At 39.8% G+C, this 144179-nt stretch overlaps 3 protein-coding genes, 3 non-coding genes and 2 pseudogenes across 12 annotated transcripts in view; 4 read left to right on the forward strand and 4 right to left on the reverse strand.

Moving 5' to 3' along the window:
• Positions 1–6087: 6087 nt before the first annotated feature.
• Positions 6088–9282, reverse strand: RPS13 (ribosomal protein S13). Its single transcript, XM_036325543.1, has 6 exons — positions 9145–9282; positions 8948–8996; positions 8688–8766; positions 7309–7478; positions 6885–6985; positions 6088–6164 (listed from the first exon to the last, which is right to left on the reverse strand). Exons 1-6 carry the CDS (start codon positions 9165–9167, stop codon positions 6131–6133), a joined length of 456 nt encoding a protein of 151 aa, XP_036181436.1. The 5' UTR covers positions 9168–9282; the 3' UTR covers positions 6088–6130.
• On the reverse strand, positions 6353–6443 carry LOC118665635. Its single transcript, XR_004970712.1, has one exon. It is a non-coding gene; the product is annotated as a small nucleolar RNA SNORD14 (small nucleolar RNA).
• LOC118665637 lies at positions 7808–7897 on the reverse strand. The gene has a single exon (XR_004970714.1). It is a non-coding gene; the product is annotated as a small nucleolar RNA SNORD14 (small nucleolar RNA).
• A 3790-nt stretch (positions 9283–13072) lies between the features above and the next one.
• Positions 13073–109932, reverse strand: PIK3C2A (phosphatidylinositol-4-phosphate 3-kinase catalytic subunit type 2 alpha). 7 transcript variants are annotated; one of them, XM_036325545.1, is made up of 35 exons: positions 109797–109903; positions 109001–109097; positions 108016–108112; positions 81179–82299; positions 68916–69019; positions 63937–64094; positions 61505–61625; positions 60261–60372; positions 59002–59081; positions 58799–58862; positions 50613–50756; positions 48788–48830; positions 48493–48703; positions 45975–46097; positions 44697–44864; positions 40518–40629; positions 39948–40093; positions 37703–37891; positions 37136–37229; positions 35940–36034; positions 35194–35374; positions 33245–33349; positions 30968–31060; positions 29971–30100; positions 27590–27726; positions 24839–25008; positions 24127–24283; positions 23342–23451; positions 21489–21696; positions 20111–20235; positions 18846–18963; positions 18688–18760; positions 18239–18348; positions 18026–18151; positions 13073–16198 (listed from the first exon to the last, which is right to left on the reverse strand). In XM_036325545.1, exons 4-35 carry the CDS (start codon positions 82235–82237, stop codon positions 16016–16018), a joined length of 5049 nt encoding a protein of 1682 aa, XP_036181438.1. In that variant the 5' UTR covers positions 82238–82299; positions 108016–108112; positions 109001–109097; positions 109797–109903; the 3' UTR covers positions 13073–16015. The 7 variants fall into 7 exon arrangements, 6 of the variants coding, with proteins under 6 accessions (XP_036181438.1, XP_036181440.1, XP_036181439.1 ...); XM_036325547.1 differs by lacking the exon at positions 108016–108112; XM_036325546.1 differs by lacking the exon at positions 109001–109097 and having other exon boundaries at positions 109797–109900.
• LOC118665532 lies at positions 65071–65178 on the forward strand. The gene has a single exon (XR_004970649.1). It is a non-coding gene; the product is annotated as a U6 spliceosomal RNA (small nuclear RNA).
• On the forward strand, positions 94580–95489 carry LOC118665425 (annotated as a pseudogene).
• A 17484-nt stretch (positions 109933–127416) lies between the features above and the next one.
• LOC118663503 lies at positions 127417–128386 on the forward strand (annotated as a pseudogene).
• A 15422-nt stretch (positions 128387–143808) lies between these two features.
• The window catches only part of LOC118663512 (NTF2-related export protein 1-like), a 785-nt gene continuing 414 nt past the window's right edge, over positions 143809–144179 (forward strand). Inside the window, exon 1 of the mRNA XM_036323200.1 lies at positions 143809–144179. This exon is cut by the window's right edge and continues 414 nt beyond it. Within this exon, the coding sequence (XP_036179093.1) occupies positions 143953–144179 (227 nt within the window). The 5' untranslated portion in view covers positions 143809–143952.

The following is a 144179-nucleotide window of genomic DNA, read 5'->3' on the forward strand; positions in this document are numbered from 1 at the left end:
TCAGAACCTTACAAGGATTACTGGGCATTTGAGGAAAGACTAACATAAAAGACAAACAAAGCCCTAACCGGTTTGGCTCAGTGGACAGAGCGTCGGCCTGCGGACTCAAAGGTCCCAGGTTCGATTCCGGTCAAGGGCATGTACCTTGGTTGTGGGCACATCCCCAGTAGGGAGTGTGCAGAAGGCAGCTGATCGATGTTTCTAACTCTCTATCCCTCTCCCTTCCTCTCTGTAAAAAAAAATCAATAAAATATATTTTTTTAAAAAAGACAAACAAAAAAGTATCTCAGAGAAAACACAGTGTAGAAATAGAAAAAAATATTATTAAGTATTCAGAGATGGGAAAAATACATCTATAAAAAACAGATTTCTATAAAAAAGAAAATTCAGGGAACAAAATATGAGCTCTGAGTGGTGAGCTGGATCTGGGTCATGAGGGCTCATAGGAGCCAACTGTTAAATTTTCAGGAATTCTGCAAACCAGTTAAGCAGAGGCATTATTAAAAAGTTATTCAGCTTGGTTGGCATGACTCAGTGGTTGAGAATCAATGTATGAACCAGGATGTCATGGTTCAATTCCTGGTCAGGGCACATGCCTGGACTGTGGGCTTGATCCCCAGTGTGTGGCATGCAGGAGGCAGCCGATGGATGATTCTCTCTTATCGGTTTCTCTCTCTCGCTCTCTCTTCTTTTTTGAAAGCAATACAAATATATTTCTTAAAAATAAAAATTAAAACATTCAAACTCAAAGGTAAATTATATTCAAAACAAATGTAATAAGTACTCAAAACTCAGCATTTCCTAATTATTTCACACCATTTTTCTTTTTTTAAAAAATATTTTTATTGATTTCAAAGAGGAAAGGAGAGGGAGAGAGAGGTAGAAACAGCAATGATAAGAGAGAATCATTGCCCTGACCGGTTTGGCTCAGTGGATAGAGCGTCGGCCTGCGGACTGAAGGGTCCCAGGTTCGATTCCGGTCAAGGGCATGTACCTTGGTTGCGGGCACATCCCGGTAGGAGGTGTGCAGGAGGCAGCTAATCGATGTTTCTCTCTCATCGATGTTTCTGGCTCTCTATCCCTCTCCCTTCCTCTCTGTAAAAAAATCAATAAAATATATTTTAAAAAAAAGAAAAAAAAAAGAGAATCATTGATCGGCTGCCTTCTGCATGCCCCCTACCAGGGATCCAGCCTGCAACCTGGGCATGTGCCCTTGACCAGAATCAAGCCTGGGACCCTTCAGTCCTCAAGCTGACGCTCTATCCACTGAGACAAACTAGCCAGGGCTACACCATTTTTCTATTATCCAAGGTCTTAAAGTCATTTACATTTATTGTTCCTGTGTAGAGGAAATACCATATAATGGTCTACTACCAAGCATCTCTCCCAACTCCATTGTGACATCCTATTGGTAGCTTGAAATCTGCCATAGTGGGATTTTTTTTATAAATATATTTTATTGATTTTGGAGAGAGAGAGGGGAAGGGAGGAGAGAGAGACAGAGAGAGAGAAACATCCATCGGCTGCCTCCTGCATGCCCCTCATGGGCATGTGCCCTCTCCGGGACCTCTTGATGCATGTGACAATGATCAAGCTACTGAGCCACACCAGCCAGGGCTTTAGTGAGAGTTTTCACATCGCAAAAATAAACATTGCAAATCAAAGTTGTCTTCTCCCCACCCCCACCGGAGACTTAAACATTTACCAACATACCTACATTTAACAACATAATAACACATAAGCATATATATACACACATATACATTTACCAAAATGCCACTGGCTCTGGGAAATTAAGTATATGAAGGCAGAAATGAAAAAACTTAGTAAGACTGGAAGATAAAGTTGAAACCTCTCAGAAAGTAGGGAAAGAGATGGACAATGGTTGTTCAAAGATGAGAAAACATTAGAGGATCAGTCCAGAAAGTCTAAAGTGCAAATAATGAGCTCCAGAAAGAGAACACAGAAAATAGAGTGGAAGAAATATTAAAGGAATAGTTCAAGACAATTTCCAGAACTGCAAGACAATTCTGAAACTGAAATAGCTTAAGTACCTTGCAGAACAAATGAAAAAGATAAAACCAAAGTATTATTGCAACTCTCAAAACACCAAACAACAGACGACCCTAAAAACATCATGTTAGGGGAAAAATCAGGTTAAAAACAAAAGGAGTGGAAATCAGAATGACATCTCACTTCTCAATAGCAGGTTGGTGTGTTTTTTTACGCTAGATACAATAAGCAGTGGTAACATTTTAATGAAAAACTAGAGGCCCGGTGCATGGATTACTGCACTGGCGGGGTCCCTCAGCCTGGCTTGCAGGGATCAGGCCAAAACCGGCTCTCTGACATCCCCCAGGGGTCTGGATTGCGAGAGGGCAGTTCTTGGGTGACGCACCCCAGAATCGGGCTCCCTCCTCTCTTCTCCCAATGTTATGTCACTTTCTCTCTGTATCTGTCTCGCTTCTCTCATCTCACTTTACCCTAAGTTTGGCGGTAACTGATGACTTATGGGCATTTGGCTGCAAAATGCAATCAGTTAGCAAACAGGATTTACTTGGCCTGAAACCTAGTCGGCCTAGGGCAGGACCCTGCTCAATATCAGGCTCCCGCCCAGGCCCTTCTGCCCAGGCAGAGTCCTGTGGCAGCAGGAACCTCCTTCTTCCCACCTGAGCTGCTCCTTCGCCTCCTTCCCTCCCTGAAGGTTGCCTGCTGGCGCTACTGTCCACCCTGTCAACCCGGAAGGAGGGAAGCCAAGGCTGATTTCCCAGCCGAGAGTCGTAGCGGGAAAATTCGCTGCCTCCACTGGAAATCAGTATGTATTAAGTGGATGGGCCAGTGGGGGTGCCAGATGTTGGGGCAGCAGGCAGTAGGTCCTGCATGTCTCATTTAGCTAATCGAGTCGAAAAGTTTCTGTAAGGGCCAGACCCACGACCTCTGCAATGGGCTAGAGCAGTGGTCAGCAAACTCATTAGTCAACAGAGCCAAATATCAACAGTACAATGATTGAAATTTCTTTTGAGAGCCAAATTTTTTAAACTTAAACTACATAGGCAGGTACATTGTTATTAACTTAATTAGGGTACTCCTAAGGCTTAGGAAGAGCCACACTCAAGGGCCCAAAGAGCCGCATGTGGCTCTCGAGCCACAGTTTGCCGATCACTGGGCTAGAGGCCCAGTGGGGAGCCAGACCCGAAGTGGGGAGCCAATGGGTTAGAGGCCTGGAGCACAGATTCATGCACCAGTGGGGTCCTTGGGCCTGGCCTGCAAGGATTGGGCCAAAACTGGCTAACATCTCCCGAGGGGTCCTGGATTGCGAGAGGGAAGTTCTTGGGTGATGCACCTGGAATTGGGCTCCCTCCTCTCTGGTTCTGGGTGCAATCACCTGAGAACCGCAGCTGCCAAGTCACTGCAGCTCAGCAGCTCCTGCATTGAGCATCTGCCCCCTGGTGGTCAGTGCGCATCATAGCTACCAGTCGGACGGTCACTTAGGCATACATACACACACACACACACACAGAGGCCCAATGCACGAAATTCATGCACGGGGGAGGGGGGTCTCTCAGCCCCGCCTGTACCCTCTCCAATCTGGGACCCCTCAGGGACATCCCTTTCACAATCCGGGACTCCTGGCTCCTAACTGCTTGTCTGCCTGCCTGCCTGCCTGCCTGCCCCTAACCGCTTCTGCCTGCCAGCCTGATCGCCCCCTAACTGCTCCCCTGCCAGCCTGATTGTCCCCAACTGCCCTCCTCTGCTGGCCTGATGGCCCCCAACTGTCCTCATCTGCCGGCCTGGTCACTGCCAACTGCCCTCCCCTGATGCGACCCGCCTCCTCCGCCAGGTCCTGCCCCCTCTGCGCAAGGCGGCAGAGACGCCAGGACCAGCCTCCACTGTGCGCGTGACGGCCATCTTGTGACATCACATGCGAGGGTCACTTAGGCTTTTATTTAGTATAGATTATTTCCAGCCTAGAAACTATTCCCAGTCCAATTCTCTTTCAACAGTGACAGTTGAAAAAAAACTTCCAAAATCTCAAATTTTCATCTTTTATATGCATTAATTTAACCACCGTGTATTAAGAACCTACTATGTGTCACACATTCTAAATACTAGGGATATAGTAGTGAACAAGATCCCTGTTCTAATGGGGCTTACTCATCCCCTGAAAATATCGATATAATTTAGGTAGTACTCAGTATTCTGAAGAACGGCGGGATTGGGGAGATGGAGTGCTGGGTGGGAGGGTGCTTTTTAAAGGGCCTTTCTGGTGAGGTTCGAGACCTAAATGTAGGAGCAAACTTTATGGACATCTGGTGGAAGAGCCTCCCAGGCAGAGAAATTAACAAGGGCAATGGCCCTGGGAAGAGTGTGAAGCCAGGCTCATGTGACTGGCAAAGGTAGCTGGAGGTCAGATCACAGGGGCCCTTCAGACCCACTCTCCATCCTGCTCTGTTGCCTGGGTAGCTGATGTTATGGAACACTCATAACTTTTAGAATTTCTTTAAGACACTCCAAATCCCTCAATTTAAGTGTGATGTGCATCTGTTTCCTGTAGGATCCTGACTGACCCTGCTTGGAGGGCAAAATAAGGATTTTAGATTTTATTCTGAATGACATGGGAGCCACTGGAGGTGTTTGAGCATATGGAATACCACGTGACTTGCACTTTGAAAAATCATCTTAGATGCTGGATGTGGAAAAGATCTGGTGGGGATCACAGGTGGCAGAGAGGCTTTTACAGTAGTAATGGTAAGAGGTGACTCAGAATAGGGTGGTTGTAGTAGAGGTGATAAGGTAGAGCCAAGAGAATTTGGTGATCAAAAATCAAGAGTTCAGTTTGCAATAAATCCCAGGTGTTTATTAGATATCCAGGTAGGGATACTGAATAGGACGCATACCTAAGGCTAGAGTTCAGGGAAGGTCTGTGCTGAGGTATGAATTTTAGTGCAATAACCTCAAAAATATCTTTTAAAGCCACAAGACTAGATGGAATTACCTAGGAATTGGCATAAACAGAAAAAATGAGGTCCAAGGATTGAGCCTTTTCTTTGGAAGCTACTAGATTAAAAACCAAGAAATCATAGTACAAGGATATTATTTAGAGCAATTCTACTTCTAAATATATATCCAAAATTGAAAACAGGGGCTCAAAACAAGTACATGTACATGCTCATAGCACTGTTCAAGAGCAAAAAATTAGAAACAGCCAAATATCCAATTAACACATTATGGTATGTACCTACAGAATATTATTCAATCATAAAAATAAAGTACTGATACATGCTGCAACATGAATGAACACCGAAAACATCATGCTAAGTGAAAGCCTGACATAAAAATGCCACATATTATATGATTCCATTTACATGAAATATCCTATAGGTAAGCCCTCAGGAACAATAAACAGATGGGTGGTTTGCCAGGACCTGGGGGAGGGAAGAACAAGTAACTGCTTTATGACTATAGAGTTTTACTTTGGGGTGATGAAAATAATTTGCAACTAAATAGGAGTGATGGTTGTAGTATATTATAAATATACTGCCTTTGAATTATTCACTTTGAAAGGGTGAATTTTATGTGAATTTCACTTGTTCTTGGAAAACAAAGTTATTCAGAAATAAGGCATATATGCCAGAGAAATAGCTGAATTGTCATCACCCTAGACTTCAGGTTGCAAAAGGGAAGGGGCTGTTTTCAATTAAGTCTTGTAAACTGGTATGACTTTTAAAGCCACATATATATGCTTAGCTTCAACTTAAAATTCAATTTAACACCTGCCACTTGATTTTTAAATGGAGAGAACAGTTCTTAAAGGAAACCTTCAAATCCTATGTGCTCACATATACGTAATTTGAACAAATAAGAGCCATATCCTAGCCCTTACCAGTGTACTCGGAGTTTTGTCCTATACACCAACGGTGGTGGGTTTGATTCCCAGTCAGGGCATGTATGAGAATCAACGGACACAGATAGCTCTCTGTGTAACCACACAATTCTAATTCTGCGAAAATACTCCCATATGAAAAGATCAACATGTATGATCTCACTGGCACACAATTTTTTAAGGGAAAGAAATACAAATCACAATTCTAATTAAACAATGATTTTATTGCTCGAGTACATAGATATTTTATGCAACCAGTGCAGAGGCTGTGGATGACTCGCTGAAAAGGAAAAAAGGGGGAAAGGAAAAGACCGGGTTAATACAGGTCCTCCATATTCATTCCTACAGTCTCCCAGCTAATGGAGTTATTTCCAAACAGCCTAAATAATCCCAAATGTATAAAGTGCACCAAACTGCTGAGTTCTTGAGTTAGTTTATTGTGGCTCAAGCATAATGAATTAAAGATGCTCACTCAGACATCCAAGGAAGAGCTGGCCAACATAAGGTAAAGCCTTTCTGGTGGAAACTGCGAATGTTTGGAAATCAATCATCATAGTGAGCAACTGATGCAAAAATAAAGGCAACATAAACACCTGGGATCAGTGGCATGAACTGAAACTTTATCAACTGCCTAAAAGTGACTCAGCCCAGCTGGTGTGGCTCAGAAACCAAGAGGTTGCTGGCTCGATCCCAGATGGGGGCCCTATAGGGAGGCAGCCGATTGATGATGTTTCTCTCATCGATATGTCCCTTTCCCTTCCTCTCTCTCAGGGGTTCAAACTCTGGCCCTTTGCTTGTCTTTGCAAATAAAGTTTCAATGGAAAACAGCCACATCCACTTGTTTATGTATCACCTATGGCTGTATTCCTGTTACAATGGCAGAGTTGAAAAAGCAGTTGGACATAGAGCCATGAGCTAAAACATTACTACTCTGAGTTCTTTTAGTATATTTACAATCTGGCCAACTCTGGTTCTTGGAACAAATAAGACTGATACTTACTATTTCCAATTGGGGGGCAGGACTCGTTTGGTCTTATAATATCGAGCCAATCGGTGAATACGGCTCTCAATCAGAATCAGACGGAATTTAGCATCCTTATCCTAAAAATAAAAATGGACAGAATTCAAGAAAACCACTCAAAACATTTTAACGTTAATAGAGAACATGCTTGTGTTCGTATGGTACATTAAGTCCTTAAGGGAATTTAAGGCTTCCTTCCACAAGACTAAGCAGGAATGATTTGTAAAACTCAACGAACAGCTCAACATTTTCAACCAACTGAATATACTGTAACTCGGAGAGCCAAACCTCCTCCACCAATCTCTTCTGGTAGAATTTTAATTCTAAACCACCTTATCTAATCAGAATCAGATGCATTACATTTTACCGAAGTAAGTTAGCACAAGCAGTTCTATTCTCTTACCTTTCTGTTCCTCTCAAGATGCTTTCGAACTGCAACAGCTTTCTTAATTAAATGGTAGAGATCCTCAGGAAGGTCAGGAGCAAGCCCTTTAGACTTAAGAATTCTCAGGATCTTATTACCCGTCACAAAACGTACTTGTGCAACGCCATGCGAGTCTCTCAGGATCACACCTGTAAAGGGAACAATCCTATATAATAAGCGTTTAATATGCTAATTAGACCGGACCTCCTTCTGGACCTTCCTGACAAGCCTGAGTGAAGCCCAGGTCCCGGGTGCTGGTGCCGGCAGCCAGGGGAAGGTAGGCCTACGCTTGCACGATTTCCGTGCATCAGGCCGCTAGTGTATCATAAATTCCCACACCAAACACACATCCTGGAGCATGTGATATCCGGGTCCTGAGATCAAGTAGCTTTTCAAGCTTCCTGTCTGTAAAATGGGACTGACTTTTATATTTATAAATATTTCTCACAGAAACCAATGTTGAGAATTCACACAAAGCTCACTCAGACATCCAAGGAAGGTTTACCCAACACTAAGGAAAACCCTTCTGGTGGAAACTGCGAATGTTGGAAGACCATCATCATAGTGAGCTTGCCAGATTAAAGGACATTAAAGCCATTAATAAGATTCCAACTATGTATGTATAGTTGCTCAATTAAAACCAGCTAATAATGTTTATTAATAACATCAGCTATTCTTCTAAAAATGTAATGTACCTTATTTAAAAAAAAAAAAATCTCAAAATAGCACCGTCTGACGACTCAAACAGTCTGCTCTGTATTTCCTATTGTGTGATGCCTCCACTATACTACCAGCTCCAGGAGGGCAATTATTGTGCCCCCTTTCTGACTCCTGCATGTATTCCCGGGGTCCAGGACCACACAGCAGGCAAACATTTGCTGCATGAAGCCACTTGCAAAGTCACACACGGCTGAGGGCCGAGCCACACCTAACTGAGAAAGTGTGACAAGCACTGAGTAGCCAATAGCTGTGTGATTTGAGGCCAGTTACACAGCCACACTGTGCCTCCGTTCCCTCAGCTGTAAGATGGGGAAAGCTACCCGTGTTTACCCCAAAGCACTGCTGTCAGAAGTCACAGGTCAGGATATGTAACGTGCTCAGAACCATGCACTCTGCAGAGTAGCCCACCGTAAATACTCATTACAATCTGGAGGGCGTTTTAATAACTTTACCGTCTACAGAGAACTTCAACAAGTGAAGATTAGGTCTGGGTCATCGAGAGTAAAGCCAGGAAAAAGGACACAGGTTTTCAGGCGCGTTTGGGACCCATTTACCACCACCACCACCACCACCACCCTCCTTCCGGCAAGTTAACACGAGGGCAGGCGGAAGGGGCCACCTTCGGCAAAAACACGCACCGATTTGTGAGGGAGTCAGGCCCTTCTTGGCCAGTTTGTAGATCTGCTCCTTCACGTCGTCAGACGTCAATTTCAGCCACTGTTTGCAGAAAAGAAAGCGGCCTTAGGATGGCAAACCTGGGACGGTACGGAAGCAGGGCGGTCCCGCCACCCTGGAAGTCGCGCTCCTCGCGCACAGATGGCCCCCACCCCGCGCCACTTCCCCGGAGCGACGAAGGTGCGCCCCTCCCCGGCCTCCCGGGTCCCTGCAAGCTACTCACGGTGGGGACGCTGCGGCGGTAGGGCAGAGCCGACTGGGACAGGCCCTTCCTGGGGAGAGAAGTAGTCTGGGGATGAAAGGGCGCTCTGTGCCACAGCAGCCAAGGCCATCATCCCCTCGACCCGCTGCCCACACTCGCTCCTTCCCACCCCCATCCCCGCGGCCGAGCCCTGCACCCGCTGGGAAACCCGAGCTCACCCGGGAGCGTGCATGCGACCCATGATGGCGGCGGACTGGCGGTGGAAAAGAGCGTGAATTGGAAACGCTGCAGGAAGCCACCCAGCACGCAGGAAGTGACCTCACACGTCCCCGCTTCCTCGCACGCGGGAGGCGGAGCCACACTGCGTAACTCTCGGCGTCCGCCTAACAACTACATATCCCGAAATGCACTTCAACGCGGTAGTGGATTCCTGATCAACAGGACTACACATCCCGGCATGCATCCGTCTTTGAGGAGGCTCGAGGCCGGAGCCGGAAATTAAGTTCTCCTGCAGCCGGGACTGCGCGTCTGAAGGTGCTGCCGGCGTCAAGAGCGTGCAGGTTCGAATCCCGGACTGGGAGTGGGGTCTGGAGACAGCTGCAGTGGTTGGTGGACTTACCCTACACTAGGGAAGGCCTTTATCCGCGCCTCCGCGCCCAGCGGATTTGGGTCAGGTCAATTACGTACTTAATTACACAAGTTTCTTAAGTATTGCTTGCAATGACGTGCCTGCCCTCAGCCCCTGACATCCCAGTTATGTCTCCTAGTGGAAATACTGAGGGATGTCTATGGTGTAACCAACCCCAGTGCTGGATTGTTTTGAGAATACCACTCTGGTTAAAAAAGAATACCACTCCGGTACATCTTTTCTAATAAGGATATAGGAATGTTGACTAAACTATTTATTTATGGGATAGAAACTGTAACAGGTATTTCAAGATTTCTTTTTTTAGTCATGTTTAAGCCTCCACTAGTTTTTCACTGTATCTGGCCATGTCTGTATCAATAATATCAAAGCAAAATACAGTAGGTCCTCGGGTTACGTGTAGATCCGTTCCTATGGCAGGACATACGCGTTTTCTCCCTAAGTCAGAACCCACCTATGTAAGCACCTACGTCACTCACATGGAGCACATACACAGCAGTAATGAAGTGAAACTAAAAAAATTAAAAGATAACTCCTGATCTTTACTTGTGGTAAATAAATAAAAAACATAAAGCACATATGCACATACATTGAAATGATGGAACTTTTTAAAATATAAATAAATGGGAGATGGCGACATAACCACGAAAGGACGTATGTGGAGTCCGACGTAACCCGAGGACTGCCTGTATGTAGCTAAATGTGTTGAACTTTAATCAAATGGTGTTTACCTTATAGTCATATCCCTATTGCCTTTACATGTGGCATGCTTCTTTTGAGAACTTCCATAAATTGGAACCTGATTTTTTTTAAAGACAAAAGGGTAAAATTACTTTCTAAAAAATTGTCACTGTTAGCACAATTACTTATTAAAGATACCATAATCAAATGGTTTTTTAAAATGGATCGTATAGCCTTTTAAAGTGAGTTAAAACTCACATACTATAAAATTTGCTATTTTAAAGTATATAATTCAGTGTCTTTTAGTACATTCACGAGTATTAGTCCATTTTATGGATATATCACTTTATCTGTGCATTGGTTGATGGCAAGTTGGCTTATTTGTATTTTTTGGTCATTATGAATAATGCTGTGAACATGTGTGTACAAGTATTTGAATACCCGTTTTCAATTCTCTTGGGATTTTATATGTATCTACACATAGTATATAAATTACTGGGTCATAGAGTAACTATGTTTAACTTTTTGAGAACTGCCAAACTGTTTTCCACAGCAGCTGCACTGTTTTGCAATCCCACCAGGAACACATGAGGCCTCCAACACCCTCAAACTTTTTAAAAAATATATTTTTATTGATTTCAGAGAGGAAGGGAGAGAGAGAGAACATCAATGATGAATCATTCATCGGCTGCCTCCTGCACACCCCCTACCGGGGATCGAGCCCACAACCCGGGCATGTGCCCTTGACCGGAATTGAACCCGGGACCATTCAGTCCGCAGGCCGACGCTCTACCCACTGAGCCAAACCAGCTAGGGCCACCCTCAAACTTTTTATTCTAGCTATCCCAGTGGGTGTGAATTAGTAACCCACTATAATTTGTATTTGTATTTCCCCAATGACTAATGAAGTTGAGCATCTTTTTTTAAAAAATATATATATTTTTACAGATTTCAGAGAGGAGAGGGAAAGAGATAGAAACATCAATGATGAGAATCACTGATCAGCTGCCTCCTGCACACCCCCTACTGGGGATCAAGCTCGCAACCCGGGCATGTGCCCTTGATCCGAGTTGAACCTGGCACCCTTCAGTCCACATGCTGATGCTCTATCCACTGAGCCAAACCGGCTAGCAGTGGTCAGCAAACTGCGGCTCGCGAGCCACATGGGGCTCTTTGGCCCCTTGAGTGGCTCTTCCACAAAATACCGACTTCTGCGCATGGGCCACGAAGTTTCAATCGCACTGTACGTGCGTGCCCGCACGTGGTATTTTGTGGAAGAGCCACACTCAAGGGGCCAAAGAGCCGCATGTGGCTCGAGAGCCGCGGTTTGCCGACCACAGGGCTAGGGCGTGTTGAGCATCTTTTCATGTGATTGATCATTTTGGAGGAATGTGTATTCAGTCATTTGCCCATTTGTGTCATATCAGACATATGATTTGTGACTATTCTCTCCCATCCTGTGAGTTGTCTTTTCACTTTATTAATAGTGTTCTTTGATGCACAAAATATTAAAATTTTGATGCAGCCCAGTTTATCTGTTTTTCTTTTGTTGCTTCTGCCTTTTTTTAGAGAGAAGGAGAGAAGAGAAACATTGATCAGTTGTGCCCTGACGAGGGATTGAACTTGCAACCTGGGCATGTGCCCCAACCAGGAATTGAACCCACCACCCCTTGGTGTGTAGAGAACGCTCCAACCAAGCCACACCGGCCAAGGCCCTTGTGCTTTTTGTGTCATGCTTAAGAATCCCTTGTCTAACCCAGTGTTACAAAGATGCACACTTGTTTTCTCCCAAGTTTTATAATTTTAGTTATGTTTAGGTCTTTGATCCATTTTGAACTAATTTTTGTATATGTTGTAAGAGTTCTACTTTATTCTTTTGCATGTGGTTATCTAATTGTCCTTTGTTGAAAAGATAATTCTTCCCCCATTGATCTTGTCAGTATTGTGAGTGTCTTTACTGGGTCATGATTCAAATAAAAAAAATATAACCAAGTAGTTATTCTAAAAATGAAAAATACAACAACCAATATTTAAAACTCAATGGATGGGTTAAACAGTTGAATAGAATAGCTAATTGAAGAATCATACTAATAGAATAGCTAATTGAAGAATCATAAATTATTCAGAACTCAAGTTACTGATCCATATATTTAAGAATTCTAAAATGGAAAAAAAAGATATCTACATCTAGGCACATCCTAGTTAATACATACCAAATAAGATTAGACCTAAGGTAGTAACTGTTGTAGGAATATGATGGAATCATTCATGGAATTCATTCTACTGTTGTCTAAGTTTGTATGTCTAAAATTTGTATAATAAAGTGTTTTCAAAGAGTAGGGGTGAAATAAAATAGGTTTTCTTTTTTGACAGAAACTGAGTTATCACCCCCTTACCCCCCCCCCCCCCCCAAAAAAAAAACCAACCACTGGCTCTAATTGTTTAAGTTATTGCTTTTCCTGGTTTCTGGGTATTAGAAGAATCAACATTTTCCTGTTGTATAGATATGTCTATAACATGGCTGTTACTACACTATTTAATATTTAAATAAACTACCAAAGGCTAGGGACCATACCCACAGAAGCATTTCAATTTGTGAAATGGTGATGGGGCTCTAGGCAAGTGGCAATCCAGACCTTCAAAGAACCACACGTAGAAATCAGACACACTATATTTGGACATCTTTAGGGGCAACTGAAAGGTCAGTTCTGAAATTCAGGATTATTTGAACCTAATAAACTCCTGGGTAAAATGCAAAGAACAGCAACAGTGAGCTCAAAGTTTGGAACCAAAAACAGTAATATGGTGACGAGGAAAGAAATGATAGCAGAGTTCTTTTATTCCAGAAATATTTTAATAAAATTATAGTACAGTTATGAAGTCACAACCAATCCACTGAATATATTCAAGGTATTAATAAAAAAATTATACATCTTTATTCACTACCTTAACATAATTAAAGTATTTGGTTCTTATAGATCAGACTAACTACCATATTCATTCATATTTGCACTGCTACTCAAACAGCATGTAAGTTAATCTATAAATTATAGTAGTGTGGCTTCAGTCCTTTTTGATCTACAGTCTAAGTATCAAAATTGAATGTTTTCTCTTTTATATGCCATAGTAATGGAGTCCTAGAAAAGACCGATTAACCAATTTAAGGCAAGATATTGAAACTTTTATTCAACATTAATTTGAAAAGATAAAATACTTTACCAAAGACCATACATGCCTTAACATTTAGATACCAATTGATTCTTTTAAAGGCAGTAATAAAAACATCAGTGCAAGTTCTACATTGGGTTCCTCGGTAGAGAAAACAATAGGTTCTGGGAGTAAACCATTATTTTCAAATCCCAAAACACTCCAAGAGGAAAGAATTCTTCTGGTGCAGGACTTACGTATAGTGTAATTATTTTTACTTAATAAAGGTAGATATAAAACGTGATTATACATACAAATTAGTGTTTTGGCTAGCTTGTTTAAACTTTTGTTTGATTTACTTGAATGTAAGCTTTAAAAAATGATTAAAAAACCAACTGATTTAAAAATCTTTTGATAGTAGTAGTGCAAAGAGGTGCCCCAGTCCCTTTTTTGGTAAGGGCTGCAGATGAGCATTTCACAAAGAAATAACTTATATTAGAATATATATAAAGTATGTGTGTGGTGTTTTAATGACCAAAGAAGGCACAGAATGAGTTAAATTAAGAGAAAACATCACCACTTGTTCTGAACTCTGGTTAACTGTACAATATTAATCATAATATACACTTTTAGATAAGAATCCAGATTTCTTGTAATTGAAAAGTGACATTTTCTAGCTCTATTATTTATGCTAAGAGGCACTGCAGTAACAGACTGCAAATAGGCAGTATACATTGAGTCCAATTAACAATGACCTTTTACCAAAACAGTACTTTTACAGTGGCTAATGACAACTTGTGGAATGGAATTAGGTATCAAAAACTTAAGTGAAAATATCTACTACTTCTTTACATTTGCAAAGCTACTTACACATGCTATCTGGAAAAAGAAAATAAACAGTGATGCTTTGATGTGCATTTGATTATTGTATTAAATAGACGACACATTTTAACATTTAAAAAAAGACATTCATATACCATACTCATGGGGTTTCCTACAAATGGACCATTAGTGTTAGGCACCAAAAATTTCAAGTTTTTCTTTTTTTTTTAGCCTGTCCCACTGATGCATCCTCGACTCATCTATTTCTGCTCTGCAGGTATCACCATGTACATTAAATATTTACACAGTTCATAAAAATTCTGTTCTGGACAACTGAATTGCAGACGGTCCTTTCTGTGTTGGTATTCTACATTGCATGTTTTGTCAGTTATCTTACAGCACCCAGATTGTTACAATCTATTATCATTTAAAAAGTGACTTTCTGTTTTAGCCATGAGGATATTATATATACATATTTACCCAAACTACACACAAAACTGTGTGTGAAGTTGAACAACTAATAAAAATGAATCTTATTCTTAATGGTTACTGTAAATGATTTCAATCATGTCCCTTATGATTCTAAGTCACATTATATTAAGGAAAATAATTTTTTAATGTACAATGTTTACAAATGTGAGTAAGACACTTACAAAACCAACTCTACCATAAAAGTCTACATTTTAATTCTGTATGGACCCTAGAATTTTTGTCCTGGGCCCATTGTGAAGAGTCTGCCCTACTCATTGGAGTTCTTCTACCAAACAGGAATGGGTACATGGGTAAACAATTTTCACTTGTTTAATGAGGGAGTGGAATATAGATACATGAAAGTGAAACTACCAAACTCACACTCCTGGGAATAAATGTAGGACTACTAGTATAATGGAATGATGGAATTTAGTTTACAGCTACACTGATGAATCTCATTCAATAACACAAACATAAATTAAATGGCTGACTTTAACTAAGTCACATATCAGAAGTAGAGAAAGTGATCTTTCTGTGGGAAAAACACTAATAAGTGTAAATAACTTCTTGTCTTGAGTAAGCTGAAAGTGAGAGGAAACTACTTACTACTTATCAAGTCAGGAAAAATAATCAGAATGAAGTGCCAGGCAAGCATGAAGTTAAGGCACCATTATTTACAACTTCAATAACTTCACTTCATTCTGAAAAAGGCTTTAAAGACATGAAAAATAGAAAGCAATGTTATTTCCCCCTATGTCTATAAACTACTTAGTAGTTCTTAACATAACTATAATTTGTGCTTTGCTTTTCGGCCCTGTGAGTAGCAGCTGCATTTGACTGTAACATCTGCACCTTTACTTTCCTTTGGTGTTTGCAAACATGCGCAGTGGTAAAGGCTATAGAAGGTGCAGAACAGGAAAACAAACATACTGTGTCTATGTAAGAAACAATGAAAAAAAGACCAAACTAAAGCTATTACTCTGAATTACTCAAGAGGGGATTAAATTGTTCACTAAGTCTTTTGCAGACTTATTATATATTAAGTTTAGAGTTTACAGCATTCTACATAATGACTTTAAAACGGCAATGGCTTCAACAAACTCATGAAAGTTAGTTATGTGACTGTTGGTCCAACACGTGTGTTGAAATGCAGCAAGTACATTTACTTTATAATTTCTATCCAAATATAAAAATACTATATAAAGTTCTCAAGTGTGCATGTGCGTGTGTGTGTGTGTGTGTGTGTGTGTGTGTGTGCTCGCGCACACGCGTACGTACATGTTTATAACTGTTCTACTTCCAAAGCTCAGAAATTCACTAGCTTAGAAATAGGTTGCTGCAGTCAGCTGATACCACTTAACCGTCTCTTTGCTCAAGTTGAAATCTTTCAAAGGCAGGGTTATTCCACCCAAGAAAAAATTCTCCCGCAGAGATTCTGCACTGAGTACACTTAGTTGAAGTTCTCTCTGTCTTAGGGTTTCTTTGCTATATCCACTGTACACAAGCTACAGCAAAGGCAAAAAGAAAACAAAGTTACAAATTATTTCTTTGAATTCTTGGATTATTTTAAGTAAAAACATACGTGAGATCATTAGTCAACGTGACTATAATTAATGACACTGATTATGACACATCTGGTGGAATTTGCCTCACGCTTTAGATACACATTATATATTTCAGGAGTCCTGAATTGTATTCTCAGTCCTCTGAGAGTCTGACATAGAAATGCACAAAGTAGAAAGTTATTATGGCTTAAAACTAAAAACATGGTTTTTCTGAGATGGAGTTTGAGGAAAGGCAGCATGCACTAAGATGATCTAATGAGAATAGAAGGAAGCAAGTTGAGATAGCATAATTATAAGTATTTTACAAAAAACGAATTAAAATTTTCTTTTGTTGTCTTTTTTCTGTTGGATTTTATATACCACAAAATGATAATTCCTAATTATCCATAATCCAATGCAAACTCATCAACTACAAATGTAATTCACAGAAAATCTGGAGTGTTGAAAAGCTACTCTCTTTCAAATACTACATTTAACACTTAGAATCTTTTTTTTTTCCAAGAAAGCCTCACCATAACTTCTGAGAAACATTTCCCTAGTCTAGTCCTCACTGACTGTAAGAACTAAAAAACGGACATTTCATTTTCTTTAAAGCACAACACTAACTAGAAAAAAAGCCAATACTGCCTTTTGAGAATGATATGAATTGGTCTTCACCAAACATTTTATATGCTTTTAATGGGCTGAAAGGATAGTTTAAGGTTTTAATAAATTCATAAACTTGATGAAAATTCAGAACTATTTGCTTTCAAATCTCTATATAGATATTTTTGTGTGGATGTAATGTTAATGTGCACAAATAAAATGGTGTTTATTCTAAAGAAGCAGTTACCTAAGAGTTAGTGATTTTAACAGATAAGGAATTTTACAAGTTGACCATGAGTAGCTGAGCAGTCACAGTTCTGCTCCATACTGTTTAGCTGATGCCTGCTACAGCTTAAAGCACTCTATTTCAAGAGGGGTGCTGAAACTAGTTAGAAGGAAGATGATTTTTGAAACTACATCCTACCAAGCAAAGGTAAAGGTACTGAAGATATTTTAAAAGAATAAACAGAAAGGGCATTTAAACTTCAATTATATGAAGGGCTGCCATGTAGGAGGAAAAGAATAGTTCTGTGTGGTTCCAAGAGGTACAACTGAAACCCACAGGTGCAAGCTCTAGGGAGGGAAGATTTCAGCTCAGTATAAAAAATAATCTGGGAGTTGGAGCTGTCCAAAACAAACTGGATGGCCCGGAAGTACTTCAGCACAGATTGAACATGCCCCCTTTTTGAAAATGTTGTAGAAGGGGTTCGAGCTGGAAGGTAGTTGAATAATGGCCCCTAAGATCTTCTTAAAAACCTAAGGTCTATGATTGAGGGTTCAGTTCTGCATCACTTTGTGTGGTTGTGTGTGTGTGTGTGTGTGTGTGTGTGTGTTTAAAATATATTTTTATTGATTTCAGAGAGGAAGAGGGAGGGAGAGAGAGATAGAAACATCAATGATGAGAGAGAATCATTGATCGCCTGTCTCCTGCACACCCCCTTCTGGGGATCGAGTTGCAACCCAGGCATGTGCCCTTGACCGGAATCGAAACAGGGACCCTTCAGTCTGTAGGCCGAGTCTCTATCCACTGAGCCAAATCCGCTAGGGCTGCATCACTTTGTTAAATACCATTGAACTGCTACTGATTTACTTTACTAGTACAACAACCAATACCTAAAAATTTTAAATTTAAAATCTCAAAACAACAAATCAAGGAAATTTTTAGAAATGATTTTAACTTACCATTTCATTGAATGTTGGGTTCCTAGTTTTTCGTGAAATTTTGGTTTTGCGTTTGGATGTTTTGTGGGGATCTGGAAGTAGGTATGTTTTGACATATGGATTTGGGTCAGCCCCATCTTCAGTAACCTACAAAGAAAAGCATTCCCTTAACAGTAATGCTTCCTACCAAGGAATGGGTTTCCTCTACAACCACCAGTATTTGTAATCACTCACAAGATCTTTGATGTGCATCACCATGATGAAAAGAGTACTATTTCGGTAAGAGACAGATAATTTCACTGATCCTCCTATTTGGCCTGGAGTAGGACTGAAGGGCCCCACATCTGAAAATATAAACATGTTAATCTTAATTTTATCTTGCTTGCAGTGGGTCAAGCCACAACAAAAAACTTTTGCTTTAATTCCAGGGCCATGTGAATGTGCAGTAACAAAGGGTAAAGACACTGGTAGGCCACAGGATATATATTTTTTAGTAATTACATTCTATTAGGAAAATTGTGTTTATCTAGAAATAGACTAGCTTAGAAAGAATACCTCCTCTCATCACACTGGACCACAGCTTGCAACCCCACCGTGATTCCACCACATCCACTGATTAGTTACAGACTTGAGGGCCATAGGGAAGCCATGATCCATCAATAAAGAGAAAAAAATATTCTCACCTGCAGACTTAGCTATTCCTTCAGCTTTCTCATCACGAAGAAGAGGGTGAAAAAAGGTACAAACAAGATCACACTAAGAAAGAAGAGGAAAAAGATCCATTAGTTTAAATATTACGTAGCACAAATATAGTATGTTATTTTTCAATTAGGACCATCACCTCTGCTACATCCGTTGAAGCACTCATCAAACTCTGTAAATAACTGTTTAACTCAATTTTTCTTTTGGCTGCTACATCTTTTATGTGGGTTCTTCCTAGAACCATCCTATTAGGAAAGCTACAAAAGAAAAACAGTAACAAGTGGGATTTAAATTATTTCATCTGGGAGTATTTATAGAATCAAGTATAATATTTACTTAGAAATACACTTTTTTATATACTTAAATACAAACTGGATTCTTAATCCACTATAAAGTAAATTTTGCAATTTCTCTTCAAAGTACTGGAGATGAAATAGTTCAAGTATCCATTATCCTTTTATGAACCCTGGTACAAAAGGTGTGTTGTTTTTCTAATTTGCTATATTTTAAACTTATTTTGCTATATTTTCTACTTATTTCTTCTCAGGATTAATCATTTAGAGATATTTTATGTAGATCTTAACCTCCAAAATAATCATTAACCAGCCATAGCAATTGTAGAGACCAGTAAAATTCACAAATGGCAAAAGCCCCAAATCAAGATAATCTTAACTGTGCTTATTTTGGTGGCAGTGGAAAAATGTCTGAATCTAGTATTGCACATGGAAATAAACTCAGCTAAATTAAAACTGAGGGTCTCCAAAAGGTATCGGATACAAACTAAACACCAAGATTCTGACTAACAATCTCAATGCCTCAGCTCTTTTTCATCCACATGAGCTCAGTATGATCATAATAGATTATTTCTGCAGTTATTTAAAATCTGTTTTTTTAAAACCAAGATTCCAAATTATTATCTTGTGTTGCTTACTATGGTAGAGACAGCAAATTTAAAGCTTCTGCTATAATTAGAGAAAGCTGGAAAATCCCCAAATTTAAGATTTTTTTAAAAATATGTTTTTATTGATTTTTTTGAGAGAGAGAAAGGAAGAGGGAGAGAGAGAAACATCAATTGGCTGCCTCCTGCAGGGGATCCCACAACCTGAGCATGTGCCCTGACCAGAAATCGAACTGGCAACCTTTTGGTGCACAGGACAATGCCCAACCAATTGCCACACTGGCCAGGGCAATTTCAGATTTTAATAATTTATTAACTCATTAATCAAAAACTTACAGTTCCTTGTTTGAATCTAGTACTGTATTAGGCCCTTGTGATATAAAAGAAAATAAGTCACATATGGTTCATAGTTATCTTACTAAGTATTAACACAAAACTTTTGACTTACACTTAATAATAAGTTATTTTCTATAAAAAAGGATTAATGTACATGAATAGAAACATACCCTGGTAACTTCCAAAGTGGAAAAATAATACTGAGCTTGTTGTGCAGTTCCTGAAATTCATCAAATGTCCGGAACACAAATGATGGCTCAAGCTGTCCTTCCCTCAAAATTCGGACTACATAAATCTGAAGAAATCACACCCAAACACATTAGATTCATAATAAAACCTTTCCTGACACAAAGAAAATTTAGAGTTTTATCATTATATATAATCCAAGTGCTTTTACCTTATAAATATATATGTCCCCAACAGAAAACAGCAAATATAAAACTCATTTATAGCACATCTACCAACATTCTAAGAATGATCTTACAGAAAAATGAACTGGAAAATGAAGTCATTTTATTTCCAGGATTAAATAAAATAAATTTATTTCCCAAATTTATAACTATAGTACATTTTCAATAAAAATATTAATAAGTTCATTTGAGAGTAAATAAGAAAAAAAGAGCAAATTTATGACAGCTGGGGTATGAGGGAAAACTTAACTTACTGGATATTTAAACTATTATAATATCAGAGTACTTTAGAGAGCAAAATACTGGTGCAGAGCCAGATACAACTACAGAAGAAATTCAGAAATATGTATAAACTTAGTGAATTTAAAGGTGGCATAATAAATCATTGGGGAGGGGGGCGGGGAAAGGGAGGGTGGAAGGACAGCTCAATAAATGGTGTTAGGGTAAAATGACCAGTAAACATACAAAAATTTACTCATAAATAAAATAGGTGAAAATTAAAATAGTAAAGTTCCTTTCTAAAATTTATCAATATGTCAAATATTTAAAGACCAACAGTGCTACAAAGTATTATCCAACAAAAATATTAGCACAAGTGTGAACAAGACAGCAAAAATGATGATAATGCTATACTATTAGGGAGGAAGCACACTGAAGATCCTGTCTTTAAAAAACAAACTGTGTGTGTGTGTGTGTGTGTGTGTGTGTGTGTGTGTGTGTGTGAGAGAGAGAGAGAGAGAGATATCATTTCATCATTCCTGAAGAGTAGGATAAGAACTTAAGACTTTTACTTTACATGCTTCTATATTGGTTGAATTTGTTACAATGAGCAAGCTTTACCTTTGAAATTATAAACGAATTGAAGATAAGGAAGGAGAAAAAGCACTACCCTTTTAGTCTTGTCTCTGAAAAGAAGAATATCATTTGTCCCTCATGGTTTTGGAGCAAATCTACCAAGAAATAAATACCAAAAAACAATTAGGGAAGCTCCAAGTACATTTATTTATTTTTGGACCATCCGTGGAAGAAAGAAGTATGAAAAGAACAAATGCTTGAAACTTCAGCAGAGTCAATGAAAGAAGTGGGAAAGGACAATAATAATGCAGGCACCAGTCTCTACAAATCAAACCAAACTTACGTAATGTTTATCTGGGTTGTATTTCTTATGATAAGTGAAAACAGAGACTTCCTTGATTCGACCATCTTGTCTAAAGGAGTATGTTTTGGGTGAAAATGAAAGGATGGGTTCATCATTGGAAGGAAGACCAGAAAAACGCAGCTGAGCAAGGTTGTGAATGAAGAAGTTAAACTTTGTGGCAATGCTTCCCAAGCTGGATTCAATCAGCCTACAAAATAAGCAGAAAATGTGTTAATAGTAAATGTTCATGAGAACACATGCTCAATTCTTTTAACGTAAGATGAAAAATATTTTCATTCCTTTTAAAATATTAAGCAGACTCTCACTCTGTCAAAGATCCCCTTTGTTCTATAAGCCAAAAACCCATTAAAATACATCTCACCCCAACAAAAATGTTAGCACAAGAGTCTCTATTCCATTCAATCCCATTGTCTCCAAGAAATGATGCTTTATTTCTTGAGCTCTCATGGGTCCAATACTAATGAAAAGCTTTTAGCGATAGAAGATGACTGGTATAATGCCAAAAGATGGTTTTATTATTTTAGTCCCTTGTAATAAATCAGGACAGTGACGACTTCCCTCAATTGGGAAAAGAAGTTTCGACAGAATGGGGAGTTTGGTGAGAATCAATTAGGAAGGCAGGCCTGGATAAAACACTGTAGGCAAGCAAAGGAAAAAGAAGTTTCAGAACCAGGATAAAGGAATCCAGAAAGAGAAAAAGGATTCAATAGGGAAGTGAAAAAACCTCACACAAAGATGTTTGCCTTCCTATGGACTAAACATTTGTGTCTCCCAAAATTCATGTGTTCAAGCCCCAATGGATATGGCCTTTATGGAGTTAGAAATTAAGGTTAAAGGTAGAGCCCTGAAACAATAGGATTATTCTTCTCATAAGAGATAAGAAAGCACAGGCTTTCTTATCTTGCTCTATCTCCCTCTTCCATGAGAAAACAGTGATGATATAGTAGTTTGCAAGCTAGAGCCCTCACCATGAAGCAAATCAGCTGACACCTGGATCTTGGACTTCCTAGCCTCCAGAACTATGAGAAAATAAATTTCTGTTGTTTAAGCTACCTCACCTATGGTATTTTGCCATAGCAGATCAAGCAGACTAATATATGCCTGCTTTACAGCCTTACCCAGAGGAGCCTATGAATCTCTTTAAAAAACAAAACTCATCAATCCCTAAATTACCAGGATTAGTTTGGAAGGCTATACAAAAGTCAGCTTCCTTCAATTCAATTCAGCCCAGACTCTTGAGACTAAGGAAGTCCAGTACAGTGTTTTCTACCTCTTCTTCAATGAGAGGAAGAAGGCAAGAGAACAAGGAGAGAACTGACCAACCTGGTCACCAGACATTTAGAACATATTTGTCTTTATAGCAATAATGACAAGTTCAAATGCAATCATTAGTATATATGTTTCAAGTGCTACATCATATCATAACAATTTACTACAGCAGTGTTGCAGAGGATGCTGTTTTAAGCACTTATGATATCCATAAAAATTGTTATGGCAGAATCCTCAAAAATAGATTAGAAAAAACACCTTGTATTTGGCATTGTAGGAAATATGCTTCACCGAAATAGTTCATAAATAGGATTTTTATAATTGAAATCATATACTAAATAAAACTTGAGATCATGCCTTGAGAGAAATAAGTTTATTTTTTAATGTTGCAAATCCTTTATGCTTATTCAATAAATGAACCTGACAACCTACTATTTGCTAATACTTTGAATCAATTTTTCTCCTGTAAATCAGAATTTTGATATATAGCACTTGTTTATACTAAGGAAAACAAATCAAAGCTAAACTGTGTGCCTTCTCCATTATACTTAAGCATGAATTACCTAGTAAAGAAAATTGTAGCTTCTGCATCTGTAGTTTGGGGCTGAAGTGCATCTCTAACATATTTCAAATCTTGAATACTTGTAAGTTCTGGTAACCCTGAGGGAATCATCTATAGAAAGGGGGAAAAAAAGTCTGTGAGTTAATTTTTTTAAAAGTCTGTTCCCCATTCTTCCCTAAAAGCTATCCAGGTAAATCAGAACTAAAGTAAACAAAAATGATCACAGTTTTGGGGAGTTTATGTTTTAAAACTGAAGCGAGTCTCTTATTAATGAAAAAAATTGAGGAAAATGAAGTTAATTGTTGGAATTCACAAAGTCAGTTTATGGAGTATAAATTATAAAATCCACACAATTTTATATAGTACTCTTTTTATATTAATTTCAGTCACAATAATCATAGTGGTATTTTTGGTTTGTTTTTACTTAACATATTTCCAGAAAAGTACAGAAACCTTAAATGTACATCTTAATGAATGTTCACAATCTGAACACCCCCAGATTAAGACACAATACATCTACTGGCATCCCAGATGACCTCACGGTCCCTTTCAGTTACTATTACTCCTCACTCGCAGGGTAACCTGTGACTTTTTAAAACATATTTTCTAAAAAATGGTGTCTGGCATATTTCACACTGTAGCAATTTTTGAATATGCTGGTAATAATATATCTGACATTTGAGACTATAGTAAATTTTACTCCAAAATCACAATATCCTTTTTGTAGTTACTGAAATACAGAAGCATTAATATAAAAGTAGTTAAATGTTTATAAAGAACAATTACCAGTGACAGGAGGTTAAGAAAGAGGTTTGTCTGCTTTCTTATCAAATTGTAGGCCTGACAGCAGAGGTCCACAAATAACTGGAAACGAATGGTGGGCTTTTCACCTCCATTAATGACATATGCCATATCAGAGGTCAGCACAAAAGGAGCCCGATCCCTATTTAAAAGGAAAGTACATACAAAGTGTTATTTACAGAAGATAGTCAAGTAGTGTTATTGCTATTACATGGTTATTGAACTAAGCTATCGGAGCCATAGCAATTTCCAAACTTGGTATAAGACCGTTTTGAATTTCCTTAATTCTTAAAAATTCTCATTTTCAGGAAAGTAAAAATCTAATCTCATCACTTAGATAGAAATTATATATGAAATCTTTCCCAAGGTGATATTTATAAATCCACACACTTAGAAATCAAACATAGTTATAGTTACAAAACATACAGAGAGAAAAACTGTACTCATTGACATGATACAAATGGGAACATTTCCAATTAGGTACCACTAACTAGTCAAAATTAAATATACCTAATTCATTTCAGCAAAGGTTATACACTCACTCTATGTCATCTCCTAGGGCTTTTTCAACCCCTGTTTTGCTCAAAAACAGCTACAAGACAAAGAATAACAAAAAAAAGGGAAGGCTTGGGACATTAATTTGTGAAATTGGAAGTGCCTCTCTTTTTCTCAGCAATAACAATTACAGTATTAGTACCTTTTGAAGCTACCAAACATCTGTGCATGGCCCAAAAACTTCCCAAAATCAATGTGAAACATGTGTCCTGTGCTTCGAAGCATTATATTGTCATTGTGTCGATCACAGATTCCTAAAACATAGGTGGCTACACAGCATCCAGCACAAGAATAGATAAAATTCTCAGAAGCCTATAATAAAGATATAAAATTATTTTAGAAAAAAATTATTTTTAAAGGAAGCAAGGTTACAAAGATTAAAGATTAATGTAATTCCCTCTCTGAAATCACTGTTGTAATCCACATTCTAAACAGCCGGTAAGTTGAATTATGGTTCAAAAAAAAAAGGCCAATCTTTTCAAAATTCAAAAACAGAAACACCCTTCTAAAGGTGATTATTGCCCCTGCTCTCAAGCTCTGCCCTTTCACAAGCAGAGATGTCACCAGGACCTGAGGGATATGCACTGCCTCTGAACATCTTTTAAGCATCGTGTTTGTGGAACCCTGCTCCTCACAGGCTCTGCTGCTTTCCACAGGTGGCAACACTGAGACAAGGTTAATTCGAACAAAAGAATATGTTTCTGTTTGGGTTTTCTTGAGGGGGGTGTTTCTAGGGAGGGCATGTGTAAAGAGAGTTAGCTTTTATCTTTAAACATCCAACAATATAATTAATGTATTTGGTTGCCCAGTTGGTGACTTTTAATGTGTCATCTGTTATATTCTTAAAGCTGGACACTAGTCCTGCCTGTTCTGGGTTTAAATTACTAACATAATATCATACAGGATACAGCAAGATGCATACAATGAATATTTTAATCTAAAGCATGTGCATGTAGTTTATTCTCACTCAACATTTCTGAATGAAGCAGTCATTTGGTTCTACATGTCCATGTGGCTAATTTTTTGTTGTTGTTAATCCTCACCCGAGGATATTTTTTTCCACTGATTTTTAGAGAGTGGAAGGGGGTGAAGGAAAGGAGGGAGGGAGGGAGGGAGGGAGGGAGGGAAGGAGGGAGAGAAAGAGAGACATTGATTGGTTGCCTCTCGCACATGCCCCAACCAGTGCTAGGGATCAAACCTGCAACCCAGGTACATGCCCTTGACCAGGGATTGAGCCAGAGACCCTCCAGTGCACAGGCCAGCACTCTAACCACTGAGCAATACAGGCCAGGGCCATGTGGTTAATTTTATTCCATAAACCCCCAGAAATCATTACTGATGGTGATGATAATAGCAAATGTTTACATAGCACTTATCACAAACCAGGTACTGCACTACTCTCTCTTTCTCCCCCCCACCACACTAACAGTATATGTGTGCGTATGTGTATGTATGGATGGATGGATGTGTACAGCAACTCATTTAAAACCTCATAACAAGCCAATAATGTAGGTACTATTATTGCCTTTTTAAAATATATATATATTTTATTGATTTTTTACAGAGAGGAAGGGAGAGGGATAGACAGTTAGAAACATCGATCAGCTGCCTCCTGCACATCCCCTACTGGGGACGTGCCCAAAACCAAGGTACATGCCCTTGACTGGAATCAAACCTGGGATCCTTCAGTCCGCAGGCCAATGCTCTATCCACTGAGCCAAACCAGTTAGGGCCTATTATTGCCTTTTTACATATAAAATTGAAACACAGAGACGTTATTTACTCAAGGTCATATAATTGTTAAGTGGCAGAGCCAAGATTCAAACCCAGGCAATGTGACTCCACTATATTATATTCCCCAAATAAAAGAGCCAAATGCATAAAAGGCACTCAATATATGTTACTTGACCATTATTTTGTGTCAAACAACTTACCCAGAATCACACAAAAAACCAGCACTACTATAAACAAGTATTGGCATCTGCTGCACTGCTTTCCCCAAACCATAAAGAAAAGGAAGTGTTTTTAGACATTTTAAAAGACCAACCAAATTCCTCTACTTTATTTTCTTAGTCAACAGATAACATTTGTACATATCTATCTGCAAATGTGATATAGTAATTATTTGACATAAACTAGGCAGGCAAATGACATTAATTGGGATCTTCTTACACCACCATTGAAAGTATTCTTGAGTCTTCCTTCAACCAATTTAGGATCATTACAGGCCTTATGTCCTAAGAGATTTCCCTTTCCTCTTACGTAAAACAAATGCATACTAAAAAAATTGATGCCTCCAATAATAGCTATAGTTATAGAATGTAGTCTATTAACACTTTATATATCTCAATTTATTTAGTTATCATAATAACCTATAGTGTTTTATTACAGCCACAATATATACTATAATACCATGAAAATATAATACTGTACAATACTGTAACATTGTATAGCTGATGTCACTGAGGCACAAACAGGTTAAATAATTTGCCCGAGGCTATATAGCTGGTGAGTGACTTGGGACCTGAATTCAAGCCAGAAAGTCTGACCCATAATCTTGTTCTTAATGACCACATGATGCAGCCACTCTACTCATTTCCATAACTTTTCCCAAGACCTCTGTGAAATGTAACATTTTGGATTATAAAAATAGCTGTTTTACTGCCCTCTAACTACATGTTTGGAAAGTTTTTTGGGTAATTTAGCATTGGTTTCACTCAGATTCCTGCCATTAAATGCATTGTTTTGATATTCTTCTATTTACTTGGAGAAATATACTGTTTTCATAACTTAGACTCAATGGCTGACACCAGAGCTGAAAAAGAAAAGCATTGAAGACCCATGTAATACATTCTTAACAAAACTATGTAGAGTAAGGAGACAAGCTAATCACCTTTTCATATTCCTCTTCAGAGGGATTGTATTTCCTTAGCCACTCTGCAAGCGGTTTATCTTTAAAGGATCCAGTCACACCATATTCCACTTGGATTTTCCTGAGGGTATCTGAAGCAGGAACCAGCTCCACCATGCCTTAAACAACAAAACATTAAGCTATGTGAAAATATCTTCCAAAAGTAAGCCTTTAAAATATTTATAGCTTTCAGCTCTGGCAGGTGTGGCTCAGTTGGTTGGGCATCGTCCCATGCAGCGAAAGGTTGTCAGTTTGATTCCCAGTGAGGGCACATGCCCAGGTTGAAGGCTCAATCCCTGGGCATGCAGGAGACAGCTGACTGGTGATCCTCTTTCACGTCGATGCTCTTCTCTCTATCCCTCCCCACCTCCCTTCTCCCCTCTGTTTAAAATGAACACATGTATGTGTACACACACACACACACACACACACACACACACACACACACACATTTAAAAAGCTTAGCACAGAGCAGGACACAAAGTAAGCACTCAATCATTAGTTAGAAACAACATAAAAAATAAGAACAATCTGATTGTCTCCAAAGTTACATGGAATTCCATAAAAAGAAAGAGGTTCAACTATATGCAATAAGTGTGTGACAGAAAAACTAATAAGATGGTAGGCTATTGTTGAGGAATCTTACTTGATAAAACTTCTGTCTTACAAGGCATAGGAAAAACAAACAGCAAGAATTCTTAAATTGACTGGATTTCCTTTTTGACAAGATAAAATTTGTATATCCTAACCTGAAGGGGGAAAGTTACAAGGCTCTCATGTGGCCCTCATGGATAAAATGGCGAAATGCGGAGTGGTTGATACTACAATGAAATCGATGAGTAACCAAATAAAATATAATACCCACAGATTGAGCAATCACTTGAAGGGAGATCTCTAGTGACTCTGCCACAGGGTTGGTGCTTGGCCCTTTCTTGGTAAACATGTTTTTGAATGACTTAGCAAAAGCAACAAAGTATCTGTTCTTCAAATCCATTCATAACACAAGCTAAGAGGTTCAATGACAGATAACAAAACTCAGATTTTAAAAAGAACCAACAGGCTAAAAAGTAATAGATAAAATATAATAAAAAAGTTAATAGTGACTGTCCCATACTTGGGTATAAGAATCAAAATGTACAAGTACAGAATAGCTAAGACATGGTTTAGCAGGAGCTGGCAGAATGGTTTTAATTAATAAGCTCCATTTATATGACAATTTGCCCTCCGTTCAGCATTCTATAAAATCCAGGTGACATTCTTAGAGACTATAATTCAATCACTTGAGCCCTTTACAAAGAAAACAAGGTGATGAAGTACTTTAAAGTCACATATGACAAATTGCTGAAGAACTCGAAACTCAGGATCACAACAGGTCATCACCAAGAAGGATGTGACATTACATGATAGCCAATGAATAGAACCAAGACTCAGTTCCTATTCATCTGAATACAAGAAAGAACTTTACAGCTATGAGAGCTATCCACGACATAATGGACTAACTCGAAATACAGTGAATTCCCTTCACTATAGGCATTTAAGCATAAATTGAATGGCCAATATTAGAAAGATGATTAAATAAGATAATCGTTCAAGTGACTTCCTAGTGGCTATGATTAGAATCTGTAAAGCATTTTTCATTTCCACTAACCACAGGTGATCTTTCTCTCCTTTAAAACCCACAGCATTGCCTTTATAATTATTCTTAGAGCTTTTAGCTTACTAAAGCATTTTCTAATTACTTGCATATGTCTTCAATTGCTTCCCTCTAAAATATAAGCACTACCTGCCATTAGCACTCTGCAGATGGTAGATCCACAACAAACATTTGTTGAATAAGAATAATGATAATAGCTGTGATTTATTGAGCATCTAATATGCATCAGATACTAGGGTATTTTACATTCATTATCTCATTTAATTATCACAATGTTTCTATGAGTGTAGTACAATTATTATTCACACTTAATATATGTGGAAAGGAAAAAAGTATTCAATAAATAATAATATGAAGTTTGTTCTTAGTAGAAAAATACTTTGTAACCATTATTTCATTTTGCAGTAATGAAATCAAAGTTGGCTTATCTTAGAGATGGCCTTAATTATAGGTCAAAGCTAAAGACCATAAAGTTCTTGTTGGGTCAATGAATAAACATCTCTGGTTACTGCATAGCATTTATTAGGGCTACTCACTGAATTATTTAATCATGAGCAAATGAGTCAATAAAACAACACTAAATTAAAGTAAGAAATACTGAGATCATAGTGCACCAGCATCAGAATCCTTAGGGCAGGTACACTGAGCTAAGTTCAAGAAGAAAAAAAGAGAAAAAAACACAACACCAGGACATAGCTAACAAGTTTACCTCGATCTCTGCCTGTTGAGAGACATTTGAAAATCACCATCCTCAGATCTAGTCCTTCTTTAAGCCAGATTTTGTCCATAATCTTTATCATCTGTAAAGCTAACATATCCTGCCGAAGATCTTCACCAACCTTAAAAATCAAGAAAACAAAATGAAACTTGTACCTTTCCAAAAAACTCACATACTATAGAGGAGGAGAGGAGAATAGTGAAAAGAGAGAAGAATGAGATTAACATCAACCAAAGACCTTGTATGCATATATGCATAACCCATGGACACAGATGATACGGTGGTGAAGGCCTGAGGTGGGGGTGGGGGAGGGTTCCAGGGCGGGGCTGGAGGGTATCAATGCGGGGGTGGGGGGGATGGGGACGTGGGGACGGGGGGGGGGGGGGGGACGACGACGGACGGACATATGTAACACTTTCAATAATAAAGAATTATTTTTTAAAAAGAATGAGATTAACATAACTGCCTTTTAATTTTTCTGTAGCATTCTAGAGACAGTTACTTAACTTCTTCATGTCTAAGTTTCCTAACTGTACACTTCAAAGGTTGGGTTTTATGGTTTGTGAATTATATTCAATTTTTAAAAAGAATAATATGGCCCTAGCTGGTTTGGCTCAGTGGATAGAGTGTCGGCCTATGGACTGAGGGGTCCCAGGTTCAATTCTGGCGAGGGGCACATGCCTGGCTGCTCATGGTGCTGCAGTTTCGCACTACACAACTTTAGGGGGTACCATTCACATAGTCTGTGTGAAAGGCACTGCCGGGAATTATGATGTGCTCAACCAGCATGGCAGCAGCTCTAGCCCACAGTTGCATTTATTCCCAAATCTGTTTGGGAACAGATTATGTCAGTGACAACCTTACACATACTTATTCAATTTAATTAAATATTAAATAAACAAAATTACTTTTATAATTCTGGAAAAGGAATTAGATAAAAGAATTTTTAAATTACCATCTAAAAATAAAGGAATCTTATTTTGCTCACCTTAAACATGACATTAATTTCTTCCCCCATTGGATCAGTATTCACCATTGTGACCTTTAAGGGCACAGCATTAGAGCTGAAGAAGGAACACGACTACAAATACAACACATTATGTATTAGAAATATAACACTGGAATAAAAATGGGTATAAGATTTATTTTTGCCCTAGGCATTTCTTCTTTCACGTGTTTCTCTGAATTATGGCAAATGAAGTAACACAGGAGACTTGCTTTTTAGATAATCTGGCAGATAAAAGGCATATAAAAATACTTTCTGAAACTTAAACATAGCATATATGAGTAAAAGATCATCTACTACTTTTTGGGCAGAGAAGCAAAATCTTAAAAACTTGAGACAGCCCTTGGCATGGGCTCGGTTGGAACATCATCCCATATACCAAAAGGTTATAAGATCAATACCCAGCCAGGACACATACCTAGGTTGTGGGTCCGGGGTGCGTGTAGGAGGCAACCAATCCATGTTTCTCTCTCATCTCTCTCTCTCTCTCTCTCTCTCTCTCTCTCTCTCTCTCTCTCTCTCTCTCTCTCCATATCCTCAGGTGAGGATTAAAAATAATAACTTAAGACAAAAACTTAAACTTATTAAAAGTTTGAGCTTTAAAAGTTTGAGGATTCTCTCTCATCATTGATGTTTCTATCTCTCTCTCCCTCTCCCTCTCTGAAATCAATCCTATATAATAAAAGCCTAATATGCTAAGTGTCAGACCATTCGTTTGACCGGTAGACCAGTTGCTATGATGCACACTGACCACCTGGGGGCAGACGCTCCAACCAGTAGGTTAGCTTGCTGCTGGAGTCCGGCCAATTGGGACTGGGTGAGATGGGCCAGACATCCCCTGGAGCCTTCCCATGGCCCCTCCCTGGCTGGCCAACCTCCCGTGGTCTCTCCCTGGCCCCAGTCGTGCACCAGTGTGGTCCCCTGGTCAGGGTTGTGCTCTCTCGCAATCCGGGACCCCTTGAGGGACGTCGGAAAGCCAGTTTTGGCTATATCCCTGCAGGCCAGGCTGAGGAATCCCACCGGTGCACAAATCTGTGCACCTGGCCTCTAGTAAAACTATATCTTTAAAAAAAAAGACAGTGAGACTAACTTAAAGGTAAACAATAAAACAAAACCAAAGGGGAAAACATAATCATTCTGTCTCCGAAAAACATAATATACAAGTCAGGCATCCACTGTTAAATTTCAATGAAGAGTAGCCATGTCAACTAAAACAAAAAAATTCAAATCTGAAACTTCATTAAGGATAGCTATACCCTGGCCTTTCAAAACCACAAACTCTAATGAATGAATTAATTGGTTGCTTTTGCTGAACTCATGATAGAGAAAAACCCACTATTTGTATTACTATTAGCCCCGTTCAAAATACAATTACTCAATTTTGACGACCACTGAACTTTACTTAATTTTTTTTTTAAAAAAAATGTTATTCTTGATTTTAGAGAGAGGGAGAGAGAGAAACATCAATGGGCTGCCTTCTGCAGGCCCTCTACTGGGGGTCGAACCTGCAACCTGGGCATGGATGGGCCCTGACCAGGAATTGAACTGGCTACCTTTGGTACATGGAAGATGCTCAACCACCAACTGAACCACACTGACCTGGGCTTACTGAACTATTTTTTGATGGCTCTAAAAAGTGCTATAAAGCCCTTGCCTGTGTGGCTCAGTTGGTTGAGCACTGTCTTGTGTACCGAGAGGTCTCTGGTTCAATTCCTGGTCAGGGCACATGCTTGGATTGCAGGCTTGATTCCTAGTAGGGGGCATGCAGGAGGCAACCCATCAATGTTTCTCTCTTTCCTCTCCCTCTCCCTCCCCGTCACCCCCCCCCCCCCCCCGCTAAAAATCAATAAAAACATACTTTAAAAAAATAAAATGGGTTTTTAAAATAATAAAGAGTGCTATAAATCCAGGAAGAGTTTATCTGGCTACTCACAAGGAAAGGAAAAAATTGCCTATCTGTGAGTGGGTAGTTTTATCATTGGAATTACAACATATAGCTCTCATGTAGCTATTATACAACTGTAAAATAATAATATTAATTTGAGGTAGTAAATAATTTTACACTAATTTCTTTCAGGAATGATTAGTAAAAATGTACTGATATAAATATGGATCTTATATCACAGAAATCCACAAATACTTATAACGCAATCTATGCAGGTTTTATACTCATTTGCTTTAAGCATACCTGCCCATTTCTCTTCTTCCTATATAGTATTTTGAAATGTAATATGCACTTATAAGTATTTTATTTGTTACCTTAATATTTAATTCTTTTGCCACAAGACTTGGATTGAGAGGGAGACGACATTTATTTCTTAGAAAAAAGGACTGTACTCGTTCCATACTCCTGTGGAGGACAACCTAGGAAAAGAGATTGATACTGTAAGTACATAATGAAAATGAAGTCCTATTTTTAAGACAACAAAATTAAGAATCAGACCTAATTCTTAAAATGCCCATTTGTCAAACATTGCTAAAGAGGGTTAATTTTTACTATAAAAATAAAATTAGAATGGGCAAAGGCTATAAACATAGGAGGGAAAGTGCATATGTTCATATTTAATATATTAGCTAAAACTCACTAATAGCCAAATGAACCGAAATTAAACAAAAGGGAGATATAATTTTCATAAGACAAAAATTTTAAGATAATATCCAGTGCTGGCAACAGGGTGGGAAACAGATACTTTCATAATATACTGGTGGGGAGGGGAGGTGTATACCAGCATATATATTTATATAAATTTTTGGTACAATAATCTAATAGGAATTATTATAACTTAAAATATACAAAGCTCTTAACTATAGTTATTTTACCTGTAGGAATATCCTATAAAGAAATACTAGCAAAGGGCAAAAACTTACACACTAAAGTGCATTGCAGGACTGTTTAAAAAAATAAAATATATAAACAATCTACAAAGAGGAATTAATGGTTCATAATTTATGCTACAGTTACCTTATAATATGTACCCATTAAGAAACATGAAAAGTAACTATTTACGTACTGACATGAACTCTCAAACATAAAAAAAAGTAATTCACAAAAAAAGTATAATTGCTGAAAAAAATTAAAGATCTAAATAAATGGAAAGACATCCCATATTCATGAACTGAAACTAAGATTGCAGTATTTCCCAAATCAATCTACAGATTCAACACAATCTTTATCAAAATTCTGCTTTTTTGCGGAAATAGACAAATTGATCCTAAAGAATTGCTACAGACTTCCAAAGAGCTAAAACAATCTTGAAAAAGAACAAAGTTGGAGAACTCATATTTTCTGATTTCAAAACATATGACAAAGCTATAGTAATGAAAACAGTATGGCATAAGGACAGCCATATAGATCAATGGATCAAAATTGAGAGTTCAGAATTAAACCCATTTACCTACGGTCAGCTGATTTTCAAAAGTATGCTGAGCTCATTCAATGGAAAAAGAATAGTCTTTTTAACAAATGGTGCTAGGACAACTGGATAACCACATGTAAAAGTATGAAGTTGGACCCTTATCTCATGCCATATGAGGAGTGAGTGGTCAGTGGGTACATGAAAATGTCCTGGAACCAGATTGTGTTGGTGATCGTACAACACTGAGAATGTACTAAAAGTCAATGAATCACACTTTAAAATGGTTAAATAGTGAATTTTATGTTATGCAAAATTCACCTCAACAACATATACACATATTTTTGTAAAAAAGTTTTTAAACCCCCCCCCAAATTTTATATATACTTAAGTGTATATATGTGTAAATAAAAAAAAATGATCAAGAAGGAAACACAGCAAACTGAAAAATAGGTAACTACAAGGAGAGAATAAATCTGAAAAAGTCTTAATTTTTTTATTCTATAAACTTCTTCATTATTTGGATTTTTTAAACATTGGCACCCAGTCATAGTTTCATTATTTTTACAGTTACAAAAGTTAAAAAGCAGAATAATTGGAAAAACTCAAGAGAACAATTTTAACCAGAAAGGAATTAATAACCATGGGAATTAAAAAGCACTGATTTTCTTATTTAGGTTGTGAAATCTTTTCCTAAAGATTTTAAACAACCTTTAAACTCATCTGCCCCGAAGAGAATAGGTGAAGTTAAGAGTTCTACTGGATGTTTACTGACAAAGAATGACAACTTCACTTATCAGCATGGAAAGATCCTTTAATATCAGAATATTTATGTTCCCTCTTATGGGTACATACCTGTCTGGCTGATCCACTAGCCTGCTTTACTTTTTCTGCTACTCCTCCTAAAAGCTGTACAAGTTTTGTCTGCTTCAAGAGTTCTTCTCTGAGTCCTTTTCCTCCTACTGAGAGGAGAGCACCCAAAACATGTTCATATCGGGTGCCAAACTGTGCATCATGCAGGGCATCCTTGAGGAGCCTAACAGAGCAAATATTTGTCAGCCACTTCTGAAAACTGGATGAACATCTCTCAAAAATCAATTCAACAGGTTCAATTTTAGTTATCTAGAAATTTATTTTAAGCCATATAAGTAAAAATTCATTCATTATCATAGAGCTCTAACATGCCAAATATCTTTATAATAGAGACTTTGGTTTTTGTTGTTTTATTTCTAAGAACATAAACATTTAGCTTATTTATAATAATGCCTTTATAAAACATCTAGTATCCATAGTAAGTGATCTGGCCATACTATTTAGACCAGGGGTGGGCAAACTTTTTGACTCGAGGGCCACAATGGGTTCTTAAACTGGACTGGAGGGCCAGAACAAAAGCATGGATGGAGTGTTTGTGTGAACTAATATAAATTCAAAGTAAACATCATTACATAAAAGGGTACGGTCTTTTTTTTTATTTTTAGTTTTATTCATTTCAAACGGCCGGATCCGGCCTGCAGGCCGTAGTTTGCCCACGGCTGATTTAGACTATCAGAGTATAAATACTAGGAGTGGAAATAAAGTACTAAAGAAAACGTAAATCTTACCAGTATAAATTATGTGCAATCTGTATATTTCCCAATGCCCTGGACAGAAGGAAGCGTACTAATGAGCTGTTCAAATAAATTTCATATTTCAAAGCCTACACATAAAAAAAAATAAGAATTACTAGTGGTCAAACCCATACTACACTGTTAGGATAAAATTATCAAAAAAGAAATTATATAAAGTTTATTCTTTTTTTTTTTTTCCCCCCAATATATTTTATTGATTTTTTACAGAGAAGAAGGGAGAGGGATAGAGAGTTAGAAACATCGATGAGAGAGATCGATCAGCTGCCTCCTGCACGCCCCCCACTGGGGATGTGCCCGCAACCAAGGTACATGCCCTTGACCGGAATCGAACCTGGGACCCTTGAGTCCGCAGGCCAACGCTCTATCCACTGAGCCAAACCGGTTCGGCTAAAGTTTATTCTTGTTGATGAAAGATGATACTGATAAAAATGAAACATAAATTAACTTAGGCTAAATTAATAAAGTCAAGCAGAAAAGTATAGACCTGGGAATTACTTTCATTAGCTATATTTAAATGGCCAGGAAAGAAAAAGAAAAGTTTAAGTCTAATTTGTTCTGAGAATCTAAAAAGTCAAACAATTAAAAATCCAGGTACAGCCAGGTCAGTGTGGTTCAGTGGACTGAAAACCATCTTATGCACGGGTTCAGTTCCTGGTCAGGGAGCATGACCAGGTTGCAGGCTTGATTCCCAGTAGGGGGCATGCAGGAGGCAGCCAGTTGATGTTTCTTTCTCTCTTCCTTTCCTTTCTTTCCTTAAAAATCAAAAACTTATTTAAAAGAAATATATATATATAAATTTAAAAGAAATATATATATATATATTTTTTTTTTTTTTCCTAGTGGAGGCAGCCAGTTGATGTTTCTTTCTCTCTTCCTTTCCTTTCTTTCCTTAAAAATCAAAAACTTATTTAAAAGAAATATATATATATATATATATATATATATATATATATATATATATATATATATATTTTTTTTTTTTTTTCCTAGTGGGGCAGCTGACAATAGTAGAAACAAAATTCACACTAAATCCAAATGTAATGCACCTCAACATTCCCACTACAGAAGTACTTTTTATCCAAACAAAAAGGGGAATCCCTTAGCAAGTTCCCTACTCATAAAAACTGGGGGAAGAGTAGGGAGAGTAGGAAATGGAGTAAAAAACACACCTGTACAAACTGTGGAAGAAGATCTGTCAGCTCATCATCACTAATAGCCTCCATCCAGGTCACAGCTTGGGACCTCACTTCCTGATCAGCAAATCTAGAAAAGTATCACTAAAATCAAGATTTGACCGTAACTTCTTTCTAATGAAGCTATATTTCCTGAAAACACAATCTCAATCTATTGACAATGAATGCTCAAACAGCTCTTTATTCAAAAGCAATGTGTTTCTTCTGTTTTTAGGAAGAAAATCTTACCATGCTATACAAATTTTATTAAGGGACTGGTTTAGAAACTTTAAGCTTATGAAAATTAACTTTGGCCCACATCATAAAAATGTAACAAATTATTCTAAATTTACCTTATTCTCTCTTTAGGTTAGTTTTAAATATGACATGCCTTTTTAATAACCTCAACGAAAAGGTATGTTAGTAGAAATACACATTTACACATTTATATTATATTGAATTGCTTTCATGTTAAAACAAAGGGAAGTATTCCTGCAACATAATACTTTACTGAAAAAATTAACAATAAAAGAGAGCAAATAAATTCATTCATAGTTGACTTACTTCAAATCAAGAAGCTCCAATGCAGTCAGTGGGTCTAATGGAGGCCACTGCTGAAGCAATGAGTAAATTTTGGCAAGATTAACCCATTTCCAGTTTGGGGCACTTGCTAGTATTTTAGGAAGACAATTTGGATGTTTGAGGCAATAATAACGTTTCTCCCACAAAAAAGCTTTGTCTTCTTTAGAAAGTCTGCATACATAACAGAACTAAATTACTCCTCAATGATATCATAATAATAGTTATAGTTTCAACGATTTAAAATGCAAAGAAGAAATTTATTCATTTTAGGGCAGCCACTTCTTAGTGGAATCATTAATACTAATTTGGGACAGAAAAACACAATGTACAATAAACACCACTAATTTACCCTAATTTGGGGAATAGAAAGAAATCATTTTGACTTAATAAAAGAGTCTCAGTTACAAAACTAAAGGATAATTCAGTACGGTAAGTATTTATTAAGCTCTAATCAGATGCCATGCACTAGAAATCAGTTGATAAGCAAAATCCACCTTATGAGCAAGGATTTTATCCATTTTATACAAATAAAATGAAATGCCATGTAATACACAAATGCTATTATAAAATTTTTGAAGTTGATTATATAGCTCAATTGAGGAATATTTAAAAAGAGAGAGATTTGTTTTGGAGATTCTAATTTAACCTTAATAACAAATGTTTATGTGAATGAATGATTTCACTATTTTACTACCCATCCATCTCCGCTTGTATATATAATACATGCACTGAAATGTATTCATCTCATGTGGAATACTGAAAAAATTTCAAATATTGAAAAAAGTACACAGTAGGTCTCCCTTCTTCTAATTCCCCTACCAGTAGCAACTGCCTATGCTTGTATATTCTTCCAGAGTCCATTTGTATAGAAGCATATACATAGGTGTATGTAGATCTTTTTTCTTCAATGGTAACATACTATATACACTATTCTGTTCCTTGCTTTCTTCATTTAACATATCTGACACATTAGTACATAGCTATAACTTCATTTTTAATAGTTACATGGTACTCTGTTGGATAAATGTACCACAATTTGACCCCCATTGATGGACATTCCCTATCAGTTTTACAATAATTCAAATGCATACTGCAATGAGCATCCTTGTCTCAATAAGTAAATACAAAAAGGTTTCTTTCCTCTAAGATATATAACTAACTGGAAATGGAATTGGTAGGTCACAGACTATACACATTGTGACCTTAATACCGTGGTCGGCAAACTGCAGCTCGCAAGCCACATGCGGCTCTTTGGCCTCTTGAGTGTGGCTCTTCCACAAAATACCACAAAATACCACGTGCGGGCGGACGCGCACGTACAGTGCGATTGAAACTTCGTGGCCTATGCGCAGAAGTCGGTATTTTGTGGAAGAGCCACACTCAAGGGGCCAAAGAGCCGCATGTGGCTTGCGAGCCACAGTTTGCCAAACCGCAGTTTGCTGACCACTGCTAGATTTTGCCAAATTGCTCCAAAAGCTTTTGAGAATTCTGCCAACAATATAATCCCTTTTCTGTATCTTCATCAACACTTTCTATGATAGGACATTTTAATTTTCAACAATTTGATGTATATGAAATGGTATCTTGTCTTAATTTACATTTCCTTGATTAAATTTAAATTTACACCTCTCTACATACTGAGAGGTTGACATCTTTTTAGATGTTTAAAAAGACATTGTATTTCTTTTCTAAAGAATTACCTATTAATATTCTTTGTCTAATTTACTACTGAGTTGTTTGTTTTCTACTGGTATGAAAAGATTCTTTATACATTACGAAAATTAATCTAGCCCTGGCCAGTGTGGTTCAGTTGGTTGGGCATAGTTCTGCGCACCAAAAGATTGCCAGTTCGATTCCTGGTCAAGGGCACATGCCCAGGTTGTGGAGGCAGCGGATGGTTGTTACTCTCTCACATCGATGTTTCTCTCTAAAAAAACAATAAACTATTCTTTTACAAAAAAAGAAAATTAATCTATTGCTATTTACTGTAAATATAGGTCCCTATCTGTTGTTTATCTTTTGATCATGTAAAAAGTTTGACCTGTACAAATTTCTGAAGTTTGATGTAGTCATGTAATCTTTTCATATAATTAAAAACAGATATAGAAAACTTTCCACACCAAAAATATTGCTAAATCATGAACTAAATCGGAGCACTTTATAAACCATTAACTTGAGCTTTACATTGTAAGAGATAACCAGGCAAAACAGGATCAAAGGAGCATACCCAAGTGATGAGTCTTTGTGAAGAATATCAAGAAGTTTCCCTTTTATATCATTTCCTAATGTTTCTAAGTTGTGTTGCTGTATAACATTTCGGTCGACTTGAGGAGTGGTATAAATGATATCAAATGTTGGAGAAGGAAAATCAACCTTAAAAATTTAATAGAAGTTGATCAAATTACAGCTGAATAGAACACATATTTACCACATTAACTTATTTGTCTCTGAAAAAATTGTTTTTTCTTAGCCATCAGGGTGAATTTTAGATTGTATATTAAGTCAATGTCCTTTTGCTGAAAGTGATTACCATTGTTGGTAATCCTCAATAGCACATATATTGCTTGGGATGGGTACAAGGGTATATTTTACTATTTCTCAGAAATAAGAAGTGATTTATTGACACTTAAAGATAGATTAGGCTTCTCTAATAACAACCCAAACGATGGTATACATACACTTTTTATAAAGAAATTTAAATGTAAACCTCTCCACATATCAAGAAGTAGCATTATCCTCTCAAGTCAACAAACATACCTTCTGGTGAGGATTAAAAAAAAAAAAAAAGTACCATTACCTGTAACACTATTCTTTCCATCACATATCCTTTTTTGGGGATTGTTCCAGGAATAGGAGTTATATGTGATGAAGTCCAAAGATACAGAAGCTTAGTTCCACATGTTAAAAACCTACACAATGTAAATAGAAGAATACTGTGGTTTTCATTTTAAAAATTAATTCAAAACTCACAACACATAGCAATGAATTTGAAATGTTAGTATTCAAACATTTTTGAATCATCTTCTGTATAAAAACAATGTCCACTTTAAAAACATCAGGAGGAATCACTTTCCATAGTGTACTAATCTTTAGGTAAATCAGTTAAAGTGCAGGGAATTAGAATCAAGGAAAAGAGAATGAACATATCTAAGGAGGAATTGAGGATAAAACAGAACACTGTCCCCAAAACAATTCTATAAACAGGAGGGTGAAGGACAGTCTTTGAAGATCATCTACAAAGGAAATTTGGATTACAGAGCTGCTCCCTGACTTTTATCATAAAGAACAAAAACATATGCCAAAAAAGCAGTACCTACTTGTGACAGCACCAATCATTTGAGAAGTTTTATCGGTGCCCTGGACCAGGGGTCAGCAAACTTTACCTCTAAAGAGCCAGACAGTAAATACTCTGAGCTTTCTGGGCAATCTTTGTTGCAGAGATTCAACTCTGCAATTATAGTGCAAGGTAGCCATGAACGACATATAAATAAATATGTGCACTGTATTCTAACAATACTGTATTTATAAAAAGCAGGCAGGAGGCTGTAGTATGCTGACATTTGCCTGAGACAACCAGTTTATGGCAATGAAGATATTGATGTGTCTTTACACAGAAGAAATATCTGAAAGCTAACATGAGATATATATAAAAGCAGAAAACTACAAACTTCATTAAACTTTGTTCATTTTATTAAAATAGCAAATATCCTTTCCAAAGCTAAACTCTAGACCTAATGTTTTCTCTTACAGGTTAACCTTTAAATCTTCAACACATTATATTCTGTCTCTTTTAGAACCACTCTCATCACCAAGTAGGTTACTTTAAGGTAAATTGCTATCACATTATTTCATCTGTAGATACTTTTATATATCTCAAAATGATAAACAGTTTTTAAAAAAAATAAGTATAATCTTTGGCTGGTGGGCACATGGTGCAATATACAGATCTTGTAACATAGAAACTCACACCTGAAACCTATATGTTCATGTTGACCAATGTCACCCAAAAAAATTTATAAAATAAGTACAATACCATTTCCATTCCTATAATAATTAACAATAACTACTTAAAATAATCAGCTATCTAGTATTGAAATTTCCTGATTGTCTCAAAGTTCTTTTTATAGTTGGTTTGTTCGAATAAGAATCCAAGCAAGGTCCAACACTTGCATGTGGTTGATATGTCTTTTTAAGTATCTTTTAATTCAAGGGTCAACAAAACTTCAGCCTATCACCTGGTTTCATGAATAAACTTCTATACTAATAAAAGGGTAATATGCTAATTAGACCAGACATCTTCCAGACATCCTTCCTGACAAAGCCATAGTGGCAGGGGCCGAGGCAGAGGTGGTTAGGGGCGATGAGGCTGGCAGGGGGGAGCAGTTAGGGGGTGATCAGGCCGGCAGGGGGGAGCAGTTAGGGGGCGATCAGGCCAGCAGGGGGGAGCAGTTAGGGGGCGATCCGATCAGCAGGGGAGGGCAGTTAGGGGGCGATCAGATCAGCAGGGGAGGGCAGTTAGGGGGCAATCAGACCAGCACGGGAGGGCAGTTAGGGGTGATCAGGCCGGCAGGGGAGGGCAGTTAGAGGCGATCAGGCTGGTAGGGGAGGGCAGTTGGGGGCAATCAGGCCAGCAGGGGAGGGCAGTTAGGGGCAATCAGGCCAGCAGGCAGAGGCTGTTAGGGGTGATCTGGTTGGCAGGCAGAGGTGGTTAGGGGCGATCAAGCAGGCAGGCAGGCGAGCAGTTAGGAGCCAGTAGTCCCAGATTGCGAGAGGGATGTCCGACTGGACATCCAACCGAGGGTTCCTGGATTGGAGAGGGTGCAGGCTGGGCTGAGGGAATCCCAGCCTCGTGCACAAATTTCATGCACTGGGCTTCTAATTTATAACAAAGCCACACATTCACTTACATGCTGTCTATCACTGCTTTTGCCTTTGTGACAGAGACCACATGACCTGCAAAGCCTAAATTACTTCTATCTAGTCCCCTTTACATAAAGTTTGCCAATTCTTGTTTTAATCTATACATTCTTTCTATCTTTTCCCCTCCTGCTGTTTGTTAAAGAAACTAGGTCTTTTGTTCTGAGAATTTTCCTTATCCTGGATTTTACTAATTGCATTACTCTGGTCATTTACCATGTTCCTTTATTTCCTATATTTTCTGTAGTGAAGTAGTAGCCCTGGCCTTAGCTCAGTGGTTAAAGCACTGGCTCACAGACCAAAGGGTTGGGGGTTCTATTCTCGGCCTGGTTGGGGTGCGAGCAGGAGGCAACCAATCGAAGTGTCTCTCTCACATTCATGTTAGTAGTAGTTAGATCTAGAGAGGCTTGACCTGATTCATGTGTAGTTATCTGGCAAGAATACTTAATACTCTAGATGGTATTGTATACTACTTCCTATTGCCTCAACTACAGAGGCACACATGCTTGATTTATTTTTCTTTCTGTGGGATTAATATAATCAGTTTATTTAGATGCTTTCAATCTAAATCATCCATTATAAAGTTCCAGAAAAGGTAATCACTTAATGGTTTTAAGCAGGCATTCATAATCACTACTTAAATCAATGGTTCTCAACCAAGAGTGATTTTTGTCCCCAGTATATATTTGGCAATGTCTGAAGACATTTTCAGTTGGCAAATGGGGTGCTACTGGCATCTAGTGGGCAGAAGCCAAGTATGCTGCCAAACATCCTACATACACAGGACAATCTCCCACAACAACAATGATCTGGCCCAAAATATCAATAGTGCCGACACTGACCTAAATCTAACCCTGACCTAAATTATTTCAGTAAGAGTTGCAAAATTGTGATATTCTACCATTCCCTCTGCAATGATTAGCTGAAATGTTTCTTAAAGCATATTCTCACATCAATTATCTTATAACCCTGATATATAACTGTAAAGAAAAGGCAAGTTAAATGTTTGATTCTGTTTATTTAAAATAGGAGTTAAGAACTCATTTGTTATTGAGGCTGACCGAAATGCCTCAAAGTCACTTGGCTTCCACGACTTCATCAGGTTGTATGCAAGTTGCACCTTAATATAAATTATTTAAAAATAATTTCAAGACCAGGATTTCTGATTACCATACTATAGCACATTAACTGAACTAAATAACTGACATTTTGTTTCGGTGTATGCATTAATGTAAAATCATCTTTCCTCTTAATTTCTGAGTCTTTTTTTAACATTAAGTACTAACATTACCCAGACTGATTACACTGCTTGGCAAAGTCTCAAACTTAATGCCATCTGCTTACTGCTTTAATATGCTAACATGCATTATCGCTCTCCAAAATTTTACCATGTATTGTATGAAACATATCTCAAACTTCATTTAATTGATTTCGGAAGACTCTTGATGATCTCATGAAACATATTGTTACTTAAAACATAATTAAAATTGTCAGCTGAAAAGTCAGGTCGATTACACTATTCCTACTGACTGTTGGTAGACATAAAGCTTTAAAGGAATTCCTCTCCTCTAAGTTTTTGTACCCATGTAGAACCTTTAGTGATTAAAGGCCAGGGGCCCATAGCAGTAAGGATAGATCAGTCAGGCGGACAGGGAAAGAGATGGGAATAATGTTCAGTTGTAAACTCCCTGAAATTTGACAAGTATGGGATCGGGATGAGAAGAGGAAAGTGGAATTGTTTTAGTAATATCAAGGATACCTAAAAGACCATAAATATTATGTTAATAGTACAGTGTTTGCACAAAATGACAGTGAACTGACTGCCGATTTTCTCCTAAACAATGAGTGACAAACATTCCTTTGCATACCCATATAGATATGATCAAACCATAGAAGAATAACTTTGGTTTCCTCTGATCTGACATCCTTTTATCACATTGAAAAATTTGAGGCAGCTCATTATCTCATGTTTGTCATAATCCCCCACCCTGTTCTCTAGTCAATTTTGAGACTGCAGATGTGTCCACATAACTCACCATCACAACTCAGTAACACTTACCGTTTAAAATCAAAAAGAGGTAAAGAAACTTTGCCCAAAACTTCTGGCCCCTTTCTCTGCTTATTAGAATCAGGGGAACTTCCACTGCTCTGATTTAAAATTCCAAAAAGAGTAAGGTGAAGAAGTGATTCTAATGGCAATTGTGATATCTGGATGGGAAAAATAATTCTATGGGGAGGAAAAAAGTATTAATAGAAAAAACAAATTAGGTCAAACATGAAGATTAACTCTTTAATGAAAATGATAATTTTAGTTATTTTATTTGATGTATCCAATAATCTTTAATCCTGAGTCTCCTTTACTTAAGTAGCAAGCTTGGCTAACACGTATTATTAAAAAGCTTAAACAAATTTTATTAAAATTTCAAATATACAGCATTTATTTCTTCAAAAATTTGTTAGCACCTTTACTCAAGACTTGCAATGCTAATTTCTAGGCAAAATAATAGTCATTTTTATTTCCTTTAGGAAAAAGCAGATAAATATTTATGAGTATTTCTGATTCAGGATATATGTGTGCACCTATGTACACAAACAGACATATGTATATGTTTACCAATATTTTTGGTGGTTTTTTTGTTTTGTTTTGTTTTGTTTTTGTCTAAAAGGACACATAAGGTCGGTTGTAGTCACCTTGAGGAGCCATGAGATGGTTAAGTGTTGAAAAGAAAGTGACACTTTTCACCTATATGCATTTTGTTTTATAGGATTAGTTTCACAGACATGTATTATTTTTATAATTGAAAAAATAAGAGAATAGGAAAACATTTAATAAATGCAGAATAAAAAATAAAAAGCTCTGCAATAGCCTATCTGCTTAAGTAATGAAAAGCATTTCCCTAAACAATATTTAAAAAATATTAACAGTGCAAATATCATCTTGTACAATGGACTCAAGATAATTTCATTTTATCTGTTAATCAAAAACAAGGCTTCATATACAGCGTTATAGAATAAATACCAAACTAAACAATGTTATAACATACCACATTTCTAGAATTACTCATAAATTTATAGTACTTTTAGCTTGACAAAGTCTAAGAAGAATGGCGTATTTCTGCAATTTAACGCCATGTAGATTTAAAAGAGTATTGCAGATTTTTGAAATCAGAATTTCAGTCTGTTCTATAGAATCACATCTAGAAGAGACTTTAAGATGTCAGTAAGCATTTTATAGATTTTAATGAAAATTGAAATAAAATAAAAACTAGGATGCATACATGGAAAAAAGTAAACAGGTTATACTGAAAAAACATAAAAAGCCAGAAATTTCACTTACAGTTCATCCCATTTAATAAGATAGAAGAAATTCTTATAAGTGCCAACCTTCTTTGATTGAATAGGTTTAAAAAGGTCTTTTCCATTGTGAGACAGGGAACATACCAAGTAGTATTTTTCATAACTGGGGGGGGGGGGGGGGAAGAGTTTAATTTCATTGTATTTGATAATACAGATTAGTTAACTAATACAAATATATATCATTAGCCATCCTTCCTAAAAATGACTATTATCTAAAATAATTTGGTCATCATTCATTTGAACTTATAAAAAAATCTGAAATGTAACTACTACAAATTCTGTTAAATAGAGAGAGGCATAGCAAAGGGTATACAGAAGGGAACATGTATTCCTAGCTGCCAGTCTAAGGGGGCAAAATGATACCAGCTGGAGAATTTATCTAAATTTTGTGCTCAGTTATAAGCTTTAGATTTTAGTTGAATGACACTGAGCAATTCTTCATTTCTAGAATCTAGGAAGACAGAGTACAAACATGATCATCCCTAGGTGCCATTTTCCTTTGCTAAGGCACTGAAATAGAGTCAGTTAAGCATATGAATAGTGCATTGGCCTGATTTGCATTGAGTCAGTCTTTATTAGGAGGCTTCCATCAACGGGACAGATGCTGTTATATTCTCGAATTACATAGCAACAATTTAGCTCCTAATTGCCACAAGTAGCTGATTACATACAATCAGGCAATCTTGTGGAACAGAAGTCTTAGGCTCAATAAAACTACTGCACTAATATTCTAATTTACTGGTAGGCTTACACATTAACCATTTTGTTAATATACATAATATATTATAAATATAACATTTTAAAGATATGGTTTTATTGATTTTATAGAGAGAGGAAGAGAGAAACATCGATGAGAGAGAAACATTGATTGGCTACTTCCTGCATGTCCCCTACTGGGGATCAAGCTCACAACCCAGGCATGTGCCCTGACCAGGAATTCAACCAGTGACCTCTTGGTGCATGGGACAATGCTCAGTCAACTGAGCCAGACTGGTCAGGGCTATAAATATTTTTTTAAATTTAATCTCATTGGTTCACAAAACACCACTAGCTAATGATTTGATTGCTTTTCTCAACCTCATACCACTTGCCCCTCTTTATTTCAGCATTTTGTTAACTTTATTTCTATCTTAACTATCATTGTAGTTTTCTGTATTGTCTTCTATTAATAGTGTCCCTAAATTTATTTGTGTGAGTATGGAAGCTATGGAGGGTATTATCCCTGTAACTAGTTAAAAGAATGAAATACCTTCAGACAGCAATAGTATCCATTTATTTATTTTTTAAGTATTTAAAAAATACTTTAATATTATTTTATTGATTGATTTTGACAGAGAGAGAAACATTGATTTACTGTTTCATTTATTTATGCATTCATTGGTTAATTCTTGTATATGCCCTGACTGGGGATCAAACCCGAAAGCTTGGCATATAGGGACAATGCTCTAACCAACTGAGCTACCCAGCCATGCCAGTACCCGTTTAAATGCAAGTTCCAGGAGGGCAGATTTTTCCTGCCTTTTTACTGTTGCATCTCTAGTAGCATGAAGAACATTGCCCACAGATGGCGCTCAGTAAATATTTCTTGAATGAATTAATATACCACATTCAACTTATTATGTTATTTTTTTACATTTCATTTTTAAATTTTATATAAAGCTCAATTTAAGCAGAATTTATGTTTGGTATCTCTTTACTAGGTTTTACCTTATTTTATAGCATTAAGCTATTATGAAACAATTTCATTTTAAATATTCAGTTCAGACTTTTCAGTTTATATTGGTCATTTGCAAATAAACTGAAGTTGGCAAACTTGATGGCATTGACAAAAAATCAGAAAGGGAAAACCTAAATTAAAAATTATAGAAGAGCCCTGGCCAGTGTGGCTCAATTAACTGGAGTAGCATCCCACACACTGAAAGGTCTGGAGTCCCATTCCCGGTGAGGGCACACACCTAGGTTGCAGGCTCGATCTGCAGTTGGGGCATGTATGGGAGGCAACCCATTGATGTTTCTCTCTCACATCGATGTAGCCGCCCTCCCTCTCCCCTTTCCCTTCCTTCTAAAAATCAATGAGTATGTCCTCAAGTAAGATAAAAATAAAAAATTTGAAGAAATCTGCTCTTGCAGACATCAAAGTCTAGCAATCAATAAACTACTAAAAAGAATAAAAGGGGATAAAGTCTAGTCCCATTATACTGTTCCAAATTACCCTGGTTAAAGGCAAAAGAATACCAGTCATAAATTAGACCAATTTATTACTCAACATTTGCTCTAGTAAGTTTAAACATTTTCTTGCCTTTTTTGCATGAAGCGGGAGTGATATTTTTTTACTGGAACAGCTTCAAAAATTCCTGTAATTTTTATAAAATCCACAAAGGTATCTGGTGGTTCTTTTTTCATCCATGTAAATACCAAGATGACAGTGGATGCTGACATTTTACGACTAGAATAATTTCTAGGTCTTTGTACATATATTCTTTTAAACAGTTACTTACTTTGATACCCAGTTACTTGAAATTCCATGTGCAGCAAAAATGGTAAACTGGAGCTGTTCTGTTGCGGTACATGCTTCCTTGATGTTCCTGTTACTTTGAGCACAGTCCAAAGAACTCCTACCAGAATTCCCATGGAGTCTCAGAAGATCATAAATTGCTGCAGTTAATTGATCCATGCTTACTTGAACAGGATTTTCAGGATTTAGTGAGCCTACATGTAAAGAAATTATTAATATAATTCTCTGAAAAAGCAACAATTATTGCTAAAATTTAAAGAACTTAAAGACATTCATACCCCTAGTTGAACTCTTGTTAGGGTCTCCCTTTCCAGAAGTCACCTGCATACACATAAAAAATTAGTAAAACAATTGCCTATGACATAACATTAAATGTTTACTTTTCACTTCAATACATTAATTAAATGCTATATCAAAGAAACCTTTCCTAGGGGAAACCTCCCAAAAATGTCTGCAGAATTAATAAATCAAAAAAATAAAATCTCCCAACCAAATAACAGATAATTTTTGGTATCAAGAAAATCATAGTATAATTTTATTAACCAATGTCACCCCAATAAATTCAATAAAAAAGAAATTCATAGAGTAACTGAAAATTACTGCAAAATATATAAACTCAACAAAATCTGCCTCATTAAACTAAATTAAGATTTGAAACCCAAAGTGATAAATATTCTAATACAGTATTTTATTTTCCATTAGTTGCTCTATTATTAGCATGATAAGAATAGCCTTAAAGAAACTAGAACTCGCTTGGCCAGCGTGGCTCAGTGGTTGAGCATCCAACCAATGAACAAGGAGGTCACAGTTTGATTCCCAGTCAGGGCACATGCCCAGGTTTCGGGCTCGATCCCCAGTGGGGGGCATGCAGGAGGCTGACAATCAGTGATTCTCTCTTATCATTGATGTTTCTATCTCTCTCCCTCTCCCTTCCTCTCTGAAATGAATAAAAGTATATATTTTAAAAATATAAAAAAGAAAAAAAAAGAAACTAGAACTCTATTACAATTTTGTGTCTCAAAATAGCTCTTATAATTATTTAAATTGAGCTCTCCTCATATTCTTTGCTCCTTTATTCATTAATATAATAAACAGAAACCTCAAACATTAGGACCATGGTAGTTGATCACCTCCAAGTGATTTCATGTATATTTAAAAAAATTTTAAAACAAGCACAAATTTCTGAATACCATATGGACAGGCTCTCTGAGAATAAATGGATTGAGCTATCTCCCAGATATCTGTTGAGGGGCATACTATCAACATAACTTTTAACTATCAACATAACTTATTGTGTCTTGCAATCCATTTTCTCTCATCCTTCCAGTAAAAGCTATGAACATCCCTATGAACAAAAAGAGCCTGGGGAGAGCTTTTACTAAAAGCAAAGGTATCCTATCAAAAGAGGGCTCCTAACCTGGTTTCCACTGAGGCAGTAAGTCACTATTACTAAGGCATTTGGGTCTTCTCAACTCCAAAATAGGACTTCCCCTACTGGCAGTCATGAACACTCCATCCAAAGGGAGAAATGGTACCTACTATCATCTCAGTCCTTCATGCCAACCAAATCATTTATGCCAGAGTTCCTGCTCTACATAAAAATGGTTCACAGTTTGGCATCCACCTATTCAATGTCAACTCTCACAAAACTTCCAAGGCAGCCCATCTCCTCTTAGGAATTCCCTACCTTACCAGGTAAGTCACCCACTCAACTCAAGTTTAAAGCAAAGCCCTGGCCAGTGTGCTCAGTGGTTAGAGTGTCGGCCTGTGCACCAAAGAGTCTTGGGTTCAAGTCCCAGTCAAGGACACATACCTGGGTTACGGGTTTGATCTCTGGCCACTGGCAGGGCGTGTGTGGGAGGCAACTGATCGATGTGTCTCTCATATTTCTCTCTCTCTCTAAAAATAAAAATTCAATGGAAAAAATGAGGATTAACAACAAAAAACAAAACAAAACAAAAAACCAACAAAAAAGAGTAAAGCCAAAATTAAAATAACATTTTGTTCAGGAGAAGCAAAAAGCTGCCAGTATAAGCAATAGATGGTCACTTAAGTACTACATATCTGCATGCAATAAAATGCTAATTACTAAAAAATACTCACATCAGCACTTTTACTCCTTGGAAGATTAACTGCTCTCTTTAGCTTCTTTACTGATTCTGTAATGGCAGGAGTCTCTACACCATCTAAAGCACTACAGATTTTTCTTACGGCTCTAATTACTTGATCTACTGCTCGGTGCTGGTTCTTTAAAAAAAAAAAGTAAAATAAACATAAGTATGTGGAATTTAAAGGATCAATTTCAGACATGAAGTCAGAAACTAGACATTTCTGATGTACCTAAGAACAGATATTCTTTACTCTTTTGTGGTGAAAAAGAAAAAAACACAGCATTTCAATATAGTTATGCTGTTTCAATATAGTTATTTCAATATAAGTTATAGTTCACTTTAAAGTAGAAAAAACCAGGCTTAGTTAATTTTCACTTTGCCTAACAATTATTTATATGCAAATACCATTAGTTTCATATTAGAATCAGAAATAATAGCAATAAATTACTAACAAATTACTAAATCTCTAAAAATAAACAGTTATCTTTTTTAATTTTCATTGGGAATAATTTCCACATTAAAAAAAAATTAACCCTTCTCTCCATCTTACAAAAATTTGGTATAAAAAAAAACAAGTTCTTTACAGGTTAGTTACATATTAATAACATTGGACAACAGTTACTAGAAATTCGCCATTTTTTAAGCATCATTTGCATTTATACAACCATCATTTTAAAAATTCTGTTAGAAGAAAAAACTTCCTTGAGGACAATCCCTATGAACTATTCAAGTACAGTTTATTCACCATGATTCAAAAGTATATGTACAAATATGTAATAAAATCATTTACCTGATGTTAATGATTTAAAAATGTCTCCACTCCATTATTGTTTTAAAGTACATTATCTCTTTAAAAACATTCTTATATAATGTATTAATTCATCAAACATTTATGCCAAACTTCCATGCCAAGTACTGTTAGAATGGGCTGAAACTCAGTACTGTACAATCCGTTAAAAATTTAAAATTTTCCACTCTTGAAGCTTGGCTACCATAAACTGAATGTTCCCTTCACCTTCATGCTTAAATGAAGCCACCTCATTTTCTCAAATATTCAATTACCTGGCAGTCCTCAGGGGCTGAAGGTCTATTATCTAGCTCCCTATTTTTACTTACTTATATTTCTGCTGACTTTTACTCCACCTTCATGCAAAACCTTTTCAGTTTTGAGGCTCATGCCATTTTCCTATACTATCCTTCATCATTTTTTATGTGCCAATGATCAAATTGTTATGTATCAGTTTCAAATCCATTCTTCTACGGTCTACTTTGTATAACTGGAGCTAGACCCTATATGAACATTTCTTTTGCCAACTGGAACAATGTTAGGATTTGTCAATAGAGGGCACCAAAGGGACACTCGAAGGCTAGCAGCATGAAGGTAACTCTCATCAGGGTTCCAGTCCTTTTTAAATTCAGGGTGGTAGCCTAGTGATCCTCAAAGACCAGGCACCCTCAGACCATGCTCTCCCAATCTGACAACTCTGGCAAGTTTCTTTGCCATAGGCAACCTGTGTGTTCCTGTGACAGCCATAATTATAAGGTGGGGGAGAGGCTCTATCATAAGTTCTTAGAGTTCTTTCACTACCCACTGTTCCTCAATCTAGAGGTAATAGCTGCTCTTTTTGCACCTATTACTTCTGGATCCCTTCGAGCAGGGTTCGCAAACATTTTTCTAAGGCCAGATAGTAAATGTTTTAGGCTTAGTGGACGACACAGTCTCTGTCACAATTCAATTCTGCTATTAGGCATTACAGTTGACATGGATAATTCATAAATGAATGAGCATGAATATTTTCCAATAAAACTTTATAAAAACATGCGACAGGCTAGATCTGGCATGCCAATGATATGCAAACTCCTGCCTTAAAGTCCTCTTTAACCCCCTGTAGTAATTAACTACCTTTTACTAAATTTCCCTGTTCAAATAATTATATAATTTCTGTCTCCTGACTTGGCCCCTGAGTGATCTGCCTTGCCACTGACATGCGGTCACTTCCCCCACTGCATGCCACATGTTTGCTCTAAATATTTATCTGACTTTCTATTCCACCCTATATCCTATAACCGTGGTCGGCAAACTGCGGCTCGCGAGTCACATGCAGCTCTTTGGCCCCTTGAGTGTGGCTCTTCCTAAGCCTTAGGAGTACCCTAATTAAGTTAATAACAATGTACCTACCTATATAGTTTAAGTTTAAAAAATTTGGCTCTCAAAAGAAATTTCAATCGTTGTACTGTTGATATTTGGCTCTGTTGACTAATGAGTTTGCCGACCACTGTCCTATAATAACCGTCAGTTACATAAATGTCTGTGTGGAAAACTCACAATATCTTCAACCCCAAAACTGCACCCTATCAAAATCTCACCTACAATGTCATACTCTGATCACAATCTCCTTTGCTTCTAGCCCTTGCACCCTCATTCTGACAAAGCATGTTATTTGAGCTCTGAAACGTCTCTGCTTCTTTTACCAGACAGCTTCTAACAAAATCTCACCACTATACAGATTCAAGAGTCTCCAATTTTTGCCTGGCTGGTGTGACTCAGTGGTTGAGCGTCAACCTATGAACCAGGAGGTCACAGTTCGATTCCCAGTTAGGGCACATGCCTGGGTTGCAGGCTTGATCCCTAGGGTGGAGCATGCAGGAGGTAGCTGATCAATGATTCTTTCTCATCGTTGATGTTTCTATTTCTCTCTCCCTCTCCCTTCCTCTGGAAATCATTAAAAAAGATTTAAAAATTAGAATAAAAAAAGAAACAAACTATAGATACATCCTACAACTTTTATACTACAACATGGGTAGAGCTTAAAAATAGTATGGTATGAGAAATAAATCAGATATAAAAGATTACATAGTGTATGATTCCATTTACATGAAATCTCCATTAAAGGCAAATATATTGAAACAGAAACCAGAACAGTAGTTGTTTGGGGAAGGGAATGGGGAAGACTGCAAAGTAGCACATGGAAACCTTTTAGGAGTAATGAAAATGTTCTAAAACTGGATTGTGGTAATAATTATACAACTCTTTTCATTTACTAAAAGAATCACTGAATTGTACACATCCAATGGGTAAATTCTATCTCAATAATGCTATAAAAAATATGGGAAGTAGCCCTGGCCAATGTTGCTCAATGATTAGCACATTGGCTTGCACACAGAAGGGTCTTGGGTTCGATTCCCATAAAGGGCACATACCCATAAAGGGTTGCAGGTTCAATCCCCCAGCTCTGGTTGGGGCATGTGTGGGAGGCAACCAATCCATGTACCTCTCTCACATCAATGTTCCTCTCTCTGCCCCCCTCCCTTATTCCCTTCCACACTCTCTAAAAATTAATGGGAAAATATCCTCAGGTGAGGATTAACCAAAAAAAAAAAGGGGGGGGGGAGGAATAAGCACAAGGGGCCCAGTTGGGGAGAACACCTGCAGATCAACCAAAACAAAGGAGGAAAGGGGTAGGAGGCCAGATCAGAGAGGTAGTGGGTCAGAATGCATAGAAGCCACAATTAGGGCTTTGAATTTTACTGAGATAGCAAACAAATTTTTGAGCAAAAGAGTGGCACAATTTAACATTTTTAAAAGGTTTGTACATTGTATTAACCTTTTCAAATAACCATCTGTTAGCTTTTATTTTCTTTTATTTTACATTTGTTTCCTGTGCTTATTTTTAATTTTTAAAATAATTTTTTTTTTTTTATTATTAGTTAAGGTATTACAAATGTGTCCTCATCCCCCCCATTAACCCCCAACCTCCCCCACACACACAAACTCATGCTCCCATCCCCCTGTTGTCCATGTCCATTGGTTTGGCTTATATACATGTATACAAGTCCTTCGGTTGATCTCTTCCCCTTACCCCCGCCCTCCCCTACTTTCCTTCTGGGGATTGATAGCCTGATTGCTGTTTCTCAGTCTTTGGGTCTGTCCCTTTTCATCAGTCTATGTTGTTCTCTATAATCCACAAATAAATTTTTTTAAAATATATTTTATTGATTTTTTACAGAGAGGAAGGGAGAGAGATAGAGAGTTAGAAACATCGATGAGAGAGAATCATCGATCAGCTGCCTCCTGCACATCTCCTACTGGGGATATGCCCGCAACCCAGGTACATGCCCTTGACCGGAATCGAACCTGGGACCTCTCAGTCCGCAGGCCGACGCTCTATCCACTGAGCCAAACCGGTTTCGGCATAAATTTTTAATTTTATAATAATTTTATATTTATAGAAAAGCTGCAAAAATTGTATAGCATTAAAGGAAGCTAGTTTAACATTTTATATATCCATGTTACATTTGTCAAAATTAAGACATTAACACTGGTTACATTACTATTAACTATAGACTTTATACAGATTTCGCCAGTTTTTTCACTGATTTCCTTTTCCTCTTCCAGGATACAATCCAAGATACCACACTGATCTAGTAACCTATATGTATTTGTTTGTTTGTTTGTTTATTTATTTATTGCTATGACTGGGCATCAAATCCATGTCCTTCTGGTGCCCAGGATGATACTCCAACCAACTGAGCCACACCAGCCAGGGCATGACTTATTTTTTTAAACTATCATTTTGGTTGCCTGTGGAAGACAGGCTATACAAAGGTAGAAGCTAAGAGAACAGTAAAGAAACTATTATAACTATCATAATTGACAAGGACTGTAGTTTTGATAGTGATAAAAAGTGGTTATTCTTAATATTTTCAAGGTAGAAAAGACAGGAATTAGATGCATGTGGGATGTGAAAGATCCTTTTCTTGAGAAATCAAATATGATTCCAAGATTTTGGTGTGAGCAAATAACAGGACAGAGTTGCCATTTATTAAGAAGGGGGATTGTGATAAATAAATATGAAGGATAACATAAAAAATTCAGTTTTCTAAATCTTAAATTTGAGATGTCAAGTAATAGATACTTGAATTTGGAGTTGAGGGAAGAGGTTAAGTCTGGAGATATAAATTTGAACCATGAGCATGGAGGATATTTAAAGACATGAGATTAAGTGAGATCACCCAGGATGTGATACAGAGAGAAGAGAGGAGGAGCTAGACGAGCTCTGAGGCATTCTAATGTTCAGAGGTCAGGCAGATAAGGAGATCAGGAGGAAGCCACAGGTAAGAGTGCGAACAGAGCAGACATTGGAAGTAGGAGACCAAGAAAGTGATATCACAGAGGCCATGTGAGTATTTTAAGGAAGAAACAATAAACTCCATCAAACCCTATAGAAAATTTGAGAAAAATAAAGACTAATAAGTGCAGTTTTGGGGAAGTGCTGAGATTGAAAGCTTCACTGGAGAGGGTTCATAAGAAAATGGGAAGAGAGGAAGTGAAAGCAGCAAAACAGACTAACTTTCAAGAGTGCTGTTGCAAGTAGAATAGAGAAGTGGGGTGGCTGCTGCAGGGAAATGTGGACTTTTTATTCAAGATGGGAGAGGTATCCAGGACTCAGTCCTATATCTTTTTTTTAATTTATTTTTTCCCTCTACCTGCAATGATCATCTCATCCAGTCTTATGGCTGAAAAAGACCACTTATAGTCTGATGATTCCCAAGTTATTATCATCTCCAGCCTGGATCTCCTCCATTAAATTCCAGATTTATATCCTACTGTCTATTCAACATCAATATTTAGATGAATAATAGTCATATCAAACATAATGTCCAAAACTGAGTACCAGATCTTTTGCCCAAACCTGCTCTTCTTACAATTGTCAACATCTCACTAAAAGGCAGTTCCACAGTTCCAAATGCTCGCTCGTGAGTGCGCTCTCTCTTCTTTCAACCTCTCTTCCTTCCCCTCTTCCTCTCTCTCTTATGTTCGTCATCCAACTTATGGGTAAACCATCCTAGCATAAACTTCAAAATATATCACAGAATTCAACCCCTTCTTACCACTTCTACTATAATCACCCTGGTCCAAGCAATCACATCTCTCCTGAGGCTAGCAAAACATTTTCTTAATTGATTTGTTTCCACTCTTGCCTTCCTCTCTCATTCTATTCCAGCTATAAAAACCTGATGGACCTTAAATATACCAAAAACACTCCTCTCCCAGATAACCAGTAATTTCTTTCTCCATTCTTTAAGATCTTTACTCAAATCATCTTCTCAATGAGGCCTTCTCTGATTACCGTATTTGAAATTGCAACATTACTCTCCTCCTTTATTTTTCTCTGTATCACTTACCACCTGATATCACATATACTTTGTTAGTATATTTTATTGTCTGTCTCCTCCAACTAGAATTAAAGGGCAGGGATTACAGTTTCTTTTGTTCACTCCCATATCCTTAGCACCTACAACAGTGCTTCGCAATGAGGAGATACTCAATAAACATTAATTGAATAAATGAAGATGTGTATCTATAATAATAAAAGCGTAATATGCTAATTAGACTGGATGTCCTTCCAGACGACCTTCCAGACAAAGCCAGGGCTGCAAGGGAAGCCCGGGTCCAGGTTGCCAGAGGGAAGCCAGTGCCGGCAGCCAGGGGAAGGAAGGTCTACTCTTGCATAAATTTCGTGCATCAGGCCTCTAATATACTGATAAGAATGTACCACTAGCTAGAAATATGGAAGTTAACCAACACTATTTCTTCTTCTTACATCTCATTACCTGTCAAAACCTTACCGCCCTAGCTGGTTTTGCTCAGTGGATAGAGCGTTGGCCTGCATACTGAAGGGTCTCAGATTCCATTCTGGTCAAGGTCACATGCCCAGGTTGCAGGCTCGATCCCCAGTGGGGGGCATGCAGGAGGCAGCTGATCAATGATTCTCTCTCATCATTGATATTTCTATCTCTCCCTCTCCCTTTAAATCAATAAAAATATATTTTTTAAAAAAGCTTACCAATTTTATCTCCTAAGTATTATGAATTAGTTCCCTCCTTTTCAACCTTCACCATAGTCATTATCTTTCATTTGGACTACAGGCAATCCTCGGGTTATGTTGGACTCAACGTACGTCGTTTCGTGGTTACGTCGCCATCTCCCATTTATTTATTAAAAAAAAAGTTCCATCATTTCAACGTATGTACATATGTGTTTTATGTTTTTTATTATTTATTTACCACAAGTAAAGGTCAGGAATTGTTACCTTTCTTTTAAATTTTTTTTACTGTTTCACTTCATTACTGCTGTGTATGTGCTCCATGTGAGTGACGTAGGTGCTTATATAGATGGGTTCCAACTGACGGCAAAAATCGCGTTACATCGCGCCGCAGGAACGGATCTCCCGTAACCCGAGGACCTACTGTACTATACAAACAAAACCTTCCTAAGTAGCATTCCTATACTACTATACCAAGTTTGCCAACCCTAAATCTAATCTCCACAGTATGCATAGCCCGAGTGATTTCAGAGCTCAGGACTAACCATGTCACACACCACATCCCACCCCACCCCACTTCCTATTCTTAGCTAAAAATACCATAAATAGCTAGAGCAGGGATTAGCAAACTTTTTCTGTAAAATGGCAAAGTAGACAGTTTAGGCTTTGCAAGACATATAGACTCTGTCCTAACTACTCAACTCTAGTATTCAAGCACAGATGAAAGCATAGAAAATTATATAAACAAATGGCTATGGCTGTGTTCCAAAAAAAATTTTATTTACAAGAAGAGTAAGTGGACGAGATATGGCCCCCTGATCTAGAGGATAAAATAAAACTCTTTAGCATGCATTATAAGGTGGTAACTTATGTCTAGCTTTCTCTAATGTCAACTCTCAACCTTCACTTCACACTTACCCTTAAGTAGAGAGATGTGTCCTTCTCGGATCTCCCAAAGAACCCCAATGCATACCTCTATTTTACATTTAATATTACAATTTTGTTTACATCCCCCATCACTAGTTTCAAATCCCTGGTAGATGGGGACTAGGTCTTTCATTTTCCTAACTCCAATAATTAGCATATAGTAAGCACTCAATAAATGATTTGAATTGAACTGAAGGTTCCTCCTAGTAATAAAGCTGAAGTGAGAATAGACATGTTGACTCAACATTATTAACAACTTTCGTTAATAATATGGGTCAGAAAACAAGTCATCAAACATCAACATCAAGAGTATAGTTTAAGTAGCCCTTTATAAACATTTTATCCAAAGCCAACACTAGTATTTAAAAGAGGACAGAGACAAGAATCTTTAAGTCACCATGCCAAACTGTGAATTAAGACGTACTTCAATTCGAAGAGCCAGCTCCACTTGGTTGTGATAAGAATCTAAAAGTTCTTCAATAGGGTGTCTGAAATAAAGAACAGCTAGTTATTGTGGCTGAAGGAAACTATATACAAAAATATGACTGTGTCATTTACCAAAAATCAATGTATTCACATCCAAAAGCAAAGTTTGAAAACCTGCAATTAATGCTTTAGATGCCATACCTTGTCATGACTTCTTTATAAGGTTTTTCTATTTGATGCAGATGTTTGTTTAAATCCACAGGTGTTTCATCATCTTCTGCCTAAACAAACATATATACACAAATGTTTACCAAAAAATCAAATCCATTCTTTGGTCTTTCTATTGCCAAATTAAGTATGGTTGAATGTACTGTTCTTGAAACTAAAGTGATTTTTCAGAACTGAGGCTAAAATATTATTTATAATTGACTCCAAAATAGTGAATCAATATCCTAAAACATTTTTTAAATGGATAAACATAAATTTTTTTAAGTCTAATTTTTCATATATAAATAGATCCCAAAGCAAAAACTATGTCTGTTCTATACAGAGACTAGGAAGCTAAAAATACTTTTAAAGATGGCTGACAGCCAAATGAAGGTAGAGTGAAAGCCAGACAGGGAAGAAATCATTTGAATTTCTGCATTTTCTTTCTACTGATTATTATCAAGTTTCCCTCCACCTTACCCCCAATAAATGAAATACTAGTCTCTCCTACCATAAATCCTTACTATGCAAATTTACTCAAGAATATCATTCCTTAAGAAACTGAAAAGAGAAGTTACTAATGATTGCTAAAATGTACTGAATTTTGTGAAATAGTTTCCACCCAATTAATAAATTCTACCTAAAACAACAGTAGAATTTAAGAAAATAAAGAAGATAAAGTAGAAATGATTGATATTTTCCCACCCCAAATTCTACCAAATGAATAATTCTCCTTAGACATTAAAATTCATCAAGAGTATATACAGTAATAAAATGGCCTCATTTTCTGCATGCTATTTTGCTTAAAGCTCCAAAGAAAGTACTGTATTTTAAAACACAAAATTAGTTTTTATTTGTTGAAAAATAATGTATTTTTCTCAGTTTGCTGCAAAGGTCAATATGGATCTCTTTTTTCCCTCAAACCATATTTAGTATTCAAAATCTTTCCCTCTTCCTCATTTCTCCTTGGCTGGACCCTAATGTTTTCATTCTTGTATAAAACAATTACAAATCAAATGTTTAATCTCTCCACTTTGATTTTCATATAGGTCCCCAGCTCTGAGTAGTATGCTACTACACCTCCATGATTAAAAATCTCACACATCTGCTGAAAAGACTATTGTTGAGATACAGAGTTCATCCTTTCCAGACAAACCCATAAATCTTGGAAAATATGCAAACTGCAAACTGGCTCATTAGCAGAATTATTCAGATTTAACTAAATGCAATGCAGTTATAAGGTAAACACTTACTGTTCGGGCCAGATTTTGGCACATTGCGCTTAAGGTCAAAAGTTGCAGTTTAATCTCTGTGTCCCATTTTCGACAGTTTTGAATATGTTCATGACTTCCAAGGCAATGATTACTGTTAAAATATATTAATGACTCATCAATGTTATTTTCGTAAAACTATAAATTATAGAGGTGAGAGTAAAATATAAAATTGTATCTGCATCAGAAACTAAAGAGAATGGTAAAATACAGAGAGAGCTTTTTAACCAGTGGGAGCATTTAAGTAGAGGAGTATTTCTACATGAGAAGAATCAAAGCAAAGAAGAAAGAAGATGAAGAAAATAAGAAAAATAGGGACAGGACATTTTTATTAGCTTAAGAGAACGAAATCTGTAATATAACTAACCAGACCAAATTCCAGAGGTAATAATTACCTGGTTCGTATGATTACTTCAGTAATAATAATCATATTAGTATTATGACCCAGCCAGTGTGGCTTAGTGATTGAGCGCTGACCTATGAACCAGGAGGTCACAGTTCAATTCCTGGTCAGGACACATGTCCAGGTTGCGAACTCCATCCCTAATGGGGGGCGTGCAGGAGGCAGCCTATTGATGATTCTCTCTCATCATTGATATTTCTATCTTTCTCTCCCTCTCCCTTCATCTCTGAAATCAATAAAAATGTATTTTAAACAAAGAAATCACAGCTGACTACTGTGTATAAGCAGTACATGTACAAAAGGAAAATGGAGTCTATAATGATGTGACCCTTTGCAGAAAAAAAACATTAAATTCACTTATCAACCAAATGCCCACCACTCTTCCCTTCTGAGACTACAAACGCTTTAAAAAAATTTTTTTTAACTTATTGATTATAGAGAGGGGGAGGAGAGAAACATAGATTTATTGTTTCATTTATTTATGCATTCACTGACTGACTCTTGTATGTGCCCTGACAGGGGACTGAACCCACAACCTTGGTATATTGGGATGACGTTCTAACCAACTGAGCTACCCAGCCAGAGCTGAGATATACACTTAAGGGAAATACCATGTCTTAATTATCTCTGAAATCCCTCCACTGTCTTAGACATGATTTCTTAGACAAAATAAATCTCAATACAAGTTTATTGATACAATTAATCAATTTAGTAGGATCCAACGTATTATTGATTTACAAACTGAACTTGAAATTTTTCTAATTTAAGCTGTTAAAAATGAATTCCCAATGATGTTGCTCAGTAGTTAAATGAACAAACTTACTTCTGCAGTACTTCTTCTTGACCACAAACTTTCAGAACATAGCTGCCAACATCTACTTCATTCAAGTCATCATGCACCCAGCAAAGGGCTTGCATAATAATAATTTCTACAGTAGAACTCACTGTAAAAGAGTTAGTCATCATTTTCATTTTGCTTATTTAACTCTAAATATACATTTATTCAGATTGTATTTCTTATTACCTAAGACAGCACTATGTAATAAAATATAATGCAGGTTACATCTATAATTTAATATTTTCTAGTAGCTACAATGAAAAAGGTAAAAAGAAATAGGTGAAGCTAAGTATAATGTTTTACTTAATCTATCAAGATTTTTAAATTTCTGATTATCTTATATTCTCTTAAAATCCAGTGTGCATTTTACACGTACAGCACATCTCAAACTAAATTAATCATATTTCAAGTGCTCAATAACCACATGTGGCTACTGATTACTATCTTAGGGCTAAGCAAGTTACCTCCCTATTACAGACACTTCCAAAAAGGATGGCATTTAGCAGTATCTAGCAAACAATAATTTAAACCACCATTAAGAAAAAGAATCACCATTTTAAATGTTTGACATTTGCCTGGTAAATCTTCTGATAAAGAATAAAAATCTAACAAGTAAAGAATTATTCAATTATCATTCTGGGAAACAGCTAGATACTAAGATCACAGCACATTAAAAACTAAGGTAACCTTTAAAGTAACCAATTTCTATACTTCAAGCTCCAATGCTAGATTTAGAAGACACTGATTACATTAAAACTTCATGAAAATTATCAACTTGGCAGAAAAGGACATAAAACCTCTATTTAATATAATGGCTATATTTCTGAATAGTTAAATATGTGTTAACATATATCATTTGAACATACAAACCATTTGTACCATAATATGGTTACATTTCTTAGTAGAAATGTACATTATAAATCTGCACATTAATGAAGAACCAAACATTAGGCACTTGAAATTTTTTTAAGCAATCAGATCTTGATACAGCAAACCAAAATGTGATACAAATTAAAACATTTATTATCAATGTGTAAGCATTGATACTCATGCTTATTTCAATCAAGGGACCTATTGTCTTTTTTTTCTTCAATTTTAGTATTAACTCTTACTGCATAGAGGTAAATGTTTCTTCAAACCAAAATGTGAGATATATTTAAAAAGAATAATTCTTCCTTTAGAAACTAAAAAATGACTGTTTATAGTTGGCTAACATTTTTGTTTCAGATTTTTTTCAAAGGGCCTTTAAAAGTACAAAGCTACAGAGTATCCAATATTAGACATATTCTTAGTCATAACCATTAAAGAAAAAAAATGGCATAATTTTTAGGCCAAAGTGCTATAGAAATATAGGATCTTATTCTACTGTTGGAATCCCATTAAAATAATATACATTGTGAAAAGCAATAAACTATAAAAAAAAAAATAAAAGCAGTTTTTAAAACTATAGCAAAAAATTTCCTATATCAAATTTTGAAGGAAGGCTTAAAACTAAAGGAGAAATATCTTCTCCTTGGAGCAGCAATTTTCAACTGGTGTGCTGTAAGAATTTTTAAAACATGCCATACCTGACTATTTAGTTGGAGGCACTGACCTCTTTTTCCTCAAATTGTCATTTTAAAAAATGACGCCCCAGCCAGTTTGGCTCAGTGGCTAGAACATCGGCCTGTGGACTGAGGGTTCCTGGGTTTGACTCCAGTCCAGGGCACATGTCCGGGTTGCAGGCTCGATCCCCAGTGGGGGGTGTACAGGAGGCAGCCCATCAATGATTCTCTCTCATCATTGATGTTTTTATCTCTCTCTCCCTCTCCCTTCCTCTATGAAATCAATAAAAATGTTTAAGAAAAAATAAAACCCAACACAATAGCCATCTGGAGTGAATGAATCAAAATTATACTTTTTTTTGGCAAACTGGCAAAAAATACATTTTTATGTATGCCATGAGATGAAAAAAGGTTGAAAATCACAGCCTTAAAAGAAAGGAGCTTAGCAAGATAACTGGAATTTCAATTTCACTGACAGCTTTTTATAAACAAGCATTCTTCTTGCCATAAAACAAAAAAATAAAAAATTTGATTTTTTATTTAATTAGCTATCTATTGGCCTTTTTATCTAATGTTTTTGGGCCTTGGCCAAGAGCCACTGACTAACCAAAGTTACTCAGTATTTTTCAGAGAAATATGTACAGTAGTTACAAAGGTAAACTGTTTTCCCACTGGTCCTAACCAGGAAAGTATCCAAATGAAATGCCAACTTTTTGAAAAGGATAACTAATGAATGTTAAGTATTTTACCATATTCACACACACACATTTTTAAAAACAGAGTTGTTTTCTTAAGAGAATGAAAATTATTAACATTTTAAACATTTTCTCTCTAATCAGAGCAAAACAGGATGGTTGGGAACTACAAACTTACCATCACATGTAAAAGTAACTGGTAGTTGAAATCCTTCAATTTCAATGGAGACCTTCACGCTAGCATTCTCTCCACATATGTTTCTTTGCACTGTGACTGGACTTAACAAATAGCCTGGATTTGTGCAGTGATTGGTATATGGAAAGTTAGTCTTTAATCTGTTCACAAGAAAGAAGAAATTAAATTCTTTTTTAAAGCTGCATTTATTTGAGCCCTGAACAAGGCTTTGCATGCTTACAGCTATTCAATTCTGTGCCTTTGTTCAATTCTAGAGCAGTTCATGAGAACTGCAATGAATGGACCCCTGTCAAAACTCCAAATACCAGAATTTGCCTTTTAAATCAAAGGAATTCAAGGAAAGAGATTAAGTACTGCCAGGATATCTTTTGTAGCATTATCAACATTAACCGAGCACACACTGGACACATAACATTAAATGAGGTGCTCTGTTTCAGATTCTTTTGCTACACAATATAATTACACAAAATGGTACATTTTTAACAAATACTGATAATACAGGTGATGCAGCCCTAAATTGTAACTGCCAGAGGAATAAAAGGTTTGTTGTCTTTTAAAACATCTTTTTTTTAAGGTTCTTTTTCCTATACATTGTTTCTGGTTGTTAGACAATGATTTAAAAGTATACACACACAACATAGAAAATGGATTTTACAGTGCTATGAGGCCTTTATTTCCTCAAAGTAATTTCTAAAACACAGAGAATTTCCTATAAATGTACTCGTAACATTCATAGATATTCAGAGGAGCAATATAGTTTAAATTTAAATATACGAGCACGGTGTATAGCTCATCTCCAGACAGTACTTCTGTTATCAGAAGACAAAAGAGGATTTGATGCCTTCTTTAAACTAAGGAGCTTCTTTTTAACTTTTTTTCTGGAGGTTAGAAGATGAGTTCCAATCTTCCCATCTACTTTTTTCACAGAGCTATAAAATGAAATGAATACTGGAAGTGCTGCCTATTTGCTTCTGTAGAGATTAAAACAATTAAGTCACAAGGGAAAAAAGAGCCATTCATTTCTTCAAGGGACATCTCCTCCTGACTTCAATCTCCAAGGTCACAGGAGAACAAGAGAAGTTCCTAGAACAGGGTTTCAAAAGCACCTCTATTTCAGTGCTCACTTCAGCAGCACATGTACTAAAACTGGAATGATACATAGAGGATTAGCATGGCCCTTGTGCAAGGATGACACACACATTTTTTAAGCCTAAAAACACACAAAAAAACGCACTTCTGCTTTCTACTGCTCTGAAATATTTGTTGTAATCATTCTCTACTAAAGAAAATAAAAATAAAATTACAAGAAGAACTCATTCTTTCTTTAGTTCATTTTTGGGTTTCATATTACACAAGCCAGGGTGTGTGTGTGTGTGTGTGTGTGTGTGTGTGTGTGTGTGTGTAAATAAAAAATAATCATTTTAATAGAGCGTGGGCCTGCGGACCAAAGGGTCCTGGGTTCCATTCCGGTCAAGGGCACATACCTTGGTTGCAGGCTCTTCCCCAGTCCGGGGAGCATGCAGGAGGCAACCTATCAATGTGTTTCTCTCACATCAATGTTTCTCTCTGTCTTTCCCTCTCTCTTCCACTCTCTCTAAAAATCAATGGAAAAATATCCTTTGGTGAGGATTAAAAATAAACAAACCAATGTTTGACCAAAAAAAAAAAAATCATTGTAGATTACTGGCAGTCTTTGTAAATAACTCAAAGATTCAAGTAGTGAGAAAAGGCAGATCATAGAGGGCCTAATTTCTTAAATTAAATGCAATAGTCATTCAACAGTTTCATAGAAAACACACAGGACTTCTGGAGAAAATTAAAGGGATTAGATCAGCGGTTCTCAACCCATGGGGCGCGATCTCTTTGGGGGTCGAATGACCCTTTCACAGGGGTCGCCTAAGATCATCGGAAAACACATATATAATTACATATTGTTTTTGTGGTTAATCACTATTCTTTAATTATGTTCAATTTGTAACAATGAAATTGGGGGTCACCACAACATGAGGAACTGTATTAAAGGGTCGCGGCATTAGGAAGGTTGAGAACCACTGGACTAGATGAACACATAACAGATTATTTCCAAATCACGAACGTAAAAGATTATTCCCAAATTGTTAACCACACAAACATAATGATATAATGGCATAGCTAATTTCTAATAAATGCAATTTGCGTAATAACTCATCCAAATTGTCTCCTATTTTAAATGCATAGTGAAAAATATGAGTTTTAAAAATCCAGTTAAGGAGGAACCAAGAGGGCAGCGTAAGGTACAGACCTGTGCGTGCTGCCTCCCACAACAACATTGAAACTACTAACTATAAGACAAACAGCTATCATTCAGAGCCACGGGAAAGCTGGCCCAGTGGAAACGCTACAACTGGAAGGAAATAAAGAAGAGCACTGAGACTGAGTAGGATGTACAGAGGCGCCAAGAACAGAGGTACGGAGTTGTGCGCCAGGCGGGCTGCAACTGGATGCACGGTTTTTTTCAATCGGAAGGGGTTACAAACTCTCGAATCCACTGAGCTTGTTTGGGGCGGGATTCTGAGGTCCCAGACCCCTACAGGGAGAAGCGGGATGGCCTTGCAGCGGGTTGGAGAGCGAGGGTGGCTTTGTCATGGAGCTGCTCACTGGCACTCGGGGACGCGGAAACGCGGAGTCGCGGAGAGGCGAGGAGTCGCAGAGAGGCCATTGCTCTTTGCTCCGCCCTCGTGATTCCCGGAGACCCCTCCCTACTCAATTTACATCCCTGCCCAAGCTGTGCCAGTGGCACAAAAGGAACCACCTGTGCTTTTGCAGCCTAACCCAACAAACTGTAGATTTCAACTCCTCGCATACATAAGGGACACACTCAAGAGGCAGAATCAGGTTCAGAGGAAGCCGGAGCCGAACCCAGCTGGGCCGGCGACATGGAACCGCTGTACCAGCAAACGCACAAGCAGGTCCACCAGATCCAGTCTCACATGGGACGCTGGGAGACGGCAGACAAGCAGTCTGTGCACTTAGTAGAAAATGAAATCCAAGCAAGCATACCAGATATTCAGCCACCAGGAACACCTGGAGATTTTGTCCAGCAAGGAGCCGCCCAACGAAAGACAGAATGCCAAACTTTGTGTTACCAGTTAAAGTATGATGTCCAGCAACTGCACACTGCTCTCAGAAACTTCCAGCATTATCGATACGCAAGGGAGCAGCAGGAGAGACAGCGAAAGGAGCTTCTGACTCGCACTTTTACCCCCAACGTGGGATGCGACGGCCCCTGCGAGGCTGCGACGGCCCCTGCGAGGCTGCGGCCCCGGTGAGGCTGAGACGGCCCCTGTGAGGCTGCGACGGCCTCTGTGAGGCTGAGACGGCCCCTGGGAAGCCAAGAAAAATACCACATGATCTCACTTGTTTATGGATAATAAAGACCATTATAAACTGAAGAACAAAAATAGATACAGAGCCAGAGCAGCATTGAACAGACTGTCAAACTACAATGGGAAGCCTGGGGAGGGTTGGGGGGGACGGTAAGAAATCAACCGAAGGACTTGTATGCATGCATATAAGAATAACCAATGGACACAAGACACTGGGGGGTAGTGGAGGCCGGGGGAATGTCAAGGGGGGGTGGGGGGAAGGAGACGTGTAATATTCTTTGTAATAAAGAAATAAGAAATAAAACAAAATTAAATTAAAAAAAATCCAGTTAAGAGTCATCTTTGCAGGGAAGAAAAAGTGGCTCTACTGATATTTTTCTTCTTTTTTCCCCCTAGGGTATTCTGCAGAAAAGAAATTCTGGTTAAAAGGTAACATAAAGAAAGACAGTTTTAATGAAATATTACCAAGAGTCTAGAAAATCTAGTTGAATAGTAAGTCCATCAAATAACATTAAAATAATGTACCTACTCAAAAATTATCTGCAAGTCCCAAACTCTGCTTTGCTTAAAGCAAATCACACTAGGGAAAATATGGGATTAAGAATAAATTCCCATGGTGGTGATCTAGTTTCCCTTCTTTTGATAACATATCTCATCCCCCTTAGCCACTTCCACTTTTTCCTTTCAGAGTTTTTTTCTATCTGGTGTGAACTGAGAGGACTCCATTTCGTCTTTGCTAGCAAGACCATTAGATTATGAAATCTAACCTATCAGTGGTTGTATCTCCTGCCTTCAAAACCTCATCTGCAGTGGAAGAAAAGGAAGACAGAAGGATAGAAAATTAGAAAACAGAATACAAAGGGAGGAGGGATCCTTACAGTGTATGAATTCCTGGATCTGGCTGTCACTTAGCTCTGTCCTATATCAGCTTGTAAACCGATACTAGTACATAATCTTTCTTGATTTAAACTAGTTTGAGGTGGGTTTTTAGTACTTATAATGGAAGTCCAGCTAATACAGTGATATAATGGAAAGAAAACACACTGAACCAGAGGCAAAAGAAACCTGGAGGAATAGTTCAGTAAGCTTGGTAGGTAACTTCTCTGAGTCTCAATTTCCTCATCTATAAATATTAGACAGATTTAAAATTAAAAGAACGTTTTAGAGATGCATTTTTTTAACCTTCAGAAAATATACTTGCTCCTCTAATGGTGCCTGTTATCTCTTACAGAAGTATGACAGTATTTTGAATGCTAGAAAAGTATGTAGCAAAACAAAGTGTCCCTAAGACAAAAAAAAGCATTATCTAAGTGTACTGAAACTTGAATGTTTAAGCCATAGTTTCACTGGTTAATAGATTATCAGATGTCTACTGCATGACCTCAATCTTTCTTCTAAATACTTAAAAACCTAACAGATAAAAATATACGTTCAACTGTAGTTTGTTTATGTGCCAATTGAAGTTTTAAGCCACAGGGAGAAAACTATTAAAAACTTGAAGAATTTAGAATTCTTAGTGCTAAGTTAATTTTCAATAAATATTTAAGCAAGCATTTAATAAAAAATAATCTTTAATTTATAAAAAAATGTCCTTACTTTGTAATGGACTGACAAAAAGCTGCTACTTCCTCATTCTGCACTTCAATTTCTTGTAGAAGAGAACTTCCAGTTGGCAAACTACTGGTCCCATTTGGGTCTTTCTGTAATCAAAAAAGTATTTTTATTTTAAAAGTAAAAGATACCCAAAATGCTAAATAGCAGCATAGTACAAACACATTTTTACAAAGATATGGAGGTAAAATAAATGACATTAGTAACAGTTTTAAATTATGGACTTTTCTATCCATAAAAGTAATGCCAACTAAACTTTATTTTAAAATTCATTGGTTTTATTTGCTCAAAAAGTAGAAAGATGCTGTTCTTTGTGTTGGTTAGTAAGAATATAATGCTAGCCTGGCCGATGTTGCTCAGTGGTTGAGTGTTGACCCATGAATCAAGAGGTCCCAGGTTTGATTGGGCAAATGACTGGGTTGCTCGATTCCCAGTAGGAGGCAGCTGATCAATGTTTCTCTTTTATCGATATTTCCATCTCTCTCTCCCTCTCTTTGAAGTCAATAAAAATATATTTAAAAAAAAAAAGAATGGAATGCTGAAAACATTTTCATTCAAATACTTCCTGAAATAAACACAAAGTTAACAGCTAAATGAAATTAAAGGACTAGCCCTTATTTTACAAAAATGAAGAGAGAAGCCTATTTGGGACTTCCCTAATAAACCAGCAATTCTATATACAGGGTGGGGCAAAAGCAGGTTTACAGTTGTGAGTACACAAAACAGAGTTTACTCTTGTATATTATTTATTAATTATTGTATTATTTTCCATACAAACAACAGTAAACCTACTTTTACCCCACCCTGTATTTAACTTAGGCCTTCAATTCCAACAAAGCAGCTGGTTCCTTACACAAGACAATGAGATCTAGGAGTTAGTGGACATTTTCTATGATAATAAACTTATACAAACAACCCAATAGTCCTTCAAAAGTTAAGTTTATGTCTGATTGAAATTCGTGTGCAACCTTTAGGAGATAAATTCACCACCCAAGCAAAGGCAAATTGCAGAGTTCATAAATAGAGGCATTTTGGTTACTACATAAAAATACTTAATTTGGCACAAATTTCAAATGTAAATTTCCATTAAAATTAGAATTAGAATGTTCAACAATTAAAAATTAAGTGAATCAATCCTAGCCCGTTTGGCTCAGTGGATAGAGCAACGACCTGCAGACTGAAGGGTCCCAGGTTCGGTTTCAGTCAAGGGCACATGCCCAGGTTGTGGGCTTGATCCCCAGTTGGGGGCCTGCAGGAGGCAGCTAATCAATGATTCTCTCTCATCATTGATGTTTCTATCTCTTGCTCCCTCTCCCTTCCTCTCTGAAATTAATAAAAAGATATGTTTTTTAAAAAGTAAGTGAATCAGAGCACAGTGTATAAACATCAAGAGTTGTAATGGATTTCAATGAACATTTTGTCAGAAAATTAAACTGGAAACTTAGGGCAATAACTCCTTTACGAATTTTCTTCTTTTAAAACGTGGCAGAGACCTTTCTGCTAGAATGTGATATGCACATTTGGGGAAGAAAAACAAACAAGTCTTGAGTTCCAGAAAATCGCAACTAAAAATAACAAAGCTTATAAGAAAAAGAGGTAAGGCTGATTACTCAAAATCACTGTAACTTCATAACCAAAGCCCCAACTAACACAATAAAAAGATCTTATAAAAATACTAGCAAAATGAAGTCTCCACTTGAATTTGTACCTAGCATTATCCTGGAGCTCCTGCCTCCTCATTTATGATATGGATTCTTGAGGGCATTTATTAAAAATATCATCTAGACTATAGATTTCTTCAATAAACAAAGTTCTTAATGCAAAGAAAATGTCTTCACAACAGTTAATGTATTCACTGCTTCACCAGAGAGCTTAACACTGTGGAATATGAAACCATTCTTAAAGCTACTTATCCAACTACCATTTTTACTAATACATTTCTGCAAGATTTTCAGTGTTTTCCTTAATATTTTCTTATATTACTAATACTTTCTCTTTAATTGTCAGAAAGTCTGTTGATTGTTTTAAAATGGTAATATGCTGGTAAAGATTATGTGTGAACTGATGCTACTTCCCCATTATACTGACATCAATCTCATATTTAACAATTACATCCATTAATTTGTGTTACAGAATAAAAGCACTGGAGTAAACAGACCATACTGCCCTAAAATACTGAGATTTGTTGTTCCTAACAAACCCTTTGGTCTGACATTCCAACCTTGTCATAATCTAATCCAATCATATTTCTGAGAACTTCCTAAATGATTTCTATGTTCCAGTTAGCTTGAATCATATCCTGTTCCTAATAAAACACAAATGAGCTTTCCTGCCCTCTGAAACTTTGTCTTCAATGCTTTCCTCGTAAATTTTCCTCAGAAGTAAAAAAAAAAAACACAAACTATTAATTTTAAGGTCCAACAGAATGCCACTTCATTTATGCCTTTTTTATGTTACTCAGTATGAAGCAATTCTTCCCGCCTAGCTCTTTTAAGTACTTACTTAGCCTGAACCAAACACTGCATCATTATATCCTATTTAATATTTTTCCTAATGTGAAAGCTCCTTAAAGATAAAAATCAAATTTTACTTAATTTTATATATTTTTTAGAACTTTATATGTAGTTCAGAAGGCACTCAACCATTGGTTCAATTTGTTGAATGTTTTGTTCCCTCTAAAAAAAAAAAAGTTAAAAGTCATTTAATACTTCACACCCATTAGAATGGCCCGGCTGGTGTGGCTCAGTAGTTGAGCGTCAATCCGTGAACCAAGAGATCCCTGCTTTGATTCCTGGTCGGGGCACACGCCCAGGTTGTGAGGTTGTGGGCTCTATCCTCAGTGGGGTGTGTGCAGGAGGCAACTGATCGAGGACTCTCTTTCATCAATGTTTCTATCCTTCTCCCTTCCCCTCTCTCTCTCTAAAATCAATTTTTTAAAAAGATACTTTCTTAAAAACAACAACACAGGAAACAAATGATGGTGAGAATGTGAAGACAACGGAATCCTTATGCACTATTAGTAGTAATGTAAAATTGTACAGTCTCTGTGGAAAAACAGTATGGTGGTTTCCAAAACAACTAAATATAAAACTACCATATAACCCAGCATTTTCATTTTGGAGTACATACTCAGAAAACTTGAGAGTAGTTCTTGAAGAGATATTAGTATACCCATGTTCATAGTGGCATTATTTACAACTAGAGGCCCGGTGCACAAAATTCATGGAGGGGGGGTGTCCCCTCAACCTGGCCTGTGCCCTCTTGCAGCCCAGAAGCCCCATGATGGATTGCCCCGCAGAGGGAGGCACCGCCCACCAGGGCCTCCCTCTGCGGGGTGATAATGGGGCAATAGTAGGCCCCCCGACCAATCACGCTGCACCTGCCTTGGTGTCATAGCGTGGTCATCTGGACAGTCATTCCGCTTTTTGGCCGTTAGGTTCATTTGCATATTCCACTTTTATCATTATAGACTAGAGGCCCGGTGCACAAAAATTTGTGCACTTGGGGGGAGGGCGGGGTCCCTCCGCCCGGCCTGTGCCCTCTCGCAGTCTGGGACCCCTCGGGAGATAACGCCCTGCTGGCTTAGGCCTGCTCCCGGGTGGCAGAGGGCAGGCCCAATCCCTAGGTGCAGCCCCTGGTCGGGCTCAGAGCAGGGCTGATTGGGGAGTTGGGGCGCTGCCCCCTGTCATGCACAGAGCAGGGCGGATCGGGAGGTTGTGATGCCACCTTCAGTCACGCTCAGGGTAGGGCCGATTGGGGGGTTGGGGCACCGCCCCCTGTCACGCACAGAGCAGGGCCAATCAGGGGGTCGGGGCGCTGCCCTGTCGTGCACAGAGCAGGGCCCATCAGGGGGTTGAGGAGCTCCCCCCTGTCACTCACAAAGTAGGGCCGATAGGGGAGTTGGGGCACCGCCCCCGTCACACACAGAGCAGGGCGGATCAGGGGGTTGGGGCGCCGTCACTCTCACACTCAGGGCAGGGCCGATGGGGAGGTTATGGCTCTACCCCATCACACAGAGCAGGGCCGATCAGGGGGCCGCACCCTGTCACACACAGAGCCGCAGGGCGATCAGGGATTGGGGAGCTCCCCGCTATCAGGCACAGAGCAGGGCTGATCAGGGGGTTGGGGCGCCTTCCCCTGTCACGAACAGAGCAGGGCAGATAGGGAGGTTGTGGCCCCGCCCCCTGTCACACACAGAGCTGCAGGGCGATCAGGGGGTTTGGGCGCTGCCCCCCGTCACACTGATGCCGGTGCCGGGAGGCCTCGCGGCTCCACTGATCCTGGTGCTGGGAGGCATATTACCCTTTTACTATATAGGGTAGAGGCCTGGTGCACGGGTGGGGGCCGGCTGGTTTGCCCTGAAGGGTGTCCTGGATCAGGGTGGGGGTTCCCATTGGGGTGCCTGGCCAGTCTGGGTGAGGGGCTGAGGGCTGTTTTCAGGTTGGCGGGTGACTGAAGCTCCCAACCGCTTCATTTTTTCTTATTTTTTTAAATTCTGGGCCAGCTTTAGCTCTGAGGCTTGGCTCCAGCTCTAAAGCCTCCGCTGCTGAAAGCAGGTATCTGGTTTGTTTGGGTTCTATAATCGAAACACTGTTTCAACTCCAGCTCTGAGATCCCAGCTGGCTGAAAGCAGGTTTGTGGAGTTTGTTTAGCTTCTATATTTGTAACAATGTTTCAAACTGCAAGCTCAGAGGCCGGCAAGGCAGGCGGGAACATTGGAGTCCTCCGTCACTGAAGCAAGGAAGCCTCATGTTCGCTTCAAGCTGCCTGGCTGCCAGCCGCCATCTTGGCTGGCAGTTAATTTGCATATCACCCTGATTAGCCAACGGGAAGGGTAGCGGAGGTACGGCTAATTACCATGTTTCTCTTTTATTAGATAGGATAGCTAAAATGTAGAAGCAACCAAGTGGCCATCAACAGATGAACAGATAAACAAAAAGATATATACCTACAACAGAGTATTATTTAGCCTTAAAAAATAAATTCTGCAATATGCTACAACATGGACGGACCTTGAGGACATTATGCTAAATTAAATAAGCTGGTCATAAAAAACAAATACTGTATGGCTCCACTTACACAAGGCACTTAAGAGTATTCAAAGATCAAAAAGACAAAATGGCCCTAGCCGATTTGGCTCAGTGGATAGAGCGCTGGCCTGTGGACCAAAGGGGTCCCAGGTTTGATTCCAGTCAAGGGCTCGTACCTTGGTTGCAGGCTCCTCTCCAGCCCAGGCCCTGATCATGGCTCATGCAGGAGGCAACCAATCGATGTGTTTCTCTCACATCATTGTTTCGCTCTGTCTTTCCCCTCTCTCTTCCACTCTCCCTAAAAATCAATGGAAAAATATACTCGAGTGAGGATTAACAACAAAAATGAAAAAGACAAAATATATAATGGTGGTTGCCAGGAGTTTGGGGGAAGAAAAATGAGAAGTTGTTTAATGAGTATAGAATTTCAGTTTTACAAGGTAAAAAGAGTTATAAGGATAAATGGTGGTAATGGCTGCACAACAATATAAATGTATTTAATACCACTGAACTGTAGTCTTAAAAGAGGCCAAGAGGGTAAATTTTGTTACTTGTATTTTAGCACAATCGAAAAAATATTTAGCAATTACTGAGTATTTATTACATGTCTGGCTTTGCTGTAAGCAATGTACTGGTAGATATGTATGCACTATTTATTTCTAACCAAGTCCTAGTACAGGGGTGGGCAACCCCTGGCACACGTGCCAAACATGGCACGCCAGTAACTTTTGCTGGCACATGAAACCCTCTCTTATAATCTTCCATTTACAATTTTTTTTCTTAATATCAACTTTTTAATTTTTCAGATAAATTCAGTGTAGGTGCATCTTAGATAAATAAATAATTTTACATAACAAGTTATATTAAAAACCATAGACATGGATTGACAAGAGAGGGGAAGAGCAATTTCTATGCCTCTGCCTTAACTCTCCCTGCCTTCCTAGATCCGGCCAGTGTTTTGGTTTCATCCACATACGCTTGTGAATCTTTGTTCTCAGTGATGAATTTTGTTAAGCCTCGTAATAGGAGTAGCCTGACGGATGAAAGTAGTAGCTCGTGCATATCTCTGAAGGTCACGAAATATAAACCTGATGTAAAATCTCTGTCATCAATGATGCAGCAGCAAAAGTCCCACTGATAATATCAAATGGAGTCATAAAGTTTTCTATCGGACTATCAGTGTACATGTATACATTAAAAAATAAATGTATTTTTCATCATCATATACTGTGATTTTTGTCGCTCGAATGAATTTTATTATTTCTTCAAGGTTCTTCACATACGTACACCTTAAGAGATATCAAGTAGGCGTAACATGTTCTCAAAAAATTAGGGTTGGCATGCAGAAGAAATTTGAGTCAGACATTTTGCTGGTTTTGGCATGCACTCACAAAAAGGCTAGTAGGTGGGTACTATTATCCCCATTTTACAGATTTAAAAAAAATGAGGTACAGAGAAATGAATTAACTTATACAAGATCACACAAGTAATATATTCAGAGATAGGATTTCAACCCAGGTAGCCTAGCTTCAGAATCACATACTTAATTACCATACCAATCTACCTCTCAAGTTTCTTAAAAAAAAAATAATGCAATGGGAAAAACAACATATGACCTTTGCAGGAGCAATGTTATAGAAAACCTCTATTTTTGCTTGGCCCAATAATCATCTTTCCTTCTTTAACTGTTTTGCATGTTTTACTTAACAGATTTTGAATCTCCTTAATGACATTTCTAGATTTTTCAAAAATCAAATGTTGCATTTTTTACAGTGCCATTCATGAATTAGGTCTTTCCTTTCAAGCAGGTTATAAGTTTCAATGGACAGTGACAAAAACAGATTATAATAACTAACTCTCTAGTCATACATTAAGGTAATAATAGGCTCTGGAAAGTTAAATAGCTGGGCTGCCAATTATTTTGTCTCACACATTAGCATTTCTTTCTGTTTTTCTTCACTCTTTTTTTAAAAAATATATTTTTATTGATTTCAGAGAGAAAGGGAGAGGGCGAGAGAGATAGAAACATCAATTATGAGAGAGAATCATTGATCAGCTGCCTCCTGCATGCCCTCTATTGCAACTCAGGCATGTGTTCTGACCGAGAATTGAACCATGACCTCCTGGTTCGGAGGTTGATGCTCAACTACCAAGTCACACCAGGTGGGCTCGCCACTCTTTTAAAAAAAAATTTTTTTAATTTTACACTTAGTCTCTAAGCTCTTGCCCCCAGTCCTTCTCCACTCAAACAACCTAAGCATCAAAGTATCTCTTTTCTCCATTGATCTTGCACACTTTTATGTGGCACTCAAGGCTTTGTATTTTGTACTGCAATTTATGTGCATACACAGCCTGTCTCCCTCTTCTTACTCAAATTCTTTAAGGATGAGGTTTGCAAATGATTAATATTTGTAAACCTCACAATGTATAGCCTCAAATATTTTTCAATGAATGAGACAAATGATAATCAATAAGAAAATAACTGCTAATGTTATTATCCAATATATGGAACAAAGAAAAGTCTGTTGTGGAAGATACTGAGTTCTCTAGTAAATATATTAGGCTTGGAAATTTTTAATCATAATCTAGAAATATTTTATTCCAGAAATTCTATTCCAGAGCTAAAGATCTAGATTTGAGGATCATTCATCCAATTTCTGCAATTTCCTATAGGGAAAATTTATGTCTGCTAACCGCTGTCAGCCTACATCAGGATCACTGAGAGGGCAATATCCCAGCCAAAAGGGTTTTGGGTCCAAGTTCCATCAACAGGAGTCAGTCTCTTTACGAGGCTGAGGGTTGCACTCATTGAAAATGAAGCTGGAACACCTCTCTCTCTCTCTCTCTCTTTCTCTCTCTTACACATGCACACGCATACGCATACACACACACACACACACACACACACACACACAGATTGGTTGATTTATTATATGAAATTAAATGATGTAATTATAGAGAGTGACAAGACTCGAGAACCACAGTTGGCAAGCTGGATACCCAAGAGAGTCAAAGGTATAGCTCTAGTCTGAATCTGTCAGGCTCAAGACTCAGTAAGAGCCGATGTTTCAGTTTGAGTCTGAAGGCAGGAAAAAAATCCATGTTAGAGCTCAAAGGTAGTCAGACTGGAGGAGTTCCTCATGGGCAGGAGGGTCAGCCTTTTTGTTTAAGGCTTTCAACTGATTGGACGAGTCCCACTGATATTAGGAAAGGCAATATGCCTTTATTCAATCTACTGATTCAAATATTAATCTCATCCAGAAACATCCTAACAGACACACTCAGAAGGTCTGACCAAATGCCTAAGCATTCCGTGGCACAGTCAAGTAGACACATAAACTTAACCATCACAGCCTCTCAACCATAAAGACCCATGGAGTTACATCACTATAAAAGTCTAAACGAGTAGTTTTTAAATTCTGTATCTTGGAGCCTAAAGATACAGAATTGGAACAAGAGAAAACAGGGAACAAATATTAAAGACAACCAAGAACAAAACTTCAGGCAAATGCCTATGTTTAGAAGCTCGACAAAGGAAAAGGAGTCAAAGATCATAGAATGAAAAATAGGAAGTATGATTAACTAGGGCAACAGAAGAGAAGTTTTAAAAAAAGGATGTAGTCAATTGTTGCAAGCAAAACAAACGGGATGGACAGTGAATGTGGTCACTAGATTGACAATTAGTAGTCATATGACCAGAAATAAACTTCTGCAATATGATGGGAACAATAGAGGACAGAGAAGACTGGAAAGGAAGTAAGTACAAATTCCCTTATAAAAAATAATGGTAGAAAATACTTTGGGGAGACAGGAATAGGAAAAGAGATGAAAGAATTAAATTTTGGAAAAGGGAAGGAATATTTCTTTCCTCAATCCAGAAAAAAGGTAATAAGGTCATCTACTAGAAGAGAGGTGGAAAGAGTTCATTAGGGGATTAAGGAAAGCAGTGAAGATTTGAAATGATTCACAAAAACTTACCAGTATATACTTTGTAAAGCAGTTATAAGAATATGGGAAAGGTTTATGCCTACAAAAGTCCAAGGTTCATGCCACATTACCCCAAAATTAGATGGAACACAATACTAAGTTTTAAATAAATATACCATAAGCATTAAATATATATAAGTAACTATTCAGAACTTGGTTACTTCCTTATTGAATTTTTTTTAAAGAATCCTTTTATTATCCTTTATTTATTTTTAGATATATTTTTGTTTATTTCAGAGAGGAAAGGAGAGGAAGAGAGACAGAAACATCAATGATAAAGAGAATCATTAACTGGCCACCCCCATTGGGGATCGAGCCCTGCCCGGGAATCAAACTGTGACCCCCTGGTTCATTCGTCCACACTCAACCACTGAGCCACACCAGCTGGGCTTCCTTATTGAAATTTTTTTAAAAAATTTACAGAAAAGACTTCAGTAACCTATCAAAATAGAGTATTACAATCAGCTAGATAATAAAAATCATGTTTTGTTCAGGTTTCCCTCACCTTTAAAATTAATAATAGACAATGGGAATATAAGTTTATAACATTAATATAATTAACTTTTAGAAAGAGTAAATATCCACAGAACTTTGCAGAACCACTTCTATGAAAATAATTCATTACTCAAATATATAAATGTGCTCAATGTAGCTAAATATATAGCTATTAACTCAAAGTCTGATTTAAATTTAAATTGCCATAAGACAGTTTTAAGTAGTATTCCTTTTCTTGGTTTTATTCACAAAACATTTGAACTAAAGTATTTAGACTACTATTAACAAAACAAGACATTAAAAGGAAATAGGAAGTAAGCTTGCTGAGTAAGAAAAACACCCTTCTGAGTTTTCACCACAAAGCATAAAATTCTAACAGCTTTGAAAAGAATAATTAAGTATATAAAGTAACTAAAGAAAACAGACTTCACAATCTTATTTCCCAACAAAATATATAAACCTCAAGGGAAAGCTGTTAATTAGAGATGAATAGTGTATGAAAAATTAAAAGCTCCATCTAATATTTGTGCCACAAACTTCCAAAATTACTAGTGTTCTGTTTGCTTCCCCCTTTTTGGCCTAAATGAAACCAAACTTTATCTTCTTGTACACAAAGAAAATGATAAAATCTTGTGTTAATAAAAGGACTTAGAACTTTTTTTTAAATATAGAAAACCTTTTACAGCATTTTTAACAGGTGCACACCAAACTTCTGATTGAAGACCTTCAGTAATTGTACATTAACAACCTATTGGCTACTTTTATAAATACCTTTGTTGACATTTGCCTATTATACCTGCCCCCCTGAATTTTCTTTCCTTGTTTTACTTTTGGGTACAATAAATTTTAAAATTAAGTTACTAAATTGAATTTCTCAATTCACAGAGAAATATATAAACAAATAAGATTTGCTTAATTTTTTAAAATATATTTTATTGATTTTTTACAGAGAGGAAGGGAGAGGGATAGAGAGTTAGAAACATTGATGAGAGAGAAACATCGATCAGCTGCCTCCTGCACACCCCCGACTGGGGATGTGCCCACAACCAAGGCACATGCCCTTGACTGGAATCGAACCTGGGACCCTTTAGTCCGCAGGTCAACGCTCCATCCACTGAGCCAAACCGGTTAGGGCGATTTGCTTAATTTTTAAGTTTTCTATAAAATATTTAACTTTCAGCACCTGCTATCACTTGTCTCTATTAAAATGTAACACAATGCTTGCTACTTAATGTAGCACAAAGTAACATGCTTAACGTATTAACATACTGAAAATTTTAGTATATCACTCTTTCATCTTTATTAGAATACTGTGGGCCCTGGCTGGGTAACTCAGTTGGTTAGAGCATAGTCCTATACACCAGAGGGTGGTGGGTTTGATTCCTGGTCAGGGGACATACTCAGGCTGCAGGTTTGATTCCAGGTTGGGGCACATGCAGGAGGCAACCAAACAATGTTTCTCTCTCACATTGATGTTTCTCTCTTTCTCCCTCTGTCTCTCTCTCTCTCTCCCTTCCTCTCTGTAAAATTTTTTTAAAAAATTGTAATTATAAAAGCAAAATACAAGTCTGCAATTAAGTATACTATATTTGGAAAGGAAAAGTCTAAACCCTGCTGCCTCTCTTCTGAGGGAAGACATCCTGCCCAGCCACCCTTAACTAATTTTTTCAAATAGTTAAGACTATATGAACTTGACAACTACACCATATAATCAATAATCAATAATAATAAAAGGGTAATATGCTAATTAACCAGACGTCCTTCTGGATGTCCTTCCTTCTGGACCAAGCTGCAGCGGGTGGGGGCCGAGGCAGAGGTGAACAAATTTTGTGCATCGGGCCTCTAGTCCTATATAATAAAAGGCTAATATGCAAATCGACCGAACGGCAGAACGACTGGTCGCTATGACACACACTTACCACCAGGGAGCAGATGCTCAATGCAGGAGCTGCCCCCTGGTGATCAGTGCGCTCCCACAGGGGGAGCACCATTCAGCCAGAAGCCGGACTTACGGCTGGCGAATGGAAGGGCGTTGGTGGGAGCCTCTCCCGCCTCCAAGGCAGCACTAAGGACCCTTTGGGTGCAGGCATCTGCCCCCCAAGGGCGCAGGCCAGGCTGAGGGACCCCTCACTCCCTGCCCCATGCACGAAGTCGTGCACCGGTCCTCTAGTAGACTATATTTCCATTCCCCACTTTTATCCATATAGGTGATTAAAGAGAGTCCTTTAAATGGTTTTTCTCCTGTCTCTCTGGGGTTATCCTCCTTCCCTCCCTTCCTGTCATTCATTCATGGTTAAAAACAATAAAACAATATAATGAGGAACAATATAACAATATAAAAAATGAGAATTTCTATAATGGAGTTAAAACCACAATTCCTTGTTTACCTTGAAAAATAAGAGATAAGAAAAAGTAGGCCCACATATAAGAAGACATGGAGAAACAGATAAATTATTTTAAATGCCTATCAGTGATAGCCAGATTCTTGATTGGAAGTTCTTTCAATTTATAATCCTTAAAAAGATAACAGTAACAGCAAGCAATTTTTCAATTGACCAAAACACATTTAATCCTTTATCATACAATGTAAGAGTCACAGCACACTTGAGAACAAGAAAATAAGATTCAAAAGGAAAAATATTTTTACCTAATAAATTATGCACACAAATATGAATTTTGTATTACTACTAAGTTTGAGAAGTTAATTAAAAAACAAAACAAAACACAAAACTGTACCTGAGATATTTGGCCCTGAGTTGTTCGAATATTTAAAGATTGGCTTCTTGTTACCATTGCCCCAGAAAGAGATTTTCCATTCACCTTTCTTTCAAGGTGACAATTTGCTAGTGATCTCTCTTCAAGAAGAACAGCATCCCAAGGATCCTCTGCTAGCAAACCTGGAACATTTTTCTCTTCTTCATAGTCTAATACCTCCACACTGTCCACTTTAGGCTTACTTAGAGGATCTAAGTCTAACCAGTCAAATTTACTGATATCTTCAGACTTTGGAGATACCTGTAGATTGCTGATTGTAGCTTTTGAATTTGTTATTTCCAAATCAGTCCTTGCTTTTCCATTTTTTAAAAATGCTGATGTACTAGCTATTTTGTCAAACAGCTTTGCCATGTCAGGACTGACTACTGGACGACAGATAGGTAAGCTTCCTTGTGGATGAAACTGTGTGGCCGATGTCAAAGGATATGAAAAATATGGGGACTGTCCTGGAAGACTTAAATATATAGGTTCTGTGGATGGAAAAGTAGGCATTCTTGGATTAAAGCCGTTTTGGAATGCAGTCTGTTTACTACTATAAGTTGACTGGTAAATAGAAGGTAAAGTATAAGTGGAAGGCCCAGATAAACCAGTTGGCCACTGTCCTCTCTGAATAGTAGGTCTAAGATATAGCTGTGCTGAAAACGAAGGGCTCAGAATAGGAGTAACTGGCATTGCAGGTGTTTTCCTTGTCTCAAAACTGTCATCTAGCAATAGTTTCTCCAGTTCAGCTTGGGTTAGCTTTTCTACATCAATATCAACTGCTCTTTTTTGGGTATCTGATTCAGGAAACACCATGAGGTCATAATCCTGTTTGTTATAAACTTGTGCTCTTTGTCTGGTGCTGCTTGACAACTCAAAGCCTCGCTGATTATCAGTTACTTGTCTACCTTTCTGCAGTTTTGCTAAAGCCTCTGCTTCCATCTGTAACGCTTCTTCTTTGTCCACATCTTTTGTTCTTGTTGGGTCCAGATGTGAAGATGAACATTGCTTAAATCCATTGCTGCTGGATATCTGAGCCATGTCCACTTAACAGACCAACCTTCCTCTAATCCTTTTTTTCTTGTAGCTCCCAATAGCAAGACCTATACACAAAAATAAACATAATACTCAATTAAATTTTTTAAACACAAATTTTATTTTTAACCTATAATTTAGTTAGCTTTTAAAGCCACTTACAAACACACTACCAAATAAAATAAAATAAAATGAAGTTAGGGGTGAAAGAACACTTAAAATTTCTTATACACTCACTGTTAGGTTAAGGAAGATATTTAGACATAAATATCTTGACTGCCCCATTCCCAGGAAAGCTACAACAGTAAACGAACTCAACAAGCTTTCACTTCAGCTGTCACAATAGCTACCATAAACCAGTGGCAGTTCTGCCAGAATTCTTGACATGAAATGGCTTAAATGCTAGTCACTAATTTGCAAGAGTTCCAACAGGATTTACTGTTATGCAAATAGCAAATCAAAAAGAGTTTCAATCTTTTGCTATTTGTTAAACTACTCAAAAGTCAATTAGCAATAAAAGTACTCAATACTTAGTCAATAAAATTAAGAAACTAAAAGTCTATCAAATAAAATATCATATGAAAAACTATTCAGTTTATCACATAGTTTTGATCACACTTCTATTCTGATTATATTTAATTAAAGTCAGTAGTTATAATAGTAATTTTTTTTTCTAATTGCTAAAATATTCAGAAGACAGCTAATTAAACTTTCTCATAGGTCAGTTTTATTTTTAATTTATACTTCTCTGTTTAAGAGAAACACTTAATTCAAATCAAGATTACCCTGTGAAGTAATAAGACCAATTAAAGGGTTAGTTATCTACTGTGTAACAGAGGGCACATTTCCTGCTTCTAATCAGTATAATACAGGTATTAAGTGTGGGTTCTGGAGTCAGATCACCTTGATTTATGAGGCTGTAGGACCTTGGGGAAATGAAAACTTTTTCATGCCTTAGTTTCCTAATTTCTAAAATGAAAAAAGTATCTATTTCTTAAATTATAAGGATTAAATGAAACAATGCAACTCAAAGTGTTTAACCATTGGCTTTGAGTATAAGCACTAAATAAATGGCACCTATTATTGATCTAATCTAGTATGAGATACACCTAGTTTGTATTATTGATCTAATCTAGTATGTGATACACCTAGTTTGAAGACTTAGAAAGCAAGAGAGCTCCTGCTTACGTCCTTTTTCTAGCACAGTGCTTGTCTACAGTATACACTTACTAAATATTTAATGAAAGGACATAGGAAAACACCCATAGCAAATTCAAATTAATATAACACAAGTGAAAATCCTAAGTGTTGAGGTAATACAAAATTAAAAAAAAAAGTGTTAGTGATGAGGACATGAAGAAAGAGGTATCCAAGGAAGACAACTTTTGCAATTCTTTTATACAACTACTAGAGGCCCTGTGGGGTTCCTCCACCTGGCCTGTGGGGATCCGGCCAAAACCAGCTCTCCAACATCCCCTGAGGGTGCAGGCCAGGCAGAGGGATCCCACTGGTGTATGATCGGGGCCGGGGAGGGACAGATCGTGGGAGAGCTCCAGGGCGTGTCCGACCCATCTCCTGTCTCGCCCAGTCCTGATCCAACAGACCCCAGCAGCAAGCTAACCTACCAATCAGAGCGTCTGTCCCCTGATGGTCAGTGCGTGTCATAGTGACTGGTCTAACAGTCGGACACAGCCTATAGGCTTTTATTATATAGGATAGCTGAATTTGAGGCATTTCACTGAAAAGCTATTCCAAATTTTTCCCTTCTGTGGTAGACCACAAACTAGGCACAATGTACACTTAAAACTTATACACTTCATTGTATGTAAATGTTTTATCAAAAGACGAAACTGGCCCTCGCTGGTTTGGCTTACTGGATAGAGCGTCCGCCTGCAGACTGAAGGGTCAAGGGTTCAATTCCAGGCAGGGGCATATGCCTGGGCTGTGGACTTGATCCCCAGTAGGGGGCATGCAGGAGGCAGCCAATCAATGATTCTCTCTCATCATTGATGTTTCTATCTCTCCCTCTCCCTTCCTCTCTGAAATCAATAAAAATGTTTTTTTAAAAAGAAAAAACTGGACACAAATATTGACTCTTGCTAAATATGCACAAAGTAATTAGAGGAAAGTACTAATATCTACAATTTACTTTAAAATGCATCAAAAAATAAGATGAATTGATTAATGGAGGGATAATAGATGAATTTGTGATAAGAGAAGTAAGGAAAAATGTTAGCAGTAAAGTCTAGGTCAGTGATGGCGAACCTATGACACGTGTGTCAGAGGTGACACGCAAACTCATTTTTTTGGTTGATTTTTCTTTGTTAAATGGCATTTAAATATATAAAATAAATATAAGTCTTTGTTTTACTATGGTTGCAAATATCAAAGAATTTCTATATGTAACATGGCACCAGAGTTAAGTTAGGGTTTTTCAAAATGTTGACACGCCGAGCTCAAAAGGTTCGTCATCACTGATCTAGGTGGTAGGTATACGGGTAGTCACTTTGAAATTGTTTCAACTTGGCTAGATTACTGAATATTTTCAAAATAAAATGCTGAGTGCAGGGGGAAGAGGCACAAATTCCTCCCATTCCAGTATACAGTGCCCTTTGCAATGTGACTTTACTGCTCCTCCCATAAGGAGGTGGGGTCTACTTCTTTACTTCATCTAAGCTGGTTTTGTGATTTTCTTTGACCACGATAATATGAAAGAAGTGACACTGTGGGAGTTCTCAGTCAGGGTCATAAAAGGCCAGTGCTTCAGCTCTTCCTTTTTTGAGTGCAGCCACTGTCATGTGAATACTTATAAAGAATGAGAGCCAGGGAAGAGAGGCCCAGGCAATAACTAGCACCAACCACCAAACATGTGAGTGAAGTCACCCTCTTAAACCATTCATCCATAGTCCAAATGACCACACCCACATGAGTGACCCAAGGCATGACCAGCAAAAGAAACCACCCAGCATCATAAGTTCAAGCCAAATTGCTAACCCACAATATCATTTTGCAATGGTTTGTTACACAGTAATAGAAACTGATAAACCTTTTATTTTTACTTTTAGAACACAAAACTGAAGTTACTTACCTATTTAATAACAATAAATTTGTTTTAACCAGGACAGTCACCAACACTACCTTCCCTTTATAATTCAGAGAATGAACAGTTCCCCTTTCCTTTCTAAAGCTGCTCCCTTTGCTTACATCCTTAATCCCACTAAATTCCCCTACTTCTTTATAATGGTTGCCTCCTTTGCATTATTAATTTCTCCTTCACTTGCTTTTCTGCTCCTTTGCCATAAAAATGTTCAAGTTTTCTCCATACTGAGGGGAAATCTTCTCAACATTCTCCTTTAGACTCCAGTAGCTTCCATCTCCATTTTCTCCTTTCAGGGCCAAACTTCTCAAATGGGTCCTTTCTTTACTCATTCTGTCTTGGAAAAAATCTACTTGTCCTTCAGGGCCCAGTTCAAATACAGCTTTTTGCCTGAAGCTTTTCTTAATGCAGCTCCTATCAGAATTCATCTTTTTAACTCAACTAATAATTCTTATCTTTATTTTGTAGACTTTATGCTGCTTTTGCCTGCTCGGCATCCTTTCTTCTGGTAGTGGTATCTATAATTTCCTTTTTGGAAACTACTTATCTCCCTTTTATTCCATCTAGTTTGAATAGGGCTGGACTGTATTTTCACCCCATCCCATCTTCCCCAACCACTCCAGAGGACCCAAGACTAGCCAATCAGAGTGAAACTCAGGACTTCTGAAACTTTGTACAGGAAGCTCATCGTTGAGGTTGCTAAGCTGATAGGGTGTAAGCCTGACACTGCTGTATTGACTATCTTTGCCTCCAGTTGAGGAGATGCTATCTGAGAATGTGTATCCAAGCCAGAAGAGAGCAAAGATAAGTGAGACAGATTCTGGATACTACATTAAGCATCTGGATCTAACCCATATTATATTCAAGGTCAGTCTTGGTCTTTTATGTGAAGCAATAAAACCCTCTCTTTGCTTTAAGCCATTTTAAAATTACTTTCTGCCATGATAACCAAAAATATATTTATTAACACAGAATCTGTAACATGCATGTCCACCTAACTGACTAAAATATGTTTCTTAAGTGCAGAGGCCTACTTTGCTGTTTTTCTTCCCTACAACATTTAAAACCACCTTGCTTAATAAATATGGAACTAAATTTAATGAACATGTGTGTTAACAGGAGGGAATAAGGACTAATGAACAGTCCTGAAAAAAGGATTTCAGATCTCACAAGAGTATGGAGGTTTTATTGGAGAAATGAGTTAAGTGTAAATTGCCTGTTACTGAACACAACACATTGCCTATCCCCCCCCCCAAAAAAAACAAAATCAGATGGAAAGAACAAAATAACAATTTACAAAGATATAAAGATTCATCTTCCACAAACATAATGACACTGTTATTTAAGTATTCTCCTGGCTCCCATATTTGATAATAATATGACATTGTTCTGAAAGAGGATCTGGATTTTTTTAAGTGAGTTTGAGATACAGCTTATTCGATGGAGAACATACTTATTCCAAGTATTTCAAATTAATGTTATTGCTCATTTACTAACAAAGGTATAAAATTAATAGCCTGAAATACATTTTAATAATGAATGTGGTGTTTCACATTATCAATTAATTTGCTTGCTCAATTCCTGGTACCAACCCAAAATAGTATGCTAAAGTATACAAAATAGTATGCTAAAGTTAGTATATGCTAAAGCAAATTCAACTCAGTGATAGTGATCTATTAGCAGCTAAATTACCATACTTTAATTTTCCATGTGAATACTCAAATGGTAAAAAGGACTTTAAAAATTGTCCAAAAGTAACCCTGTGCTTCAGCTATTTTCCTGGGGCTGCTGTACTGACATGCTCCATTAATTTTTAAAAATGAAACTTCATCTGATGACAAACATTTAGCAGGAAATAATTCCCTGCATGCTAATTCAAAATGAAAACTTCAATGCTAATGTTCTCCTAATTCAAACTGGGAAAGACAATATAAGTAGTGTTTGAATGATGACTGTATACCATCTGCCAAAAATTTCCCAACATAAAGTAACCCAGTAATGAACTCAAGGCCGAAGCTGCTTTAAATTCTTCAAAAGAGGCAATTAAGCTATTCAGTTAAACTTTTGGATACCATTTACAGACCCAAGAGAATTAGTTTAAAAGCTCTTGGCTTCTTCTGTGATAGACATTCATTTAGAATTTAAATTTAAATCTCAGGAAAAAAAATAAAGCGAGCCAGCCCTGCTACTCATCTAAATGCTCTCCCATCTTAAAATTAGAAAAAATAAACTAAGAAAATGGAGAAACAATGATTTAAGTTCAACAATACAAATATATCTCATCTACAATGAAAGAAAAAATAAATCATGGTACCTCCTTGGAACTGAGTATTATGCCACCATTAAAAATAAATTTATGAAGACTATAATAACTATGGAAAATATGTTAAAATTGCAGCACCCTAGCCAATTTGGCTCAAGTGGATAGAGCGACGGTGTATGGACCAAGGGTCCCAGGTTTGATTTCGGTCAAGGGCACATACCTCGGTTGCAGGCTCCTCCCAGGCCCAGTCCCTGGTCAGGGCTTGTGTCGGAGGCAACCAAGCGATGTTTCTCTCACATCAATATTTCTCTCTTTCTTTCCCTCTCTCCTCCACTTTCTTTAAAAAAAAAAAAAAAAAAAAAAATCAATGGAAAAATATCCTCGGGTGAGGATTTAAAAAAAAAAAAAATTGTAGTAAATATACCTTAGGCCAAACATTGTTTTAAGCATTATATTAACTAATTTAATCCTCACAAATTCTATTAAGTAGCTACTATTATCCCAAGTATACAAATGAAACTTAAGCACAAGTTATATTATCTGCCAAAGTTCATAGCAGCTAGTGGTGAAATCAGGACTCAAATTTAGGCAGTTCTAATTCACTATGATATATTTTAATGTTAACAGTTATCTAGAATAATTAAGTGTCTAAACATACCTCATTCATTATAAATATCAAGTTTCTTCCTTAATCCTGGGGTTATTTCTATATGCACTAATAAATTTTATTGTTTCTTTTAATTCTACCATTAAGTAGTTAATACTACTAGTTAGTTATAACATGTATCAATCTATTGGTTAATTTTTTTATCACCAGATGACCAGCAAATTTATAATTTCATTGAGGGCATGAATTCTTATTTTATTCATCCTCTACTTTCAAACCTACTATAGTTCTTGAATGAATGCACCGACGACTCGAGAGCTTAAGACATCAATCCTTTAACAAAAAAGTTCTAATTCTGAAACAAAAGAACATACTCAGCCTTGGCCAGTGTTGCTCAGTGGTTGAGTGTCAAAGATCACTGGTTGAATTCCCAGTCAGGACACATGCTCAGACTGTGAGCTCGATCCCCAATAGGGGGCATGCAGGAGGCAGCCAATCAGTGATGTTTCTCTCTCATTGATATTTCTATTTCTCTCCCTTCCTCTTTCTCTCTTTAAAACCAATAAAATATTTTTTAAAAAAGAACATACTTAAAGAGCTCATTTATTATTAATTCAACTAAATTTGAAAAATCATGTGATTGAGTTTAGTATAAACAAGTGGTAACAGAAAATATTGTAAACTAGAAGGGAGATGGCAACAGAAAACTAAAAATAGAAGAGAAGTACTCTATCTGTGCTAAAAGGAAAAACTCCAATAGACAAGATAATATTCTCCTATCTCTACTGATTCATGGAGGGAAAAAACTCATCTGACAAAAGAAACCAAGTACTTTGGGGGTAGGCATATACAAATTTGTCAAAAAGGCAAAATGGAAGACTGTCCAGGTGTTGGGTGACATTAGGTTAAAGCAGCACTATTCAAAAGAAACAGAAAGCAAGGCATGTTTGAAATTTAAAAATTTTAATATTTATATTAATGAACAAAACAGATAAAATTAATTTCAATATATTTTACTTAATCCAACATATCCAAATTATTATTTAAATAAGTAACCCATATAGAAAATATGAAAGGGTTATTTTACATTATTTTTTAAAATATATTTTTATTGATTTCAGAGAGGAAAGCGAAGAAGAGAAAAACATGAATGATGAGAGAGAATCATTGATCGGCTGCCTCCTGCACACCCCCTACTAGGAATCAAGCCCACAGCCTGGGTATGTGCCCTGACTGGAATTGAACTGTGACTTCCTGGTTCATAGGTCAATGCTCAATCACTGAGCCACACCATCCAGGCTACATTCTTTTTTTTATACTTAAGTCTTCAAAATCTGGTATATATTTACACTTACCACATTTCAACTTAGACTAGCTACATTTCAAGTGTTCAGCAGTCAAAGGTGGCTAGTGGACAACACAAAATTAGAATTTATGAAGAAAGGAACTAAAAGCATGATAAATAAGCTTCATTATGGTAAGGAAAATTTATCTTTATGGTAAGGAAAATTTATCTTCACAAAAGTTACCCCTTCCCTCAGGTCAATAAAGTATTCCAAATATCTAATAGTTATTTTTCAGAAGGAAATTTTATATTTTTAAGTCCCACAAATGTCACATAGCCTTTTAACTAAAGCCTATCTTATCATCTTTGAAAACTTTTTAAAGTATATAATTTCCAATTAATCTTTTCTACAATTAGAAAAATTTTAACATTTTATAGAGAAATATGTTGACAATGCCACTGAGCCACATTGGTCGAATTGGATAAGTTACAAAAAGATTAAATATTTAAACGTAATAAAAGGTAATAAAATCAAAAGAAAACAGAATGCTATGTAACCTCAGGATGAAAGGAAGCTACCCTAATATGGCAAACAAGCACCAATGAATTTATTAATTTCTTCAATAAATATTTATTGGGTGTATACTATCAGCCAGGCACTGTTCTAGGTGCTGAAAAGTAAAATAAAATAACCAATAAAAATGTCAATGAAAAGACAATAAACTAGAAAAAAAATATTTGCTACTTATATCACAGAGAAAGAGGTAACTTTACTAATACATAACAAGGAGCTAATAAAGGAAAACAACCATATGGGAAAGGGGCTGAAGAGTCTGAAAAAGCATTCACAATAAAGATGTTTACTCTTGAGGCAATAGCAATTTAAAAGTTACACTAAAGCTAATATAAACCAAATTGATAACAAACTTACAGAGAAAGTGAAAAATATTCAAACTAAAATTTATTAGATACATAAAACAGTAAAGAAAATTTTATAGTAATTTTTAATGATGTCACGTAAGTGGAAAGGTTGAAAAATCAATGAACTAAGCATCCATCTTATGAAAGAGAAATAAGAGCAAAAGAGCCCTGACAGGTTTGACTTAGTGGTTAGAGTGTCAGCCTGTGCACCAAAGGGTTGTGGGTTCAATTCCTGGTCAAGGGCATGTGCCTGAGTTGCAGGTTCAATTCCCATGCACATGCAGGAGGCAAACAATTTATGTGTCTCTCTCACATCAATGTTTCTCTCTCTCTCTCTCTTCCCTACTCCCTCCCTCCCTTCCAGCCCTCTAATCAAATCTTGGTCTTTCTGGTGACCAGTCCCCATCCTGAAGCTATCTAGGGGTCCCCAACACTAGAAATCTCATTAGCATACAAAAGACTCTTCTTATCATTCTGGTGATTCCCAGGGCTTTAAATTATTTAAAACATGTTTTGGTTGATACTTTAGAGACAAAGGGAGAAGAATGGAGAGATAGAAACATTGATGAGAGAGAAACATCAACATCAATCGGCTGCCTCCTGCCTGTGCCCTACTGGGGACTGAGCCCGAAACCCCAGCATGTGCCCTGACCCAAAATTGAACCGGGGACCTCTTGGTTCATGAGTCAACGCTCAACCCTGAGCCACACTGACCGGGCAATTCCCAAGGTTTTAGAAGTTGCATTGCATGAACTGGGGACAAAGACCAATTTGTTGTTGTTGTTAATCCTCACCTGAGGATATTTTTCCCATTGATTTTTACAGAGTGGAAGAAAGGGGGAGAAAGAGAGAAAGAAACATCAATGTGAGAGAGACATATCCATTGGTTGCCTCCTGCAACCAGGCCAGGGATCAAGCCTGCAACCAAGCTACATGCCCCTGACTGAAATTGAGTTTGAGGGCTTACGTTCTAACCTCTGAGCAAAACCAGCTAGGGCAAAGACAAATTTTTTTATTATTGTTATATCACAGTTCATTTAATGAAATTATATATAGCAATGCCAATGAGCAAATTAAAAAATTTTAATAGACTAAACTTAGAGACAATGTTAATGGAGAGACAAATATACATATGATTCCATTCATATAAAGTCCAAAAACATAAAAAAACTAAATTATATTAAGACTATATATATATATATATATATATATATATATATATATGCCTAAGCAACCATTTGACTGTTCGACCAGTAGCTATGACACACAATGACCACCAGGGGGGGCAGACACTCAACACACAGGCATGGAAACATGGAACAGACTGATGAATCTCAGAGGGAAAGGGGAAGGGAGTAGGTCGGGAAGAGATCAATGAAAGATCTTACATGTATACTGGAGGCCCAGTGCACAGATTCGTGCACTGGTGGGGTCTCTTGGCCTGGTCTGCGAGGATTGGGCCAAAACCAGCCTGGCCTGCAGGAATCGGGCCGAAACCAGCAGTCCCACATCCCCCGAGGGATCCCAGATTGCGAGAGGGCACAGGCCAGGCCGAGGGACCCCACCAGACTATGAATCCGTGCACCAGGCCTCTTGTGCTTATATAAGGGTAAAACTGTGAAGGAAAAGAAAGGATTATCAAAAGTTAACATAGTGATTACTCATAGAGGGAGGGAGAGAGATTGATGATCAGGAAGAAGTGCCCTGGGGACTTCTGGAATATCAGCAACGTTCTAGTTCCTAACCTATCTACTGATCATATAAGTGTTTACTTTAGAAGTATGTGTTCGATAATCATATATGCTTTATGTACTTTTCTGTGTGTTATCTACACTAATAAAAGACAAACATGCAAATTGACCATACCTTTGCTATGCCTTAAGCCACGCCCACCAGCCAATCAGAGCGACCATATGCAAATTAACCCAACCAAGATGGCAGCTGGCAGCCACAGAGCTGGAGCAAGCAGGAGGCTTGGTTGCCCCAGTGATGGAGGAAGCCAAGCTTCCCGCCTGCCGTGACCAGCTCTGAGTTCCACTCAAAGCAACAAAGTTTCAATTATAGAAGATAAATAAACCCCTGATACCTGCTTTCAGCTGGCTGTGGCCACGGAGCTGGAGTGAGCAGGAGGCTTGGGTTGCCCCTGGCAATGGAGGAAGCCAAGCTTCCCACCCGCCCTGGCCGGCTCTGAGCTCCATTCAAGGCTACAAAGTTTCAATTATAGAAGGTAAATAAATCCCAGAATAAAAAAGAAAAAAAGAGGCTGGGAGCTTCCATCGCTGGGGGGCTTGGCCAGCCTGAAAATGGCCCTCAGCCCCTCACCCAGACTGGCCAGGCACCCGAGTGGGGACCCCCCCGCCACCCTGAAGGGGTTGTGGCCAGCCTGCAAACAGTCCTCAGCCCCTCACCCAGGCTGGCCAGGCACCCCAGTGGGGACCCCCCACCCTAAAGGGGCTGTGGCCAGCCTGCAAACAGCCCTCAGCCCCTCACCCAGGCTGACCAAACCTCCATGGGGTGAGGGTCCCCCCTGGGAGGGCTTGACCAGCCTGCAAACAGCCATCAGCCCCTCACCCAGTCTGGCCAGGCGCCCCAGTGGGGACCCCCCCCCCCCCGAAGGGGTTGTGGCCAGCCTGCAAACACCCATTAGCCCCTCACTCAGGCTGGCCAGGCACCCCAGGGGGACCCCCACCCTGATCCGGGACACCCTCAGGGCAAGCCAGCCGGTCCCCACCCATGCACCAGGCCTCTATCCTATATAATAAAAGGGTAATATGCAAATTGACCCTAACAGCAGAACGACTGGGAATGACTGGTCACTATGACACACACTGACCACTAAGGGGCCGACGCTCAATGCAGGTGTCCCCTGGTGGTCAGTGCGCTCCCACAGGGGGAGCTCTGCTCAGCCACAAGCCAGGCTGATGGCTGCCAGCACAGCGGTGGTGGCGGGAGCCTCTCCCGCCTCCTCAGCAGCACTAAGGATGTCCGCCTGCAGCTTAGGTCTGCTCCCTGCTGGTAAGTGGACATCCCCCGAGGGCTGCTGGGCTGCCAGAGAGATGTCTGACTGCCAGCTTGGCCCAATCCCCCAGGGAGTGGACCTAAGCCAGCAGGTGGTCATCCTCCGAGGGGTCCCAGACTTCAAGAGGGCATAGGCCAGGCTGAGGGACCACCCTAGTGCACAAATTTTTGTGCACCGGGTCTCTAGTTTATAATAAAAGCCTAATATGCTAAGTGTCTGGTCGTCTGGTCGGCCGTTCAACCAATCAAAGTGTAATATGCTAATGATATGCTAAGGCTACTCAACTGCTTGCTATGACATGTACTGACCACCAGGCGCTCCGAACAACAGGTTAACTTGCTGCTGGGTCCAGCCAATCGGGACTGAGCAAGACGGGTTGGAAACGCCCTGGAGCCCTCCCACAGTCCCTCCCCAGCTGGCCAACCTTCTGCGTTCCTCCCCAGCCCCTATCGTGCACCAGTGGGGTCCGTTGGCCTAGACTGCGCCCTTTCGCAATCCAGGACCCCTCAGGGGATGTTGGAGAGCTGGTTTCTGCCTGACAGCGGAATGACCAGTCGCTATGATGTGCACTAACCCCCAGGGGGCAGGTGCTCAATGCAGGAGCTACCCCCTGGGGGTCAGTGCACTTCCACGGGGGGGGGCACCGCTCAGCCAGAAGTCAGGCTCATAGCTGGTGAGCACAGTGGCAGTGGTGGGAGCCTCTCCCGCCTCCAAGGCAGCAATAAGAATGTCTGACTGGCAGTTTAGGCCCGCTCCCCCAAGGCCGGACTGAGGGACCCCCGCCCCGAGAGTGGACAAATTTCACGCACTGGGCCTCTAGTTTCACAATAAAACCACTCCCACATATTTTAAATACCACATTTTCATATCTATATTATGAAATGTGAAAAATAACAAAGAACACCTATATTATAAGTAGAACATGGGTATTTTTTTTAATTAAATATTTTATTGATTTTTTTACAGAGAGGAAGGGAAAGGGATAGAGAGTTAGAAACATCGATGAGAGAGAAACATCAATCAGCTGCCTCCTGCACACTCCCTATTGGGGATGTGCCCGCAACCAAGGTACATGCCCTTGACTGGAATCGAACCTGGGACCCTTCAGTCCGCAGGCCGACACTCTATCCACTGAGCCAAACAGGTTAGGGCTAACATGGGTATTTTTTACCTACATGTGGCAAATTACGTAAACACAAGTTCAACTTCTTAGTGATACCATATAAAAATACAATTAAGAGCTTTACTGTCCCTTTTCATTTGCCAATCTATAGGCTAAATTAAGGATACCACCCTTACTCATTAAGAGATGGAGAAAAGGATAAGTAAGACTGTAAAAGAAAACAAGCTATAAAATACGGTTTCTCAAATTTTCACCATGTGTGAATTACTTAATGGGCACTGCACATAATATTATCAATTTATGTAAAAATATTCATTGCATTTTAAAACACAAGTAAAACATTTAAAAATGAATAGTAAGATATTCCTATCAGTAAGAGATGATTGTACACTCTCACCATCCTATGTATATCCAGTAAATCTATCTTACTTCTTATTTGAATTAAATTAGAAAATACAAATTCAATTACAGTTTGTTAGGAAGGCAGCAATGTTTGGTGGTGGCTCTATCAGACAGTGATGGATATGTTCATAAAATCTTAGAGGCTCCTTTTTCCCCGCCATCTGGGAGCCTGGGGAGGCCTGCCGGGAACGGACTTCTACAACGACAAATAGGTCTAGAAGACTGTGGTCCAAGGCCATTTTTGCTGGCTATAAGTGTGGTCTCTGGAACCTGAGAGAGCACACAGCTCTTCTTAAAACTGAAAGTACTTATGTTTGAAATGAAACTGAATTCTATCTAGGCAAGAGATGTGTTTATGTGTACAAAGCAAAGAACAACACGGTGACTCCTCGTGACAAACCAAGCAAAACCAGAGTAATCTGGGGAAGATAACTCATGCTCATGGAAACAGTGGCATGGTTGATGCTACATTCTGAAGAACCTTCCTGCTCAGGCCACTGGACACAGAATCTGTGTAATGCTGTACTCCTCAAGGATTTAAACTTAATAAAAAGTAAATTTTTAAAAATGTTCTCGTGTTTGTTTTAAAAAATATAGGCTGTACCTTAAAATATTTCTAAATCTGAGCATTCCTTCATTATATTCCAGTTACCTTCTTAAACCAACCATGATCTGTTGCCTGGATTATTGAAATAGCCTCATAGTCCGTCTCTGCCATCCCTCTATCTCTCACTTGTAGACTATTCTCAACACAGTAACCAGAGTAATTCTGAAACACCTAGATCTTTTTATGCAGCCCTTTGCTCAGAACTTTTAACAGCTCCTATCTTTGCTCAGAGAAAAGGTAAAATCTTGACCATCCATCAGACACTCTAATATCTGGCCCACCTACTACTTCTCTCTTGTTAACTCTCCTCTCTGCTATTGTCCCATCAGCCACCTTGTTCCTCATTATGCATCTCATTTAGAGCTTTTGCTCTTCTATTCCCTCTGACTTATCTTCCCCTGGATAGCTGAATGGATCACTCTCTAACTTTCTTCAAGTTTTCGCTGAGAAGGTGACTTCTGAGTCAAGTCCTCACTAACAACCTAGTTAAAACCGTAACTTTCTCTAACTTCACTGCCTATGCACTTTACTTATATTCTCCTTAGATTTAGTACCATCCAGTATACTATATATTTTACTTATTTATAAGAGTCCCAGTGCACGAAATTTGTGCATGGGAGGGGGGGGGTCCCTCATCCTGGCCTGCACCCTCTCCAATCTGGGACCCCTCGGGGGATGTCCAACTACCTCTCGCAATCTGGGACCACTGGTTCCTAACCGTTTGCCTGCCTGCCAGCCCCTAACCCAGCATTTTGACTTGAGGGCCACAATGGGTTCTTAAACTGGACCGGAAGGCCGGAACAAAAGCATGGATGGAGTGTTTGTGTGAACTAATATAAATTCAAAGTAAACATCATTACATAAAAGGGTACGGTCTTTTTTTTTTTTTAGTTTTATTCATTTCAAATGGGCCGGATCCGGCCCACGGGCCGTAGTTTGCCCACAGCTGCCCTAACCCCTCTGCCTGCCTGCCTGATTGCCCCTAATCACCTCTACCTGCCTGCCTGGTCACCCCTAACTGCTCCCCTACCGGCCTGATCACCCCTAACAGCTCCCCTGCTGGCCTGATAGCCCCTAATCACCTCTGCCTCACCACAAACCCGGGGCCCAGGATTTCCTCCTCCGGCTGGTCGCAGGCACCCGGGACCCAGGCTTCCCTCCCTCTGGCTGGCAGCAGGCACCCAGGACCCAGGCTGGCTTCGCCCAGGCCGGCTGCAGCCACAGGGGACTGTGGGTGGGTGGCTTGTCCCTCTCCCAGGCTGCAGCCTGGCTGGTTCCCATTCCTCTTTCACAAGCTCATTTGTGCCTGGCTGGTCCCCATTCCTCTCTCACGAGCTCATTTGTGCCTGGCTGGTCCCCATTCCTCTCTCCCCAGTGTTGAGTATCTGAGCAGTTACAGCGTGATGGCGTGAGGGCATGATGACTATTTGCATATTAGTTCTTTATTATATAAGATTTTATTGTCTAGCTTTCTCCTCTAGACTGTAAATTTCATGAAGCTGGGATTTATCTGTTGGGTTCACTCCTATAACTCAAGCACCTAGAACAGTCCTGAAATAAGCAAGCTTTCATTCAGATGTTTATTAAATCAATAAATGAAATTAACTCTAATATAGACCAGATTAGGAAGCAACTATTCACTGTAGAGTATCTTTGGTAATCTGTAAGATACTTAAAGCACACAAAAATATCATACTTAAAGTGAGTATTTTAACCTACAATATTTTTAATCTACTCTTGTTGCATTCGTTTTCATTTAAAGTATTTGGGAGTCATCTTACCTATGTCAAATAATAAACCATTAATTTCTTTCTTTGAGAGAAGAAAATCATTGTGAATATTCTCAGAATTGGTTTTCAGAGACACATCGTCCTTTTTAGTCAGACCAAAACACTATTTTGAAATACTTGTGGGAAATACAGTTCAAGTCTGCTGCTTGACAAGAAATACTGGGCCTTGGGCTCAACAGAGCAATTTGGCTATGACGACATGAAAGTAGTTGAGACTACCTTGGGAGAATGTGTAGAATGAAGGGAGAGAAAGAGATAAGGAAGAAATCATGAGGAAACTAAAGATCAGAGAACAATAACTGATAGGTATGAAGACTGGTATCAGAGAAATGAGGGAACAGAGCATCCTAAGAAGAAAGCAATCAGTATTGTCAGAAACTACAGGGAGGTGACATAAGATGAGGACTGAAAAATATTTAGATCTAAGTGCACATTAGTGATTATTTAGTTTTATTGGGATATAATTCACTTATATAATTCACTCATTTCAAGTATGCAATTCAGTTGTTTTTAGTATATTCAGAGTTGTGAATCATCACCATAACCAAATTTCAAAACATTTCTATCATCTCTGAAGAAATTTATTAGCAGTCACTCTTCATTCCCCACGCCCCCGACAATCATTAGTGATTTTCAAAGAGAGCAGTTTATACAAGTGTGGAAAAGTGAAAAATAGTAAGGAATTACAAATAACAAGGGCATATTATCCTTAAGAGGACTAGGAGAGACAGGTAGAGTGGAAGAGGTGTCAGGAATGGCTATTTAAAGTGGGAAGTGCCTGACTGGTGTGGCTCAGTGGTTGAGTGTGCACCTATGAACCAGGAGGTCATGGTTCAATTCCCAGTCAGGGCACACACCCAGGTTACAGGCTCGATCCCCAGTGTGGGGTGTGCAGGAAGCTGCTGATCGATGATTCTCTCTTATCACTGATGCTTCTATATCTCTTTCCCTCTCCCTCCACTCTGAAATCAATAAAAATATCCTATCTAATAATAGACAAACATGGTAATTGACCATACCTTCACTACACCTCCCATTGGCTAATCAGCGCAATATGCAAATTAACCGCCAACAAAGATGGCGGTTAATTTGCATACATAGGCTCCAAGTGGCAGAGGGAAGACTGAAGGCGAGCTGGAGCCGCGAAGATGTAAGACTGAAGGCGAGCTGGAGCCGCGAAGATGTAAGACTGAAGGCGGCTCCAACCGGAGCAAAGACCTGGGTCCCGGGTGCCAGAGGAAAACCTGTGCCGGCAGCCAGGAGAAGGGAAGGCCTATTGCACGAATCTCTTCGTGCAACAGACCTCTAGTTTTAAATAAATAAAGAAAGTGGGAAAGGACTTCAACATATGGTAGGTTGAAGAGAAGGATTCAGGGAACAAAGACTAAAAGGTACAAGAGCTAGAAGATAAAAACTAGTTCAGATTCTGGGTTTGGTGAATAACAGAATCAGAAGCACAGATGAAAGCACTTGCAAAGGAAGAGATACCTTAGGAGACTGAAGTGATAAAGGTAAGAAAACAATGGATGACTGGCAGTGGGGAAAAGCCAATGGTGGAAAGTATATTTACTTCTCATTATCTAAACTTTAATAGACTTTCAAATATTTCATCACTGGCAAGCTTTACTATTTTAAAACAAAAGTGACAAGTATGCAATAGCAGGATTTTCTCTATTAGGCAAAAAATGAAATTGGAGCCATAAGCTGGACATAAGAAGAGGCCCCCCAGTTTCTTCACAAGAAAAATGGATGAGCTTAGCCTGGCTCCTGCATTCTTTAATCTCAATACCACACATAAGATTATGCTTTGCCCAAGTACTACAAACAATTAATAAAGGGCTTGATTCTCCCATTTTGACAAAAATCAATAGCTACACTGTTGTCGAATTAGCATTGATAGTCATTATACTTACTACCTTCAACCCTTAGAAGCAACATTCCACACATAAAAGATTCATAACCAGGGCATTCATCCAGAATAACTTTCTATATCTACACATGTGTACAACTGTATATGTTTGGGAGGGAGATACAGTTATAGCAAGAGGTTCCTGTTGAAAGACTTTTTACTGACAAAGTAGTTTTCATTCTAACTCAGCATCCCAACAGTAGTACTGCTTTGTGGAGATAATTGCTGAACTTTGGACTACTTTATTGTTCATTCATTTAACATGAATAATTAAATACACTCTAACATCACCCAATTCCAACATGTCAAGTAACAGAAACCTTTTGTGCTAAGTCCTATGGTATGTGCTTCCATTCCAACTTGAATTAAGATAGGAAAAAATAAAACTGAGTAGCAAATGAGAACCCCCAAATAGAGAATAATAATAATAATGAAAAACTGATATGAACACTGGAATTTTGCCCCCAAACTCCATTAATTTCTATGGCTAACAAAATCTTGATTTCACATGACACCAATTGCATGAAATTGCTAGTTTCGTAAACAGTGATAAGAGGAGAAAATGATGGACCCAAGCTCAAATATCACACCTCCCTCTGTGTAATCTTATGCAAGCTACTTTATCTGCCTTTGTCTTAGTTTTCACAGCTGTAAACACAGATCACATGTCATAGTGTTGTGTGGTTAAATAAAATTATATAGATAATGCCCAGTACATAACAGAATTAAAAAATATATCTGTCAAGCCCTGGCCGGTATTTCTCAGTGGATAGAGCGTTGGCCCGAGCACTGAAGGGTCTGAAGGGTGGCAGGTTCGATCCCAGACCCTGGTCGAGGGTGGTTGGGGTGTGCGCAGGCAGGATGCAACAAATTGATCTCTCTCTCTCTCTCTCCTCTCTCTCTCTCTCTCTTTCTCCTTCCCCACCCCCGGCCTCCCACCCTGCTTCCCTCCCTTCTACACTCTCTAAAAAGTCAATGGAAAAAACATCGTTAGGTAAAAGGATTAACAAAAATAGTAATAATTATAACATCAGTCCAATTATTGGTCCTATCATTATAAACCGAAGCTTACTGCCAATAAGCATATGAAAAGATGCTCAACATCATTCATTAGTAAAATGCAAATCAAAACCACCAGATAGCACTTCACACCTTATAGAATGGCTATATTTAAAATACAAAGACGAAAGAAAATAACAAGTGTTCATTTCCCCTAAGAACAGGAACAAGACAGGGATGCCCCCTCTCACCACTCCTGTTCAACATAGTACTGGAAGTGTTAGCCATTGCAATTCGGCAAGAAGAAGAAATAAAAGGCATCCAAATTGGAAAAGAGGAAGTAAAACTGTCCTTATTTGCAGACGACATGATATTATACATACAAAACCCTAGAGACTCCATCAAAAAGCTACTGGACTTAATACATGAATTTGGCAATGTAGCAGGATACAAAATTAACCCCAAGAAATCCGAGGCATTTCTATACACCAATAGTGAACTTTCAGAAAGAGAGATTATAAAAACAATCCCGTTTACCATCGCACCAAAAAAATTAAGCTACCTAGGAATAAACTTAACTAAAGAGGTAAAAGACCTCTACTCAGAAAACTACAGGACGTTGAAAAAAGATATAGAGGAAGACATAAACAGATGGAAGAACATACCGTGTTCATGGATTGGTAGAATCAACATCATTAAAATGTCCATACTACCCAAAGCAATCTATAAATTCAACGCACTTCCCATTAAAATACCAACGGCATACTTCAGAGATCTAGAACGAACTCTCCAAAAATTCATCTGGAATAAAAAAAGACCTCGAATAGCTGCAGCAATCCTGAAAAAGACCAAAGTAGGTGGGATCTCAATACCAGATATCAAGATGTATTACAAAGCCACTGTTCTCAAAACTGCCTGGTACTGGCACAAGAATAGGCATATAGATCAATGGAATAGAATAGAGAGCCCAGAAATCGGCCCGAACCAATATGCTCAATTAATATTTGACAAAGGAGGCAAGAACATACAATGGAGCCAAGATAGTCTCTTCAATAAATGGTGCTGGGAAAATTGGACAGATATATGCAAGAAAATGAAACTAGACCACCAACTTACACCATACACAAAAATAAACTCAAAATGGATAAAGGACTTAAATGTACGACAGGAAACTATAAAAATTCTAGAAGAATCCAAAGGCAACAAAATCTCAGACATATGCCGAAGCAATTTCTTCACTGATACAGCTCCTAGGGCACTTGAAACTAAAGAGAAAATGAACAAATGGGACTACATCAAAATAAAAAGCTTCTGCACAGCAAAAGAAACCAGGAACAAAACAACGAGAAAACCCACTGTGTGGGAAAACATATTTGCCAATGTCATATCCGATAAGGGCCTAATCTCCAAAATTTATAGGGAACTCATACAACTTAACAAAAGGAAGATAAACAATCCAATCAAAAAATGGGCAAAGGACCTAAATAGACACCTTTCAAAAGAGGACATTCAGAAAGCCAAGAGACATATGAAAACATGCTCAAAGTCACTAATCATCCGAGAGATGCAAATCAAAACAACAATGAGGTACCATCTCACACCTGTCAGACTGGCTATCATCAACAAATCAACAAACGACAAGTGCTGGAGAGGATGTGGAGAAAAAGGAACACTTGTGCACTGCTGGTGGGAATGCAGACTGGTGCAGCCACTATGGAAGACAGTATGGAGTTTCCTTAAAAAACTGAAAATGGAACTCCCATTTGACCCTGTGATCCCACTTCTAGGAATATATCCCAAGAAACCAGAAACACCAATCAGAAAGGATATATGCACCCCTATGTTCATAGCAGCACAATTCACCATAGCTAAGATCTGGAAACAGCCTAAGTGCCCATCAGTAGATGAATGGATTAGAAAACTGTGGTACATCTACACGATGGAATACTATGCTGCTGTAAAAAGGAAGGAACTCTTACCATTTGCAACGTCATGGATGGAACTGGAGAGCATTATGCTAAGTGAAATAAGCCAGTCAATGAAGGAAAAATACCACATGATCTCACTCATTCATGGATAATAGAGACCATTATAAACTTTTGAACAATAATAGATACAGAGGCAGAGCTGCCTCAGATTGTCAAACTGCAGCAGGAAGGCCGGGGAGGGTTGCGGGGCAGGAGGTAGGGGGGTAAGAGATCAACTAAAGGACTTGTATGCATGCATAGAAGCATAACCAGTGGACATAAGACATTGGGGGATAGGGGAGGCTAGGGGACTGTCTAGGGCGGGGGGATAAAATGGACACATATGTAATACCCTTTGTAATACTTTAAGCAATAAAAAAAAAAAAAAAAAAAAAATAACAAGTGTTGACAAGGATGTAGAGAAATTTGAACATCATACTTTGCTGATGGGAATGTAAAATGGTACAGTCATTTTGGAAAACACTTTTACATTTCCTCAAAAAATTAAACAGAATTACCATATGACCGCTCCTAAATATACACCCAAAAGAATTAAAAAACAGGGACTTATAGAGAGCATTTGAGATCTTGCTCCCCAGCATATGTCATCAATTTAACTCAAATAAAATCATAAAAAAATCAAAAACAACAAAAATACAGATATTATATACCTGTACACAAATGAACAACAGCATTATTCACAATAGCTAAAAGGTGCCTACAACCCAAGTATCCATCAAGAAAAGGATATACAAAATGTGGTATATTACATACAATGGAATATTTATTTGACCATTAAAAGAAATAAAGTTCTGCCCTGGCCAGGTGGCTCAGTTGGTTGGAGCATCATGCCATACACCAAAAGGTTGCAGGTTCAATTCCTGGTCAGGGCTCATACCTAGGTTACAAGATTGGTCCCCAGTTGGGGCGCATATGAGAGGTAACTGATCAATGCTTCTCTCTCACATGAATGCTTTTTCTCTCTCTCTTTGAAAGTCAATTTAAAAAAAGCCAAGTGAGGATTTTAAAAAAAAAAGAGAATAACATTTTGAAACATGTACAAAAACATTATACAAAGTTAAATATGCCAGACACAAAAGGACAAACATTTCATGATTCTACCTATATGAAATACCTAGAACGGGTAAATTCATAGAGACAGTACATTAGCAGTTACTAAGAGCTGGAAAAAGGGGGGATGGGTAGTTACAGCTAAATGGTTACAGAGTTTCTGTGTGCGGTGAAAATTTTTTGGAAATAGACAGTGGTGAAAGTTGCATAAATATAATTAATGTCACTGAATAGTACACTTAAAAATGGTTAAAACCTGACCAGAGAGATCAGCTGGTTAGAGCGTTGTCCCAACATGCCAAGGTTGTGGGTTTGATCCCTGGTTAGGGTATATACAAGAATCAACCAATGAATGCATAAAAAAATGTAACAACAAAAACTGACGTTTCTCTGTCTCCCTTCCTCTCTTTCTCTCAAATCAATACCTTTAAAAAAATGGTTAAAATAACAAATTTTATGTTACAGAATTTTAAAAAGTCATCTTGACAGAAACCTTCACACAATTTTCCATCTTCAAAAAACTTAATTCTAGAATCATATCTTTGACAATTAGCAAACATCAATAGTTTACAAACATAAAAAAAATAGGGGAAACCAGATCGCTGTACTATTTTAATTTTTCTGTTATCTAAAACTGTTCTAAAAATTTATTTAATTTTTTAAGACAGCTATTGAATCTCAAAATTATTATGCTAAGTGAAAGAAGCCAGACTCAAAAGGCTGCATGTATACTGTATGATGCCAATTATATAACATTGCGGAAAAGCAAAATTATAGGAATAACAAGAACAAAAATTAGTTGTTGCCAGAGACTGGAGGGTGAGTGGAAGAGACTGATTAAAAAGAGTCATAAGTACACTTTTTGGAGTAATGGAAATATCCAATATCTTAATTGTGGTGGTAGTAGTTACACAATGTTGCTATTTATCACAATGTATAGAGCTGTACACCTAGAATGGATGAATTTTATTATAAGTAAATTATATCTCAATAAATGATTTTTTAAAAATGTAAACAGTTATGTTGTCATGTCATTCATTGCAGTACAGGCAGAATTCCAGTCTGATAAGTGTCATCATGAGGTTTAGTCAAATAAAAACAGGCTATGAAACCCAGAGCCAAAGAGCACCTTTTCCCAACTCAGCACTGTGACCTAAAACAAAAATACACACACTAAACTAAAAAGAGGAGTCAGAACAGTTATAAATTACATTAGAAACACATATAAAGTAACTTAATAGATCAATGTGGCTATGGCAACTCATAGCAATATGGTTTTGTTGATCGAATTAGATCTCCTTTAGTGCTTATCTTGGGGGGAAAATACAGGCGTCACATAATTACCAAAACTTCAAATAGAACATTTTAAAGTGTTTTACTGTCCCCTAATTAGACAGGTATTTTCCTAAGTCTACCTATCTCTCCCATCAACATCCATGTTTTCCCCCCCACCTCACCAGAAGGTAAGTACCTGCACTGATTTCTATTGTTTCCTCTCATCTTCTGCACCGTTTTATCTTGAAAGGATTTTTGTCTTTGCTTTTTCCTCTCATTCCACAGCAGAACTATAACAATACTTAATCTCTTCCTGCTTCTTCTGTTATTTTCTGAAGGCAAACTGCCAGTTTCTGTTTTTATAGGAAAACACTTTTTTTTAAAGAGCCTGCTTCAGTACTGCAAAATATAAACCAATTTTCTTAACTCTGCTATTCCTTTCTCATAATCAAATTCCTTATCAAATCCCTACTCGTTTCACAATAGGAACAAGCATTACTCTGCTGCTCATTTATAGTCACTGACCTCTCCTTCAGTCCTCTTAACCATGTCTTTCATACTACTCAAGCCACGAGTTCATAGCCTGTGCTAAGATTTCCCTAATCATCCAGATAATATAAAATTTTGCCATTGGCCTCTAAATTCTTTATAGCAGATGTCTATTTATTCTCATCTCTTACCTCACCTATGTCCTGTCCTTATCTTTTCAAATAAAGCTTGCAAACCTTTCCTTATTTATTTTCTCTTATCTAAATTTCCTCCAAAATTGTTCTCTGTGCACTGAAATAACTCTGTCCTTGACACCTCATCACCTTTTCCTACACCAACCCTGTAGGACCTAAATTCTTGCCAGAGCAAGCATGGCTCAGTGGTTGAGCCACGACCTAAAAATCAGGGGGTCACAGTTCCACTCCTGGTCAGGGCACATGCCTAGATTGCAGGCTCAAGGCAAATCAATGATTTTCTCCCATCATTTATGTTTTTCTTAAAAACATATTTTATTGATTTTTTTACAGATAGGAAGGGAGAGGGATAGTTAGAAACATCGATGAGAGAGAAACATTGATCAGCTGCCTCCTGCACACCCCCCACTGGGGACATGCCCGCAACCAAGGTACACGCCCTTGACCAGAATCAAACCTAGGACCTTTCAGTCCGCAGGCCGATGCTCTATTCACTGAGCCAAACTGGTTAGGGCTCATCATTGATGTTTTTATCTCTCTCCCTTCCTCTCTGAAATCAATAAAAATATATTTTAAAAAAAGATCTAAGTTCTTTATTCAAAAATCTTGCCTCGTTAACTCTCATCTTTTTAAAAAGTACCTATACTATCTCTTTACAGCTTTTATTTCCCATTAACAAGTTTCTATAACTACTTGTAGTTGGTCTTTTCCTAAGTGGAATATAAACTCTCAAAAGGTAGGAAGTACCCATTATTTTATAGTAGTACATATTCCAAAATCTGGTAAGTGCTATGCATCTAAACAATGAAGTACTATATGAAGAGATGCACTGAAAAAATACTAGGCTTAGCATTGTAAGACAATGTTCAAACAGTGCCTCTAATGTATTATGCTAAACAGTCACAACCTCACTGGGCTTCATTTTCCTCTTTAAGAAAATGAGAAAAAAGCCCAGCCGGTGTAGCTCAGTGGTTGAGTGTCGACCTATGAACCAGGAGGTCATGGTTCAACTCCTGGTCAGGGCACTGCCCAGGTTGCAGGCTCCATCCCCAATAGGGGGTGTGCAGGAGACAGCCAATTAATGATTCTCTCTCATCATCGACGTTTCTATCTCCCTCTCCCTCTCTTTTCCTCTCTGAAATCAATAAAAATGAAAAATAATTGTAAAAAAAGATTTGCCTTGTTTACTCACAGAAAATAAAGTCTGTGAAGGTGAAAAGCATCAGCTAAGTTATAATCAGCAGTCAATACAAATACAAAGGTATTATTTACTTTGTCACTGTTAGTCATAGGCACTTGTTTAACACAAGGCTCTGGTGTTTTGTGTTCTTTTTAAACCAAACTCAATGATTAGCAAATTATGTATATCAACATTGTACATTATTCACATAAATTTGAACTGTTGTACTATAATACTAACAAAGACATATACTTAAGAGTAAGGATGCTAATTATATAGTATCTTACGTAAATGCATTCTCAAGGTTAAAAGATAAATACTTGTTGCTAAACCTTCAAATCAATTAAAATCAAGAATGTTTAAAAATCCCATTCCCTTTTATAAACAAATAGCTGAACTTAAAATTTTAAGACATATAGAAGGTAGTTTGGTTTTTTTAAAAATATGTGGGTGTTTTTTAATTGACTTTAGAGAGAGATGAAGGGAGAGGGATAGAGAGATAGAAACATCCATGAGAGAGAAACATCTATTAGCTGTCTCCTTTAAGCCCCATACTGGGGATGGAGCCTGCAATCTAGGAATGGGCCTTGATTGGGAATCAAACCCAGTGACCTCCTGGTTCATGGCTCAACCACTGCGACACACTAGCTGGGCTAAAAGGTCATTTTAAATTACATAAATCTGCTTAACTGCCTAAAATGTCCATGTGTACTCTCCCATTGTGCTTTGGATCCATCACATGTTGTAAAGAATAGATACAAAATATAAAGGCACAAAATAAAGACATCAAAAATGTGACTCCACCACAGAGATAAGGTCAACAGGTTCTTCTAGTTCCAACCATAACCCCATAAACAACCTGAAAGACACTCCACAGCAATATCATTTCCAAATATGACCATAATTCCAATAAAAAGAGCACCATGGATGAATACTATAAAAACGATTAGAAATTAGAAATGACTTTCACATTTTCCTTTTCAAGCAGGAATCTAAGATAGAAAAGCAGAATTTTTATACTTTAGATCTGCACTGTCCAATATGGTAGCTACTAACCATGTGCACCTATTGAGTGTTTGAAATGTGGGTAGTCTGAAGTGAAATGTGTTGTATGTGTAAAATGTACGCTTACAAAGAATGCACTCATTCCCTCTCCATCTCCCAGTCAGGTGATCACATCCTTTTCAGTACTACTTGGATCTACTACTGTCCTTAAAACCAAAGTGTTATAATTTGTGTGTTAGTCTCCCCCAGATAAACTAGAGAACTTTAGAACAAGCACTGTCTCATTCATTTTTCTATCCCTGGAACCACTGGAGTGCCAGGCACCCTTGCTGGGCCCGTGAAAACAATAAGATCTTTCAGAGGGTAAAGTTTTAGCCCTACTGAGGTGCAACTAACAAATCAAATCATGTACTATATAAATGCACGGCACTAACACATTCACCTTTATCATTTACCTGCCTTAAATTCTATGTAGAATATGGCAAATGAAAAGTTTGGTCTGATGCTCTGATAAGAAGTCTGAGCTCTTGGGAAATCCAACACCCTCATTAGGGATAAGTTCGCTTACTGAATGAGCTTACCAAGTAAGAATATTGTGCAAGATGAAAGAAAGATTCCTAGATATGGGAACTGATGCAGCCATCTTCACTTAATTTAAAATTTTGGAACCATTCATGGCTGAAGGAGAAACAATAACATGTTAATATACAGCTAATTACATAATAGTTTCTAAAATTCCTAAATGCAAGCATGCCAACTTACGTATTCTATAAAACAGGAAAAAAAACAAAAAACCCACACAAACTGTGAAACTTACGGGTGAAAACATTAAAATATATTGCTTGCCAAGAAAAATGGCTAGCCACATGCAAACAAATAGCAACAGAGATTTTCATCAGAAAAAAAGAAAATTGCTTTAGAATCTGTTAATCTAGGCAAAAATAACTTGTGGAAGCTCTGTATGCGGCTTTGCACAGACATAAAAAAATCACTTCTGAATGAAGTTTGAGCTAAATCATAAAATTTCTATTTTCATTCAGTCCTCATGCCTTTCGGTCGGTACTCGATGACCTCAACTAAGGCGCTTCGGTCTGATCTGCCACCGGGAACAGGGGCGCCCACCCCAACCACGGCAGCGCTGCTCAGGCTCCTCGGGAGGCTCGGCCACCAGCCAAGGAGGCAAAGGTACAAAGTCTGTCCTGGAACCGGTGTCCCCGGGCCGCCTGGCGTGCGGTCTTCCCCCCTTTCAACGGCCTTCGCCGCTCTCCTAATAGCTTTCTTTTGTCTGAATCTCTTCTCACCTATGGCTTCGATGCGCCCAATAAGTTAAAAAAAAAAAAAAAAAAAAAAATCTTCCCAACTGCCTGCCACCACCTGGAAAGATTTCAGGCTATCTCTTTAATAGGTAATCGTGTTCAAAGAGAAAGGAGGCCTCTTTCCTTACACTCAACACCCACGGTTAAAAATAAAAATATAATTACAACCTCAACTTCTATCAGGAGACGTACAGGGAAAGAACTACTACAGAGTCTTCCCCGTCCTTTATCGCCAGACTCCCCTCCTCACCTCGCGTTTCTCCTTCCTCGTTTCCCCTCTCAAACTCTGCTCCCCGCTCGCGAAAAGAATTCCGCAGCTCGAGAAGCTCGTCCTTGGAGCCAGACCACTTAAAAGTGAGGAAAATAAGTATGGGCTGCTTTTCTCTTCAATTATTTATTGTTCCTCCGCCGCTCAGGAAGTTCATCTGACCGCCCTCCCAGAAAGATGATGCGCTCGATACACACTGAAATAAACAGTCTTCCCCCAAGCAAGTGGATTCGCGGCAAAAAAAAAAAAAAAAAGGCAACCGCGGGGAAGTGGGATGAAAAAAAGGATCATTAGCCCCCAAAGTCCGAGGTGGGAGGGACAACAAGGTGAAAAGGGGGTGAGGGAAGGGAACGTAAAGCGAGAAGGGGAATACACACTCGCCAGACCCAACCACTTCACGTTTCGTCAAGAAAACCACCGGCCAGAGAGACGCCAGCCCGGTCCCCAGGGACAAGGGGGTGGCCTTTCCTCCCCCTTCGGGGCTGAACGAACTCCCAGCCCCCCGCCCCAGTTGCCGGTCAGAGGGCCTGGTAGGGGCGCAGGCCCCTCGCACCTCCGGCGGGGCAGTCGGCAATGGCCTGGGTGGAAGCCAGGCCCGGAGGGAGGTGAGTCGGGCTGGGGCAGCGCCAAGAGGACGGGATGGAGGGTCAGAGGCGGGCACCCGCGGGATTGGCGGCCGCGGCAGGGACCCTTCCATCCCGCAATCCCCAGGGTCCCTCGCCGCCCTTGCGGAGCTGGGTTCCTGGGACCAGCCTCCGCCGCACCCGCCGCTCCTCACCTCACGCTGCCTGAGCCTCCGTTTCCACCACAACCCGAGCCGCAGCCGCCGCCACTGTCCGAGCCATTTTCCGCTCAGCTGCCTCAGCGGCCGCGGAAAGCTTCGGCGGACTCCGCGGCCAGCCAAGCATAAACGTCACTTCCGGTCTTGGAAGCACCGCCTTCCGTGCCCAGGCTGCTTGCGGATTGGCTGGTCGGACGGCCTACCTGAGGCAGCGGGGCGGGGCTTGGGCGCGTCCTGCGAGGTGCCAGCTGGGATGGTGGGTGCCAGGGTCTGGCTTTCCACTCGGGAATGTCGAGCGAGCGCTGGGCGCCTCGCACCTCAGCCCCAGACGAGGGGAGTGGGGCCTCCGTGGACTCCGGCCGGGCCTCCAAAGCCCCGCCAACCGCTGACGTGCTCCGTCGTTTCCGTGGCCTCTCGGGGACTCCGCGCTCGCCCCCGTCCGGGCTGCGGCTCCCAGATTCGCGGTCTCCGCCCCAGGCCGCGCGGAGATTCGTTTGTGATTGGAAGACTGGAAGGAACAGACGAGATACAAAAACCCTTCACTCCGGCCAGCATTTACCGATTCCTCCCGGCGGAGCGGTGCTGTGGGGTGTGAGGTTAGGGACCCATCAGGTGGCTGTAGAAAGCGGCTCCAGAAGCGCTCATTTAACCCTCACAACAGCCCGGTAAAAAGCCCAGGAAGTCCCAGCCAGTCGTTTCTTTTCTACGACACAAACTATCTTCACATACAATCTCCATAATACCTTTCTCATGGTCGCTGAATGAGAGCATGCGTCTAAAGCGGTTTGTCCTCAAATGTTAGGTTAAAAAAAATTACATAACCATGTCAAGCAGGTAGGAAAATATCCACATTTACAGATGATGAGGCTGGGAACACGATTCAAATTGGGTACTAACTCCAATCCGTAGCATTTTACAAGAGATTTCCCTTAAACAGCAAGAGAAGGGGTTGGCTCCTTCCAGGTACTCACAATCGAATGTGGTACAGTGATTTGAGCTGCAATTCTGATTAAAAATACTTTTTTCCCCCCTGAATTTGTGAGAAGTCTGTAAGTAGAAGCGTATCTCCCACACATAATGGGAGAGAAATCTAATATTTTTTTCTTTTTTGAGGGGGGCTCGAGGGGGGGGGGGTGTCGGGAGGATTTGTGGATTTGAAGTGGATGAAGTTGTCTAATTGCTGTAATAAATGTGCCTACACCTCCCAGGAGATGAGACTGGATAGAGTTGTTATTCTGTGAAAAGTTTAGAAGCAACTGGCTACCAACTCTAGTCCAACCACCCTTCCTATTCCTAACTTTCCAACCCCCTCCAGTCACACATACTTCCAATCAGGCTTTACACACCCTAGAAGAATGTCCCTTAGGAATTCCCTTAGTTTCACAGCATTGTTCTACTTTATCTTCTCATCAAAGGAGGAATTTCGAGAATTGGCAGCTCTTTCATAAGATTAAAAGGAGAGGGGAAACCCCATTTATCTTGGGGCTGGTATCCTAGCTCTGCTCCAGAACAGAGTGTACCTTCAGAAAAGAAGGAAGAGGCTTTGAGAGAACACTGTATCTTGGGGGAAGATTAACTTTGACTTACTTGTATTTTTCTTCAATTTTTCTTAGGAGAAATATTTTCCCTGGGTTCCAACAGCAGAGGACTCTTGCTTGAATGAGTTCCTTGTTGCAGTTCCACCTTCATTATTTTCTTACTAGAGGCCCAATGCACGAAATTCGTGCTGGGGGGGGGGGCCTCAGCCCAGCCTGCACCCTCTCCAACCCAGGATCCTTTGGGGGATGTCCAACTGCCTGGTCTCCTCTGTCCCCCTTCCAGCCTGGTAGCCCCTCACTGCCCCCCCCCCAACTGGCCAGCTTGCCCCTCACTGCCCCCCTGCTGACTTGGTTGCCCACAACTGCCTCCCTGCCTGCCTGGTCACCCACAACTGCCCCCCCCCCCCCCGGCCAGCCTGGTCGCCCCTCATTACCCCCCTGTGCCATCCTGGTTGCCCTTCACTGCCCCCCCCTGCCAGCCTGCTTGCCCCAGGCAGCCTGCTGTTCGGTGGTTGTGTGAAGGCATCCTGACCAATTTGCATATTCCTCTATTATTAGTATAGACTAGAGGCCTGATGCACGAAGTTCATGCAAGAGCAGGCCTTCCTTCCCCCGGCTGATGGCACTGGCTTCCCTCTGGCACCTGGGACCCAGGCTTCCCTCCTAGCCGTGGTTTCGTCCGGAAGGTCGTCCGGAAGGACGTCTGGTCTAATTAACGTATTGCACTTTTATTATTATAGATGGTTCTTGAATGGTCAGTGCTTAGTAGGCTCTGATCGATGAGAAGAGTCCCAATAAGAAGAGGAAGACCTTCTACCATGTGAGGATACAAGGCTATGTCCCAGTATAACCAGAAACCAAGGGGTCTGAGCTGCCTGTCACTGCCTGAGCCAATTAAGCAGAGATGGGTTGAATCATATATGAGTGTTTATTCCAATAATGCTGGCAGTATGGGAGAGCCGCAGGTCATCCACAAAAATCTGCTCTGTCCCTCCACATAAGCCAGTTGCTTATATTGGATAGAAGGACAAAGATTACTTGGGAAAGTAAGAATTACAGGCATGGGAAAGTAGGCACGGTATAATCTTTATAGGTTACAGGCAATGCAGGCTGGGAAAGTTGCAGAGGGCGGGCACCTCTGCTCTACCCCCACCCCACCCCACCAGATTATAGGCCATAGGGGCTGGGGGTTGCAAAGGACATGCTGGGGGTGCCTCTGGGACTAGATTGTTTCAGCCACGAGGTTGTAAATCTTTCCATAATGGTAGGCAGTTTCGGGAAAGGAGATTGGACTGCATTCCAATGTTAGCTCCCATGTCCCAGGGCATACAACTCTCGGCCAGGTAGGAATATGCTTTTTCTAATCAGAACAGAAAAATCACGGTTAATAGAGCATGGTTCATATTTCTTATAATTGTAGCTATTCTATTCTGCCTCTAACACTAGATCTGTAAGAGGACCCTCGCCCAACCATGCTGGCACTCATCAGATTTCCTGCCTCTAGGAATGTGAAAAATAAATGTTTATTGTTTATAAGCAAGAAGAAGGAGGAGGAGGAGGAGGAGGAGGAGGAGGAGGAGGAGGAGGAGGAGGAGGAGGAGGAAAGGAGAGGAAGAAGAAGGAGGAGGAGGAGGAGGAGGAGGAGGAGGAGGAGGAGGAGGAGGAGAAGAAGAAAGAGGGTTTGATGTTTCTTCAGATCCCGAAAGAGCAGCTTTTAAACTGCCAGTTATCAAGAATCTGAACTCTCTTAGCATATCTTATCTGTCTGGCAATGGGCATATGAAGATGCATGTATAAACAAGAGAAACAGACTCCCAGGAGAAAGTGCATGCTGGTGCTGCTATAATTTGAAACCAAATAGAACATAGCTGGCAGCTATTTCTCCTTTTCCTTCTCCCACTGGCATTTGTCACATAAGAATGTCCAAATCTGTAGAGAATTTTATAAAAATTTACTTGAGCAAAACAGGATATACCTGAAGGCAAGATCTCAACAGACTGAGAAAAATGCTTCTCAGAACAACACTTTGCAGTTTCTTATGCATTTGGAATTAAGGAGTGAACAAAGGAAGATTACATGAAGGTGGGGTAAAACAAGGTAGGGATTGGATTAGCAGCAGTTCTCAACCTGTGGTTCGAGACCCCTTTGGGGGTCGAATGATCCTTTCACAGGGGTCACCTAAGGCCATCGGAAAACACATATATAATTACATATTGTTTTTGTGATTAATCACTATGCTTTAATTATGTTCAATTTGTAACAATGAAATTGGGGGTCACCACAACATGAGGAACTGTATTAAAGGGTCGCAGCATTAGGAAGGTGGAGAACCACTGGATTAGAGCATTGCCCCGAACACTGAAGAGTCTGGGGTTCAATTCCCAGTCAAGGGCACCGTACCTGGGTCGCAGGTTCCATCCCCACCTGGTTTGGGGTGCCTGTGGGAAGCAATCAATCAATGTGTCTCTCTCACATCTCTCTCTCTCTCTCTCTCTCTCTCTCTCTCTCTCCTCCAGTCCCCGTTCCTCCCTTCCACTCTCTCTAAAAAAGTCAATGGAAAAAATATCCTCTAGTGAGGATTAACAACAACAACAACAAAAATAAAAAGATTTTAAAAAGAAAAAGGCTGGTTTCCTTTGTCATTCAGATCTGTTTACTTGTCACCTTCTGAGAGAGAATCATCTAATCTAAAATAATCACCTGGTTCTTATGTATAGAACATCAATTTATTTTAATGGTCTATGAAGTATCAATTACTGCTGATACTTTTTAGTTCACAGTTTCTCTTCCACACTAGAATGTAAGCTCAATGACAGCAAGGACTTTGTCACCACGAATTCATCTACATTTAGAGCAGGGCCTGTCACAGAGCAGGAACTTAATAATTGTTCAATGAATGAATAAATTTACTTCCATTTATATTTAATATCCTCTCCTCAGTTAAAAAGACATAGCCAAGCCTCACCTCTTAAAGATTTTAGAAATGAGCATAAATTATGAAAAACAAATGTTATTTAAATGGAATCCCCGCTTTGTAAACCAAGGGTGGGGAGCCTTTGTACTGCCACTGAGTATCCTAAAAGATTTAGTGGAGAGTTACTACATAAAACATAAAATTAAGTTGCAAACTTTTCAAAGAAGAACTAGCAAGTGTTTCCTTCCTGTGCTTCCCCCTGTCCTCCTCCCGCAGCCTAGGTCTACCACCCCCTTTTGGATGATTCTACTTCATGTGCTTTAAAAAAGGATATACATTGTGTGCATCATAAAAGGAATATGTGTAGGATATGAATCGGGAAATAGCCAATCTAGGGGGGTAGGGAGGTGAGTGGAGGTGCAGGAGGGTAGAGGAGGGATAAATGGTGATAGAAAAAAATATAAAATAAAGAAAAGAAAGACAGATGCCTTCTCCCCTAAAAACAGGACCACTTCTATTAAAAAAAGAAATAGTCAGCCTACTCTTTTCTCTTCTCCTCTCCCTCCCTGTAAATACTATGAAGAAAAACAAAATAGCTGTGACAGGCACTTGAAAAAGCAGCTAACATCTTCTGAGAGCTTAATAGGTGCCAAACTCTAAGAGATTTAATGGACTAACTCATCTATGCTTCACAATCACCCTATGGGGGAGGAACAATTGTACTTCTCATTTTATAGATATAAAACACAGAGTGGTTAAGTAACTTGCCTGGGTCACACAGCTAATAAGTGGTGGAGCAGGGCAACCTGATTCCAGTGCCCAAATTATTAATCATCTACTAGTATCATGCTGACTTAGAGGATGGCATGTCAATGAGTCTGAATGCTTGTCACCACTGTAGTCCTCATTGAGGAGGGTGAGTAAGGAAAAATACATGGGGTGTGGAGGTATATGTCAAAACCACAGGTATTCTTTTTTTGTACCATGGATCCTTTTGGCAGTCAGGTGAAGTTTATAAAGTACTTGTTCAGAATGTTTTTACATACAAAGCTAACATACAATGGAAGTCAGTTACATTGTAATATAGTTCTCAAAATATGAAATTAGCATTTGCTATAATAATAGACATGCTACTTTTTGAAAATATTGATTGATTGATTTGAAAGAGAGAGAGGAAGGGGGAGAAACAGAGAGAGAAAGACAGAGACAGAAACATCTATTTGTTGTTCCACTTATGCATTCATTGGTTGATTCTTCTATGTGCAGTGACTGGGGTGCAACCTTGGCATATCAGGACGACACTCCAACAAACTGAGCTTCCAGGCCAGGGCACAAAATGTGCTTTTGAATGGACTTAAAACCACTCTTATGTGAACATAGTGCATGACAATTTTAAAAAATATATATTTTTATTGATTTCAGAGAGGAAGGGAGAGGGAGAAAGAGAGAAACATTAATGATGAGAAAGAATCATGGATCAGTTGCCTCCTGCACGCTCCACACTGGGGATCGAGCCCACAACCTGGGCATGTGCCCTGACCGGGAATCAAACCCTGACCTCGTGGTTCATAGGTAGATGCCCAACTCCTGAGCCATGCTGGCTGGGCAACAATTTTTTTTAAAGAAGGGAAAGATGATTATTTGTCTCTCTGCTGAGAATATGGTGTTATTACCTCTCAACAGGGTCTGAATTTTTCTGTATAATTATTGTCAGAAAGCATGGCTGGAGATCAGCTCTTCTTACATTCAGATATTGTTTGTGGTAGGTGTCTTCCAACATTTAACTGATTTACTGACAAAAGACTTATACAGCACATAAACTATAAAGTTATCTGGAAAGTAATTTTTAAAAACTAATTTATTAATTTCAAAAGCTCAAAGGAAAGAAGTACTATTCATGGAGGATTACTTGAAGGATACATAATACATCCATTTCTCTAGACATTCTAAGTGTTATTTCTGATTTACAGCTGCTAGAATAAACTCTGTAGCTGGATTGCCTCTGGACCCTTGTAGAATTGCTTTTATTGAGTTTCACTTTGGATTTATGCATTAAAGTTAGTTTAAGAGATGGCCCCAGGAATCTTGCTGCTGTAATTATTGTATGGATATTGCTGAGGACTTTTACCATTATGTCATAGAGTGACTTAATAAAGGAACATTTCTCCAGATCTTATACCAGGAAGCTACATTTCTCTTAAAAACTACTTTGTTTTGATCACAGGGACATGAAATTTCATAATTGTTTATGTTTTCCTATTGTTTCCTTCCTGGAAGTTCAGAATCAAATATGCAGCCCAGATATAGTTATTGTTTAAAACTGTATTAAAGTGTATAATATGCACTTTGATAAGCCAATACGAATAGTTGACTTTATTTTCCTCCTCCTGTTTGCTTTCACTTCTGACCTCCCCACAATCACTTCACCCATTTATTTCCTGTATATTTCTAGAAGTTGCTTCAAATCCTTTTGAGAACACATACACTTCACATATTTGAGAACATATTTGCATATATATGTTTAGAGCGATGCTCAAGTATTTGGAATAGCAGGATTTTGAGCTAGGAGTTTGCTTGAATACTATTTTGAGTATTTTTCATAAAAGCAAATCTTGCATTGGAATTTGTTTGTTTTTTCCTTATACTCCATTGCTTCTGATATCTCTCCAACCCACGTGCAAACTCCTCTCCACCCCTGCTTTTTCTTATGCTCTTCCCCACCCCTTCTGCTCCTCATTGCCAAATCTTCCTCCAAGGATTGCAGACCTTGATGTTCTTTCAGCCTGGAATGTTCTTCCTGACTGGCAGCTTCTCAATGGCTCCTCAGAGAGGCTTCCAGACCCCAACTCTCTCTAAAGCTGACCTTTGTCCCCTACCCACCCCACCTCATTGCTCTCCCTCAAGGCGTCCTGCTTTTTTTCTTCATAGCACCACCTTCTGTCTTGTTTTATTATTTCACTCACTATTTATCTGTCTCCTCCTTTAGAGGCTGAACTCTGAGGGGAAGGAAGGACTGTGCTTCATCTAGGTCTTAAGATGAATGAATAAATTGTTCAGCCCAAGAACTGCAAAAAAAATCTCTTTCATATGTAAGGATAGGTACCTATCCTGAATTTACTCCTGACTACAATCCCTCACCACATTTAAAGGCTTCGAATCCTCTTTGTTTCATGTTTTATGATGGATTTCCTCAGCCACATGGTGAGTTTTTAATTATTTGGCTAATGCTTAGAAGAACACTGAAGGTACAGCTAGTAGTGTCTGGATTTCAGCAAAGACTTTAACTGGTCTCTTGTGATGTTCATGAGGGCAATGATGACAGAAGGGCAAGAGAAGGAGGCAGAAAGGAAGCTTATATGTATTGAAAACTGCTGAGATTAGGCAAGACAGGAACCAGTGAATGCAAGTGATAGGAGGTGGAATTGGCTCACTTCTCAAACAATGAGGGTAACCCCAAAATAGAATGTTTCCTTGGAAGGGTTATTGAGGACATTTCATTTTCCAGATATAGTTCTGGGCACTAGGAATAGAGCACAAACAAGATCTGGTCCTTGTTCTCATTGACAGGCTAGTGAAGGCTGGAAGGAATCCATTTCAGAAATGTTCTATTAGTCCTGGAATTGTGGATTCCAGCCCTGGGCAGAAACCAGATTCAGAGGGGGAATGGCAAAGCGTATGAACATTTGTTGAGAGCTTACTATATACCATGCACCATTAGGAGGGCTGTACACAGCCTCCGCATTTCCTTAAGACCCAAAGGAACTTGAGGGCAGGAGCATTGTAGTGTTCTTGGGTGCCCCAGGGTGCTGAGTGGGACTGTGCACATAAGAGACACTTGGTATTCAATTGATTATCATTCAAGTGCTTCAATGGTAATGAGAAGCTAGTAGCATTCTTATGCCCTTAATGCAGAAGGTAAGATAAAAATTAATACCCCTGACTGTGAAGCATCCATCTTATATAAAAACTGCTGTTTGAAATTTTAACCTTGCTGTTTTGGCTTCTGTAAATGCTTGCTTGCTTAAATAATAAGGAAAATAAGACTACTCCCATTTCAGAGAGGCCATAAACCTTCCCCAGATGAAGTTATCAGTGCTGGCGTCAGGCCAAGCCTTTGGTCAAGGTCTCAAAGCCCCAGCACATAGGGCACTTTAAGAACTTGCAAAGGGGACTGGAAAAACCCCATATTTGGGAGATAAGGAAGGTAAAAAGATATAAATAGGGAAAATTCCTCCATGTTGGGGCCCAGAATTTGAAATACAGTTTTCTCTTGGCCCGTGTGTAATAATAATAATAATAATAATAATAATAATAAAGTGTAACTCCATCTCTCTAAGCGTTGCTTGGTTCTTCTCCAGTCTTCTGTAACAACTGGGTAGTTCAGTTGGTTAGAGCATCATCCAGATATGCCAAAGTTTTGGGTTTAATCTCTAGTCTGGGCACATATAAAAAGCAATCAATGAATGCATAAATAAGTGGAACAACAAACTGATCTCTCTCTCTCTCTTTCCCAAATAAAAAAATAAAAATATTTTTAAAATTAATAACACAAAAACAAACTAAATTATTTGCCAGGGGCCCCTTTTTGCAGTTGTCATCAAAGCTGGATTTATTCTCAGGACTTTCTGGCCTGTAGTCCTTAATGTGGATTTCATACCTCTCCCTCCATGTATATGAGGTAACTGTAATTGTTATGTAGCCAGTCATTGTAGGAATTCTGGAATGTCATAGCTACAACTATGCCATCTATAATAAGAAGTTTGATGAAAGGCTCTAGATCAGCGGTTCTCAACCTGTGGGTCGTGACCCCTTTGGGGGTCAAACGACCCTTTCACAGGGGTCGCCTAAGACCATCGGAAAACACATATATAATTACATATTGTTTTTGTGATTAATCACTATGCTTCAACTTGTAACAATGAAATTGGGGGTCACCACAACATGAGGAACTGTATTAAAGGGTTGCAGCATTAGGAAGATTGAGAACCACTGCTCTAGATACTATTTTACTTTATTTATTTTTTAAAATATATTTTTATTGATTTCAGAGAGGAAGGGAGAGGGAGAGAGAGATAGAAACATTAATGATGAGAGAGAATCATTTATCAGCTGCCTCCTGCACACCCCCTACTGCAGGGGATCGAGCCTGCAACCCGGGCATGTGCCCTTGGCTGGAGTGGAACCTAGGACCCTTCAGTTCACAGGCTGACGCTCTATCCACTGAGCCAAACCAGCTAGGGCTAGATACTAATTTAAATATGCTACAAGTTTTGCTTCCTCTGCCTTTCCATAAATGGATTCCATTTACCCATTTATCCAGACAAATTTGAATTCTTACTTTGCCTGCTGGTCTGGGGGAAGAGGGGACACAGGCAGAGTAGGAAAGGGTTAGACTAGCTGTCAGTGATGGGGAAGCTAACAGGAGAGAGCAGGCCCCCTGGGGGAGGAACAGGTCTTTGAACTGGATCTTGAAAGTCAGTTAGCATTCCTCAGTCAATCAGTTGGAACTGGCATTCCAGATTGTGGGAATAATATGAGCAAATAATAGGTGCAGTGTGTTTGTAGATTTATAGAGAGGAGAGGAGCATGGTTGAGGGTAGGTAAGGTAATTCTAGAAAGTGTGATTTATTTCAACAATGTTGGATAATAGCTAACCATAATAACTAATATTTGTGTTAAACAAATAAATATCTAAAATTCAACAAACACTGATATAGCACTTAATATGTTCCAAAGCAGTTTTAAGCACTTTACAAGCATTAACTAACTTAATCTTCACACAATCTGATTATTATCCCCATTTCCAAATGAAGAAACTGAGGAAAACTGAGTTTGAGTAACTTGCCCAAGGTCATGCAACTTGAGAGAGGCGGAGCCAGCATTTGAACCCTGACAGTCTGGCTCTAGAGCAGCAGTTCTCAACCTGTGGGTCGAGACCCCTTTGGGGGTCGAACGACCCTTTCACAAGGGTCGCCTAAGATCATCGGAAAACACATACATAATTACATATTGTTTTGTGATTAATCACTATGCTTTAATTACGTTCAATTTGTAACAATGAAAATACATCCTGCATATCAGATATTTACATTACAATTCATAACAGTAGCAAAATTATAGTTATGAAGTAGCAACGAAAATAATTTTATGGTTGGGGTCACCACAACATGAGGAACTGTATTAAAGGGTCGCGGCATTAGGAAGGTTGAGAACCGCTGCTCTAGAGTCTCTGTTACTGATCTAAATATTTGATTTTCCTTATCTCCCTTGATTCTCACAACTCTGAAGTTGATGATACCATTATACCCATTTTATAGATGAGGAAAGGAACAAGGTTAAGTAATTTGCCTAAGCTCACACAACCAGTAAGCAATGATGAAAGGATTACACCCAAGCAGTCTGACATCAGAGTTTTTGTGATTGGTTTGTTTGCTAGTTATCTTTTCTTATTTTTTTTTAAAGTTGATATGCATTCAAAATGGTTCAAAATTCAGAAGGTCTAAAACAGTGTACAATGAAAACTTTTTTCATATCTGTTACCAGCTACCCAGTTTTCTCTCTGAAACCAATGCTGGTTGGGCCTCACCAGTGCAATGAAAGGTTGCCGGTTTGATTCCTGGTCAGGGCACATGCCCAGTAGGGGACCTGCAGGAGGCAGCTGATTGGATGTTCCTCTCTTCCCATTCCTTATAAAAATCAATTTAAAAAGTATATGTTATTTCCTCTGTACTATCATACAAACTGTATACTACACACACTGTTTTGCATTTGCTTTTGAAACATAATGAGATATCTTCTGAATGGCTGCATAGTATTTCTGGGTATGGATGTACTATATTTTGTTTAACCAGGCCCTTATTGTCAGGTGGTTTCCAGTCTTTTGTGATTATAAAAAATAAACGGCAATGAATAAAAACTCTTGTGTACATGTTATTCCCCACCTGCGTGAGTCTACCTACAGGATAAATTCCTAGAATATATTTGCTGGTCAAAGATATCTGTCTCTTGATAGAAGTTGTCAAATTGCTCTCTGTAGAGGCAGTACTGATGTATACCCCCTCATATAAGAGAGCATCTGTTTCTCCATTCCTTCACCATCACAGTGTGTTAAGTGAAAAAGTGTTATCTTAGTGCAGGTTTAATTTGCATTTCTCTTACTATGAGTGAGACTGAACATCATTTCATGTGTTTAAGAATTTAAGAATCAAAAAAAGAATTTAAGAATCATTCAACTTTTCTTTTGTGTGTGTGTGTGTGGACCATTTGATCACAACCTTTGTCCATTTTTCTATTGGGGTTGTTGACTGTGTGTGTGTATGTATTTGTGAATATATGTATGTATTTGTGTGTGTGTGTGTGAGCTCCTGGCCCAAAGTCTACCTGTGATTTTTCAGGCCAAACTGTGGGCAGTTTACGAAGGCTTTACTTGGCAGGCCTCACCGGGCAAAGCTGTTCCCACTAGACTTAATGCACACTGTAGTCTCTGAAGGGAGCTTTGGTCAAGGACTCAGGCCCCTTGTAAGCAGGCTATGGTCTTAAGCATATCTGCATTTCTAGACCAGGAGCCTTACTTGGAGGTCTCTTTATTTAGGACTTTACTCAGGGGCCTCTACTGGAGCCTCCTTATTGGTGGGGGAGAAAGGAGGGAGAAATCTTGAAGACACTTTTGAGCTGTCATTTAAACATCCACCCCACTGAACCCCCATATCTGTGCTGATCCACCTGACTTGTGATATGCCATGAGTGTCAGAAACTTTGTTGTTTGAGATTATATCAGTAAAAAGGAAATACCTTACTTTTGCCAAGAGGTTTTAAGTCACTTTGATACAGAGAGTCTGCCTTGATTTCCGCTGTAGGTGAGGCGTTTCAGATAATTTCTGTCTATAACATTCCGTAGATTAACTTTTGTAATATTCCAGGAAGCAGGCCCCTTGGTCCATTAGCAGTCCAAATTTGATGGAAACCTATGACAGATAGCTCTGCTTCACTGTGAGCTCATCAAAACACTGCTTCCCTCAATTACACCTAAAAGTGTGCCTTTTGCTCAAATTCTTTAATGAGTCTATAGTTTCCTCTGTTTGGTGAGATGCCCCATAGCTTCTATAGTGTGCAGCCTCCCTCATAGTAAGAGGTCAGAGCCTTTTGTCTTGTCCCTGGTGGTCTTGGGCTAACTGGGCTAGGAGAGATTCGAATCCAGGTTTACCTATAGCAGAGTTTAGTGTTGAAATGCCAAGCTAAACCAAAAATTATCTTTTATGTCACATACACTCTCAATGACCTTCAGCCAAAGACCTAGGAACATTCCTGTATTTGAACAAGTTTGGTTTATAACTTATTGCAGCGGGAGAGAACATATACCATGGGGAACCACGGGGCATCTTAGGAAGAAGGTGTTAGAAAGGACTCATTTAGGACTTGAGCTTTGGTTGGGTGATTTTGAGGAAGGTACAAAGAAGAGGGGGGTACACTCTGGATTGGGTGCTGTTAGAAAGTGGGGACAATTTTATCAATAAATCCTATCTGTAGGAAGGAAAGACTAGAGTGAGGCTAAAGCTATAATTGGCAAAGTGGCATCAGTCACATTAGCCAGGATAGCAAGATGTGTGGAATTTTATGGCTTGAAAAATGTTCACATTTTTGTCTGTATTCAGACATAATTATGGAGTGGTCTTGTTTTTGTCTAGATCCATTATGGTCACAGAGTGGCCTTGCTTGATGTTGATGTGCTGTGAAATAGTTCATATGAAATAGAACATCAACACTGAGCCGTGAGTGCCAGGCCAGCTCATAGCAACTCCAAAGCCCAGCAGCTGGTAGTGCCAGGTCAGCAACTGGATGTCAGGAGCTGCTTTTGTTTTTCTCAATACCTACCTATATGTATTGTGCACACGTGTGCATATGCACATCTCTTAAATCTGTAACTAAAATTCTAACAAAAGCAAGCCAATATTTGCCATGCTTTCCATTTAATTAGGAGTGCATATATATTTATGGCTTGGGCATGGGCTATATTTTGTTTTGGTTATGTATTTATTTATTTCCTTTATTGAATATGAAATACATTCACATGGTTTAAATTTTTTTTAAGTGTACAGAGAAAAGTCTCCTTTCTGTCCCTCATCTGCTCAATTCCCACATTCTCTGACAGGTAACTGCTATTATTAGTTTCTTGTGTATCTTTCCAGAGGTACTCTTTATATAGGTAATACATAGGAATGTGAACATATTCTCCTTCTTGTGTTTCTTTTATAAACAGATAAACATGGAGTTTTGCATATATCAAGTATGCATTTTATAGCAAAGTCACTCAATCATTCTCCTATTATTTATATAAAGAGTACCTCTGGAAAGATACACAAGAAACTAATAATAGCTTCTGGCTGAGCGGCACTCCCCATGTGGGAGTGCACTGACCACCAGGGGGCAGCTCCTGCGTTGAGTGAGATTGGGCCAAAACCAGCTCTCTGACATCTCCAGAGGGGTCTTGGACTGTGAGAGGGTGCAGGCCAGGACAAGGGACCCCACCAGTGCACAATCAGGGGTGGGGAGGGACCTCAGGAGGGTTCCAGGGCATGTCTGGCCCATCTCGCTCAGTCCTGATCAGCCCGACCCCAGCAACAATCTAACCTACCAGTCAGAGTGTCTGCCCCCTGGTGGTCAGTGCACATCATAGCAAGCGGTTGAGCAGCCTTAGCATATCATTAACATATTATGCTTTGATTGGTTGAACAGATGACTGGACGACCAGAAACTTAGCATATTAGGCTTTTATTATATAGGACTAGAGGCCCAGTGCATGAAAATTCATGTACTGGAAGGGGGATTCCTCACCTCGGCCTGCCTCCTCTCACAGCCCAGGAGCTCTCAGGGGTGGGAGGCGACCCGGTGATCAGGGGAAGGTGACGACCCCATCACATCTCTGCTGCTGCCACTTCCAGCAGCGCAAGCCTTGGCCAGCCCTGGTTACCTGAGCCTTGGGTGGCCCTGGGCCGCTGGGCAGCCAACATCCGAGGCTTGCCTGTGCCTTGGGAGTCAGCTGGGCAGCCACCATTTGAGCCTTGCCTGCACTTCATGCCAGCCCTGGGTGGCTGGGGGGCTGAGGAGATTGGGGGTCTCCAGAGACAGGCACACAAAGCGGCCGGGCCCACCTGGGGGCGGGCCTGGCCTTGCCATGCACCTGCCACCCTGGCGGAGCTGAGGGGACTGGGCACCGCCATCTTGTGGCTGTGGGTGCCGCCTTTTGAGGGCGGGGCAGTCAATTAGCATATTCCCTCCTATTGGCTGTGGGCGCCGCCATCTTTGCAACAGCATTAGGATCAATTAGCATATTTCCTCTTTATTAGATAGGATGTTTCTATCTCTTTCTCCCTCTGCCTTTCTCTGTCTGAAAGTCAATAAAAACATATTAAAACAAGACAACAACAAAAAATTCTCAAGGAATTCTGTCAAGCTGGGGGGTGGGGTAGGGTGGGGTGGGAAGGTGTGCCAGAGACATACAGAGAGAAACTGGGTTGTGTGGCTTCAGGGAGAGGGCTGGAGGGATGGCTGCCACTGACCCTGTGTTGAGCCCTCTCCCCACATGGCCAAATCTGAGCCTGAATTATCCTGGTGAACTCCACTAGCTCCACCCTGATGACTCCCTGAGACCCATTCTCCAATCAAAATGGTCTACAGGCCCTGGGCAGGTGGTGGCTGGACTCTGTGTACCCTGAGACTTTTGCTGAATCTGTATTATCCTGGTGAACACCATTTACCCCAACCTGGTGATTCCCTGAGACCCTGAAATATTCTCCCTTGTCTTACCTAGGCCAGGATTTTGTAGGTGGCTTCAGGGGATTCACAAGCTTCTTGAAATGAAATGCAAAATTCTGTATATGTGTATGTGTGCTTTCTCTGAGGGAGAAAGTCCAGAGATTTAATCAACTTCTCAAAGGGATGTGGGATGCTGAAATTCCAAGTCCAAAAGGATTTTTTTAACCCCTTAAAGCCTTACTGATCTTTCCCCTTTGGGTAATAGAAGGTGTCCCAAAAAATGTATACACACACTTTGAAAAATTTTAAAGGCAGTGTTCATTAAAATACATTTCATTTTCAAAATTGAGCTAGCTAACAGCTGTTAAAGTGCACAGGATCACTATGGGCAGTGACAAGATCCAATTTAAACATTCTTCACAGGGAGGGGGACCAGATGGGTAAAATGAAGAGAGGAAGAGATAAGTCATTGGACTCAGGACAAGTGAGAAGCATCTCGTGAGGCCCTTGTCTCACATCTCCAGAATCTCACTTGCCAGTGCCCCTTGTGCAGGACGTCACAGGGGATGCCCAGCATCTTGATAAGCCTCTCTTGGTCATCAGGTTCCACTCCTGCTCCTGCAGACACCTCCTATCCAGGGGTAGGAGAGCATTCTCTGGTGTTTGGCACTCTGTGGAAAGCTCCTCTTCTTCTACTTACCACCTTCAACTACAAGATGGCTCTCAGGTAAGAGTTGGCTCAGAACTACCTTCTCTCAAAGGCAGTTTTGTTTTCTCCCTCTTAGTCCACATGGTCACAACTGCATCTTAGGGTGGAGCATGCAAGAAGCCATGGGCACCCATGAAGGAGAGTCCAGAGACATGAAGCTCCCTCAGGGAAGCTTTGGGTGCTGGTAGCTTAGGCTGTGAGGGACCCAGGTCCTTTCTGCTTCACAGACATTGTTTTCAAATCTGAATTATTGTTAATAACTCAGCTTGCACACATTAGCTTCTGTTCCATGGATTTTATTGTTTGTTTGTTATATGTTTGTATCTTTCTTGTTCCAGCATAAAACACAGAGCACAAACTAATGAGTAATTGAAGAGAGTTTAATATAGGGACTATGTACAAAGGGGTGAGCAGGAGTAAGGGAAATTGATGAAGATGGAGAGGTCCCTAAAGATAAGTCATAATAGGGAGCTACTGCTGAAGGGTAAAGGGAAAGATAAGTGACCAGAATACAGTGAGGGATATGGTTCTAGCGGTGGTTGTCATTTTGACCATAAGAAAGGTAACCAGACAGGGGCTATGTCCTTAGGTAGAGTAACACCATCATGGCCAACTCACAGGCTGACATCAGAGAGCCAGGGAGTTGAAACCTGCCCTCCTCCTGCTCTCCAACCAACTGCCAGTGTCTCTCCTTCCTGAGAGCAACCAGGACACTGAGGAAAAGGGGTCCAGTGGTGAGGGAAAGAGGCCTGTCTCCCAGGATGCAGAGGAGGGTAGAGAATCTGGAAATGAGATTTGATGTCAAATGAAGAAAACCCATCTCTTCTTATCATCTCCCAATAGTTGGTTTACCTGGTGTCTCTCTCTCTCTCTCTCTCTCTCTCTCTCTCTCTCTCTCTCTCTCTCTTTGACTCTTTGCACTCTCTATTGGGTGTCACTTTTTGGAATAATATCTCAGTATCATAAAAAATGCCTTGATAATAAAATATAGTTTGTTTGGTGTGTGTTTTTTAAAGTGGGAGTACACTGTTAACCATAAGTATTCTATATTTATTATTCTGGCTGCTCTAGGAAGAAATCCATTATAAGAGTGAATTAAACTGTGTCCCACTAGACACACCACTGCTCAGGGAAAAGTACCTCCTGTCCTCATAGAGATGACACACTCAGCATTTCTAGCACAAGAGGACAGGTCATACTCATACCACTCATAGCAAGAGATTGTGTTCCATTTATAACCCAAAATCACGATCTTCTTTCTGGAGGATGGACATTATCAGTCACTGAGAAAACCCAGAGGTCATGGCTGGGACTTTCAACTTTGAGCCTTTGAAAGGAAATCTCAGCCGCAGGGCAGAAGCAATGGTGAGCTCCGAGTCCTGCTGTCATCCCACATTACCTGTCGAGACTATGCTCCTCCTGCCTCTGGAAGACATGACATGGTCTCCGACTATGAGTGGAGGTATTTGGACTACAGGCTATTCCCATGTCAGAAGAAGGTCCATGTTGCGTAGAGAGATCCCCGAATCTGGAGTCAGAGAGAACTGGGTTTGAATCCAGGTTCCAGGACTCCAAGGCGGTGATGCCTTTGGTATCGTAATCTCTGTAACACAGACAATAATTCCCAGGTAGCAGGATGGCCATGAGACTCACTGATCATGCACCAGGTGCTCAAGTCTTGTTTCTGTTCCAGTGGCACCAGTGGAGGGTTCCTGAGCATGAATCCATCTGTCACAGCCTGGAGCAGCGAACTCACATCAATAAGTGGAAGAGAACAAGCTTTAAACACAGAGTTCCTAATCCTGGAATTACTGACAGCCATCATGGCCCTGCTGGGGCTGGCAGGGAACCTCTGGCTCCTGGGCTTCCCCATGCGCAGGAACGCCTTTTCAATCTATATCCTCAACCTGACGGGAGCCGACTCCCTCTTCCTCTGCTGCCAGATTATACATTCCCTATGTTCAATTTTGTCCCCATTGAAATATGCAGATTTGTCATCGCTGTGTCAGTGTTTACCTACATCTCAGGCCTGAGCTTTCTCAGCGCCATCAGCACAGAGCGCTGCCTATCTGTCTTGTGGCCAATCTGGTACCACTGCCGCCGCCCCAGACCCCTGTCAGCTATCACATGTGCCCTGCTGTGGTCCCTGTCCCTACTGCTGAGCATCCTGGATAAAAAATTCTCTATCATTCCGATGAATTTTTTAAGCCTTTCCATGTGTCTGGTATTTGATTTCATCACTGTGATGTGGCTGATTTTGTTATTTGTGCTTCTCTCTGGGTCCAGCCTGGCCCTGATGACCAGACTGCTGTGTGGCTCCAACCGGGTGCCTCCCACCAGGCTCTATGTGACCATCGTGCTCACAGTGCTGGTCTTCCTCCTCTGCGGCCTGCCCTTTGGCATGCACTGGTTCCTCTTATTCTGGCTTGAAAAATATTTTGATGCTTTCCTTCATCTTTACAAATTTGTAGTACCCATGTCCTGTGTCAACAGCTGTGCCAACCCCATCATTTCCATCTTCATTGGCTCCTTCAGGCAGCAATGGTGGAAGCAGAGACACACCCTGAGGCTGGTTCTCCAGAGGGCTCTGCAGGACATTCCTGAGGTGGATGAACCTGGAGAAAGCCTTCCTGGGGGAACCTTGGCCATGTCAGGAAGCAGTCTGGGGCAGTGATGAGAGCCTCTGTCCTGATCAGTCAGAAGTAACTTCCAGACTCAGTATTGCCCTGCCAGACTTGGAAAGTATCTAGTCTTCTCTCAGCGTCAGCCTCAGAATGTGTCAGTGATTCACCAATCTCTTCAAATAGTTTGTTTTTAATCTGGCTGTTCTAGTTTTTCTCAGAGAAAGCATTAGTCTGAAAGTTATACCTCTCCATCATCCTTGACATTACCCATAAATTTTTCATGTGATCTGAATTTCTTTTTGAATGTTTTTTCTTTACAATCTTCATTGCAACAGAAAGAATCTCTGTCTGAATCAGACAAATCCAAGTCTGAAGTCCTGGATCTGCCGCTCTTCTCTCCAAGCCTCCGTTAATTCCTCTGCAAAATGTGGTTGAAATCATCTGCTTGTAGGATCATAGTGGGGGATAAATAAGAAAATGGATGAAAAGGACTCAGCCAGGTGCCAAATATGACTAAATATTTCATAAACATCAGCTGTTAATATTCATGAAGCCTCTAATATATTATTGGCTTGGAGGCAATATATAGTAAGTTAAAAAAAAAAAAAGGAAAAAAGAATCCTTGTCCAAATCCATAAACTGATGTTCTGAAATTTTTCTACTGGATTGGGTAGAAAAAGAAGATTCCTTATTTTTCTCTCAGACTATATGCCCTTTAAATTCATGTTTAGTGCTGTGATCGGAGGCATTCTATATGTAAAAAGCTAGAATAAATGAGTCGGCCTACTTCTAATCTCATTGGGTTCTCCGGGTTTAGGGAAAATATTCTTAGAGTCTCTACTGCATAAGCGCAGTCCAGGAAATTGGGCTTGTGAAAGTCCTCCAGTGGCATTTGTCTACAGCATGGTGACAAGTTGGCTTTGGGTTGTAGTAAAGAAAACCATGGCCTTTACCTTTGAGAAATGATGAGTGGTTATAGCTCTCACCTTGACCAGGGTAGAGTGTAGTACTATATCCCACCAATTCCAATGTGGTCATTGTAACCTCAGGGTCAATTTTAAAATAGAAATTATCTTGGAAAACAATTATTAGTAGCATGCAGATAGTAGTTTTGGAATAGTCTGTAAGCCTCGAGGTTTTGTACAGATTATTGTGGCTGTGAATTGTAGTCAGTTTCATGGTCAGTCCTCTGAGTTGATAACATCTGATCCTGCCCTAGTCATATCATTGTATTGGTAGAAACTTAGGTTCCTTATAGAATTCTGGACTATTCTCTGACACTGGTTACTCATTCCTCAGAGAACTCAGGCAGATGTGGAGGGTTTGCTACGACAATGTGACAACAGTCAGGGCTGTCCACACACAGTGAGGCTGCCCCATATATTTACACTCAGAGAGAGGGATTCACAAATGAATGCTGACTGCTCTGGAGACACTACAGGTAGCTGTGAAAATGATAGTAACTACAGTTTTCCACTTTTCGAACCAAATATATCCATCAGAACTAGGTTTCCCAACGTTTGATCCAATGCTCTTTCCAGTTCATCATTTTCTGATTCTGTGTCCTACAAGCACCCCCTTCATTTCCAGATGCTGTACTAGGCTTGGCTGTAGCAAGGGGTTCCTCAGCTGGATGACAGGGTGGTGGAAGAAGGTAGGAAGATAGTGCATGTAGTCTATGCACCAGACTGAGTGCTTTGATGTGATGCCACCAACTTACACTGAGGGTGCTTAAGAGATTCAGCCCTGTGAGTCTTATGATCCTTTCAAATGTACAGCTTTGAGGAACCTTGTAGGAAAATTTCATCTCATTTTTTTGAGCCAAAGACTGTTGGGTTTCACCTGGGCAACTGGTTATATTTATGTCAGTGGCATTCCTCTTCGTGTTGGCTGCAAGAAAACTTAGAGCTTCTGGATGCTCAAGCCCAGCCATTGCAGCCACAGTGAACACATGTGCCCCCAACCTTCCTCTATAGATCACTTATAACATTGTCCCAGAATGTCTGGTTTGTATGTCTCCCTCCTCCACCACACTGTGAGGTCCTGAGGAACAGATAGCATGCCTTTGGAAGCCCAGTGATGGTCTTGGCCTGCAATTTAGAAGACGTTAAGCAACAATTTTTCTCAAGCAGCTCCTGCCTGATAATCATGGTATTTTCTTGAAAAGACTGGCTGAAGAAAAAAAAGGAAAAAGAAGAGACAGGCTCTGTCACGGGTCTCACTGAAGCTCCTGCAGGCATCTCGCACTCAAGGTAACAGAACGTGTTCTCTGGAATCGGTCAATAGGAGGAAGGCGCTTACCTTTCTTCCCAGTTCTCATTGCTGCTTCCAGGGAGAAGCGGAGGGGAGGAAAGAGTCTGCTCATGAGCTGCCTCCTTTCCAAAGCTAGTGATGGCTTTTCCTGTGATTTCATCTTGAGTGGGTCATGCAGGACATAGAAATTTCCTTCAGGAAGAGAGGAAGGATATGAAAGTCCCTCATGGCACTTTTGGGAGCTGTTATCCACAACTGTCTATTTATGCATTGCTTCAACAAACATCATTAAAACATATGTGACCAAGCACTGTACTTCTACATAGAGCAAAAACTTTTTCAAAAATATTTTCTCAGTAGATTGTGTAACCACCCCTTTCCATTCCATCTAGAAAAGGTACTGATTTACATCCAATAAATGCTGAGCCCTCAAGGTTACTCACTGATTCCCTAGTGCACATGGACCTCAGAGCCCTGAGTTATCTGCTTCACAAGAAGAAATTGGGTCTGTTTCCAATACTGCTTATGCCATTGGGCTTATTTGTGTACTTACCTCATTTATCAAAATACAATATAAATCAATGAAAAATGATTATGAAAGGAGAATTATAGTTCCAATTAAAAGTAATATGAGTGGTCAATTAAAGGAAGTCTCAGAAATATTGTTATTGAAATGGGCATAAATCTGACAACTATTCTAGATAGAAAACATTTAACAGTATTGAGAAATATCCTCATGCAGAATGACATACATATGATTTTATGACCTCCACTTACTACATATAAACTGCAAATCATAGGCAAGGCTTAATGGATGCGCTTTCTGCAAGCAAGACAGAGTATAATTCTATATGCTGACCCTCACTCCAAGGAAATTCCTTCCCACTCTTTCATTTTTGGTGAATGAATTCAAGGTAACAGTTTAATATGTATATTACAAGTATAACCTTCTTTTTAATTGCCCTTTAACAGATCTTTACAGTGAACCTATCCACATGTAGTCTTGAATATATCAAGCATGCATTTTATAACAAAGTCACTCAATTATTCTCCTGTTGTTTCTATAAATAATAACTGAGCTTCTCCTATGCTCCAGCCCCTGTGCCAGGCTTTAGAGATTCAAAGACAGCATCCCCTCAAGCTGTAGAAGGAAGCAGTCCAGTGCAGCGCAGACTGTCATACAACATGGTACATGCCATCATAGGGTTTTGTTTCGGGGTCAGAGGAGAAGTCATAAAAATTCTAAGTTCTCTTGCCTCCATCCTGAAGAGCCCAATACCAGCCCAGGAGACGCATGACAGTATAGACCCAGGTGGCTCCTCCTGATGGACACCATCCTCAGCAAAAGCTTTACCATTTATGCAATAGCTAGAGTCACTACGCCAAATCTGCCAACAGCCCCCAGTCTACGCTCTGACATCCACCAACACACAATTCATGAAGACATTTTTCAAGGAGAGTTCCTGCAGGTGCTTAGGTCACAGGCCTTGCTCCACTACCTATTCCTGAACCTGTTGGTCCAGCAGAGGAAACCCTGTCTCCACCCAGCCCACTTTAGCACCCAGAGACCCTGGAATATGCAGAAATGCAGAATATGTGTGTGCTAGATTTGGAGCACTGGACCTGGAGTTTAGGAACCTACATTTTCATGATGACTCCATCAGAAACTTGGATCACAAGCCCAGTTTAGGCAATCCAAGCAAATAGTGCGATTATGAGGTTGCCTCAGTCTGAATTGCATGCCATTTGTGCTCTGGTATCAGTTTTCAAATAAGGTAGAGTTTGACTTTACCAGAGATGTGGACTGGAGGTAACTTCTGTTGCAAGTCAGGCTGGAAGTAAATGACATAGAGACTTAAACAAAACAAAACCATGCCGGTTTGGATCAGGAGATGGAGCGTTGGCCCACAGGCTGAAGGATCCCGGGTTTGATCCTGGTCAAGGGTATGTACCTTGACTGCAGGTTATGGACCAGGTTAGGGTGCCTGCAAACATCAATGTTTCTCTCTCTCTCTTTTTCTCCCCCTTCTTTCCACTCTATCTAAAAATTAATGGAAAGATATCCTCAGGTGAGATTAAAAATAAATAAATAAAAATCAAAACCATTAAACTTAAAAAAAAAAAAAATCCCTAGCCTGTTTGGCTCAGTGGCACTCCACTTTTTCAGTGCCTCTGGCCCTCACCAGGCAAAGCCTCCTCCCAGGCTCTGAACAAGTCAAATGTTCTTGTCCCCAGGGCTGCCAGACTCAGCCACAGAGGTGCAGGTTTTCCAGCTCTCAGCCTTGCCCCTTGCCTCAGGTCACTGCAAGGCAGGGGAGAATCATTCAGGGTATGGAAGGCGGGCCTCCACTGCTCTAGATGTAGACAGGACCTCCTTCCCAGGCCACGCTGTCCAGTCTCCATCTGGCTCTCCTTCAAACATTCCTCTAGACCAGTGGTTCTCAACCTTCCTAATGCCATGACCCTTTAATACAGTTCCTCATGTTATGGTGACCCCCAGCCATAAATTATATATATATATATATATATATATATATATATATATATATATATATATATATTGAGTGGCCAGATTATTATGACCACCCCATCAGTACTTCTTTGGGCCACCTTTTGCCTTCAATACTGCGGTGATTCTTCTTGGCATTGATTCCGCTAGATGTCAAAAGGTGATGCGAGGAATCTGACACCATGCCTGATGAATAGCACTGTCAGTTCTGTGAGATTTGATGGTTGTGGAACAAGCTGCCTGATGGCTCTTTTAGCTTCATTCCACAAATGCTCAATTGGATTGAGATCTGGTGATTGTGGGGACCACCTAAGCAAGGTAAAGTTTCCCTCATGTTCTTGAAACCACTCCTGCACAATATGAGCACCGTGGCCTGGTGCATAGTCTTGTTGGAAGAAGCCATCTCCATTGGGATACGCCATCAACATGATAGGATGAAGTTGACCAGCAATGATACTTAGGTATGTTGTGCTATTCAGATGTTGTTCCACACAAAGTAAAGGGCCCAAATCATGCCAGGAAAACATGCCCCAAACCATAACACTGCCCCCGTCAGCTTGAAGGGTTGTACTCATGCATGTGGGTTGCATGCTTTCATGCTGTTTCCGCCAAATTCTCACTCTGCCATCTGCATGATGCAACTGGAAACATGATTCATTGAACCACATGACTTTGTTCCAATGCTCGACTGTCCAATCCTTGTGTTCTTGTGTGAACTGGAGACATTTTATCTCGGTAACTGGACAGCAAAGGTGTTCAAACAGGCCTTCGGCTTCCATATCCCATACAATGCAGTGTACAGCTAATTTGCCTACAAACATCAGGTGGTCATAATAATCTGGCCACTCAGTGTATATTCTATCTAATAATAGACAAACATGGTAATTAACCATAACTTCGCTACCCTTCCCATTGGCTAATCAGGGTGATATGCAAATTAACTGCCAACCAAGATGGCGGCCAGCAGCCAGGCAGCTGAAGCAAACAGGAGGCTTGCTTGCTCCAGTGATGGAGGAAGCCAAGGTTCCCCACCTGCCGCCACCCAGCTCTGAGCTGCACTCTAAGAAACAATGTTGCAATTATAGAAGCTAAACAAGCTCCAGATACCTGCTTTCAGCCAACTTCGGCCCCAGAGCTTAGAGCGGCAGTGATGGCAACAATGTTTCAATTAGCCGCAGCCTCAGAGCTGGTGCTGGGCCTCAGAGCTGGAGCCGGCTCTCAGCTCCAGTGACAGCTATAGAAGGTAAATAAATCCCAGAATAAAAAAAAAATAATAAAAAATAAAAAAATAAAAAAACAGAAAAAAAGGAGAGGCTGGGAGCTTCAGTTGCCTGCCAGCCTGAAAACGGCCCTCAGCCCCTCACCCAGACTGGCCAGGCACCCCAATGGGGACCCCCACCCTGAAGGGGGTGTGATCAGCTGCAAACAGCCATCACCCCCTCACCCAGGCTGGCCAGGCACCCAAGTGGGACCCCCACCCTAATCCAGGACACCCTTCAGGGCAAACCAGCCGGCCCCCACCCGTGCGCCAGGCCTCTATCCTATATAGTAAAAGGGTAATATGCAAACTGACCCTAACAGCAGAAGGACTGGGAACGACTGGTCACTATGACACACACTGACCACCAGGGGGCAGATGCTCAATGCAGGAGCTGTCCTCTGGTGGTCAGGGCGCTCTCACATGGGAGGAGCTCTGCTCAGCTGCAAGCCAGGCTGATGGCTGCCAGTACAGCGGTGGTGGTGGGAGCCTCTCCTGCCTCCTCAGCAGCGCTAAGGATGTCCGACTGCAGTTTAGGCCTGCTCCCTGCTGGCAAGTGGACATCCCCCGAGGGCTACCGGGCTGCCAGAGGGATGTCTGATTGCCATCTTAGGCCCAATCCCCCGGGGAGTGGGCCTAAGCCAGCATGTGGTCATCCCCTGAGGGGTCCCAGACTGCGAGAGGGCACAGGCCGGGCTGAAGGACCGCCCCCTCCCTGCCTGAGTGCACAAATTTTTGTGCACTGGGCCTCTAGTATAATCTACACTAATAAAAGAGAAACATGGTAATTGGCATACGACCGCTACCCTTTTCATTGGCTAATCAGTGAGATATGCAAATTAACTGTCAGCCAAGATGGCGGCCGGCAGCCAGGCAGCTTGAAACTAACATGAGGCTTGGTTGCCTCAGTGACGGAGGAAACCAACGTTCCCCGCCTGCGGCTGCAGGCCTCTGAGCCTGCAGTTTGAAACATTTTAACAAATACCGCCAGATTTCAGCCAGCAGATTCGCAACATTGTATGCAAAGGCCAGAAACCTACTTTCAGGAGCGGAGGCCTAAGAGCTGGAGCCAAGCCTCAAGCTAAAGCTGGCCCAGAATAAAAAAAAAAAGGAAAAAAGGAGCGTTTGGGAGTTCAGTCACCCCCAGCCTGAAAACAGCCCTCAGCCCCTCACCCAGACTTGCCAGGCACCCCAGTGGGGATCCCCACCCTGAAGGGTGTGTGACCAGCTGCAAACAGCCATCATCCCCTCATCCAGGCTGTCCAGGCACCCTAGTGGGGACCCCCACCCTGATCCAGGACACCCTTCAGGGCAAACGAGCTGGCCCCCACCCGTGCACCAGGCCTCTACCCTATATAGTAAAAGGGTAATATGCCTCCCGGCACCGGGATCAGCGGAGCCGCGAGGCCTCCCGGCACTGGGATCAGCATGACAGGGGGCAGCGCCCAAACACCCTGATCGGCCCAGCTCTGTGTGTGACAGGGGGCGGGGCCACAACCCTTCCCCCCCCCCCCCCAGGCCCTGCTCTGTGTGTGATGGGGTAGAGCCATAACCTCCTCATCGGCCCTGCCCTGAGTGTGAGAGTGGTGGTGCCCCAACCCCCTGATCGGCCCTTCTCTGTGGGTGATAGAGGGCGGTGCCCCAACCCCCCCCTCCCCCCCACGGGCCCTGCTCTGTGTGTGATGGGGCAGAGCCATAACCTCCCCATCAGCCCTGCCCTGAATGTGACAGTGGCGGCGCCCCAATCCCCTGATTGGCCCTGCTCTGTGGGTGATAGAGGGCGGCACCCGAACCCACTGATCCGCCCTGCTCTGTGTGTGACAGGGGATGGTGCCCCAACTCCCCTATTGGACATACTCTGTGCATGACAGGAGGGAGCTCCTCAACCCCCTGACGGGCCCTGCTCTGTGCATGACAGGGTACGGAGCCCCAACCCCCCTGATGGGCCCTGCTCTGTGTGTGACAGGGGGCAGTGCCCCAACCCCCTGATGGGCCCTGCTCTGTGCATGACAGGGTACAGAGCCCCAACCCCCCTGATGGGCCCTGCCTTGAGTGTGACAGGGGGTGGTGCCCCAACCCCCCAATCGGCCCTGCTCTGAGCCCGACCAGGGGCTGCACCTAAGGATTGGGCCTGCCTTCTGCCACCCGGGAGCAGGCCTAAGCCAGCAGGGTGTTATCTCCCGAGGGGTCCCAGACTGCGAGATGGCACAGGCCGGGCTGAGGGACCCCCCCTTCCCCCCGAGTGCACAAATTTTTGTGCTCTGGGCCTCTAGTATAATATAATATAATATAATATAATATAATATAATATAATATAATATAATATAATATAATATACTATAATATAATATACTATAATATAATATAATATAATATAATCTACACTAATAAAAGAGAAACATGGTAATTGGTGTACAACCGCTACCCTTCCCATTGGCTAATCAGCGAGATATGCAAATTAACTGACAGCCAAGATGGCGACCGGCAGCCAGGCAGCTTAAACTGAACATGAGGCTTGCTTGCTTCAGTGACGGCGGACACCAACGTTCCTCGCCTGCCGCTGCAGGCCTCTGAGCGGGCAGTTTGAAACATAGTAACATATAGAAGCTAAAAAAAAAACTCCAGAAACCTGCTTTCAGCGAGCTGGGATCTCAGAGCTGGAGTTGTATCAATCGATACAGAGTTTCGATTGTAGAACACAAACAAGTCTGGGCCCGAGGGTTTCCGCTTTCCCAGCAGCAGAGGCCGCATAGCTGGAGCCACAGCTAAAGCTGGCCCAGAATAAAAAAAAAGAAAGAAAAAAAGAAGCGGTTGGGAGCTTCAGTCACCCGACAGCCTGAAAATAGCCCTCAGCCCCTCACCCAGGCTGGCCAGGCACCCCAGTGGGGACGCCCACCCTGATCCAGGACACCCTTCAGGGCAAACCAGCCGGCCCCCACCCATGCACCAGGCCTCTATGCTATATAGTAAAAGGGTAATATGCCTCCCAGCACCAGGATCAGCGGAGCCGAGAGGCCTCCCGGCACTGGGATCAGCGTGACAGGGGGCAGCGCCCAAACCCCTTGATCGGCCTGCAGCTCTGTGTGTGACAGGGGGCGGCGCCACAACCCTCCCCCCCCACGGGCCCTGCTCTGTGTGTGACGGGGTAGAGCCATAACCTCCCCATCAGCCCTGCCCTGAGTGTGACAGTGGCGGCGCCCCAACCCCCTGACTGGCCCTGCTCTGTGGGTGATAGAGGGCAGCGCCCCAACCCCCTGATCCGCCCTGCTCTGTGTGTGACAGGGGACGGTGCCACAACTCCCCTATCGGCCCTACTCTGTGAGTGACAGGGGGGAGCTCCTCAACCCCCTGATGGGCCCTACTCTGTGCGTGACAGGGGGGAGGCCCCCAACCCCCTGATGGGCCCTGCTCTGTGCGTGACAGGGGGGAGCTCCCCAACTCCCTGATGGGCCCTGCTCTGTGCATGACGGGGGTGGTGTCCCAACCCCCCAATCAGCCCTACCCTGAGCGTGACTGAGGGTGGCATCGAAACCTCCCGATCCGCCCTGCTCTGTGCATGACAGGGGCGGCGCCCCAACTCCCCAATCAGCCCTCCTCTGAGCCCAACCAGGGGCTACACCTAAGGATTGGGCCTGCCCTCTGCCACCTGGGAGCAGGCCTAAGCCAGCAGGTCGTTATCTCCCGAGGGGTCCCAGACTGCGAGAGGGCACAGCTGGGCTGAGGGACGCCCCCTCCAACCCCCAAGTGCACAAATTTTTGTGCACCGGGCCTCTAGTATATATATATATCCATGGTCTAGCTTTGTACCAATACTCCGTAATTCCTCGTTTCTAAAATGGGAATAATAATACATAACTCATGTAACTGTTGTGATAATTAAACAAGATAATGTTCTGAATGTCATCTGATATGCAATAACTGCTTAAAAATGGTTGCTATTATTCCAGACTAAAGCATATATATATATATTTTAAAATTTAAATTCTGTATTGTTTAAAGTATTACATATGTCTCCTTTTTCCCCCATTGACCTCTCCCCAGCTGCTCTGACCTTCACTTACATTTTTTAATATTCAAAAATATGCATTAACTTTCTCCCATTCTTTTAATTTAAAAATTTCAAACATATACAAAAGTAGAGAGAAGTTATTCCTGGGTACCCATTGTCCAACTTCAACAATCAACACATGGCCGATGTTATTTCAACTATATACCCACCCACTTTCTCCCTATACTTGGATCATTTTAAAGCAAATTCTAGCCATCATATCATTTCATTCAGTATGTATTTAGAAAAATAAGATCTCTCTTAAGAGTTTATGAACATCTTTTAAAAAGGTAGGTTAACTAAAGCTCAGTGAAGTTAAGTAACATTCATGAAGTGACCCAGCTGGTAAGTGTATTAACTAAAATTCAAATATAGGACTGGCTTCCTCTACATTGTCATTTACTGACTGATATAAATATGCATGATCAGAAAGTTAGGCATCAAAATTCTAAATTTCAACAATAAATTTTAGCATTTTGAAATCTGAAAAAAAAAAATCAGACTAGAATAAAAGCACAGGCATTCAACACTGAGCAGTAATAGACCACAGATTAAGTTCCTTTGGATTTACTGTTTCTCTGGTTGAAAGGATTTATCTTGATCTTTGTAGTCGTTAAGCATGAAGTAGGAAAGCAGGGCATACATTGTTCTAATGTTGTGTATGGTGAATAACTGAAGCGCGTGTTTTTTCTCCAGCTTCCAGCACTAAAACAAATAACCTCAGCACCTGCTTGTGGTTTGTCAGACTTTCAAAAGCAAACACTATATTCTTAGCAAAGTGATTATTTAAAAAGGAAGAGTATGCGGGGAGAAACTGCACGTAGGGAATTAAAATTGTAGTGTCCAGCACCATGAAAGCTTTTAACAAATGTTAATTGATGGTGATGAAAGTGACAGTAATCACAATGATGAGGTTGAAAAGTGACACATGAACCACATGAAGGAGCCGGAAAATGAGTCAGTTATTCATCTGGAAAATGCAACTTGCAGAGCAGCTTCCCAGGTTGCCTGAGGATAAGGCCAAACAGGTGGCATGTATATTGCAGGCTTGGGAACCAGCCAGAATTCTGATCCCTTACTACTAAATGTGTGACCTTGAACACTTACTTATCATCTCAGTTTCTGTCTTTAAAAAAAAAAAAAAAAAAAATTCTCACATGCCTAGAGAGAGGAAGGGAGAGAGACAAAACAAAACAAAACAAAAAATCGATGTGAGAAAGAAACATTGACTGGTTGGTTGCCTCCAGCATGATCGGGGTATGTACCCTGGACTTGAATTGAATTTGGGACCCTTCAGTCCTCCGGCTGACACTCTATCCACTGAGCCAAACTGGCCAGAGCCCAAGTTTGAGAAAATGAGAAAAATAAGATTGCTTTTCAGAAGCAAAGAAGAAGACTGAAGAGTTCGTGGGCTGTCATTCATGTACCCAGAGAAAGACTGGTCATTTAGGAGAGAGTAAACATTCCCAGTTCACCTGGCAACCTGAGGAGGACTTAGCCTCCTGGCTTACGTTTGCCAACAGGAAGAAATGAGCTGGCATTCAGCCTTCAAATATGCAAGTCCTGTGGCAGTGATGTCTCTCCTGATGGCTAGATTAGCATTTGGCTTCTCTGCATTTTGGGTAGTCCAAGTCCGTCTCTCAGGCCCTGGTCACTCTGAGGCCTTTCATAAGAAAGAACAGATAAATCCAGACTTACCCTTAGACAGCATGCACACAAATTACCTAGCGGCCTTATTTAAATACCGATTTAGATCCTCTGGCCTGGGGTGGGGCCTGAGATACTCCCAGATGATGTTGACTCTCCTGGTCCCTAGACCACACTTTGAGTAACAAAGCTGCAGACAACGCACAACCACTTCCAGTAATACCTCTATTTTTAACAAGGATTCATCAATAATATATTTATTATCCTTTTTTCTTTTTGGGGTTATAAGTTTCCAATCCAGAACCTAATACTTGCTGTCAAGCACTCCATATCTAGGGACTGGAGCAAGCCTTTGTTTTGTTCCCTTATACCCAGACAGAGGTCAGGATGGGGTAAAAATGGGGGTCTAAATCCCCTCCCCCACTAGTCCAGAGCAGGTCCAGCCACGGCACTGGCTAAACTGCTGCTTTAGCTAGGTATCCTGTCGGAGGTAGACTGAAGCTGAGAGAAAAAGGTGGTTGAACACAAGCAGCCCAAAAGCAAAGCAGGGGGACTGACGGGAAATTGGCTGGGTGGGTGGGAAGAGAACCCACGGTGATGAAGAGATGGTGGTAGGTGATTTCTCTGGGGTTAGGACAGTGGTCGGCAAACTCATTAGTCGACAGAGTCAAATATCAACAGTACAATGATTGAAATTCCTTTTGAGAGCCAAATTTTTTAAACTTAAACTATATAGGTAGGTAAGTTGTTATTAACTTAATTAGGGTACTCCTAAGGCTTAGGAAGAGCCACACTCAAGGGGCCAAAGAGCTGCATGTGGCTCTCAAGCCGCAGTTTGCCGACCACGGGGTTAGGAGATCTCACCGTATCGTGATGGCATCACCATTCCTGTTACAGGCAAGGCTAGATTTGAATCTGAGGACACTTAGAAGTCTTATTCAGACTTGAATTTGCTGAAATAAGAGGCAGGCAGAGCTTGTGAAAGAATCTTATTTTTGAAAATTTTGATTTGCTCATCTGGAAAACAGAGAAAAATTAAAATAAATGGATTATTTGAAACTTAATTGTAGACAAGATTAAAACTCATCAATAATCTTTAGATGAGTGGTGTTACACAAGAATGATGTGCAACATGTCAGAAGAAAATTAAGTACCACTGTTTCAATGGTTAAAAAAACCTTGAAGTCTTGAAAACTTGTCCCTATTGTTTTCTCTTTCAAGGAAATCCTGTTATAATTCTTAAGCACTAAATGCATTTGAATATCCCCCTTTTTTTTCCTGTGTGCTAAGTGTCTTTTGAATTATAAAATTAAAACATTTTAATTTTTCAGAAAGTTTTACTTTTTCTGTATCCCACGAATAATATTTAAAGCTGTTCAAATTTTAAATTATTACAATCAACAAGATAAAAGCTTATAATCTCTCAAAGTAAATCACTTCAAGAAAGGAAATTCTATTAAGCTAAGCCTATTATCGTTTGCTGCCACATAGTAACCAATAGGCACACAATGGCTTGGGGTCTAGCATACAACAAAGTACAGTTCTTCATCACATAGTCTGTGTGTGTGTGTGTGTGTGTGTGTGTGTGTGTGTGTGTGTGTTAATCCTCACCCAAAGATATTTTTCCATTGACTTTTAGGGAGAGTGGAAGAGGGAGGGAAAGACAAAGAAAAACACTGATGTGAGAATAACACATCCATTGGTTGTCTCCTGCATGAGTCCTGACCAGGGCCTGGGCCAGGGAGGAGCCTGCAATCAAGGTACATGCCCTTGACCAGAATTGAACCCGGGGCCCTTTGGTCCATAGGCCGAGGCTCTATCTACTGAGCCAAACTGGCTAGGGCCATCACATAGTCTTGACTTTGATCTCAGCTAGATGTCTGACTTTGGTAAGCCACTTCATCACCATTAGCCTCATTTTGTTCTCTGCAAAATGAGGGATTAGACTAGTTTGTATCCAGTCCCAATGCTCGCTTGACTCAGTAGGAGAGTATACTTTTGATTCTGAGAGCATCAAAAAGTATTTGCCATTTCCCATACCACTGAATGTTCTCAAAGAAGTAAAGCAACTCACCCCCCCTCTGTCATAAGACCAGAGCTAGGATTAAACTCCCAAGATGCTTGACTTCTAGCTAAGGATACTTCTACAATATCATGCAACCTAAATTCTATCTAAATGAATCTTCACCAGAATAAACCAAAATGAAAATGCATCCAAATAAGCCACAGAAGATGTTGGTATAACATAATTTCCTCTAAGGAAATTACTAGTATTATTTTTCTGGGTGGCTTGACACAAGTCATAACTGACTGATTATGGTCAGAGGTATGGTTTTAAATTATGCTACAGAACCACAAGAAAGCAGGACAAGTTTTCATATGTAGCCAAAATAGCTGGTTTCAAAATTACCCAGTACTCATCCTCTTGGTCTGTGAGTGATTTGAGGGCAGAGGTCATGCTTGGTAGAACTGAGTTGTTGTTAGCAAGCTAGGCATTGGGCAGCTGGGAAATCCTCCCACTAGTGCAGGGCTGTGGGGGCAGGGAGGGAGCAAAGGAGCAGATCTGCAGCATTAGGAGAGGGAGGGCACTCTCAGGAGCGCAAAGCAGGCTATGGAGAGAGATTTTACAATGGAACCTGAACAAGTGTCCATCCTCTGCGCAGGCAACATGAGTAAGGACGTCAGGTGTCCTCAACAGAAGTTCCATACAACTAGGGAATGTGGAAGGCAGTGGTGGTGAAAAACTATAGCACTCATCCTTTTTTTTTTTTAAATAAATACTATACCATGTCCCTCCCCACTCTACTTCCTTTGCGAAATTCATAACATTATTATATACTTAGCATTAGTGTTTCTGAACATACTACTTGAAAATGGATATGCTAGATAGCGAGATTATTCACATATCTTCAAAAAAATTAATTTGAGAGAGAGAGGGATAGAGAGAAACATCCATGAGCAAGAACCATCGATTGGCTACCTCCTGTACGCCCCCTACTGGGGATTGAGCCTGCAATCCCGGGCATGTGCCCTGACTGAGAATAGATCTGGTGACCTCTGGTTCATGGGTTTATGCTCAACCACTAAGCAACACCAGCCAGGCTATTCACATATTTTTATATAACACTTAACACGTGCCAGATTCTGTTAGAAGTACTTTCCAAATAAATATTGTCATTTAATCTCCATCATAACTCTATGAGGTATGTGTTATGGTAGGAAACTGAGGCACAGAGAGGCTATATAACTTGTCCAAGATTGTAGAGGTAGTAAGTGGCAGAGCCCAGGTAATCTTCTCCCTAGTCCACACTTTCCCTTCTCCTTAAAAGACCACAAAGCCGAGGCAGACTCTGGTCTCCGGCTCCGAGGTCCCGGCGGCCGGGCGGGGCCTCTCGGTAAGAAGAAGAGGAGCGGCCCGAAACCGGTTTGGCTCAGTGGATAGAGCGTGGGCCTGCGGACTGAGGGGTCCCAGGTTCCATTCCGGTCAAGGGCATGTGCCTGGGTTGCGGGCACATCCCCAGTAGGAGATGTGCAGGAGGCAGCTGATCGATGTTTCTCTCTCATCGATGTTTCTAACTCTCTATCTCTTTCTCTTCCTCTCTGTAAAAAATCAATAAAATATATTAAAAAAAAAAAAAAAAAAGAAGAGGAGGAGCGGAGGGCGGCTCTTCCCGCCTCCTCCTGGGCGAGCAGCGGAGGGGCGCGGAGCCTCCGCAGGCCTTCCCCGCAACCTCCGGGGGCCGGTTTTTCGAGGAGCTGAGGTCCGCGCGGGGGGCGCCGGGAGGAGGACCGCCAACGCCAACGCCAACGCCCACGCCGACCCCGGCCTTCGCCGGCGCAGCCCCGGCTGCCTCAGGTGCAGGAAGCACCTGGGTGGAGGCCTCCTTCGGGAGAGCCAGAGATGGCATCCGTAGACTTCAAGACCTACGTGGATCAAGCCTGCAGGGCTGCGGAGGAGTTCGTCAACGTCTGCTACACCACCATGGATAAGCGGAGGCGCCTGCTGGCCCGCCTCTACATGGGCACAGCCACCCTGGTGTGGAGTGGAAACGCAGTTTCAGGACAAGAGTCCTTGAGTGAGTTTTTTGAAATGTTGCCTTCCAGTGAGTTCCAGATCAGTGTGGTTGA

The sequence above is a fragment of the Myotis myotis genome, unplaced genomic scaffold, assembly GCF_014108235.1.
Source record: "Myotis myotis isolate mMyoMyo1 unplaced genomic scaffold, mMyoMyo1.p scaffold_m19_p_10, whole genome shotgun sequence".
Taxonomy (NCBI): Eukaryota; Metazoa; Chordata; class Mammalia; order Chiroptera; family Vespertilionidae; genus Myotis; species Myotis myotis.

Excerpts from the sequence above, each read along its gene's own strand:
- RPS13 (XM_036325543.1), bottom strand. The coding sequence starts at position 9,167 with ATGGGTCGCATGCACGCTCCCGG. Across the intron at positions 7,479-8,687 it reads CCTGACTCCCTCACAAATCG|GTGTGATCCTGAGAGACTCG; the intron begins GTGCGTGTTTTT and ends TTCCCTTTACAG. Across the intron at positions 6,986-7,308 it reads ATCTTGAGAGGAACAGAAAG|GATAAGGATGCTAAATTCCG; the intron begins GTAAGAGAATAG and ends TTTTATTTTTAG.
- PIK3C2A (XM_036325544.1), bottom strand. The coding sequence starts at position 82,237 with ATGGCTCAGATATCCAGCAGCAATGGATTTAAGCAATGTTCATCTTCA. Across the intron at positions 40,094-40,517 it reads TGGAAAGAATAGTGTTACAG|GTTGATTTTCCTTCTCCAAC; the intron begins GTAATGGTACTT and ends TAAATTTTTAAG. Across the intron at positions 18,964-20,110 it reads CCACTTTGGAAGTTACCAGG|CTTTCCTAATAGGATGGTTC; the intron begins GTATGTTTCTAT and ends TTTCTTTTGTAG.